This window comes from Piliocolobus tephrosceles, chromosome 2, assembly GCF_002776525.5.
Source record: "Piliocolobus tephrosceles isolate RC106 chromosome 2, ASM277652v3, whole genome shotgun sequence".
NCBI lineage: Eukaryota > Metazoa > Chordata > Mammalia > Primates > Cercopithecidae > Piliocolobus > Piliocolobus tephrosceles.
Window position 1 is genome coordinate 22,439,272 of NC_045435.1, and position 144,179 is coordinate 22,583,450.

The window sequence follows — 144,179 nt, forward strand, 5'->3', positions numbered from 1 at the left end:
TAAAATTTTAAGCATTATATTTTATAAATATTTAACTCGATGAAAAACACTCTTTCGTGAAGACATAAGACTACAGTGACTAAATTCTTCTTGAGGTCAATGGGAACATTCTGGTATATATAGCCCTTAAATTATTTATAAAGCCAATAAGAATTTATTTATAGCAGAGGTAATTGATTTTGTAGGGTGGCTTGTTAAAAATCAAGTGTTATCATTTGTAAACCTCAGGCAACATTTCACATTGGCAATGTACCATGCCCTTAGGCTAACAACATGGCCTTTAATAGCACATAATAATACAACCGAGGTTTATGTAGGGTACCTTTTGTCAGGAAAATAGATCCTCTAGATGAAGTCTTGATTATTAATTTTCATAATGTCACTTTTGTATACCCCAATTATAAATGACCTTTCATTTAGGAATTAATTATCTTGTGCTTTGGCATTTTTGTGTTTGTTTCTGTTTGCCTCTGCTACTAGTAAATGTTGATGACTGCCTCCTTTGGTTCAATATTCTTGTAAGAATGTGGTGAGAACAACCTAGAACAAAGCTAAATGACACATTAGTATCCCCATGAGAATAAACAGCACACTGGCTAAGGGCTGGGAAACAACATAATTCTTTGTGATTTTTGCCATTTAGAACATATGAATTATAGTGAAACAGGGACATCTGGTGTAAGAGAAAGATGCAAAACTTAAAGCAGAAACAAGACTAGGATGACTTAAAATTATACTTAGATTCATTTGTTTTTGCATACCACTGCATGTAAATTTTACCCCCCGCAAAATATGAAACTCAAAGTATGTATTTATAAATACTTGGGAATAAAGTACATAAATACATCAGAAACAAGATGATTGAAGAATGAATAGTCAAATATATCATGAAACAAATGTATCAAAATTAACATTTTTTTTGTAAGTGTTAAAGGTGGTAGTTACAGAGTATTACCATATTCACTGAGTGATTCTTTTACCTTTTCTCTATGTTTAGAAGTTTTCATAGTTAGATATTTGGGAGAAAATGAAATGTAAAAAATACACAGCACTGAAATTAACTGCAATTGGGAATACAAATACTTAATCAAGACTACTAATATTCAACATAACTCATATACATAAGAAATGCTTTAAAAAGTTGCTTTCTACTTTGCCTTTTTATTGTGAATATAACGTTTCTGTCTTTGCTATTGCTATATTGTCTGACATCACTTAGTAAACTAAATTCATGTTGTTAATTATGTAGCTTTCCACAATTAATATCCCTTGCGTTTTTCTTCATTAAGAGATGCATTAAACACAAAACACAGAGTAAAATGTTTGTACTTTCTTGTCTCTAAGTGAGAAATATACTTAAATTTGAGGATTTGGGGAATTTTTAAATTTGCAGTAATATCTTACATTACTGAAGTTGTTCTACATCCTGTCAAAGTAAGTTCCTGGAATTACAAACATCTGGAACTTCAAAGAATGTTTTAATAATAATTTTGTGGCAATATGCTAGATTTGAAATATCTTTACTTCAAAGCATATCTATACTGAAAAAAGCCCCGCACTTTATTAAAATTTTAATGAAATCCTTAACGCTATTATTTTGTCCCTTAAATTTTCATGCTTCAGGAAAGAGACAAGCAAAAGACTGGGCTTTAGACAGTTTTCTCGGAGCGATTAAGAAAGTAGACTTTGTGCTCAGCACATTTAAGATAATCATTAAAATTTTAGACCACATCGAGGGAATCCAATATTCAATTACAAAATTTAAGTGCTCGTTTTACTACCATAATCCTTTACAACCCTATGATCTTCGTGAAAGTAAGTGAAAATTAATAAAGTTTGCTAATAAGAGGTTCTAAATGTTCAACTGTTTTCTTTGTTAAGTGATATTCTGTTTATGATCATCCATATTTCTCCATATTGAAAATAACATCTTTAAGCCTGCTTTCCAACAGGAAAATGTGTATGTTAGTATAAGCAATAATTAAACATTGTACTTGGAAAATATATAAAAATTAATAAAATATTTGAGGACTTATGACCATCAGTGAGACCATTTCCTACAAGATATAATATGTAACAGAATGTAGAGTTTATCTATCTGGTAGCTGTTAGACAAATACGATATAAAGCCAGACAACTCTAAGTACCTGCTTCAGAACTTTATATGCATGTGCTCATGAAAATGAATTAAACTTCTGTAATTTTCAGATGCTTCGTTTAGATAATGAATTCAATGTTATTATCTACTGTGTCAAGTTATTCTCAAGATTAAATAATATGGGACTTATAAACAAAGACATGCTGCATAGTATTTAAGAATATTGTCACTGAGCCAGACTGCAGGGTTTAAATATTAGCTCTACCACTTTTAAGCAGTGGGGAATTCACTGCATCTATTTTCTCCACAGTTTCTATAAAATGAGGATTACAATAATAGCACCTACCTGATATAGTTATTTGACATCTTAAATTAATATTTGTGAATACACTTGGATCAGTGCCCGAGAAGTGAGCACTTCATAATTTTGTTTGCCATTATAGATAAACACACATATATTATACAGTTATACAAAATATATATAAACTATTGACTGAAATTTGATGTCACTCCCAAAATTCACACGTTGGAAACTAATACCCAATGGGGTACTATTAAAAAGTGGGGAATTTAGAGAAGTGATTAAATCATGAGGACACTGCCTTCAGGAACGGAAATAGTGCCCTTAAAAAACAAAAGTTGAAAAGTCCTGTTTGCCCATCCACCATGTGAGAGCACAGAAGGCACCGTCCATGAGTTACAGGCCCTGACCAGACACCAAACTGTTCTGCCTTGATCTTGGACTTCCCAACTTCCAGAAGAACAGTGAGCAATACATTTCTGATTACTTTTGTTTAGAAATTACCCAGTCTAAGACTTTTTTTTTTTTTTTTTTTTTTAGGAGTTTTGCTCTTGTCTTCTTACTCAGGCTGGAATGCAATGCTATGATTCATACTCACTGCAACCTCTACCTCCTGGGTTCAAGCAATTCTCCTGCCTCAGTCTCCTGAATAGCTAGGACTACAGGCATGTGCCACCACATCTGACTAATTTTGTATTTTTAGTAGAGATGGGGTTTCCCCATGTTGGTCAGGCTGGTCTCGAATTCTCGACCTCAGATGATCCACCTGCCTCGGCCTCCCAAGTCTAAGACATTTTTATAGGGATTGAATGGATTAAGATAATATATAAATTATAGTTCAATATCTGGCACATAGTAAGATTACATTTTACAAATTAGAATATCTACCTTTTCATAGCAATGATTTTCTTTTTAAAAGAGAGAATCTGGAGGTCTAAAAATATAAAAGTTAAATTAACTCCTGTAAATTTATTACACAACATTTCTACACTACTTTGTCAAGAATGCTGACCGGGCCAGGAGCGGTGGCTCATGCTTGAAATCCCAGCACTTTGGGAGTCCAAGGCGGGTGGATCACCTGAGCTCAGGAGTTCAAGACCAGCCTTGGCCAACACAGTGAAACCTCGTCTCTACTAAAAATACAAAAATTAACTGAGTGTGGTGGTGTGAGCCTGTAATCCCAGCTACTCAGCAGGTTGAGGCAAGAGAATTGCTTGAACCCAGGAGACAGAGTTTGCAGTGAGCTGAGATCACACTACTGTACTCCAGCCTGGTGACACAGCGAGACTCCGTTTAAAAAAAACAAATTAGCCATTTGTGATGGCATGCACCTGTGGTCCTAGCTACTTGGGAGGCTGAGGCAGGAGAATTGTTTGACCCCGTAGGCAGAGGTTGCAGTGAGCCAAGGTTGCACCACTGCTCTCCAGCCTGGACGACAGAGCAAGACTCCGTCTCAAAATAAATAAATAAATAAATAAATAAATAAACAGAATACTGACCCTTAGGGAACTAAGATGGCCTGACAGCAATATCTGAATCCCCATTTACAGTTATTGCCTATTTAAGCATCTCTTTAGCAGGATATGATTTTACTTTTTCTCTCCCTTTTCTCTTTCCAAATTAGCTTGCTTTTAAGAAATTCCCTTTCCTATTAGGGGGAGATTATTTCTCTGGCAGGAAAATATAATCAGCTCTGTCACTCTTTTTAAAACTTCCTATTTGGTACTAGAATCCAAGAAACTTAGGTACAGACTTCATAGTGAAGGTCTGAAAGTAGATTTAGTCAGTTCATGTAGCAATCCTCCCAAAATTTAAGTACATAAAACTCATCTTTATAGTCATACACATTTTTTAAAAGTTCTATAGAGCAAAGCAATTTGTTTTCCATTTTTAGCTTATTGAAAAATAGTTCACCCTGACTAATCCACAACATTATGCTAAGTTGGGTAAGAATACACTGGATGAGTTCCTAAGGGGAAAAAGAGACTGAAAATTAAAACGGAATATAGAAGTGATTCATCCTAAAAAATACAGTAGACATTTTAAATACATAAATTGTGCAAAGATCATTTGTTTTACCTCCATTGATAAGTGTTCTTATGCTCAAACATGAAGACTTTTTTTAGCTTGCTATAACACTATGTTCAACTGTACAAAAATATATCAGCTGGGCAGCTCTAAGAATCCTACAGACTAACTGTAAAATATTTAGTGAGTAAAGTAGCTTGAGATATAGATCTGATATTCACTAACTTATGTTCATAGGAATGGATAAGATCTTATAGGAACTAAGCGGGAAAAGACAACTACAGATCTGCAATCGATTTTCAAGGAAAAGTCCCCGTGAAGCTGTGAAAATACAAAGTTGATAGAAAGGGGTGGGGTGCAGGAATAAGGTCGTGTTGTGCTTTCTGGCTGATTCAAGGTTGGAGAAGCTGAAACAACAGAATTCAAGAAAGCTTGCATGGCCATGACAGCCAAGTGCTGATTAAATGACTGAAAGGTAAAAGCTGAGCAAAACAGTATGTATTTGGCCAAAATTTCAAGATTCTAGTGAAATGATATGGTTTAGTGCGGTGAACAAATGATGGGGAGGGGTTCTCCTTCTGGCTACAACAAAAATTACCCATGCTACCCTGACTGGGTCTCTTCTGCTCATGGGTCTCTGTTGCCTTATTCACAAAATGAGCGAAAATGTGCCAACTATCCACCATGTTTCCTTAAATTTTATAATAGAGAGAAGCTAGTGGTGTCATGGAGTATTAAATGAATGAAAGATGAAAGGCAAAGAAAGTAATAAAAATAGATGACTTATTAAACAAGTTTTGAGCAACATAAGAGAGAGACAAGCATATTTAGTTTTAGGTGAACGTTTTTTCCCATATATGTAAATAATAAAGCTATTACTCTGAGTTTAACCAGACTGTATTATGATAATCATTTCTAAATGTCACTAAAACTACTATAAGCATTTTTAATGAAAGTGATAAGTGCAAATTTAAGACTACTATACTAAATTGATATATATGTATTGGCTAGTCAGCTTGATAAAGAAAGCTATCCCTAAAAAATCAGGCTTAAATGAGAGCTTTATGAAGAGTAGAAATTCACTGTGTTTTTACTCAGTGTGCTGGGGGCTCTTCCTTTTGGAGAGAACATTTAAAGCTCATGTAAAGTCTTCTTTCTGCCTGGGGTAGGGAGTCTATAGGTACTTGGCTGGAATTTAAAAACTCCATTAAATATTATTCTTAGAAGACCTAAACATACTGGAAATTTCATTATGTTTGTATGGATACTAAACTGACATTGGATGGATACATATTTTCCCTCAATTTTTCTAAAACCCAAAGCAATTCCATTCCACAGAGAAGCAGGATTTTAAAGGGATTTTGGAAAAATGATTTTAATTTAGTGTGTTATAATAGAAGTTGATAAATTACTAAAGCTATTTTGTAAAAGATATTCCATACAGTGGGGGTGGAGGAAGGAAACCTGTTCTGCCAGATATTTAAGGAATATTGCAAAGGTATAGATATTAAACTGTGCAGTGTTGATGCAGGGACAGTGAGCCGACAGGAACACATGGCTGTGGAAAGCACTGCAAGCTCACATGACCCCTGGCATGAATATGTAATTCTATTACAGGTAGGAGTTATGGTTGAGGATTATAATCCAACATTTCACATTGATGGTATTTATACTCTACCATCCTCAAGCCAACATAAATTCACAGGGAAACATGTGTAGGATGGTCTGTCATAACATTGTGTCATCATTTGATTCTTCTCAAAGTCGATGACAAGGACCTACGTGAAGCTAACTTTTCTGGTAAGTGATCTAAAAAAATGTTGGAGAAAAGGAGTGAGAACAATGTGACAGACAAAAAGGAAAAATAGATGCATTTTATGGAGATGGTTATCCATGTGGACAACTAGAGCTGAATTATCTTATTGCTCATCTGAGAAAGCATGGAAATGGTACTCTTGAATTGTTCTCTCCAGGATGGACTTGGGTCATTTATTCAGTCCTACACTTAAGGGTAATTCTTAAGTGTTAATGTCCACATTTTTTGATTGAGCAAGCTTCTTCTGCATTTTGGGGGTCAGACAAGAAGAAAATTTTGATTTTTTTTCTAGAAATGGGATGCTCCTGTATGCATGGAAGCTTCGAATCAAAGATGGCCCTACAGAACAAAAAGCTTTGGCAACACATTTCATATGATAGTAATGTATAGAGTAGATATTAGTTTCCTATCCACAATAGAATATAAAAACAAAATATGTTATATAGATCCAATCAAATTTTCAGCAACTATAAAGAGAACAAACACTACATATAAAACTCTTGGATTAAAAATATTGAATTAAAAATGACAAAAGCCATCAACATGTTTGAAGTATTTATATAATTAACCTCCGATTAGTAGCATATATATTTATGCATACATATATATCATGTAGACATGTATATATACATCAATGAATCCACAAGAGTGAGTGTTAATGTCAGGAAGAGGAAGAAAATTTGAGCAATTTCTCCATTGGAGAATTTGGCCAAAAAAGGGGGGCTACAGGCCCCATGCGAGTCTGAATTTCAATAGGGCAATCATTAAACCTAAAGGTTCCAAAATGATCCAGGTCACACCGATGCAAGAGGTGGACTCCCATAGCCTTGGGTAGCTCTGCTCCTGTGGCTTTGCAGGGTAAACCGCCCCCCCCACCCCCACTCCCCTCCTGGCTGCTTTCATGGGCTGGTATTGAGTGCTGTGGCTTTTCCAGTTGCATGGTGCAAGCTGCCCATGGATTTACCATTCGGGAATCCGGGGGACAGAGGCCCTCTTCTCCCAGCTTCATTAGGCAGTGCCTCAGAAAAGAGAGTCTTAGTGTGGGGGCTCCAACCCCACATTTCCTCATCATACTGAACTCACAGAGGTTTTCCTTGAGGGTTCCGCTCCTCTAGCAGAATTCTGTCTGGACACCGAGGCATTTCCATATATGCTGTGGTATCTAGGTGGATGTTCTTATGCCTCAATTCTTGATTTCTATGCACCTACAGGCTTAGCACCACGTGGAAGCAAAAAAGTCTTGGGACTTGCACCCTCTTAAGTAATGGCCCAAGCTATACCTTGGCCCCTTTTAGCCATAGCTGGAGCTGAAGCAGCTGGGATTCAGGACACCATGTCCCAAGGTTGCACAGAGCAGGGGGCCCTGAACCCAGCCCACGAAATCATTTCTCCCTCCTAGACCTGTGGGTCTGTGATGCAAGGGGCTGCTGTGAAGGCATCTGACATTCCCTGGAGACATTTTGCCCAATGTCTTGGTGATTAACATTTAGCTCTTTGTTACTTATGCAAATTTCTGCAGCAGGTTTGAATTTCTCCCCAGAAAATAGGTTTTTCTTTTATATCACATTTCCAGGCTACAAACTTTCCAAATCTTTATGCTCTGCTTCCTCTTGAACGCTTTGGTGCTTAGAAATTTCTTCCACCAGATACCTTGAATCATCTCTCTCTAGTTCGACATTCCGCAGATCTCTAGGGCAAGGTCAAAATGCCACTCGATTCTTTGCTAGAGCATAGAAAGAGTCACCTTTATTCCGTTTTCCAAGAAGCTCCTCATCTCTGTCTGAGACCACCTCAGCCTGGACTTCGTTGTTAATATCACTATCAGCATTTTGCTCAGAGCCATTCAACAAGTCTCTAGGAAGTTCCAAACTTTCCCATATCTTCCTGTCTTCTTCTGAACCTTCCAAACTGTTCCAACCTCTGCCTGTTACCAGTTGCAATGTCCCTTCCACACTTTCAGGCATCTTTACAGCCATGCCCCAGTACCTTGGTACCAATTTACTGTATTAGTCCATTCTCATGCTGCTATGAGCAAATACCTGAGAATAGGTAATTCATAAAGGAAAGACGTTTAATTGACTCACAGTTCTGCATGGCTGGGGAGTCTCAGGAAACTTACCATCATGGTGGAAAGCACCTTTCACAGGATGACAGGAGAGAGAATGTGTGCCAGCAGGGGAAATGACAGATGCTTCTAAAGTCATCAGATCTCATGAGACTCACTCATTATCATGAGAACAGCATGGGGGAAACTGCCCTATGAATCAATTACCTCTACCTGGTGCTGCCTTTGACATTTGGGGATTGTTACGATTCAAGGTGAGATTTGGGTGGTGACATAAGGCCAAAGCATATCACCATGTTTCTGAGAATCAAAGAGAAATGAATAAAGTTATGATATATATGAAATAAATGTATAAGACATAAGGTTATTATCTTTATGCCTATAGAAAATGCTAAAAGTCTTTGAGCTAGAACTACTTTATAAAATAATCAAGGAGGCTCAAAAAGAAGTGAAAATATAAAATCCACTGAAATATTTTAGAATATATTTACTTATAAATATCTTAACAATTTTAATATTATCCAAAAAAACTGAGACTAAGAAATACATCATACAATTTATTTTTACTAAAGGGAACACTTAAAACCAGTATTTGGAAGAGAGAACATAATTATGAAAATCTGTATGCTATTAAATATGTTTCTTTTCCTTGACATGACAGAATATCCACTTTAAATATTTTAATACTTAAATACTAATACAAGCTATACCTTGTATATAAAATATTAAAATATATATTTTAAATATTTTAATATTGCTTGTATTTACATGAAATAACTCGCCAGGGATACACAAGAAAGTGGAAACTGTAGCTATCTCTAAAGAGGAAATCAGAGACGCATGTGGTGATGGAGGAAAAAAGACTTACATCTGTGCCTCTGCTTTTATTATTCAAAATATTCAGTGTTCGTTATCTATCCAAAAATCAATAATAGAATTTAGTCCAAAATATGAAACAAAGAAAACTTCTAAAATTTCATAACCAGTACAGAGAAAGCAATTATGTAAGCCTTCATGTTATTGATATACGATATTCTTTCTTGGTATGAAGGATATCTACTAACTTCTTAAGGAATATTCTTTTAAATTTTTGTGTTTAAATCTCTGAAACTGTCAGGACTAGGAGCATTAAAAACATGTCAGTTCAACTGAAATGCATTTTCTTACAACTTTATAATATTTTATTGTAAAAACATTACTGAATTTTTTAATGCAAAAGTAGCATATTACTCATGAATAAATACTGTATGTCCCTCTGAATCTGATCTTAAATGCACACTATGACGTGTTCCCCATTCAAAGTGAAATGCAATTTGCAGGGGCCAAGAGGCAAAATTCAATTTCTGCTATTTAATAAAGAGTTAAGATATTACATTGGTAACTCTTTGTACTGCTTTAGTATAGCAAGAGCATGAAGGAAGTTTTGTTTTGGTCTCTGTTTTTACTCTTCCTCAAGTCTTTTCAGTTGGATAATACAAAATGCATTACAAAATAAATACTTTCATATGACATTTATAATTTTCAATCCATTTAAAAAATGTTAAGACTACAAGTTTCCAATTCTAAGGGTTATAATTAATTAAAGGAGGCAGCACTAATGATAATAAAAAGTACTTAGTCGAATGTAACCATTTACTAATTTGGTGATCATGAATACATTACTCCATATCTCTGGGTCTCAGTTTTCACATACTACTTTTTTTTTTTTGAGACAAGTCTCGCTCTGTTGCCCAGGCTGGAGTGCAGTGGCCAGATCTCAGCTCACTGCAAGCTCCGCCTCCCGGGTTTACACCATTCTCCTGCCTCAGCCTCCCGAGTAGCTGGGACTACAGGTGCCCGCCACCTCGTCCGGCTAGGTTTTTGTATTTTTTAGTAGAGACTGGGTTTCACCGTGTTAGCCAGGATGGTCTTGATCTCCTGACCTCGTGATCCGCCTGTCTCGGCCTCCCAAAGTGCTGGGATTACAGGCTTGAGTCACGGCGCCTGGCCTTCACATCCTACTTTAACGCCTGGGAAGACTAAATCAGATATTATGTGTCACATGTTTAGAAGAATACCTGGTGTATATATGCCACCATGGAATACTATGCAGCCATAAAAAAGGATGAGTTCATGTCCTTTGTAGGAACATGGATGCAGCTGGAAACCATCATTCTCAGTAAACTATTGCAAGAACAGAAAACCAAACACTGCATGTTCTCACTCATAGATGGGAACTGAACAATGAGAACACTTAGACACAGGAAGAGGAACATCACACACTGGGGCCTGTTGTGGGGTGGGGGGAATGGGGGAGGGATAGCATTAGAAGATATACCTAATGTAAATGATGAGTTAATGGGTGCAGCACACCAACATGGCACATGTATACATATGTAACAAGCCTGCATGTTGTGCATATGTACCCTAGAACATAAAGTATAATAATAAAAAAAAAGAATACATGGGACATACTAAGCACCCCTTATGTGTTAGTTAATGTCACCATCATTACATTTTTTAAAAAAGAAAAGATAAAGCAAAAACAACTATCTAGGTGATTGGTAACACGTGAGAGGTTGTGTTTTTATCAGTGATTATTTGCCTTGATTATAGCTTCCTCGTAAGCCCAAGTAGAGTCTTTCAATAAGATTAGGATTCATGGCATATTTTTGGAGGGACAAAATTCAACCCATAACAACTTATGACTTGATTTGGGCAAAAAGAATCAGCAAATATGGTGTAAATAGGAGTCTGCATGAAGAAGCTAGGGCTGATCTCCTAGATGGTAAGAGTACACGTGGAGAGAGGCCCAGTAGAGAGAGTGCCTGGATAGCCCAGAACTGTAGTCATTTTAGCCAAGGGTCAGATGTGTGAGTGAGTTCACACTATTATTCAGACCCATTGAAGGCAGCTCTGTCCAGAAAAATTCACAGAACTGCACATAAATAATAAATTATTATCGTTTCAAACCCGTAAGTTTTGAGATGGTTTGTTATATAGAGGAATAGCCAATACAATAAACATATACAGTATTTAGCCTATAGTAGGCACTCTATAAAATTTAGTTACCCTTTCCTTACATTCATTCTATGTGTAAAGCTTTGCATGAAGTGTTTTTTTATACATGTAGAAGTAATACAGCTTTGCCCTTCAGGAACACACCTTTTGGTGGGAAAGTTGACAGCATGTAACTATAATACAAATCAAGCTGTGATAATTGTTTTAATGAGATATTTTTAAAAAGTAATATACTTCTAAAAAGCATTTAGTAGCTATATAGTATGTGGCAGATATTCATACAATTTTAAAAATAAATTATTAAATCAATTAATAATGTAATCAGGATAAATTGTTTGTTTAACCTTATAATGGAGTTACAGTTATTAACTTTTATTTCCAAATGGAATACTGGAAAATTTACCACATTATAGATGAGAATTATAAGACACAAAAAGTTATTTAAAATTTCAGTAACAAAGTTCTTAGAACTTCGATACTAAAGGAAGCCTTCATTTGTGAGTGGAACATATGGGTACACATTGACGCTTCTTGAGATTTTCATGGTGTTGAGGGTTCTCTTTCAGGTACAGTACATTGTAATATTTTTCTTGGTAATATCTGAACTCAAGGTTCTAGGAGACTTGGTGAAAGAAACATTCTGCTTATATTTTCTTCTTTTGAAGAATTTAAAGAATGAGAATCTTCATGTGTGTAACTTCAGGGCTAGCTCTTGAACTACTCCAGATCCAATTATGTTTTGTGCTATAAATATAGAAGCCCTATACTTCAGCATTTTATAGAATATGAGGTTATTCTGAATTTCAAAAGCAGTTCATTAAGAATAATATACTTTTCATTAAATCTAAACATACTTGTGTATTTATAACAGTCAGAATCAGAATTGACTTTAGAAATCCTCTGGTGAGTTTTATAACTCATCAATGAATATGAGTTTTTCTTTGTTCTTCAAAGATCCAGGAACTCAGAGATGCCCAATGGTACTATCTTTATCTGACATTTACTGCTGTTATTTCAGCTACTGACGTTCTCATACAGATTTTGACATATCCACAAATATTTAATTTCATTCTCTGGCAATATCATTTTGGTAGGCAATTGTATAATATTGAGTGCTTAATGATTTGATCTAATAATATATAAAAACTACATTTGAGGAAGAGTTATATAAGAGAGACTGTCATTGCCTTCACAAGAGTTCTATAGAAGCTGAACACACATGCTTTGAACTATATATTTCTTAGTGAATGTACAAACTCAAAATACATTTCACTCTCTGTGAATCCATTTTTTGGTTCCACATTTCAATTAGAATGTGAAGAGCAAAATGGGGTCAAAGGGAGAACAAGTTAACAGGTGAAATCTCTGGTAAGTTGAAGGCTGTAGAAGAAAAACTAAGGTGATTGAATAGTTCCCACTGTACCCAGCAGGCTGTCCTTCACAGCTCACCAATTTCGACCTCTTTCATCAAGACCTGCAATAAGTGTTTGTTCCTGAGAGGATTTTTGAGGAAAGGCTCAATTACCTATTTCATATCAATTATTTCATATTTGAGAATTATTGTTAATAAAGTAAAAGCACAGTTATTTTTCATCTACAGGTGAATTTAAATAAAGAAATAGCCTTATACTGGCATAAGAAATCTAGCTTAAAATCATATGGAATTGATATCTAAAAATTATTATTTTAATAGATTGAAGCATAGCGTCGTTTTAAATAATAGAAGGGAATGGATGTGATATCCACATAGGTGAAGTTCTCCCACCCCAAGTTAGAAATAAAACGATAGGAAAATGTACACTGGGAATTATATGAATGATTACTTTTAGGTAATAATGTAGATTAACATACAAATGAACTAGGCAGAGAGGAGCAGTGGTTCTCAAAGGTATGTTCATCAGACGACCGGTACTAGCAACACCAAGGAATTTGTTAGAAATGCTCATTACGGGTTCCATCTCCTAGTTACCATTATACATCTGAAACTCTGGGTCTGAGGCCGGTACTTTGCTTTTAACCATATGACTCTAATGCAACTAAAGTTTGAAAGCAATTGAAGTAGAGAGGAACAATGGGATCGAATTTTAACAAATAGGGTAGCTGTGTGAAAGTTCAAATATTCTTGGTAGAAAGCTAGATAGTATTTTGATGAATTTAGGTATCTATCTCCATTTACTTAATTAAGGCAAGCCTATGTGTTTCAGTACATTTAAGTGATGCTCTTTGGTTCCTGATTCCTCATATTTTAGAAAAGTGTAGCGAGAAATATAAACATTATTTTACCAACCCAATGATTCAAACCTTTCCTGTTTTCTTCAAATAATTATCAGACAGATTTGAGGTGTTATATTTACTCTAAATATCAAGTATATAAATATAAAATTATAATTCATTTTAACTCATCATACTTTTTTAATATTTATAATTTATGAGTTTAAAGCTTATTTTGGTAGTTTTGTGAAGGAAAATAATATCTTCAGATGAAATTACTGATACCATCTTTGCTCTACCAAAGGAAACATGTTTAAAGGGTTTAGAAATTTGTAAAATAATCCTTTATATACCATATATTTAAAAATATGAGGCATGACAAATGAAAACAGAACATTAGACTAGGATTGGAAGCCTTGAGATACAGTTTGAACTTTGCATTAATTATTTCGTGATATTAGGTAATTTATCTGACCTTGCATCATTTATAAAATGATGATGGACTTCTACATCCTTTCTGTAATTCAAATTGTAGAGAATTTGAATACAATACCTCTATTAATATACAGCTCAATATGGCATTCCTTAGAGATTATCTTAAGCTGATTTTACACTAAGGATTTCTGCCCCATTTTATACTTTTTTCTTTTATATTATCCTTGTATGATTCACCAACCCCATGTTCTGTACTAGGTAGCTCACATAGCTGTTGCTTGTCTCCTCATATAATACAGCTATTTTAATTCCCTCTTCTCAGACTTCACAAAAACTTCGTTCAAAGTGTCAATTTGAAGAAAATAAATCAAACATGTACATTTAATATTATTCTGAGAATAAATCCTAAGATTTCTGAGGATTTTTAAAATACAGCCTTTTATATAACAATTAAAATTACAAGCAAGTTTTATTGCTTACAAAAGCTTCATTTAATTTTTACAGCTATGTTTGGTTTCTGAATTAATTATGTGGATGGTATTAAATTTTAAACCCATTACATTTTTATATGTAAATTACAATTCTCAGCCTTATTTGGACATCTCTTTGCTTTTAACCATCCCATCATATGTGTACAACAATTTGAAATACTTTAAGAATGTCAGTGTTAACTGAGATATTCTTGGCAGCTCCACTTTCCTTCCACCTTAGCTACTGTCAATCTTCTATTTTGGCTAAGAATCTTTTCTAATATTGTGCCTCACTCAAATTAGCAGGATTTCTTCTTATCCAGTTTTTATTATGACATTATTAATTGTACCCAAAGTTATAGAGATATGTCTTAGACAATTTTTAAAACTCTCTATATTTATGCCACCATTAAATGAGTTTTAATGATGTTATGTATTTAATTTCATTAGCATGAAGAGGTTTCTCATGCTTTATAAAATGAAAGCTGACATGAAAAAATAGTCAAGGTAGCCTTATATTTGAATATACAATTCAGCTAACTACTGAATTATTGAATTAAGTCTTTGCCACCATCAGCAATTAGGTGTAGAATTTTTGACTACTTAAAACCTGTGTAGCTCAATATGCTCAGTTAAATGTATCATGCGTTGGAAGTAACGTCACACATGTAAAATGCCTTCGAAATTCAGAAGTCATACAATTGTAGAAGGAAAGAGTCCTCTGTAAGTCACCTCTCCACGTTCTTCTCTGTTCACAGGAGGACACTGTAGCCCTGAAGAGTTGCAGACTCAACCATGGCTATGCGTCTTGAAAGTGGCAAAACTAACAGAATCAAGATTTTCTGCTACTTATCTGGGAGTTTCTCCTAAGGACGTGATAATAGCTTCTGTGTTAAGTTGCCCTTACCCCGTAACACTGTTCTAATGTGACTTTTCTGTGCTTTTCCGGTTGAGTACGTATTTTGCATGTAAGGTTCTGTGCTAGATACTGAGGATATATGCCACTTAATGAAATAGTGAGCCTGTAATTTACAAGGTGGATTTAAGGGTAGTACCTATCGTTACAAATAGACACCAATTGTCATTTATGTGAAACATCTGGATTACTGCAAGAATGTGTTTTTAATCTCTTATGAAACAATTTTTAAAAGTTAAAACTTTATCTCCAAATTTTGTGAGAGCTCAGGGATTGATTTAAGTCACAATTAATAACTGGGATGAAAGTGAAAGTAATAACTAAATATAAAGGAAATCAGTATCAGACATCATATTGACTATGAGTCATGTCTGAAATATCAGTCTTAACAAATGCAAAAGTTTAGCTTGTGCTCAAGAACACAATTACAATGAATATCTCATTATTTTTTTCCTAACATTTGCTATTCCAACCTTTTATCATATATAGGAAGTTACTGAACTTGAGTCAGTAATACAGTCAATATATTATGTAAGTGAGAGAAGGCAAACTGGTATTTTAATTACAATGACATACACAATGAAAGGTAGATTTACAACATCTATACGGATTAGCCAAGGAACTTAAGTAGAATAGTTGTGTTTTTAATGAAATCTCCAGGTAGGACTTGAACCCATGGGAAGTCCATCCAAATTTAGGAGGTCTGATAATGCAAATGGGAGATTTGAAATAGTTGCAAGATTTGGGATATAAAATGAGTAAATTTACTCCAGAACAGTACTTAGCTGTCATTTTTTTTCTCTCAGTGTAGATAGCTTGGGATGAATTAATCATTGACAGAGTGCTTTATTAGTGAAGCTTATTTTTCCCAATTAACACTATAACTTAATAAAGGTGTTTAAACCATATTTAACCTGAATTAGTTATAAATACATACCAAGTAGGTATTTCTATAAAGAAACAAAAGACAAGCTCTTCGTCAATTATCTTTTAAATATTGAAGCATTATATATTTGATTAGTATATAAGAACACTGCAGAAAAAAATCAAATATAATCTACGTAGAATTAAGGACATTTGAAATTTCAGTTCTCTGAAATGAAATTATGCATCATTTAAGATAAAAGAATATGAAACGAGATTATATATTATTTAAGATAAAAGATAAAAGAGTGTAGATAATCAAAGACTTTCTGAATCTAAATAAGGTATGCAATATATGAATTGACAGTAAGGATTCATACTGTGCTCACAAGAGACCTAAAAATTTCAGAGGCAGTCTTAGTCATTTGAAGTATTTAAATGAGAAATCATCACTTTCAATGCAGAATACTGTGAAACAATGTCAAATATATTATTTAAGAAAATTATTTTTGACATGTAATAGGATTCTTGCCTTAAAGATTTAGAAACTGAACATATGGTAAAATTCACAGTATTTTGAAAAAAGTTTGTTCATGAGTTTAGTATGGAAAGAACATTAGAAAAGTATACAAAAATATAATAGATCTAGGGATTTCTAGTTTTTATTATTTAAAAGACTTTGATGTTACACTTTATAATTATAAAAATATTCCCTTTTTATAATTTAGAAAATTACATATAAATTTACAAAATAAATCTGAAACTGCTAACTTTTATATACTGCCAATTATACATTAGAACAGTAATATAAAAATCATCTTAAAATGATTTATCAATTATGCAAAATTTTAATGCCATGACTTCCATTTTCTATTCCTTAAATTAATTAAGGAAGAAAGCAAAAATGTGCAACTCAATTTTAACAAAAAACAATTTCTTTCAAAGGTTAGGTAACATGGAAATAAATTCTAAAGTGTTTTCAACATTCTATGTTGAAAGTTAAACATATTACCATAACAGTTTTATTATTTACCAGGGCATACTTATATTTCTCTTACCTTCCCCTCTGTCTTCCTACCTGTCTTCCTCACTTCTCTTGTAGTTCTTCCAGTGGACAGTGTAGTATTGATTGTATGGCCTGGCCTGTAGTGCAAATATCCATGTTAAGTAACTGAAACTTTGATAAACCTTAACTTCGACAACTTCATCTTCATTTATTTTTTCTACAAATAACAAACATACAATGACAAATTAATTCATTCTAGCTGAAGAAATATATGTGTATTATCTTCTTCTGGTGGCATTTACTAAACTAGATTGCACTGAAAAAAACCAAGTTAGAAATTACAAGTGTAGTTAAAGAGCTCCTTGGCCTCACAACCTCCAACCAACAAAGGTTTGGAATTAGTGAATTGTTTAGTTTTGTGCTGAATAAATAATTGGCTTTTCATACATAGGTTTGCTGCCCAAAATTTCATATAGACAACAAATTATATTATTGCAAGTTACTATTATAAAATAAATCAAAATCATTTCAAAATCTTGATGTATTTAAATGACTCCATTGTAAGATAGAAATGACATACATAAGGGTGTTAAATACAGCGATTCATTCGTTTATCTTTTATAGCTCTCAAATTTTTAACAGAATTAAGACTCACTTTATTTGATCTAATAGTGAGTTTGATCTAATCTTCATTTCTTCATTTCTCTATGTATAAGATCTTTCTGTGAGAAAAGTTATTTAAATTGTAATTATTGTATTTAAAATATGGCAGGTGTGACTAAAAGCCCAACAAGAACTTGAAATAAAAAAACAGATTTTTAAAAACAATTTATATACTTAATAAATCCTCAGTCAATATTTCTTAAAAATGTTACGAAATTAAATTCTACTCAGACAATACATTGTTCATGGCTTTTTTTTTGTAATTCACAATGCTGAACATTTTTCTGCAAAAGTGTCATCTATTTGACTACAGTAAATGGCAAAACACATTTACTGTACAAGTAATGTGCTTTCTGATGATTCCCTGCAAAAACTGATTATTAAGGCGTGAGTATGTTGCTGTACTTGGTGTAGAAACCAGCCTAAGTTATGTGTGTGTGTGTGTGTGTATGTGTGTGTATATATATGTATATATATAAAATATAGAAAATTACATGTAAATTTTTTTCCATTTCAGTCCATTATTTCACATTCTCATAAAAAAAGTAAAAATTACAATCAGATTTAAAAAATTAAAAACAACACATAATGAAAATTTGCCTTTATGCTGTTTTCTGTTCATTTCAGCACTTTTTTGACATTGTATTATCATCTGTATTTTATTACATTTTTTGTGTTTTGCCAGGCGGGACTGCAGTGGGCCATCTTAGCTCACTGCAAGCTCCGCCCCCGGGTTCCCGCCATTCTCCTGCCTCAGCCTCCCGAGTAGCTGGGACTACAGGTGCCGCCACCACGCTAGGCTAATTTTTTGTATTTTTAGTAGAGACGGGTTTCACCACGTTAGCCAGGATGGTCTCGATCTCCTGACTTCATGATCCACCCGTCTTGGCCTCCCAAAGTGCTGGAATTACAGGCGTGAGCCACCGTGCCCGGCCCACTTATATTCTTTGATCAAGCATTGTTTTCATAATTTTCTACACTTTAATGCTTAACAGAGTTGTTTTCATTGCTTTACATATATATCCTACATTTGATTAAAATCAGATCAGATCAGTATATGTGACTGGAACTGGAAGTTGACTGTTGTTACAAACAAGAAAGATGAAATTAAAATCTGTGTTAAGTTTGAGGACAACACTCATGCTAGATTAAAACTGACATATAGGCTTAGCAAATGTTTATATTTTATGTATAATTTGCATAATTATCTTTCTTTTTTCATAATTGGTGCCCACATTACTCAGATCTGATAAACTCAGATTCAAGCCCTGATTTGGACAATCTATCTGAGTATGCTGTTAAGATTGATAAATTTATTAATGCTCTCTTAGACTTTCATTGTCTTTTTTTTTTCTAGATTCTGTTTTATTTATTTATTTAGTTAGTTAGTTTTACTATACTTTAACTTCTGGGGTACATGTGCAGAACATGCAGTTTTGTTACATAGCTATACACATGCCATGGTGATTTGCTGCACCCATCAACCCGTCACCTATATTAGATATTTCTGCTAATGTTATCCCTCCCCTAGTTCCCCACCCCCTGACAGATGCCAGTGTGTGATATTCATCACCCTATGACCAGGTGTTCTCATTGTTCAACTCCCACTTATGAGTGAGAACATGTGGTGTTTGGTTTTCTGTTCTTGTTATAGTTTGCTGAGAATGATGGTTTCCAGCTTCATCCATGTCCCTACAAAGGACATGAACTCATCCTTTTTTATGGCTGCATAGTATTCCATGGTGTATATGTGCCACATTTTCTTTATCCAGTCTATTATTGATGGACATTTGGGTTGGTTCCAAGTCTTTGCTATTGTGAATAGTGCTGCAATAAACATGCATGTGCGTGTTTCTTTATAGCAGCATGATTTATAATCCTTTAGGTATATACCCAGTAATGGGATTGCTGGATCAAATGCTATTTCTAGTTCTAGATCCTTGAGGAATCGCCACACTGTCTTCCACAATGGTTGAACTAATTTACACTCCCACCAACAGTGTAAAAGCATTGCTGTTTCTGCACATCCTCTTCAGCTTCCATTTTCCAGACTTTTTAATTATTGCCATTCTAACTAGTGTGAGATAGTATCTCATTTTGGTTTTGATTTGCATTTCTCTAATGACCAGTGATGATGAGCACTTTTTCATGTCTGTTGGCTGCATAAATGTCTTCTTTTGGGAAGTGTCTGTTCATATCCTTTGCCCACTTTTTGATGCTTTTTTATTTTTCTTGAAATTTGTTTAAGTTCATTGTAGATTCTGGGTATTAGCTCTTTGTCAGATAGATAAATTGCAAAAATGTTCTCCTATTCTGTAGGTTGCCTGTTCACTCTGATTATAGTTTCTTTCACTGTCCAGAAGCTCTTTAGTTTAATTAGATCCCATTTGTCAATTTTGACTTTTGTTGCCATTGCTTTGGGTGTTTTAGATATGAAGTCTTTGCCCATGCCTATGATGTGAATGGTGTTGACCAGGTTGTTTTCCTCTAGGATTTTTATGGTCCTAGGTCTTACATTTAAGTCTTTGATCCATCTTGAGTTGATTTTACGTGTAAGGAAGGGATCCAGTTTCAGTTTTCTTCATATGGCTAGCCAGTCTTCCCAGCACCACTTATTAAATGGGGAATCTTTTCTCCATTGCTTGTTTTTGTCAGGTTTGTCAAAGATCAGATGGGTGTAGACATGTGGCATTATTTCTGAGGTCTCTGTTCTGTTCCACTGGTCTATATATCTGTTTTGGTAGTAGTACCATGCTGTTTTGGTTACTGTAGCCTTGTAGTATAGTTTGAAGTCAGGTAACATGATGCCTCCAGCTTTGTTCTTCTAACCTAGGATTGTCTTGGCTATGCGGTATGTTTTTAGGTTCCATATGAAGTTTAAGCTATTTTTTTTCCCAATTCTGTTAAAGCCAGTGGTAGCTTGATGGGGATAGCATTGAATCTATAAATTACTTTGGGCAATATGTTCATTTTCATGATATCAATTCTTCCTAACCATGAGCACAGAATGTTTTTCCATTTGTTTGTGTCCTCGCTTCCTTGAGTAGCGGTTTGTAGTTATGCTTGAAGAGGTCCTTCACATTCTTTGTAAGTTGTATTCCTAGGTATTTTATTCTCTTAGTAGCAATTGTGAATGGGAGTTCACTCATGATTTGACTCTCTTTTTACCTGTTATTGGTGTATAGGAATGCTTGTGATTTTTGCACATTGATTTTGTATCCTGAGACTTTGCTGAAGTTTCTTATCAGCTTAAGGAGATTTTGGGCTGAGATGATGGGGTTTTCTAAATATACAATCATGTCATCTGCTAACAGACAATTTGACTTCCTCTCTTCCTATCTGAATACCCTTTATTTCTTTCTCTTGCCTGATTTCCCTGGCCAGAATTTCCAATACTATGTGGAACAGGAGTGATGAGAGAGGGCATCCTTGTCTTGTGCTGGTTTTCAAAGGGATTGCTTCGTTTTCGCCTATTCAGTATGATATTGGCTGTGGGTTTGCCATAAATAGTGCTTATAATTTTGAGATACGTTCCACTGATGTCTAGTTTTTTGAGAGATTTTAGAATGAAGGGGTGTTTAATTTTTTCAAACACATTTTCTGTATCTATTAAGATAATCATGTGGTTTTTGTCATTGGTTCTGTTTATGTGATGGATTGCATTTATTGAATTGTGTATTTTGAACTAGCTTTGCATCCCAGGTATGAAGCTGACTTGATTGTGGTGGATAAACTTTTTGATGTGCTGCTGGATTGGGTTTGCCAGTATTTTATTGAGGATTTTTGCATCGATGTTCATCAGGGATATTGGCCTGAAATTTTCATCTTTTGTTGTGTCTCTGCCAGGTTTTGGTACCAGGATGATGCTGGCCTCATAAAATGAGTTAGGGAGGATTTTCTCTTTTTCTATTGTTTGGAATAGTTTCAGAAGGAATGGTACCAGCCCCTCTTTGTACTTCTGGAAGAATTCAGCTGTGAATCCATCTGGTCTTGTACTTTTTTTGGTTGGCAGGCTATTAATTACTACATCAACTTCAGAACTTGTTACTCCTTTATTTAGGGATTTGACTTCTTCGTGGTTTAGACTTGGGAGGGTGTATATGTCCAGGAATTTATCCATTTCTTCCAGATTTTCTAGTTATTTGTGTAGAGGTGTTTACAGTATTCTCTGATGGTAGTTTTTATTTCTGTGGGATCAGTGGTGATATCTGTATCATTTTTATGGCCTCTATAGAATTCTTCTCTCTTTTCTTCTTTTTCAGTCTGGCTAGCCGTCTGCCTATTTGGTTGATCTTTTCAAAAATCAGTTCCTCGATTCATTGATTTTTTTGAAGGGTTTTTCGTGCCTCTATCCCCTTCAATTCTGCTCTGATCTTAGTTATTTCTTGGTTTCTACTAGATTTTGAATTTGTTTGCCGTTAGTTCTCTACTTTTTTAAATTTTGATGTTAGGGTGTCAGTTTTAGATCTTTCCTGCTTTCTGTTGTGGGCATTTAGTGCTATAAATTTCCCTCTACACAATTCTTTAAATGTGTCCCAGAGATTCTGGTACATTCAGTCTTTGTCTCAATGGTTTCAATGAACATCTTTATGTCAGCCTTCACTTCATTATTTACACAGTGGTCATTCAGGAGCAGGTTGTTCAGTTTCCATGTAGTTGTACAGTTTTGAGTGAGTTTCTTAATCCTGAGTTCTATTTTGATTACACTATAGTCTGAGAGACTGTTATGATTTCCATTCTTTTGCATTTGCTGAAGAGGGTTTCAGTTCCAATTATGTGGTCAATTTTAGAATAAGTGTGACAAGGTGCTGAAAAGAATATATATTATGTTGATTTGGAGTGGAGAGTTCTGTAGATGTCTATTAGGTCTGCTTGGTCCAGAGGTGAGTTCCAGTCCTGAATATCCTTGTTTATTTTCCATCTCTTTGATCAGTTTAATATTGAAAGTGTGGTGTTAAAGTCTCTCACTATTATTTTGTGGGAGTCTACACCTTATGAATCTGGGTGTTCCTGTATTGGGCGTATATATATATTTAGAATAGTTAGCTCTTCTTGCTCTGTTGATCCCTTTACCATTATGTAATGTGCTTCTTTGTCTCTTTTGATCTTTGTTGATTTAACATCTGTTTTATCAGAGATTAGGATTGCATCTCTTGCTTTTCTTTTTGCTTTCTGTTAGCTTGGTAAATATTCCTCTATCTCTTTGTTTTGAGCCTATGTGTGTCTTTGCAAGTGAGATGGGTCTCCTGAATACAGCATACTGAAGGGTCTTGACTCTATCCAGTTTGCCAGTCTGTGTCTTTTAATTGGGGCTTTTAGCCCATTTATAGCCCATTTACATTTAAGGTTAATATTGTTATGTGTGAATTTGATCCTGTCATTGTGAGGCTAGTTGGTTGTTTTGCCCATTAGTTGATGCAGTTTCTTCATAGTGTTGATGTTCTTTACAAATAGGTATGTTTTTGCAGTAGCTGGTACCGGTTGTTCCATTGCACGTTTAGTGCTTCCTTCAGGAGCTCTTGTAAGGCAGGCCTGGTGGTGACAAAATGTCTCACCATTTGCTTGTCTGTAAAGGATTGTATTTCTCCTTCGCTTATGAAGCTTAGTTTGGCTGACATGAAATTCTGGGTTAAAAATTCTTTTCTTAAGGAATATTGAATATTGGTCCTCACTCTCTTCTGGCTTGTAGTGTTTCTGCAGAGATATCCACTGTTAGTCTGATGGGCTTCCCTTTGTTGGTAACCCAAGCTTTCTCTCTGGTTGCCCTTAACATTTTTTCCTTCATTTCAACCTTGGTGAGTCTGATGACTATGTGTCTTGGGGTTGCTCTTCTCAAGGAGTATCTTTGTGGTGTTCTCTGAATTTCCTGAATTTGAACGTTGGTCTGTCTTGCTAGGTTGGGGAAGTTCTTTTGGATAGTATCCTGAAGAGTATTTTCCAACTTGGTTCCATTCTCCTCGTCACTTTGATGTACACCAATCAAATGTAGATTTGGTCTTTACACATAGTCCCATATTTCTTGGAGGCTTTGTTCATTCCTTTTTATTTGTTTTTCTCTAATCTTGTGTTCTTTCTTTATTTCATTAAGTTTATTTTCAATCTTTGGTATCCTTTCTTCCTCTTTATTGATTTGGCTATTGAAACGTGTGTATGCTTCATGAAGTTCTTGTGCTATGTTTTTCAGCTCCATCAGGTCATTTATGTTCTTCTCTACACTGTTTATTCTAGTTAGCAATTCGTCTAACCTTTTCTCTAGGTTCTTAGCTTCTTTGTATTGAGATAGAACATGTTCCTTTAGCTCAGAGTAGTTTGTTATTACCCACCTTCTGAAGCCTACTTCTGTCAATTTGACAAACTCATTCTCCACCGAGTTTTGTTCTCTTGCTGGCGAGGACTTGTGATCCTTTGGAGGAGAAGATTCGTTCTTGGTTTTGGAATTTTCAGCATTTTTTGCTGGTTTCTCCCCATCTTTGTGGATCTATCTACCTTTGGTCTTTGATGTTGGTGACCTTCGGATGGGGTCTTTGAGTGGACATGCTATTCCTTTCTGTTTGTTAGTTTTCCTTCTGACAGTCAGGCCCCTCTTCTGCTGGTCTGCTGGAGTTTGCTGGAGGTCCACTCTCGACCCTGTTTGCCTGGGATGAAGCTTCCATAGGGACACCTGCCAGATGCCAGCCAGAACTCTCTTGTATGAGGTGTCTGTCGGCCCCTACTGGGAGTTGTCTCCCAGTCAGAATACACGGGGGTCAGGGTCCCACTTGAGGAGGTAGTCTGACCCTTAGAGCTTGAACGCTGTGGTGGGAGGTCTGCTGCTCTCTTCAGAGCCATCGGGCTGGGACGTTTAAGTCTGCTGAAGCTGCACCCACAATCACCCCTTTCCCCAGGTGCTCTGTCCCAGAGAGATGGGGGTTTTATCTATGAATCCCTGTCTGGGGCTGCTGCCTTGTTTCAGAGATGCCCTGCCCAGAGACGAGAAATCTGGCAGTCTGACCACAGCAGGCTTGCTGAGCTGCAGTGGGCTCCACCCAGTTCGAACTTCCCAGAGCTTTGTTTACACTGTGAGTGTAAAATCTCCTACTCAAGCCTCAGCAATGGTGGATGCCCCTTGCCCTGCCAACCTCAAGCATCCCAGGTTGATCTCAGACTGCTGCTATGCTGGCAGCGAGAATTTCAAGACAGTGGATCTTAGTTTGCTGGGCTCCGTGGGGGTAGGACCCGCCAAGCCAGACCACTTGACTCCCTGGCTTCAGCACTCCTTTCCAGGGGAGTGAACAGTTCTGTCTCACCGGCATTCAAGGTGCCACTGGGGTATGGAAAAAAAGAACTCCTGCAGCTAGTTTGGTGTCTGCCCAAATGGCCACCCAGTTTTGTGCTTGAAACCCAGGACTCTGGTGGGGTAGGAACCGGAGGGAATCTCCTGGTTTGTGCCTTGTGAACACCTTGGGACAAGCGCAGTATCTTTGCCTGAGTTTCTCAGGTTCAGTCCCTCATGACTTCCCTTGGGTAGGGGAGAAAATTCCCTGACCCCTTGAGCTTCCTGCGTGGGGCAATGTCCCACCCTGCTTCAGTTTGCCCTCCATGGGCTGCACCCACTGTCCAACCAGTCCCCGTGAGAAGAACCAGGTACCTCAGGTGAAAAATGTAGAAATCACCCTCCTTCTGTGTCAATCTTGCTGACAGCTGCAGATCGGAGCTGTTCCTGTTCAGCCATCTTGCCAGCCCAGATCTTGTTTTTTTTTTTAATATGTGAAATAAAGATAATAACACTTCCTACTATTTTAAGTGCTATTTTTCAGTCTGAATAAAGAAATGAAAATAAAGTGCTCATCACATGATTGACACAAATACTTAGCCATTATTAAATACTATTCTTTATTGTTTCTACTCACTCCACATTATGTCCCTCAAAGAGCTTATCCATGTCTGTGATGTCAATTAGAAACTGAATGGAAAAGAACAGAAACTGTGGGCTAATCAGATCAGGGTCCCGAATTCTCTGTCTTCAAATGATAGTATTATATTTTGCACAGCAAATCCATCCTGGGCACGCTTTTTGTCATATTTCAAATGATGTACAAGTGAAAAAATATTTCAGTTGCTCTCTAGTTTTAAATATCTAATCTGATTCTGAAATATGCATCTTCAGCTGTAACCATTTATCTTATTTCTCACCTGGAATTTCCTAATATTTGAATGCCCCCCAGTTTCCTCAATATTGCTGAAAGTTGAGTTCATCTGCCTTCAAGGCTCAAGGTGACTTTTATTCCCAAATTCATCATTTCTATCACTAACATGCATATTCTGCAGTCATGAGATTAAAAATATTTCTCATTTTTGCTCTTTTCCCTTTTCACAACCCATGTTTTCATAAAAATTATAGACTCATTATTTTTAAAAATTATTTGATTTGACCCTTTTTTTCACTTTTGACTTAAGACAAGTCTAGATTCTAGTCACTTTACGGTTGGATTATTGCAATTAATTATCACTAACTTTCCTGCTTCTAATTATATGCTACCTGGAGATTTGCCTGGCACAGTGCTTATTTTTCTTTTTTAGTCACATTGAGGTATAACTTACAGGAAAATCTACTGTTTCTAGGTTTTCTGTTCTATACGCTTGATAAGTATATATAATCATGTAAACACCATCACAATCAAAATGCAGACTATTTCCATCATCCGCAAAACTTTCTCTGAGCCCCTTTGAAGTCAATTCTTATCAAACCTTAGCTTCATCAGTAGTTGAGGCTGTGATTTTCAGCTTTACTGTTATATATATCCCTAATTCATTATTTTCAATACTGAATACTATTTCATTGCATGTATGTAACACGATGTACTTAACCACTCCTGACAGGATATACATGTGGGCTCTTTACAAATTTGGTATAAATATAGTCACAAGGTACATTTGAGCACAAGTTTTTATGCACAATTATGTTTTAATTTCTCTTAAGTAAACACCTAGGAGCAGGATTGCTGGGATACATAGTGAATTTATATCTAACTTCATGTAGCAGAGAAAGTGCCAGTTTTTATATGATGTGAGGTAAGAATTAATTTTCATCTTTTTGTACACGGGTGTTCAATTGTTTCAGCATCATTTCTTGAAAATCTTATTGCAGATAAAATTACCTAGGAAAAACTCTACCTTCATCGCCCCTTTTAGGCTCTCATCTGGGTTTGAGAATTAAATTGACTTGATATAGATTAATAGGAAAAAGCACAGTGCAAGTTTTACATAGCACAGGGACCCTCATAAAGAAAGGAAGACCTGAAGAATCAATTAGAGTCTGATACCTACATACAGAATTGAACAAAGAAGAGTTAGTTTTGAAGAAGCAACTAAATTATGTGGAAAGGCGTAAAAGACAATGGTTATTTTAGCAGAGTCTGCACAGAATTCTCTTGGTTTTGAATTCTCATCTTTTAGGAGAAGGTGTTGCCTTTTCTTCTAGTATAGGAAGAGCATCTTTCACATCGGAATTTCATCTTCTACTTTTAATAAACAGCACAAAGGTCAGAGTCATCTTTTTGCACCTGCTGTTTTTCAAGTGTCTTTAACTTAAATAGTCAATCCTAGGGTGGTATATTTTTAATTCTTTCATTATTAGTTCTCCACTGAACTAACTCAGGAGCTTGTCAAAAATCAATTGACACACATGTGAGTCTATTTCTGGGGTCCCTTCTGTTCTATTTTTCCATGTATCTACCTTTAGGCCAGTGTCATACTATCATGACTACTGTTACTTTATGTTTTAGAATCAGGTAGTGCATTTACCCCAATATTATTTCTTTCTTTTTAATGCTTTTTGCCTATTCTAAGTTTCTGGGTTTTCATATAAATTTGGATTTTAAAAATTTTTAGGATTTAAATATTTTTTAAATTTTTAATGAAATGTACATTTGTATTATATATACACATCTTACATATAAATAAATTTTGTATAATACATATATACACATTCTATTAATTTTTTATATAAAACATATGTATAGTTTATTAAAAATTTAAATAAAATTTGTAATAAAATTAGATTTTACTCATTTGTAGTCACTGCTGAATTTTGCTCTTTATTCTCCAGTATACTATATATAGACACACACATGCAAAAATATACACATACACACCTTTGTCTACCCATGACACCCAGTGCCAAAAGACTATTAGATACACACCTGAAGTCAAACCAGATTTGACTGCAGTCCCAAGAAGGGTGCAAAATTGACCTGCAGCCTCAAGAAGAATGGATACCTTAGGAAACTGACTTAGAGAAAAGGAGTCAATTTGGGCTATGTCTTAGGAAAGCATTTAAGAAGCATTAAGAAGTAAGGGTTTTTAAGCATTGAATGGTCTTCAGAAAGTGGGCAATTTGGGGATAGATATACAGGTATTCATTTTATATAAGACATGGGAGCATGACTCGAATTGTAATTGCTAAAGAAGCAATGCTTACTAATTTTAGACAGTACAAAAAGGAGTTTGTAGGGTATATTTTCTGTCTGCATAGTTTAATTTTGTTCATCTTGGGTTAAGATAGGATTACAAAGTATTCTTATATTTGCATAATTTCACCATGGACAGTAAGGCTCTTGTCTAATATTGTTGACATTCTACAGAACTATTCATGCTCAGTGGAATACTATATCCTGTGTCTATGCCAGCTTTCATGGCCATTTTAAAAATTTTTATCTTGTCTTTCTTACTTTCTATGAATGGAATATGTTATTAGTGTCACATGACCCAATTCTTCAAGAACTGAGATAAAATATAAATTGTATACTAGAATATTTTAAAGTAATTCAAATCTTTAACATAGGCTTCCTTAAAAATTTGTGATATTAAAGTTTGCAATTACATATGTTATAGCTTCTACTCCCCAAATTTCAGTCACATTAACTATTAAACATGTCTCTTTTTTCATCAATTTTTCCATGACAGTCTGTAACATTTTGTAAAGCTGAACGCTTTGCATATTAAGATTCTTGAAAAATAGTATTTAATTATTTAGATATGGAGAAAATAATAATTCTATTTGTTGCAGCTAAACTTTTGATTTATGCTATATTTTATATTTTAGTCAGGAATTTATATTTTAACTGAAACAAAAATTAAAATAAGCTTAATAAAAATAAAATTATTTCCGAGTTAGATATCTTGAAATGATACCAAGACAATTCAAACTATTGATTTTAGATGGCAGCAACAAGTTCTCAAAGGATTTCAAGAACTATCTCATTAACCCATGTCTTATTTATACCTTACTCTGCTTGTCTTCATTTTGTTGACAGGCTTCATCCAAATCATAAGGAAAATGGTCAACAGCCCATGATTCATATTCTTATGGCATAGAGAACTCAGAAAATAGATAGCCTACTTCCTCCAGTATCTAGGTATTAGTTTTAGGGAAAGAAACTAATTGTCCTTAATTGACAGATCATACGCTCTCCCAGCTAATTCCTCCAAAGTAAACACATCTTGTTATTGGCTAGACGTGTGTGAAATTCTTAACCGTGGGTGTGGAAAGTCAAGTGGGGTGACAATTGCACAAGATCAGTCACATAAATGGTAAAATAAAATGATATTTTTATCTTAGAAATAAATCATCGATAATGTAAAAGTAATTTACATTTCTCCTAGGAAGCCTCTTCTACAGTTACTCTTTTTAATTTTTTCAAAATAGTTTTGAATAATGTTAATTTTGATATTGGAATTATTCCATGGTGGTGAAGGAGAGTGAGTAGATAAATCAGAAAAATTATTTAATAATAAAACCTTTTTATTTTATAAAAATCTTAAATGTTTAATGTCTCTTACACGGCCTCTAACCTTTCACTCCTCTCTTCACATACTCATATAGACATAAACGTTATTTTTCAAACAACGTCGCAGACACTTGTGATGCTCCCATGGATCCCCTTGATTTCATAAGAACTGTGGTAAACAATTTCAACTATTTTCCCAGTACTCAGTACATACAGCTTCCAATAAAGACATTTCTCTGTTTTACATGTTAAAACTTTGCCAGAGATGAAAAAGCTCTTCAGTCTACCTACAAGCACAACCTCCAAGTATAGAAGTATTAATTTATCTGAGGAAACACTCAATAAATAGGGGATAAAGTCATTAGAAGAACCAGCCTCCCAGTCCTTTAGTATTACGATTGTTAATCACTTTCTTTCTTAACGAGTTTTAAGTAAGTTTGAATTACCGTTGCCCACAGCTGAAGCCAACTAATTAAAATTTCTCTTCTTTAGCCTTCCCCTGTGCAAAATTTCTCAAGGTCAGATATTTGAAAAAACTCAAATGATTCCACCAAGTATAGTCATGAATCTCTTTATTCAAAGGCAAATAATATATTGCCTAAAGAGAAAGAGTGCAGACAAGCATTGCGGATCTGAGACACATCCAGACACAGACACCTTTGGCACATGCCTGAGGTTTGCTTCCAGATTTAGCTAATATGATCTGTATGATAAATCTTGATTTCACAAGAGTGTAAGGTCCTAGTTCCTAGTGGAGTCTTTTTATGTCCCCTGGGTCTGTGCGTCAAGCCAGGTTGTCTAACCAGGCATGGCAGGTAAATACTGTTTGTAAACAAATCATCCCTGGGAGTCACCAGGATGCCATTATAAATCTTACTACCCTTACCATGGTAAGATAATAAAAACTATAGAAATTTAATCAAGTTGTAGCCTCAACAGTGGATGCTGTGATGGATATGGTACTTTAAGAAGAACTCATCAACATACTTTCTGCGCTGCTATTGATCCGGATCATATCTTCTTTTCCAAAAGAATATCATCCCACAGTGATTTTTATGTAGCCATTTTGTCACTATATAGACTTCAAAGTCTTGATTAACTTGACATTCCTCAGAACTTTATTTTGCACTATAATGTTGGCAGCATACTATTAGGCTCTATTATCAGGAAGTGGAAGAAACTCTGGAAGCACTAGAAGGAAAAATGTATGCTACAGATAGAAAAAAAAATCTCCACAGGGTATCAGTGTTTTACAATTACAGCAAAATTTTCATTTTTTCACTAATAATCTGGTGGCAGGGAATGGCATCTCATCTGATATTCAAAATAATTTATTGTACCCTGCATGATCGATTGCTAAGAAAGGGACCCAGTCATTATTGGGGCCTGTGTGTCAACATATATTTCCCCTCTGATTTCTCCTCTGATTAATGTATCTGGTGACTCAGAAGGCTCCCAGATATGGGTAGCTATCATAGCAAGAGACAGTTCCACATAATATTCAGAATATGGTGCAAAATTTCTGTCGTTTGGCTCATTTGGCTCATATGGTAGAGAAGATCCAGTAGTGTTAGAGGTGTTCATCTTAGATACGGCGGTAGAGTGGAGTCTATGGCAAGTCTCATTAAGAGATTTGCAGTGTACACACTTGGGTTTTGCAGTTCATTGTTCCTGTGGCTAGTGGAGCCTGAGCCCCTGACTGTGGGAAATGAAGTGACTTCAGTCAGAGCTGCACCTCGTGAGCTAGATATTATTGGGCTTATCCAAATCATTTTGGACAAATGCAGTTGCAGTCAGCAGAAACTTTTCCTGGAGAGATCCTGGGGGTCAACGTATGGGTTCCCAGATCTCCATGGAAACTATTGCAATTTTTATCTCAGCATACACATATGGATTAATGGTGGTTCCTACCATAATATAATGGAAGAAGAAAATTATTGGGTTGGTTCACAGATGGGTCAGCCTAATATGTGTATGCAAGTCCTACAGCTCCAGTCAGTAGTGGTTCTAAAAGGTAGTAGAGATCCTTTATCAGGCAGAACTGAGAGATCTGCTACATCGTCCATTAATACAGATGAATAAGTGACCTGATATCACTATATACACCCTACTGGGCAATGAGAATAGTTTTGTTAACTAGGAAGAGTCTGAGGAAGAGTTTAGAAATTCAGAAACAAAGCAGTCTAGAAAAGAGGCATATGAAGCAATTTATAGAGAATAGGTGCAAAATTGGTAGATATTTGTGTTTCATGCCAACGGCCACTAAATATCATCTACCACAGAGGAAGGACTGGTCAATTGGATGCATCAATGAAGTAGAATGGTTTGTCTTATAAGGATTATCCAGCCTGTGTTCTCCACCAGCCCAATGCTTGCACAGTGGGTATGAATATGGTAGCCAAATGGCAGAAATGGAGGCCATTGATGGTTTCAATAGCGAGGGATGCATCTGATTAAGACTGCTGGCAAGTGCCAATGCTAGGCATTCACCAGCAGCTGCTGAGAAGAAAGTAACATCTCAATATTGCACCATCTGTTGAGAAACCCTGCCAGTAACTTGATATCAAGTCAATCACATTGTTCCTTTCATTCTGAATGTGGCAGCAGTTTTTCTTATAATTGGCAATCAATTCAGATGTCTATCACCATATCATTTTGGGCTTCTCATGTTAGTGAATAAGTAGGCAAAAAAAAAAAAAAAAAAAAAGAATTGCTCTTTGATTACTTTGACAATGTAATCAATTCTGATTATCATTAGGATATAGTGTTGCTAAAATAAAATGAGATGAAGGTGGAGTAAATGTGGAAATTGAGCCACTCACTTGGACTTCTATTCTGGTAATAACTCTAAAGGAAGAATTATAAAAACATATGTAACAAACCTGCATGTTGTGCACATGTACCCTAGAACTTAAAGTATAATAAAATAAATAAATAAATAAATAAATAAATAAATAAATAAATAAATAAATAAAAACAGGTACTTCGACCTCCCAAACAAGAAAACCTGAATTATCTCAATAGTCAACCAATCTAAGCTAACTGAAGAGCTGGAAAAAGGGTGAGGGAACTCTGGGTTGGATGACAGAGAAGGAAGATGACACACACTATTTCACCTTGGGAGCAGGTACAGCAATGAGGTCTATAGTTTACTTAATGAACCTCCTTTAATCTATATATCCATCTACCATCTATCTTTCAATGAAGAACGACAAAGTTGAAGACTCCTTGACAGTGTAGATGAGATGTAAGGCACAAATTAATCCAAGGATACAATGAATGGACTAAAGCATACATCTCTCCATCAATATGACATTATGTCACATATCTGAATCCAGCACAGCTGTGGTGAGCATGTCTATGCTCCTTGTCAGCATCTCACATAAAGAATGTACCATGACAGCCCTCTATCTGTTGCTTTGAGGCTTTCATTGAAACCATATGTGTTAATTATTTATTGCTGTGTAATAAATTACCCCATAACTTAGTGACTTATAGCAACAAACATTTATTTTTCTCTCAGTTTCTATGAGTCAGGAACCTGAAACAGCTTAGCTGTGACTTCAGACTCAGAAGTCCCTCATAAGTCTACAGTTGAGGTACTCAGAGCTGTAGACATCTCAAGGCTTGATTGGGAAATGATCCACTTCCAGTCTGGCTGTGAGTGGGATTCAGTTGTGGAATGGTAGGCTTCAGTTTTTCACTGGCTGTTAGCCAGAGGACTCCCTCAGGCGTTTGTTTGTTTCGGTCACACTGGTCTCTCTATAAGGAAGCTCCCATCATGGTAGCTCACATTATTCCATCAGAGTGAGCAAATAAGAGATCAAGAGAAGTGAGTAAAATGGAAAGCAGAGTATATTTATAAGCTAATCTTGGAAGTAATATCTAGTCATATTTTTGGCATATACTATTCATCAAAAGTAAGTCACTAGGTTCCTCTCCTTGTATTGCCTATAAAATAACTATCAAATATTAATAATTTGAAAATACAATAGTAGGGTAGGGTTAAGATAGCATTTGGAAATCATATTATAGTACTCATGCACAAAGAAAAATCAGTACAAACTATACATATACATGTTTACATAGAAATGAATTATCAGTCTCCACATCTCCCCAAAATTGCTTGGAAAGCAAAGCTAGGTTATAATATGAATAAGGAAGATTCTTAAGCTTTTAATGATAGAATTAAATTTATCACTATTACATCTTAATTAACCTTCTTATGTTCTTAATATTATTCAGACTTAAGTTATTTTGCATAGTTGTTTTTAAACTATAACTTGATTATGTTATCAAACAGTAGTAATTCTAATAACTTAAGTATATTATTATTACCTTTTATTTTTAAATCAGTTTTCAATTTGAGTCTCTGTGTCTGCAATAAATGTTGTTATTGCTTATTTTCAACCTTGTCAAAAACCATTATAAATGTGACTTTTGAGGTTATATAGCCTGATAAATAAATGTTGTAACAACCTTAGTGAAAACAAAACATATTATAAGTTTTAATTGGTTTCCTACTTCAGCATGCGTGCAAAAGATACATGTAAAAATTTTATTATCTGAGCCAAAAATTGGGACATATAGTTCAATGTGTTGTCTCAAGAAAAGGAAAGAGAATATTGTAATCAGTTCTGGAAAATCTGACACATGTGCTTGCCCTATGCCTATATACAATTCTCTGAAAAATACTTTTTGAGCATTTTTCTTGAGTTATATTCTCATATTTACTGTGTCATTTTCTTCCCACTAAAATTGTGGTAAATTTTACTAAACTCAGTGCATTCCTAGGAATCAAAAAGACAAAGAATATAAATTTGAAAATCAATACCTATCGTGCTTCCAACTTATAACCATGCAGAACTTGTCCTGTTTGACAAGTGTTTGAATTTTAAACTGATGAATTGGGTTGCAAGAACACGAGCTCATAAAAATCATCCCTTTCCTGTTTCTATCTTGCACTACCATATAATCAACATTTCATCTTTCTTTTTTCTCTATTATTTCAGTGCTTTAGAGAAAAGAAGCAAGAGTGTTTGTGTTAATTTCCTTTTTCACTGTTCCAGCAGAGACACTCAGGACACGACTCATAGAGCCAACAGCTACAAAAAGAAAAAGAGAGAGAGAGAGAGAGACCGGCACAGATGAAAATTACATTTAGTTTTTGAGAAATACTGTAATTAGCAACATAGGGAGCATCTGGGGATACATTTTTTTTCCTACTGCCCTTGGTTGTTATCTCTCTGCTGCCATTTCCCTGCACTGGAGTCTCTCTGGTATTACTATTGTCTGAATTCTGTACATAATTTCTTTCACAAATAAAAGAAAGATAAATTCTTTCACAAATAAAAGAACAAATAAAATGTGTTCATACGACCACCATTTTATCTATCTATCTATCTATCTATCTATCTATCTATCTATCTATCTATTTATTTATTAAAGACACAGTTTCATTCTTGTTGCACAGGTTGGAATGCTGAGGTGCAATCTTGGCTCACTGCAACCTCTGCCTTCCAAGTTCAAGTGATTCTCCTGCTCAGTCTCCCGAGTAGCTGGGTTAACAGGCACCCACCAGCGTGCCTGGCTAATTTTTGTGTTTATAGTAGAGCCAGGTTTTCACCGTGTTGGCCAGGATGGTCTTGAACCCCTGACCTCAGGTGATCCATGCACCTTGGCCTCCCAGACCACCAATAATTTTGATGTTTCAAACACTAAGTGACTTTGCTTTGTATTTTTGAGAGACAGAATCCACTTGTGACCTTTCACTATTCATATTCTTAAACTTCTCATTTCCCTTCCTCCTGAATTTGTCTTTAACTAAGGATTGCCCCCCTTTCTCTGAGGTTTTGAAAAGACTCACAATTGATAAAATGGCCTGAAAAGCTTGAAAGCTAAGCATATTAATTGCCAAATGGTTGGGAGTTTGCTAAATTTTGAGATTGTGGAGTTGATCAAGAAAGAGACAGGACCGCATGAGACAATAACATACAGCAAGCTTTATTGGGTGGAGCTTGGACAGGGTTTGATGAAGTCCCTACCAGAAAGAGACATTTCAGAGACACCAGCAAAAGGCCACTGCCCAGAAGGGGAATGTGCAAAGGACCTGCTCGGTTAGGAGAGGAGAGGAGAGGAGAGGAGAGGAGAGGAGAGGAGAGGAGAGGAGAGGAGAGGAAATTAGAGGGGGTGTTGATGTGCCTAGGTGACATAGCTTAGCATCCAGGTAGGGAGTACCTGGGTCAGAGAGCCCCAAAGTGCAGCAGCAATTTGGGCTTTTTAAAAAGATATTTATAGCTATAGGGTTTGTCTAACCTATGGTTGGCAAATACTGGGTGCAGTTTTATGGAGTATGCAATGTTCGTAGGCTGTCAATGGCAAAAAAATATTGTCAGAGATTCTGACTATCTTTAAAGCAATTATATGGGTAAGAAATTGAGTTTGGTGCCGGGAGTCTTTGGGTTAATATAATCTAAGCTGCTGTGAAGAGACAAACAAGATGGGGCTCATTTTAGAGTAACACACAGGCATCATCTCTGGTCCATTTATGTAATGGGTATTCCCGTTAAAATGTTCACTACAGAGTTGTTTAGGGGTGGAAGATAAATATAGTATTTGACATATTTATTAATGCAATAAACAAAAGAGGAGATAGAGGGTAAAAATGAATTCTGGGTGCTATGATTATGCAATATGATTTTAGTAACCTTTATTTGAAGTGTTACGGACAATAGATGAGGTAATTGCAATGGAAGTAGCAAATCAGGAGAATATTGATTAATTCAGGTTACAAAGTCAAGTTTCTCATGATCTATCTCTCCCTTAAAAATATCCAGAAAGAGATACTATTTATGTAGCATATTATCTCACCTATCTACTCAGTTCCTAATCATATGTGATCTGTTTTTCATTATCTCAGGACTCATGGAACATCTATTGATCATCGATTACCATAACATTATAAAATTTTTTTAAAAACCCTAAACTTCAGCAAAAGTACAGCTGAAGAGTATCATTCATTCACTTGGGCTGGGGCTGGGCAAGACAAAGAATATATATTGTTATTGGCCACCAAATAGTAAGTCTTGAGAGGAAGATGGGAATTTATTGAGGGAGAATTGCCAGGGTGATAAGTTGACCTGTGCAATTCAGAATTAGTACATGTCCTAACAATTTCTTTTGTCATGAATAAGATTGCTGTGCAACTAAGAAACTTTCTTTACAGTGGAGGAAAAGCTGGAAATACATATTTATTGGCAGATGACACCAAATATGTCAATATAGAATGGTAAGATAGAAGTCTTTTTTCTAATTATATTGAATAAGATTTTATTAACATCGTACCAAGGACATCAATTTCTTAAGAATAATATTTTCTATATGTAAGCAGTTCATTGTGCTCTATGGTGCATTAGATCCACACAGGATAACAACAATTTGGACTATGAGAGGTTAAGAACAAAACCACATCTGTTTGGTAAATGATTATTCTAATTTTGAGATGGAAGCCCAGGCTTAGTATTGGGTTGTAGCAGAGACTGAATGCTTAAATATGTGGTACAAAATAGCCATAAACTTCAGCTGCTCTTTGTGAAATGGATGTTTTCTTACTCATGAAGCCATAGTGCATGCATGGCCAGTTACAAAATATATTCTGGCTAAAGCTGGTTGATAAATCACAAGTACGTTGCATCAGCAGGTGAATTCTTAGTGAATGTATTCTTGCTGCACTGGCAACTAAACCCTCATCTATGGACACATGGGAATTCATAATGTACAGGGAATGAACTAGAAAAAGGAATTCAAGACTAGTGTGCAGATTTTCAAAATAGTATATTGATGTGAGCTGAAACACCATCGCTTCATTGTGATCCTGATGGACAATGGGTGATATGGTTTGGCTGTGTCCCCACCCAAATCTCAACTTGAACTGTAGTTCCCATAATCCCCCTGTGTTGTGGGAAGGAACCAGTGTGAGGTGGCTGAATCATGGGGGTGGTTACCTTCATGCTGTTCTCTTGGTAATGAGGGAGTTCTCACGAGATCTGATGGTTTTCTAAGAGGTTTTTTCTTCACTTTGCTCTGCACTTCTCCTTGCTGCTGCCATGTGAAGAAGGACATGTTTGCTTCCCCTTCTGCCATGATTGTAAGTTTGCAGAGGCCTCCTCAGCACACAGAACTGTGAGTCAATTAAATCTCTTTTCTTTCCCAGTCTTGGATATGTCTTTATTAGTAGTGTGAGAACGGACTAATACAATGGGTAAGGAAAACTTTTCTGGAAAAAAAAAATTTTTTTTACATAGGATTCATTTTTCCTGGAAGAGGATAAGGACAGTAATAGGAATCTATATCAATTAACGAGCAGAAGTTAGCTGTTTGTCTGTATTAACAAGGAATAAAAGAAGAAGAAGATAGGAAGATAGATGATGAACTGATTAGGAAACAAGTAGATGGGCCTTTTGTAATAGACCCAGGTTTATAAGAATTTTGTATATCATGAGAATGCTCTCTCTGCATCACATTTCAATCAAGTGACAGGATGATCTGCCCTTTTTCCCAGGCACCTTAGTTTTGCTCCGTGAGCTTGTGAATCCACAGGCATAGCACTAGAAAAACTAGGTCTGGATGTGGTCCACCATATGGAATTCCCCTCATTGCTGCCACCACTGAAAGCCAATAAACCACCAGCAAAGATATATGTCAGGTTCCTGATATGGCAAACTTTCCATAATATACCAGAAACCTGTTAGCATTACAGTGGACATTGATTACAAAAGGGTTGACATTCCTCAGAGAGCAACACCACTGTAGATGACTGAATGCTGTAATCATTATCTTTGTGTTCAACATAACCTTGGCTCTGATAAAATAATTTATTTTTCAGCCAAAGGAAGTAAAGCAATGGTATGATACCTATATGTTTCATTGTTGTTTCCACGTGCCACATCATCAGAAGCAGCTGACATTACAGAATGATGGAATGGCCTGTTCTGTTATTATTCTATTACAGTGTAGTGGAAACAGTATCTCTGTTATGATACCATCTGAAAGGCAATGCCCTGCAAGATTGTGCGGTCTACCTATGGGATGCAGAACATGCTTTAAATTAGTGATGATGTACAGAATATTCTTTCTCCCACAGACAGAATACATAGGCTGGGAAATATTTCACCTGATGAGCCACTGACAAAATGTTTGCCTTCATCCCAGGACTATAAATGATCTGATGACTTGAGATCTATGTATCAAACAGAGACATGTTTCTACCAAAGAACACAGTAATGGTTTTATTGTACTAGAGACTGAGGTGAAGGCTTCTTGGACTCCACATATTACTGGATCAATAAGAAAGAAAGGGAGAATAATGTTAGTTCCAAGAGAAAATAAGAATGATGCCACAAATATGTACAAAGAAAAATACATCTTAGACCCTGAATCCTTTCTGTTACCTCCTACTGACCAGTCTGATTTATTATTAGAAGTAGTCAATTTCTAACTTATTATTAGAAATTAACAAAAATACCAGAGTGGTAAAAAATTTAATGGAAGACATCATTGTAATAATTGCTACAGATAAGACCTAGCAATGCATGCTAAAACTCAGTGAGTCAATGTTTTTAAAACATTAAGATATTTGCATACTTTTAAACGTTCTTCTTCTAAACATTGATTAGTTTCAAAAAGAAAATTGGTAAATTCACAGTAAAGAAACCTGGCAGACACCACCTCATCCATATGATCAAGGTTAGCGTCTCTTCTAATGAGACATCTCAATGGCATGTAACTTTCGATGTGGCCCACTAATAAGAGCAGATTACTTACGTGATATTTTTATGAAAATGATGAAAATGCAATCTCAATATAATCATGAGAAAATAGTAGGCAAGATAATATCAAGGAATAGTTGAAAATATCCATGATTTATATTATGCAGGGTTATGTCACTGTTATTTTCACTTTTATTTTTATTTATTTTTATGAGTATGTAGTAAGTGTATATTTTTATGAGGTACATGAGATATTTTGATACAGGTGTACAATACATAATCATCATGTCAGAATAAATGGGGTGTTATCACTTTTTAAGTGTAAATGTGAGAAGGAATGCACAATTCGAAATTGAGGAAGAAAAGATGTGTACTCTGATGGTTACTCTACTCAACACCAATTCTAGACACTTCTAATTTGCTTTCTTCTACTATTGAGACTTTTCACAAAAGCAAGCAATACGTTTATCAGATTATCCTGCAGCTTGGATGCAAAGGTACCCCTTTGATACTGATATCTGGATATAGAAGGGCACAACCAGAGATGACTGTTGGAAGTTCGAAACTTCTTGTAAGCACGATAATAGAAGAACCTATTCTTTCTGAGTTTCTCTGTGAATATCTACTTTCTAAAACCCCGGCTGTGAAATAGTGTATGGTGATACTACTGATGTTTTTCACTCTCACAAGCCTGTGGCTTTTTGGGCTACATTTTCTGACTGTCTTGCCCTGGGTTGCATAGCTCCTGCTTGTGTAAATGCTAAGAACAATTAAGATCACTTGATAATCCCATAGATTAATGCAAAAGTTTAAATGCAGAGGACAATAATGCTAAGATGGTATAGGGATCTAACTAAATCAGTATATAATGTTAAGAGCTTGTGTTCCTGTAGCTCAGAAAGAAAGTACTAAAAACATGAAGCTAAACAGCTGTTGTGCTGCTCTGAGTTTACCTAAACATTCTGCAATTAGTTACGTATGTGAATATTTTTGGACCATACTATCTGCTATGCAATAAATATGTAGTCTGTCCTAGTTACTGACTATATTAAACTAATAGGATGTATATACATATATCTATATATATTCTATTTTATATGAATATATAAAATTGGAGAAAGAAAGATATTTATTTATTTATCTATTTTTTGAGATGGAGTTTCACTCTTGTTGCCCAGGCTGAAGTGCAATGGCATGACCTTGGCTGACTGCAACCTCCACCTCCTGTGTTCAAGTGATTCTCCCGCCTCAGCCTCCCAGGTAGCTGGGATTACAGGTGGCTGCCACCACACCCAGCTATTTTTTTTTTTTTTTTTTGTACTTTTAGTAGACATGGGATTTCACCATGTTCACCAGGCTGGTCTCGAACTCCTGACCTCAGGTGATCCACTTGCCTTGGCCTCCCAAAGAGCTTGAATTACAGGCATGAGATTTATTTTAAGGAGTTAGCTCAGAGGATTGTTGGGGCTGGCAAGTCCTAAATCTTCAGGGCAAGCCGGCAGGCTGGAACTCAGATAACAGCTAAAGGTGAAGTCTTCAGTGGAAATTCTGCAGGGCAAGCCAGGAGGACTGGAATCTCATGGAGCATTTCTGTGTTGCAGTGTTGGTTCTGAATTTCTTTCTCCTGAGGAAACTGATGTCTTTGAGGCCCATTCACATTTTAGAAGGTAATCTGCTTTACTCCAAGTCTACTAATGTAAATGTTAATCACATTTGAAAAACACCTTCACAGCAACATCCAGACTAGCATTTGATGAAACAACAAGGTACCACAGCCTATCCAAGTTAGCACATAAAATTAAGCATCACAATTGTCCATTAGATGCTGAGTTCCACAGTAATGAGTACAGAATTTTGGACTAAATTATGTTGGGAATCTCACTCTTTTCATTCTAACTCATAGGCTAAAATTGTTTAGAGTAAACTAGAGATAACTTATATCTCCAACTAGAATGTGTTAGTTGATCCTTGTGTTGTTACCAGAGGCTGGGTAATTTATGAAGAATAGAAGTTTAATTAACTCTGTAGGCTGTACAGAAAATGTGGTGCCAGTATCCGCTTCTGGAGAAGGCCTCGGGGAGCTTACAATCACATGGAAGACATCACATGGCAGATATCATGTGGCACAAGGGAATAAGAGGGGTCATTCCACACTCTTTTAAACAATCAGATCTCGCATGAACCAATAGAAGGAGAATCCTCTCATTACAATAATGTTGGCTCCAAGACATTCATGAGGAATCTGCCCCCATGACCCAAACACCTTTGATATAGTTTGGATATTTATTTGTCTGTGCTGAAATACCGTGTTGAATTATAATTCCCAGTACTGCAGGCGGGGCCTCATGGGAGGTGTTTGGTCCCTGGGGCAGAACCCTCATGGCTTGATGCTATATTTATGATGATGAGTTCTCACAAGATCTGGTCATTTAAAAAAATGTGTGGCACCTCTCCCCAAGCCCCCACCACCGTCTGTCTCGCTCGCTCCTGTTTTTGCCATGTGATGTGCCTGACACCCCTTTGCCTTCTGCCGTGATTAGAAGCTTCCTGAGGCCTTCCCAGAAGCAAGCAGATGCCACTATGCTTTGTACAACCTGTAGAAGCATGAGCCAATTAAACCTCTTTTCTTATAAATTACCCAGTCTCAGGTATTACTTTTTTTTTTTTTTTTTAACAGAATCTCACTCTGCTGCCAGGCTGGAGTGCCGTGGTGCGATCTCTGCTCACTGCAACCTCTGCCTCCTGGATTCAAGTGATTCTTCTGCCTCAGCCTCCCTAGTAGCTGGGACTACAGGCACCCACCACCACTTCTGGCTAATTTTTGTATTTTTAGTAGAGATGGCCAGGATCATCTCTACCTCTTGACCTCAATATCCACCTGCTTCAGCCTCCCAAAGTGCTGGGATTACACATGTGAGCCACCATGCCCGGCCAGGTATTTCTTTAGAGCAGTGCAAGAACAACTAATCCAACCATGTTTCACCTTTAACACTGGGGAGCATGTATCAACATGAGATTTCGAGGGGGCATCCAAACCATATTATGAAGTCAGTATCCTACAATTTGACTAGACAAAATAGAACTTAGATTGCTGCGTGTCATCCACTGATGGAGATAATATGTGAGCCTGTTGGAATATAAAATACAAATACCAGCACTCCAAACTTATCAAGGAAAACAATCAAAATGAAAATGCTCTCAATTTTATGCTGGGCAAGTCTGACATTAGAGTTCACTGGCAAGCAGTCGTCTACTTCTGTACAGAAAATATTTTGGAATACTGTATTTTTTTTTCATGTGAGACCCTAGATGTTTCCTTCAGAAAAATAAACTTCCACTCTGGCAAACATTGGTGAAACCTGACCATTAATACTTGAGTAAATTCATTATAAGACTAAAATACTAAATGCCCAAATATGAAAAAAGAACAGGATTTTGTTTTATTTTTTGTTTCTTTAAAACTCTGGAGTGATTTGAGTTCAAGCAATCAAAACAAGTTATTTGTGTGATCATAAATCCTGGGGTCTCCAGCATTGTGCTTACATTCCACAGCACAAAAAGCCATGACAGGAATGCATACAATGCTTTCTGATGAGGAGGTAAAACTGTGGCAAGCAGGTGGCAAGAGGACAAAAGTCAGCGGAGCTGTGTTCTGCGGTGTGGTTAAAGCAGTCTTGAAATCTAGGCTAAAAATAGAATTAAATGAAAACAGGAGAGTGTTGAAAACATTGGAAGATACAGAATTTAGTGAGGTTGAAATAATTGCACAGAGGGAGGGTAGAAGCATGGGAGCAGTAATGTTAGGAGATTATACTCATAAAGTGGAAAATTGGGAGTGGAGCAAATTTAGCTGATGGTGGGATGTGGTCACAGAGGGAGTAGCAAAAATTGAATGCCTGAGCCCAAGAAAAAACACTTTTCCAGCAGACCTGAAGCTCACCTTTAGCAGTGAGGAGCCAAATGGAGCCAAACCTCGAGCTGGAAAAGGGACTATAGAACCAAGTGAAGCTTAGTCCAGCCCGCAATAGTAAGGCTTCACCTCCCCTGGAAATACAACAGGGGAGTTATAAATATTTATTACACAGAAATATGATGACAACAGCTAGGTGACAAAATAATAGCAAAGAGGGGTAATATACATGTGCAGTGGATTTGGGGCAGGGGAGGTAGGTGCAAGGAGATTCTACAATAGTGTGGGAATGGGTAGGAAAAACTAGAGGAGGCTGGGAAAATGATGACCAAATACTACATATGGTAAAATACTTGACAAATGGATGTCTGTGATAACATGGAAGACAAAAATTCAATATAATAAAATTGTGCCATTACAGTAAAAAATTCATGAGACAATATATTAAAAATTTGAACTGGTTGCTTTTAGATGCATATGATAAGAAACTATAAGAAAAATGAGCCCAGAAAATGTACTGGGACAGGGTGATAAACAAAATTTAGGGAAAATATAAAGATCTCAGATCTTGGGGTTTAGAAAGTAAATTTATATTTTTAAAATTACCAGTTAGATTAGTTTTCTAAGACTGTCATAACAACGTGACACTAACTAGGTTAACTTAAGACAATAGAAACTTATTATTTCACTTCTTTATTTTATTTTATTTTTGAGAGGGAGCCTCGCTCTGTCAGCCAGGCTGGGGTGCAGTGTGCGATCTTGGCTTACTGCAAACCCCTGTGTGCTCCATAACCATGAAATGTAGTCCTCTTTACAATAATATTTAGTACAAATAAAGCTAATCAGCAAGTAATAACTTCTACTTCCAAAAAAGAACAAGTGATGCCAATTAAATCTATCCATCTAAAGTTACTGCTAGATTTATATATAGTAAACATAGCATTATTTTAGTGATAACTATGATATTTTAATGATGAATCTCATAATTTTCTCTTATAAATGCAATCTTTCATCTTATAAGCTTTAATTTTTTAATATGTGAGGCTTTATTTTAAAAACATGGAAAATTGGCCGGGCACAGTGGCTCAAGCCTGTAATCCCAGAAATTTGAGAAGCCAAGATGGATGGATCACTTGAGGTCAGGAATTTGAGACCAACCTGGCCAATATGGTGAAACCCTGTCTCTACTAAAAATACAAAAATTAGTCAGGAGTGGTGACATGCACCTGTAATCCTAGCTGTTCAAGAGTCTGAGGCATGAGAATTGCTTGGACCTGGGAGACTGGGAGGCGGAGGTTGTGGTGAGCTGAGATCACACCACTGCACTCCAGCCCGGGCAACAGAGCAAGACTGCATCTCAGACAAAAAAAAGAAAAGAAAAATAAAACATCAATATAAAAATGCGTATTTTTTAAATAAAGAAATTTAGTCAATAAAGAGGTATATCTTGGGGAAGCCCTAAGTTGTTCATAAAATTATAAAACTTATGATCTCATTGTTATCTAGAGTAAACTGTTTTTGCATTTAATCCATACCTGACAAACTTGAATTGTCAGTATCTTTTTAAAATTGTATTACCATAAGCATTTAACTCTTTTGGATAAAAGCAATGTTAATTGAGGAGAAGGAGATTTATAGGTGAAATTTAAGGGTTGTTTTTTAGCAGAAAATTTAAAATTTCATCAAAGTAGCTTTTAAAAAATTAATTAATGAAGAGAATTATATACATATGTATGGTGTACAATGTGATGCCTTGATATATGTATACATTGCAGAATGGCTAAATCAACTACATAACATACAAACTACTTCACATATCATTTTTGTGGTGAGAACACTCAAGAGCTACTCTTATAGCAATTTTCAAGTATATGATATGTTGTTATTAACTATAGTCACCATGTTGACTATAGTCACAATAAATCTCTTGAACTTATTTCTCTTAACTGCAATTTGCACCCTTTCAGCGACATCTCCCCAGTCCAGGCCTGCACTCTCCAGCACTAGTGACCACCATTCTACTCTCTGCTTCTATGAGTTCTTGCCTTTTTGAGATTCCACATATAAGTGAGGTAAGTGTCTTTCTGTGACTAGTTTATTTCATTTAACGTTATATCTGTTTCTCAAAGTCTAGTCTTTCCTTATTGAAGGCGAATAATATGATGCCAAAAAGTGTGAGAATTTTGTGGAGTAAACAACTCTGGAAATTAAAAATTTTTTTTTAAATTACATCTAGTCCTTTTCATTTCAATGACATCCAAAGTATGAATTGTAGTGTTTTGTTGTTGAAATGTATTATTTATGAAAACATATATTAATGATGACTCTGATGACATCTGCTAATAACACATTACAAGTAGGTTGCAAAAAAACCCATCACATGTTGGTTGTAGAAAAACCTTAAGTCCCTTATTCTAGGAATGATTCTATTGTCTCACCAGATGAAATAACAGAAAATAACTCAGTTATATTTAAGTTTCTACAAAGTTGTTTTCTTAAAGGGACTGGGTTTGGTTCCCAGGAAATGATTTTTGCAATGAATAAAAGTAAAAAGAAATCAAAGAAGCATCATAATCAAATAAATATAATAAACTTAATGTTAAGATAGAATAAAGTTGGTCAGGTGTGTGGCTTATGCCTGAAATCCCATCGTTTTGGGAGGCCGAAGCAGACAGGTTGCTTTGAGCTCAGGAGTTCCAGACCAACCTGGGCAAAGTGGTGAAACCCCATCTCTATTAAAAATACAAAAATTAGCTGGGTGTGGTGGCACACACCTGTCATCCCAGCTACTGAGGAGGCTGAGGCTTGAACTTGGGAGGCAGAGTTTGCAGTAAGCCAAGATCACACACTGCACTCCAGCCTGGCTGACACAGCGACACTTCGTCTAAAAAAGGAAAGTAGATTTTTGGGAGTTAGAAGATCTGGTCTCTAATTTGTTCTGGATCTATCATTAACTGGCTTGGTAGCTTCACCTATTTTATAGGTATTCACCTATAAAATAAATGATTGAAAATATAATCCTTAGGTCCTTATCATTTCATAATTACATATATTTTTTATTGTTAATGTGAAGAAATCTAGATTCACAAAGGTAAATCTGAAAATGTGGATTTGCAAAAACTAACATACTATTGATAATATGAAATTAAACCTGAAAACCTAATTACAATTTATTAAAGGAATATTTCATAAAGGGCATCTTCATATATTCTTTTCTGATATCTGCTCTTTGTTATCTTTCAAACATGATGGTAATCTGAAGGAAAAATGTAGAAAGATTTTTTTTTCTCTTTCTTAGGTCTGCATTCAGGCAATATCAGAGACACTCACTTTTGTCTTCAGTGTCATGTTCAAACTGCATGAAGCAAAGCTCTCTAAAGCTACTTAATGTGATTTTTAAAAAACACAATAGGTTTAATATAATAGCTGTTCAATAGGACTGAGTAGTCAAGCGGGGATTCTTGATGTTCTTGATAGATGTGTTTTTATGTGCTTGTAAGCTCCTGGGCAGAGAAAGGAGACATCACAGGAGTAGGAGTTATGAACGATTAAAATTATAATAGTAATGAATAATACAATTGTTATGAAATAGATTCAGACGATAAAGGAATCTGTGGTCTACATCCACTTGCCTCCCCAAAGGGAATTTTGTTCTTATAAGATGACATGCACAGCACCACGTCCTGTTTTAAACAGATAAACATTTTGTACAGGTACACACAGACCATACCTGTACTTATACATAGTTTTACATTTATGAGATCGTTAAATACATGTTTGTAACACACGCTTTAAAACCTTTTTTTTTTGAAATTTTGTGTAACATTCTGCTTTGCTGTTTATAACAGTTCCATGCTATTCTATATCATGACTATCATGACATATTATTTGAAGTCTCTCCTATTGATTTATATTTATATTGTTTCTAAATGTTTATAGAAGCAATAAAAGAATTTTTTAAAAAAAATCTACATGTTTGTTTAACACGAAGGTACTTTTATAGGAAAGGTTTCTCAGTATTGTAATTACTATGCATGAATATTGTGAGTTTTAAGGTCAGCTGGTTAATGATTAATTTCCTTGTAGAAATGATTTAAATTTCCTGGTTCACCAGCATTTTATCAAATTCCTAGTTTCTCTGTATTTTAAAACTTTTGCAAAAGAGTGAGCAAGACAAAATTATTATTATTCATACTTGCTTTTTCAAATAACCTTGAATGTTATATAATGTTAATAAATATAACTACATATTAAAGATATTTGTTATTATACACATGTAATTTATAAATCCACATCTAATTTGCCTGTATATAATCACAGCCTTTTTTTCTTTTGGATTATGCATTCTGGATACCAGTCTTCCGTTGGTTAGGTGCAAAATTTTCTCCAAATCTTTCAGATATATTTCATTTTATTAATAGTATTCGTATTTATATAAAAATGTTCATATCTAATATGTTTTATTTGCATAAAGAATATACTAAATAGAAAATAATTAAATACTTAATACACCTGATATAGCTTCTTTAAAAACTTTTTTCTTAAAAAATATCCCTCTCATATATATCTTTATAATGCTTAAACTTTTATGTCTCGCCCACTGATAACCACCCATCAGTGATGTCTTAATGTTACATTCTCAAGATTTTACTATTTTCAATATGTTCTGGAATCATTATTGAGATTCCTGAGCTTTATCAGTTGATTCCAAAGGTGAAAAAAACCAAATTATATTTATTACTAAATCCACATAATATTTGTTTCTCTTGGGCCAAGTAGTTAAGCAAAGGTAATAGCATCAGGGTCAAAAGGTTTTCTTAATCCTTGCATCAAGCACTTAATGCCATGTTATATTTTAGTTTACTTTTAGTTTTAGTTCACTTTAATTTAAATCTCTAATAATTTTTAAAAAATATTTTCCTCAATTTTACTTTGTTCATCAGTCATCTGCCTTCTGTATTGAGAACTTCCATTCTCGATACCAGTCTGCATCCACAGAATCTTGGTATGCTTCAGAACTATCAAGCAGTGACTTCCCTCCCACTACCTCCTAGTTTTCTCCAAGAATTTCTTGCCGGTTTTTCATTTTTTTAAGTACATGATGTCATATCTTTCATAGAAATTATAAACAAAAAACCTTTCAGCTCTCCTTGTATGTTTGCAAATGTTTTCTTGTTTCCTGATACTCAGTCTGCAATTTGAATGAATACATTTCTGGAGTGAAAATGATTTTTTCTCATCCCTTTGAAGGCCTTTGTTGTTGTACTCAGTACTATTAAAAGGAAATCTGGTGAAAGTGCAACTACTGAAACTTTAAAATGAATTGATTTATTTTTGTTCCTCTTCCATAAAAATTTAGAATCCACTTGTCTTTGGAATGCTATATTTCCCAAGGATGAATACAATGTAGTTAATTTATTCTGCTTATTATTGGACAAGCAATTTACATTTGAAACTCTATGTATTACTCTAGCAAACATAATTTTTTTTCCTCAGAATTTCTCCAATAATTTTTTTTCCTCTTCTTTCTCACATATCTTGCTTTCTGGAACTAATTTTACATTCCAACTATAGCTGGGATTTCTCATAACTATTAGCATTTATTTTATAATTTTTATCTATTTCTACTTTTGTGCTAAATTTTGTGAGTATTCACAGACATTATCTCTATGGCACACAGAAAAAAAAAATCCCTCTTTTCATTTAGTCTATTGTGCTAACCAACCCATCAATGAAGGATTTTATTGTTGTAATTAAACTTTCTTCCACTAAATATACTAATTATGGTAATATACTGTTTATTGTAATGTAACTTGCTTGTTACTACAGTTAGTAATAAAAAGGTACCATACATTTATGATTTATCACAAAAAGTTGTGGTTTATCACAAAACAATTGTCCACTGAAGATCAGTTGAGAGTTCTGCACTTCAGAAAGACAGTAGCTTTTCCCATTACATAGTTCAGTCATTCTTTAGATCCTGGAGACTTTCAATGGGTCCTCTGCATGTGTAAGACAACGACAAAGAAATGGGAATATGGAGGCCCTCAAAATAGGTTGGAGTCACAGGAGCACGGGAGAAGAAATAAAGTTTCTGATTAGGAAAACTCTTTTTTTAAGATTTCTTTTAACTTTTATTCTAGATACAGGGGCACATGTACAGGCTTGTTATATAGGTAAACTCATGTCATGGGGTTTTGCTGTATAGATTATTTCATCACACAGGTACTTAGCATGGTACCAAACAGATACCATGGTGCTGATATTTTTCTGATCCTTGCCCTCCTCCAACTCTCCACCCTCTAGTAGGCCATATCTATTGTTCTGCTTTTTGTATTCACCTGACGTTATCATTTAGCTCCTACTTATAAGTAAGAATATGTGGTATTTGGTTTTCTGTTCCTGCATTAGTTTGCTAAGGATAATGACATCCAGGTCCATCCCTATTGCTAGAAAGGACATGATCTCACTATTTTAATGGCTGCATACTATTCCATGGTGTATATGTACCATATATTTTTTTTATCCAATCTACCATTGATGGGCATTTAGATTGGTTCCATATCTTGGCTATTGTGAAAAGTGCTGCATTGAACATACATGTGTGTGAATCTTTATGACAGAATGATTTATATTTCTTTGGGTGTGTACCCAATAATGGGACTGTTGGGTCAAATAGTAATTTTGTTTTTAGTTCTTTGAGGGATTGTGACACTGCTTTCCACAATGGCTGAACTAATTTATTAAATATATTCTCACCAACAGTCTATAAATTTTCCCTTTTCTCTGCCACCTCGCCAACCTGTTATTTTTTTTATTTTATTATAATAGCTGTTCTAGCTAGTGCCAGACAGTGTCTTATGGTGGTTTTGATTTGCATCATTTCTGACACTGAGGAATTTTTCATACGCTTCTTGGCCACGTGTATACCTTCTTCTGAAAAGTGTCTATTCATTTATTTTGTCCAGTTTTTAGTGGGGTTTTTTTTTTTTTTTTTGCTTGTAAATTTACTTAAGTTCCTGATAGATTTTGGATATTAGACCTTTGCTGAATGCACAGTTTGCAAATATTTTTCCCATTCTTTAGATTATCTGTTTACTCTGTTGGTAGTATCTTTTGCTGTGCAGAAGCTCTTTAGTTTAATTAGGCCTCACATGTCAATTTTTGCTATTGTTGCAATTGCTTTTGGTGTCTTCATCATGAAATCTTTGCCAATTTCTATGTCCAAAATGGTATTTCCTAGGTTATCTTCCAGGATTTAAATAGTTTTGGTTTCACATTTAAGTCTTTAACCCATATTGAGTTGATTTTGGATATAGTGTATGGAAGGAGTTCAGTCTCATTCTTCTGCATATGGCTAGTGAGTTATAACAGAACTGTTTATTGAATAGAGAGTCCATTCTCCATTGCTTATGTTGGTCAGTTTTGTTGAAGATCAGATGACTATAGATGTGCAGCATTATTACTGGGCTCTCTTTTCTGTTTCATTGGTCTGTGTATCTGGTGTATCTGTTTTTCTATTGGTATATGCTATTTCGGTTACTCTAGCCGTATAGTATAGTTTGAAGTCAGGTAATACAATATCTCCAGCTTTGTTCTTTTTGCTTGGTATTGCCTTGTCTATTTGGACCATTTTTAGTTTCATATGAATTTTAAAATAATTTTTTTCTAGTTCCTTGAAGAATTTTATTGGTAGTTTGATAGGAATAGCATTTAATCTATACATGGATTTGGGTAGTATTGTCACCGGATGCTTGGGCTGTTGCCCTTCCAGCCAGAAACCTCTGTGGTCTGTGGTGCCTTTGCCTGAGTTGTGCTCAGGCCTGCTGGACTCATTCTGCAAACATGGCCTGGAAGGTTGTGCTTGGCTTGAACTACTGAACTGGATTCCATGCCTGCTTGGGGTGAGCCAGGAGCAGAACAGTGAGGGGTGTGTGAGCAAGCAAGCATGGGGTCCAGTCCCTGTGCACAGCCTTGCATGCTGGCTGCAGTGGGGCAGGCAGCTCCAGGCACCAGCATGGGCACTGATGCCCTCTGAGGCTGTAGCTGAAACAGGTGCACTGCCAGCAGCTTCCACAGAGGGCACCAGGGAACGCGATGGAAGCCTGGAACACCTGGAAGCTTGGAGATGCCAGAAACTACAGAGCTCCAAAGAGGGTGTCACAGACGTGACTCCTAGATCTGGGCTACAGCTCTTCTCTCCTCTCTCCTTCTTCTCACTCACAATGTGGTGAGCAAGAGGTATTTCAGCTCTGGTTGTGTTACAGCTTGTTCAGTCGTGCCATTTGGCAGGTCCCAAGTTCTTGTCCTGTGCCCGGGAAGAATGAGGCATGTGGACAAGTAAAGGGTGAGCAAAGTGAAGAGGTGCTTTATTGAGTGACAGAACAGCTCAGAGGAGACCCACTCTGCAGGCACCTCATGTGAATGAGTGTGCAGGTCTCAGCAGAGAGGAGAGCCACAGTGGGTAGCTACTCTCCACAGGCAGGTCTTCCCATCATCTGCTCAGCTCTCAGCAGAAAGGAGACCCAGTGAGGGTAGCTCCTCTCTGTAGGGAGGTCCTCCTGTCATCTGTCTGAGTCTGGCTGAGTCCAGTGGCTTTTATGGGCTTCAAAGGGGAGGAAGTGCATGCTGATTGATCCATGGGCAGCCATGGGTGGGCCCAGAAAAAGCACCCTAAGTTCTCACTCACGTCTGCAGAACTGGCAGCCTGGACCCCAGGCCTCAAGCTGTCTCTGGCCTGACGGTGGGATTTCACTGGGGACCCACCACTTTCCACCAAGGAGCCTGTCTCTCCACCGCTGCCATTAATCTGCCATCAATTGTGCCCACAGTGCCGAGGCTGTTCATACCGAGCGGTGCCTGGAGGCCAGTGTGGAGCCACCATTAGCCCTCCTTCAGGCTCCCTCAGCCTGCTTACCCTGCTCATTAGTGCTCAAAATCTGGAGCGGCCCAAGGCAGCAAGGGGCTGATGTGTCAGCACTGCCTTGTGTGCAGGCACACCTGGCTGGGTTGTGACTGCACCCGTGCTTGGCCACAATTTTGCTCCAAAATCAGAGCAGGCGCTCGGAGCAGAGAGGGGCCAAGCAGCAGGAGCAGGCACTTCCAAGCCTGTGGGGCTAGGGGGGCTTCCCAGGTCCCCGAGAGTGCAGCAATGTCCGGGTTCACAGCAGCAGCTGGGCAGCTGCAGCTGTGCCCAGAGGGCAGGGCTCCCACCCCTCCCACTGGGAAGCGGGTTGGGCTTCCTCCTGTTTCTGGCTCCTGCAGACTCTGGAGCACACAGCCCCAGCTGCACCTCCCTCACTGCAGCCTGTGTCATGGCAGCAGCTACTGCAGACAGGCCACCATTGTCATCATTATGACTATTTTAACGATATCAATTCTTTCTATCTATGAGCATAGAAGGTTTTTCCATTGATTTGTGTCTTTTTTTTTTTTTTTTTTTTTTTTTTTGAGACAGAGTCTCACTCTGTTGCCCAGGCTGGAGTGCTGTGGCATGATCTCAGCTCACTGCAACCTCTGTCTCCCGAGTTCAAGCACTTCTTCTGCCTCTGCCTCCTGAGTAGCTGGGATTACAGGCACCTGCCACCATGCCAGGCTAACTTTTTCTATTGTTAGTAGAGACAGAGTTTCTCCACGTTGGCCAGTTGGCCAGGCTGGTCTCGAAATCCTGACCTCAGATGATCTCCCTGGCTTGGCCTCCCAAAGTGCTGGAATTACATGCATAAGCCATCATGCCCAGGTTTCATCACTGATTTATTTGAGCAGTGTTTTTAAATTCTCATTGTAGAGATCTTTCACCTCCCTGGTTAGCGGTATTTCTAGATATTTTATTCTTTTTTTGTAGCAATTGTAACTAGGATCGTGTTCCTAATTTGGCTCTCAGCTTGAATGTGGTGGTACCTATGAATGCTACTGATTTTTGTACATCAATTTTGTAACCCAAAACTTTGCTGAAGTTGTTTACCAGCTTAAGGAGTTTAGGGGAAGAAACTATGAGGTTTTCTAGATATAGAATAATGTTATCCACAAATAGGGATAGTTTGACTTCTTCTCTTCCTATTTGGATGTCTTTTATAAATAAATTCTCTCTCTTACCTGATTGCTCTGGGCAGGACTTGTAATCCTATGTTGAATAGGAGTTGTGAGAGAGGGCATCCTTATCTTACTCTGTTTCAAGGGGAACAAATAGTGTGTGCTGCTCTCAGGGAGAGAAGAAAAGGTGGTGAGTAAATAATACATCTTCTACTGGAACATTCAGGTGGGCAGAAGAGCCTTCCATGTCACATTAAAGAATTTGGCTTTTTCTTGGAGATAATGAGCCTCTGAAGCACGTTGAGATTTTTAGCCAGCACCATCAGTTGTGTAATTTAGAAACATTCCTCTGATCTGCTCTGTAAATTATAGATTTTACTTGAATAAAGAGAACTAAAGAGAATGTTGTCAACCAGGTGTTTGGGACCATAAGTATGAATATGGATAAGAAGAGATGAGAGAATATTGAAAAGATAATTTTAAGACAACAACAGAGTCTGGTGGTGATTGCAGGTTAGTATTGAGAGACGATGAAAAGCCAAATAATACAGACAAGTTTCTAATTTTCCCAATGGGCTGAATTGTGTCAGTATTGACTAAGTAAGGGACTTTGCAAGAGAAATACAGTAAGAGGAAGGATTTGCTTATTTTGGAGGATACAAGGAAATTCTCATAAGTGTTTTGGTTTGTGGTTTGGTAGCTCAAGAGGAACATAGGGCGGAAAAAGACACACTTAGAAGATATTACTTTATTGATTCTAATAATGATAAAGAATAAATGCAAGCCAAAGGGGGGCATCTATTTTCATTATATTCACAGCACCAAAATATTGTAGATATTAAGTATGTTTTAAAAAGTTATTTTTGAGATAATAGAAATAATGTTAACGTCAGAAATTTTGAATGTTTTGAAATACTGATGAAGAGATAATATGAAAAGAGGTTGTTATAAAAATAAACTAGTTGTTATTTGACAAGGTTAATTACTCAGTGTAAAGAGAGCAGACTGAACCCAATGTATGAATAAAGAAATTAATAATCTTTGGCAGTAAAAATGGAGGGTCTTCCATTGTAATGAGAGGAGAAGACATATTAGCATAAAGATTAATTCTGGTACTTAATACAGTTCCTATATCATGGATGACATTTTCTCTGTAAAGTTGAATGGGGAGTAGTAGAACAGGGTATTTGAAAAGCACGAGGTTTTAAAACAGCTACTATAGAGATGAAGAGAAGAACTAATCAGGGAAGATATGCACGAGATTCAATACTTATTTGTGAGTAGTGCAAAATAGTGTTTTGAGAATCAGAATGTGGCAGAAAGGGGAATAGATTCACTTAAGGAGAAAATACAGACAAAGCTTCTATGTATCATTTGTGAAGATACCTTAAGGACAAGAAGGGTTTCAACATGGAAAATGCAGGGAAAGGGTAGCATTAACAAAGACATGCAGAAGTGGATAAGGAGCCATGTTTCCTACATAACGGAAATCTCTGTGCTGCCAGTTTAGGGCTGGAAGAGGAAGGGAAGCTGGTGAGTTATTTGGGGGCTACACCATCTAAATATTTAATTTCCTGCTGAGGGACTTGGATTTTGTTCTCTCAATGTTGATGTTTCAAGAAACAAACAAACAAACAACAACAAAAAAATTTATTTTTTGGATTTGGGAGGAATAAGCAGGCACATACTTGAAAATGTATTAGAAGTGATTCTGATTATTTTTTTTATTATTATACTTTAAGTTCTAGGGTACGTGTGCACAACGTGCAGGTTTGTTACATATGTTTACATGTGCCAGGTTGGTGTGCTGCACCCATTAACTCGTCATTTACATTAGGTATATCTCCTAATGCTATCCCTCCCTCCACCCCCCTCCCAACAATAGGACTCAGTGTGTGATGTTCCCCTTCCTATGTCCAAGTGATCTCATTATTCAATTACCACCTATGAGTGAGAACATGCGATATTTGGTTTTCTGTTCTTGCGATAGTTTGCTGAGAATGATGGTTTGCAGCTGCATCCATGTCCCTACAAAGGACACGAACTCATCCTTTTTTATGGCTGCATAGTATTCCATGGTATGTGTGCCACATTTTCTTAATCCAGTCTGTCACTGATGGACATTTGGGTTGATTCCAAGTCTTTGCTATTGTGAATAGTGCTGCAATAAACATATCTGTGCATGTGTCTTTATGGCAACATGACTTATAATCCTTTGGGTATATCCCCAGTAATGGGATGGCTGGGTCAAATGGTATTTCTAGTTCTAGATCCTTGAGGAATCGCCACACTGTTTTCCACAATGGTTGAACTAGTTTACAGTCCCACCAACAGTGTAAAAGCGTTCATATTTCTCCACATCCTCTCCAGCACTTGTTATTTCCTGATTTTTTAATGATTGCCATTCTAACTGGTATAAGACAGTACCTCATTGTGGTTTTGATTTGCATTTCTCTGATGGTGAGTGATGATGAGCATTTTTCCATGTGTCTGTTGGCTGTATGAATGTCTTCTTTTGAGAAGTGTATGTTCATATCCTTTGCCCACTTTTTGATGGGGTTGTTTTTTTCTTGTAAATTTGTTTGAGTTTTTGTAGGTTCTGGATATTAACCCTTTGTCAGGTGAGTAGATTGCAAAAATTTTCTCCCATTCTGTAGGTTGCCTGTTCACTCTGATGGTGGTTTCTTTTGCTGTGCAGAAGCTCTTTAGTTTAATTCAATCCCGTTTGTCAATTTTGGCTTTTGTTGCCATTGCTTTTGTTGTTTTAGATATGAAGTCCTTGCCCATGCCTGTGTCCTGAATGGTATTACCTAGGTTTTCTTCTAGGGTTTTTATAGCTTTAGGTCTAACATTTAAGTCTCTAATCCATCTTGAATTAATTTTCATATAAGGAGTAAGGAAACGATCCAGTTTCAGCTTTCTACTTATGGCTAGCCAATTTTCCCAGCACCATTTATTAAATAGGGAGTCCTTTCCCCATTTCTTGTTTTTGTCAGGTTTATCAAAGATCAGATGGCTGTAGATGTGGTATTATTTCTGAGGGCTCTGTTCTGTTCCATTGGTCTATATCTCTGATTTGGTACCAGCACCACGCTGTTTTGGTTACTGTAGCCTTGTAGTATAGTTTGAAGTCAGGTAGCGTGATGCCTCCAGCTTTGTTGTTTTGACTTAGGATTGTCTTGGCAATATGAGGTCTTTTTTGGTTCCATATGAACTTTAAAGCAGTTTTTTTCCAATTCTGTGAAGAAAGTCATTGGTAGCTTAATGGGGATGGCATTGAATCTATAAATTACCTTGGGCAGTATGGCCACTTTCACAATATTGATTCTTCCTATCCATGAGCATGGTATGTTCTTCCATTTTTTTTGTGTCCTTCTTTATTTCACTGAGCTGTGGTTTGTAGTTCTCCTTGAAGAGGTCCTTTACATCCCTTGTAAGTTGGATTCCTAGGTATTTTATTCTCTTTGAAGCTATTGTGAATGGGAGTTCATTCATGATTTGGCTCTCTGTGTGTCTGTTACTGGTGTATAAGAATGCTTGTGATTTTTGCACATTGATTTTGTAACCTGAGACTTTGCTGAAGTTGCTTATCAGCTTAAGGAGATTTTGGGCTGAGACGATGGGGTTTTCTAAATATACAATCATGTCATCTGCAAACGGGAACAATTTGACTTCTTTTCCTAACTGAATACCCTTGATTTCTTTCTCTTGCCTGATTGCCCTAGCCAGAACTTCCAACAATATGTTGAATAGGAGTGGTGAGAGAGGGCATCCCTGTCTTGTGCCAGTTTTCAAAGGGAATACTTCCCGTTTTTGCCCATTCAGTATGATATTGGCTGTGGGTTTGTCATAAATAGCTCTTATTATTTTGAGATACGTTCCATCAATATCGAATTTATTGAGCATTTTTAGCATGAAGGGCTGTTGAATGTTGTCAAAGGCCTTTTCTGTATCTATTGACATAATCATATGGTTTTTGTCTTTGGTTCTGTTTATATGCTGGATTATGTTTATTGATTTGTATATGTTGAACCAGCCTTGCATCCCAGGGATGAAGCACACTTGACTATGGTGGATAAGCTTTTTGATGTGCTGCTGGATTCGGTTTGCCAGTATTTTATTGAGGATTTTTGCGTCGATGTTCATCAGGGATATTGGTCTAAAATTCTCTTTTTTTGTTGTATCTCCGCCAGGCTTTGGTATCAGGATGATGTTGGCCTCATAAAATGAATTAGGGAGGATTCCCTCTTTCTCTATTGATTGGAATAGTTTCAGAAGGAATGGTACCAGCTCCTCCTTGTACCTCTGGTAGAATTCAGCTGTGAATCCGTCTGGTCCTGTACTCTTTTTGGTTGGTAGGCTATTAATTATTGCCTCAATTTCAGAGCCTGCTATTGGTCTATTCAGGGATTCAACTTCTTCCTGGTTTAGTCTTGGGAGAGTGTAAGTGTCCAGGAAATTATCCATTTCTTCTAGGTTTTCTAGTTTATTTGCATAGAGGTGTTTATAGTATTCTCTGATGGCAGTTTGTATTTCTGTGGGGTTGGTGGTGATATCCCATTTATCATTTTTTATTGCGTCTATTTGATTCTTCTCTCTTTTCATCTTTATTAGTCTTGCTAGCAGTCTATCAATTTTGTTGATCTTTTCAAAAAACCAGTTCCTGGATTCATTGCTTTTTTGGAGGGTTTTTTGTGTCTCTATCTCCTTCAGTTCTGCTCTGATCTTAGTTATTTCTTGCCTTCTGCTAGCTTTTGAATGTGTTTGCTCTTGCTTCTCTAGTTCTTTTAATTGTGATGTTAGGGTGTCGATTTTAGATCTTTCCTGCTTTCTCTTGTGGGCATTTAGTGCTATAAATTTCCCTCTACACACTGCTTTAAATGCATCCCAGAGATTCTGGTATGTTGCATCTTTGTTCTCTTTACTTTTTTATTAAAAATGTGTTCTTGCTTGAATTTGCTAATGTGTCTTCAAAAAACTTCTTTCTAACATAACTATGACTGCCAGAAGAACAAAGAAGAATTGAAAAACCAAAATGCTATCAATATATTTTCTGAATTTTGGAAGAAATTCTCTTAATGACGGGGTAATTGTGCAGAGTTAAGTGAAGAAACACGATTGACAGTTCACACATTCATAGCTGTCCTGAGCAATGCAAATTTGTAGGGACTTTTTTTTCCCGTTGTCTATGGCTTAAAAATTATATCAGAAACTTCCAGATTTAATCATGACTTTTCTCTTTTACAGATGTGGCCTCATTGACACAATGGGATTTCTAGTACCCTATTTCTCTTTCTGTCAGTTTCCGCTCTCATCCATTGAGGATCAATAAATAATAGTAAATAATAAAACCAAAAGGAGGAGGATGCAAAGGTAGTTAAACATTCCATTTTAAAAGATATATAATATACAATTTTTAAATTATTATTTTTTATTTTCATGGGCACATAGTAAGTGTATATGTTTATGAGGTAAATGAGATATTTTGAAACAGGAATATAATGCATACTAATCATATCAGGGTAATGGGGAAATCCATCACCTTAAGCATTTATCCTTTCTTTGTGTTACAATCCCATTCTACAATTTTAATTATTTTAAAAATGTACAATAAATTATTGTTGACTAAAGTCACACTGTGGTGCTATCAAATACTGGATGTTATTCATTCTATCTAATTATATGTTTGTACCCAATAACCATTCCTACTTCCCCATAACCCCTGCACTCCCCTTCCCAGCCTCTAGTAACCGCCCTTCTACTCTCTGTCATCACAAGTTCCATTGCTTTAATTTTTAACTCCCACAGATAAGTGAGAACATGTGAAAATTGCTTTTCTCTCCCTGGCTTATTTCACTTAACATAATGACCTCTGGTTCCATTTATGTTGCAAATAACAGAATCTCATTCTTTTTATGGTTGAATAGCACTCTATTGTGTATATGTACCACATTTTCTTTATTCATTCATCTGTTGATAGACACGGATTGCTTCTAAATACTGGCTATTGTGAATAGAGCTATAATAAACATGAGATTGCAGATATCTATTTGATATGTTTGTTTCCTTTATTTTGAGCATACACTTAGCATGGGTTTTGCTGGATTATATGATGGTGCTATTTTTTAGCTTTCTGAGTAACCTCCAAACTGTTCTCTGTAGTGGCTCTACTAATTTACATTCCCAGCAACACTGCATGAAGATTTCTCTCTTTTTATTCTATATCCTCGCCAGCATTTGTTATTATCTGCCTTTTGGATAGCATTCATTTTAACCAGGATGAGATAATATCTCATTGTAGTTTGATTTGTATTTATTTAATGATCAGTGTTACTGAGCACCTTTTTATAGAACCGTTTATCATTTGTATATTTTCTTTTGAGAAATGTCTACTCAGAATTTTTGCCCATTTTAAAATCAGATTATAAATGTTTTCCTATTGAGTTTGAGCTCCTTATTTCAGGCTACTATTCCCTTGCCAGATGGATAGTATGAAAATATTTTCTCCCATTTTGTGTTTTGTCTTTTAACTTTTTTGATTGTTTTCTTTGTTGTGCAGAAGGTTTTTAACTTGTGATTCCGTTTGTCCATTTTTGCTTTGGTTTCCTCAGCTTGTGGGGTTTTACTCAAGAAATTTTTGCCCAGTCCAGTGTCTTGGATATTTTCCCCAATGTTTTCCTATAGTAGTTTCATAGTTAGAGGTCTCAGATTTAAGTCTTCAATTCATTTTGATTTGACTTGAGTATACGGCCAAAATAGGGGTCTAGTTCCATCTGTTTGCATATGAATATCTAGTTTTCTCAGCACCATTTATTGAGGAGGCTGTCTTTTCCCCAGTGTATGTTCTTGGCACCTGTATCAAAAATGAGTTCATTATAGGCTTTCTGGGTTCTCTATTCTGTTACATTGGTCTGTGTGTCTGTTTATGCCAGTACCACACCATTTTGGTTACTATAGTGCTGTAGTATAACTTGAAGTCAGTTAATGTGGTTCCTCCAGTTTTGTTATTTTTATCTCATTCTAACTTTGGCTACTCGGAGTCTTTTGTGAGTCCATGTAAATTTTAAGATAATTTGTCTATTTCTTTGAAGAATGTCTTTGGTATTTTGATAGGGATTGCGTTGAATTTGTAGATTGCTTTGGGTAGTATGAAAATTTTAACTATGTTAATTTTTCTAGTCCACGAACATGAAATATCCTTCCTGTTTTTGGTCCTCTTCAATGTCTTACATCAATATTTATGGCTTTCATCGTAGAGATCTTTCACTTCCTTGTTTAAGTTTATTCCTTGGCATTTTATTTCTTTTGTACCTATTATAAACAGGATGAGTTTCTTGATTTCTTCTTCAGATTGTTTAGTGTTGACATACGAAATGCTGCTAATTTTTGTGTGTTGACTTTGTATCTTGCAACTTACTAAATTTGATTATCAATTCTAAAACCTTTTTGGTGGAATCTTTAGGTTTTCCCAAATATAAGATTATGTCATCTGCAAACAAGGATAATTTGACATCTTCTTTTCCAATTGGATGCCCTTTATTTCTTTCTCTTCTCTGATTGCTTTAGCTAGGACTTACTTAACCATTGTTATGTGGAATAACAACGGTGAAAGTGGGCATCTTGCCTTTTCCCAGATTTTAGAGGAAAGGCTTTTAGTTTTTCCCCAGTCAGTATGATACTAGCCATGGGTCTGTCATATATGGCTTTTACTGTATTAAGGTATGTTCCTTCTATCCACAGTTTATCATAAAGGGATTTTGAATTTTATCAAGTGCTTTTTCAGTATCGATTGAAATAATCATACGTTTTTTCCTTTATTCTATAGATATGTGTATCATATTGATTGACTTGCATATGTTGAATGCTTTGCATATGTTGCATATCCTTCCATCCACGGGATAAATCCAACTTAGACATGATGAATGATCTCTTTAATGTGTTGCTGAATTTGATTTGTAAGTATTTTGTTGAGTATTTTTGCATCAATGTTCATCAGGGATATTAGCCTGTAGTTTAACTTTTCTGATGTGTCTTTGTCTGGCATTAGAGTAAAACTGGCCTCATAGAATGAGTTTGGAAGTATTCCCTCCTCCTCTATTTTTTGGAACACTTTGAGTAGGACTGGTATTAGTTCTTGTTTAAATGTTGGGTAGAAATAACCAGTGAAGCCATCAGGTCCTGGGCTTTTCTTTGCTGGGAGACTTTTTATTAGAACTTCAATTTCATTAATTAATATTGTTCTATTCTGATTTGGAATATCTTCATGTTTCAATTTAGTGCGTTTTATGTGTCTAGGAATGTATCCATTTCTTCCAGATTTTCCAGTTTATTGATATACAGTTGCTCATAGTAGTCACTAATGATGCTTTGGATTTCTATGCTATTGATTGTAATGTCTCCCTTTTCATTTCTGATTTTATATATTTGGGTCTTCTCTCTATATTAAAAAATATACATCTGGCTAAAAGTTTGTAGATTTTGTTTATCTTTTTTTAAAAAAAAATCTGTTCCTTTCATTGCTCTTTTTGTGTGTTTTCTTCATTTCAATTTTATCTATTTGTTGTCTGATTTCTATTATTTATTATCTTTGACTAATTGTGTGTTTGGTTTGCTCTTGCATTTTTAGTTCTTTAAGATTCATATTAGGTTGTTTATTTCAAATTTTTCTACTTTTTTCATGTAGGTGTTTATTGTTATAAGTTTTACTCTTTGTATTGCATTATCTATATCCCATAGGTTTTAATATCTTTTGTTTTCATTATCACGTGTCTCAAGAATATTTTAAATTATCTTGCTAATTTCTTCATTGACCCACTGGTCACTCAGGAGCATATGGTTTAATTTTATATGTTTGTATAATTTCCAAAATTCCTCTTATTAATTTCTAGTTTTATTCTATTGTGGTTAGAAAAAGATAATTGATATAATTTCATTGTTTTTGAATTTTTTAAGACTTGTTTTCTGGTTTACCATATGGTGTGTTTTTGAGAATGATTCGTGTGCTGAAAATGATTGTGCATTTTGCAGCCATTGGATGAAATGTCCTGTAAATATTTATTAGGTCCATTTAGTCTCTAGTGCAGATAAACTCAAGTTTCTTTGGTGATTTTCCATCTGGGAGAGCTGCCCAACGCTGAAGGTGTGATATTGAAGTCTCTATCTCCTACTGTATTGGGGTCTATCTCTCTCTTTAGTTCTAACAATATTTGCTTTATATATCCTGGAGCTCCAGTTTTGGGTGAACATATATTTAAAATTATTATATCATCTTGCTGAATTGACCCTTTTATCATTATTTAATAACATTTGTTTATTTTTATAGTTTTTGTCTTCAAATCTATTTTGTCTGATATATATGTATGGCTACTCTTGCTCTCTTTTCCTTTGCATTTGAATAGAATATCTTTTTCCTTCCCTTCATTTTCTGTTTATGTGTTTCTTTAGCAGTGAAGTATTCTACTTACAGGCAACAGATTGTTGGGGTTTTTAAAAAAATTCATTTAGCCACTCTATGCCTTTTGATTAGAAAATGTGATCAATTTACATCCAATATTATTATTGATAAGTATGGATTTACTCCTGCCATTTTGTTATCTGTTTTCTGGTTGTTTTGTCATCTGCTCTCTTTACTTTCTTTCCTTCTTGTTTTCCTTTTAGTCAAAGCAATTTTCATAGTGTTATGTTTTAATTTTCTGGGTATTTGTGATAGGATTTTTTGAGTTGAGTTTACCATGAGGCTTGCAAATGGTATAACTCATTATTTTAAATTGATGACAAGTTTACATTGTTTGCATATACCAACAAACAAACAAAGAGAAAACTAATAAAAACTCTACACTTTAACTACATGCCTCTCCTTTTTTACTTTTTGTTATTTCTATTTATATCTTACTGTATTGGCTATGTATTAAAAAGTTCTTATAGTTATTATTTTTGATAGGCTCATCTTTTAGTCTTTCTACTCATGTATTAGTACTTTACACACCACAATTACAGTGTTATAACATGTGTTTTTCTATGTGCCTACTATTACCAGTGTGTTTTGTTCTTTCAGAGGATTTTTTTGTTGCTCATTAATGTTCTTTTCTTTGAGATTGAAGAATTCCTACTGAGATCTTCTGTAGGAAAATTCTGGTATTGATGAAACCTCTCAGCTCTTGTTTGTCTGCTGGGTATGCTATTCTATGATACAAGTTGTTTTCTTCCTTCAATTCTTGAAATATGTCATGCCACTGTCTCCTTGCCTGTAAGGTTTCCACGGAAAAGTCTGCTACCAGACATAGTAGAACTCCTTTGTATCTTATTTGGCTCTTTTTTCTTGCTTCTTTTAGGATCTTTGCTTTATCCTTGACTTTTGGGAGTTTGATTATTAAATGTGTTTGAGGTAGGAGGAGTCTCTCTCTGTGCTTAGCTGGCTGAAGCTGAGGGAGGCGTGACACAAGCACTCCTGTGACCACCACTGCTGGTACTGTGCTGGGTCATACTTGAAGCCAGCACAGCACTGGATCTCACCCAAGACCCATGGGATCCACTACCTGACTACTTCTTATGTTCACTCAAGGCCCAAGGCTCTATAGTCAGTAGGTGGCAAATACAGCCATGCCTGTGTCATTCCCTCCAGTGTGAGTTCCCCCTAGCGCTGGGTGCATTCAGAGATGCTGTCTGGGAGCAGGGCCTTGAGTTATGAACCTTAGGTTTCTACCTGGTGCTCTATTCTACTGCGGCTATGCTGGAACCCAAGCCACAAGACAAAGTCCTTTGGCTCTAAGCCCAGTACAGCACCTGGACTTGCTTAGACATTGCAGTCCTGTAGCATAGATGGCCCTTTAAGTTTATTTAGAACCCCAAAGCATTTTTGTCTGTGGTGGCAGGGCTTACTGGAACTCAGGTTTTGACTGCTGGGATGGACAATTTCCATCTTGCCGGGGTGGTCAAAATGATCCCACCAAAATGAAGCCATGACTGAGTTCTGCCCTGTTTTGCTTCCCACCGTAACAGGGCAATACTAAGTTCCAATGCAAAGTCCCACAATCATTGTCCCACAATCATGGTCCCACAATCACTGTGCTCTCCCTCCATCAAGTGTACAGATTATGTCTCCATGCCACGTGGCCACAAACAGGGAATGGGAGAGCAGTGGTGTGGGCAACTCAAGACTATCTTTCCTACCACTTCAATGTCTCTTTCTTTAATATGATGTTAAAACCAGGTACTGTGATTGTTCACCTTATTTTTGGTTTTTATGAAGTGCATTTCGGCGTGGATAGTTGTTCAATTTGGTGCTACTCCCGTGGGTGACACTGGAGAGCTCTTTTCAGCCAGCTTGCTCCATCTCCTCCTGCCAAACTTAGAATATACCATTTTAAAGATGTAGATAAAATTAGAAGAAATAAGAGAAATTTAGCGATAACAATTATTAGGAATATGGGATTTTTATGTTCTTTGTTAATATAGTAGGTATAGGATGAGTTTCCACTAGGTCAGACCAGAATAGTGAATTGGATTAATTCCTATGGGAATCAGGGAATTCAGATGAGAGCTGACTGCGTCCAATTGTATGTAGTTGACTTCTGAATGAAACATTAACTGAAGTAAGCCCACTTCAATATGCCTAGTAGAAAATATTAGGCTCAGATACCTCTTCTTATTTGGTACTAAATAAAATGGGAGATGCATGGGTTCCCAGAAAAAGTATGTTGAAAGAATAAAATGAAATAAAATTTCATCATTCAGAAGTGAAACCTAACTGGAAATTATTGTGACAGAAATTCAAATGCAGTTTTAGAAAACACATTGACATCAATACAGTAAATTGCTTCTGTAAAATGTGAAAAGGGAAATCTGCAAGGCAGAAGCAAGATAACATGAACAAAGAAATAACTAAGCAAAACAGAAGAGGAAATAAATAAGAAACTGGATGATATTAGAATGGATATCAATGGGAAAAATTCTAATTTAAGAATTCTAATCTAAATTAAGTAGATAAAATTCTAGCACATTTAAATCTACTTTAGAGTATGAAAAAAAACTGTATTAAATGCAGAGGGAAATTTTTTTAAAAGAGGCAGAGAGGATTAGAGAGGAAATATCCTGGAGAACAAAAATCATCCCTAAAAATAGCTAATTTATGTAGGTAAATATGGGGGGGTCTATCTAATTATGTTTTACACATTATCAATTCCATTGCAATTTATTGTATTTATCATAATCTTTACCAAGAGTCCCAAATCTGGCAAAATGAAAATACTTTAGCTAAAAGTATGTTGCCATTTTTTCACTTATATTTCATTTACAAATTTAATAAAATTCCCATATTTATTAACTTCAATATTTTAAATAAAATTTAAAAATTGAGAAAAAAATAGCAAGCAAATAAATAAATAATGTATGGCCATAGTAACTGGAAGCAACTTAAAGCCTCTATGAAACTATTTTGCAATGCAAATCCTTAAGTACTTTTTTGAGATATTTACAAAACCATTCTTATTAAAACTTTTAAACACTCTGCACAAACATCTTGAGTAAAAATATCAGGTTGAGACCAGTGATTATTCACTACTTGGCACACTTGTGTGTAAAGGAAAAAATTATCAAAAACGTGTATTAAAAATATGAATTTCTTAGATCTCTGGGACACATAGAATTGGGAAATTCAATAGTATTGGCCTTGAAATATATGTATTTAACAATTTAGGTTATTCTTATTTAAGTAAATTACATTAAAAATGTTTGAATTTATCCTTAAAGAATGATAGATTAATAATATGAGGTATAACTCTTAGGGTTGCTGCAAATTTTAAATAAAATAAAAGATATTGTCAATAGATACAGATTAGAATTAAGAAAAAAGGTCACTTACAATTAGACAAATACAAATTTAAAACAAGAGGGTACCCTGTCTTATCTACTGGTTTGGCTACTTTTAAAAATAGTAATATTGAAAATATTATGTTCAAAGATTTTATTCTAAGAAGTTTTAAGAAAAAAAACCAGAAATCGTTCTAAATAGCTGTTGGAATTCAATACAAATAGTTACTTTGCAATACATGCAAAAATAGAATATCATGTAATATGTATACTTATTAATTGAAGTGGCAATACAAAATTAAAAACACATTGCCAAAGACTGTATATAATAGAATCTGATTTTTTATACAAACTCAATAGAGATGTTTTGTTGTGAAATTGTCTAGTAGAAAATAAACTGTAAGGTCAATGGTGGTTTTCTCTGACTAGTGGAATTTTATTTTTTTATCTTGCTTAATGACAAATAATTTCCCCATATCATGTGTACACACAGAGACACAGACACACACACACAGCGTAAATGAGACAAAAATATTGTTAACAACAAAAATAATTATAATTACTACTAGTACATTCTTGCAACTGTTCTAAGTGCTATGCATACATTCTTCAAGTAACTCTTTATCTTAATGCTATGCTATGTCTTTGTTAACCTTATTAATCAGGAATCCAGTCAGTTCAAGTGACTTGCCCAAATTTACGCAGTTGGTTAGTATGTTTTGTTTATTATAAAATAAATTTTCATAAGAAGATAAATAAATGAGAAAAAACGTGATATATATATGTGTGTGTGTATATATATGTATACACACACACACAATTGACTATTACTCCAACTTAAAAAAGGTGGAAATCATGGAATATGAAACAACATGGATGAATCTGGAGGAAATTATGCTAAATGAAATAAATTACTCACAGAAGAGCAAATACTGTATGATTCCATTTATATGAGGTATCTAAAACAGTTAAACTCAGTGAACCAAAAAGCAGAATGACAATGATTGCTGAGGCAAGGGGATTGGGAAATGAGGAGTTGCTTATCAGTGGGTATAAAGTTTCAGTAATGCAAGATGAACCCGTTCTAGATTTTCTATACAGTAGTGCGCCTGTGTAACCCTATTGCATTGTACAGTTATAAATCTGTTAAGAAGTTAGATCTCATGTTAAGTATTCTTACCAAAATATATTTTTAAAAAGTTATCAAGCTAGGTAAATGAGGAAGAACTTTAGATTTATGTTACTAACTAAAATGAAGGCAATCTGTAAAGACTACACGTCATATGATTCCAAATATATGACATTCTGGAAAATGCAAAGCCATAGAGATGGTAAACAGCCAGTGACTTCCATGGCTTCAGAGTGAAGGAAGGGGACTGGAGGCATGGATAGGTGGGAGCAGGGGACATTTAGGGCACTGGAACTATAGCATAAGAGTATGATGCAGTTAGAGTGGATACATGATATTATGCATTGGTCCAAACCTATGAAACTGAACAACGCAAATTGTGAACCCTAATATAAATTATAAACTGTATATAAACTATAGACTTTAGACAATAATAATATACCAATATTGGGTCATCATCCATAAGAAATATACCACATAAATGGAAAGTGTTAATAATAGGGGGAATTGTGTTTGGATGGTGGAGAGAAACGGTTGTTATTGGGGAGGGGAATATATGGGAACTCTTTGAACTTTCTCTTCAATTTTTTATAAAGCAAAAACTGCTCTAAAAATAAAGTATATTAATACAAAATAAAAGACCATTTGTAATATTTAAAAGTAGATAAGTATTTATTTTATTATTCACATTTGTTAAGAAACTTTCAAAAACTCTTATGCCTAGAAACAAGATTGCTCATAAGTTTCTTTCAGTTTTTCTCCTTTTGCATTAAGTGGAATTATTAAAATAGAGAGAAAACAGCATAGGCTAACCCATTCCTCATCTAAAGCTATTATCCTTTGTGCAGTTTGTTATCATAATGCCAAGAGAAAATAAATAACATTCAAAACATCATCAATAAGCAGCTCGAGCGAAAGAGGATTTTGTATATGAGATCTAAAATAAGTACCTTACATGCCTCGGTGACTCTGGTTTTTAATGCAAAACATATAATTATTCGGCATTCATGTAAAATTGAGCACAATTCTGCATTTGCTAAAACTAAAGAGTTCTCTTGCTGAAATAATTTTCATTTACTGGAATTTACTATCTTCATTTCTGTAAAGCGTAGATTGTATATTTCTGGTGTCCGCTTCACCTTTACATTCTATTGTTCTATGATCATACACTTTTACTTGTTAATGAGGAGCTGTGATTTTTGTGCAGAGACAATTCACGCAAATGAATTCTTAAGAATCAGAGGCCCTGTTTTCATGCAAATAAACCAAGTGATGAACAAGGAAGAAGAGAAATGAAGAAAATTATGAGCAATATTAATTTGTCATCTGTATAACACTTTCTCTGCACTCTTGAGTCTTTCTGTAAATATGAAAACAAAGTTTGAAGGAATGAGCAAAGTCATCAACTTAACAAGCTATTATCATTACCCAAATATGAATTTCAGTGTTTATATGTGTATTTTTGAAAAGACTGAGATGATATGGCAAACAGATAATTTCATCAGACCAAGTGTTCTTTATATGAAAGAAGACTTGAGGTATTTAATGTAGGAAATATTTATTCTGAAAACTCAACAATGAGCAACAGTTGAGTTTCTTTCTTTTTTAGAAGATCATTGGAGAAGTACAGACCTTGAGGGCATTCAACATTTTTTTACTTTTTTATTTCATAGAAGCAAGTTACAAATTACAAGGAATTAGTTTATTTTAAGAATAAATATACAAAAATCTAACTTTCAAAACTATTTTTATTTTAAACTCAGTTCGTCTTTAACACTGATACATGTAATCATATAACTTGTTATAGAGGACAAAGGCCAATATAGCATTATAACTAATATAAGAAATTTAAACGTCTAATATACTTTAAAATTTTTATCTACTGCATATTTCTTAATAATTTATTCAGGTTTAATTATCAAAAAGTTAATTCTAAACTCACTAATAATTGTCCTTTTAAATCAGATTTAAATTAATTCTAATTATTTATTGAATATACGTATGAATATTTTATCAAAAATATATTTATTGATATATTAGTTATGGATTACTTCAAACAGTTAATTTAAGATAAAACCTATCATAGTTAAAGTATTATTTTTGGAACACTATGAGGAAAGGTATAGTTTTTCTAGGTGTTTTATATTAAGATTTTTGTTTCATTAAGTTAAACGTATTGTCAAAATGAGGTACAAATCAAGTGAACCAATTTCACAGAATATTGATTAATTAAACACAATGCCTGCTTATTCACTTTAAGTGGGCAATTCTGCTCTGTTAACTGGAGTAGATCATAACAAACTATCCCAGTTTCTTGGATAGTGGGGCTATGTCTACTCAAAGAAAAAAAAAAAGGTAGATCTTGTTACCTGGAAAGCATTGAATTGGACCAAAGGGAGATTGATGTTCTTTAAGAAACATTTCTATCATGCTGTAGTAAGGAGACAAAATGCCCTCTTCCCCTCTAGAGAATCAGATAATTTCTTTTTTGAATGATGATAAGAAAACCTAGGCAAATTCTCACTATATAGCTCTGTTCATTTATTATGCATTAAATATTCATTTAAGGCAACAAAAGTTCTTACCATTAGAAAAAAAGTCTACCGTTGCAACTTAACAATGATTCAAATTATATCTAGTTTTATTTGGTTCATGAAATGGTATCTTTCTGAAGTTATTTTAGGCTAGAACTTAGGAAACATGGTGATTTGGGGTAAATATCTTAGTTTCACAAGTTATGTTTAGCATATTATGTTCTTATGTACATTTCCTAATAAATTTTCTAGAAATGAGTAATGGTAATTTTTTTCTCACTGTTATATTCATTTACAAAAGTATGACTTCCTGTTCTTATCCCTGAAGTGGACAGCAATTCTCTTTGTGGCCCTGTTGCCTTTTTCTTTTTTTTAAGTAAACACAGATATTACCCACTCCTGTTGATTTTCCTTGCCTCAGACATGCACTTCTGGTTTATATCACTCATTTGGCCCTAGTTCATATCATAAGTTATTTTTTGAAGTTTGTTTTCATTGAATCAACAAGGTATTTTAAACTATCTGATGTCAGGGCTCATGCTGACAATGAATTCAGGAAAGAGAGAATGTTGTGGATAAGAATACTAAAGAACAATTTAACAGATAAATCTGTATGAAATTGAATCTTGGGAGATTCATCTAGGTAGAGAGGAGGAAAGATGTTTACATGCATGTTGGAACTAATGCAATAAAGGCCCATAAATAGTGATAAGGTTCTAGGGATGTCACTGCTTTTTTAAACAGTGTATGAGCAGATGTAGGTTTAAACTAAAGTGATGTTATTGGCAATAAAACTAAAAATATTTAAAATTTAAGTTAAAGGCAGAATCTGTAAAAGAAACTCTTAAATGTAGAGAGATTTGAGCCAATCCACATCTATGTTATAGTTAAACTCAAAGAATCTATATTCCAGGATTTTGCCAACTCTTTGAATAGTGGAGGCATTGCAAAAATGAAGCACAGATTAAGTGAATCAAATTTAAAGGAGACTGATGAATAAAAATCTTTGCTTATTAATCTAATGATAAGTCATTATATCTAAGCAATATAGCCTTATTCTGGTGGATTTTGGAAAACAATGGATAGCTTTATATTAGTTTTAACAGTAATTGTGACTTATACCATGTACTTCTTCACTTTAAATTGAAAGATAGAAATTCTATTTTGGATTAGTTTTAATGACAAACATAATAGATCTTAGGATGTTTAAATACATTTAAAATATCTTGCACATGATACAGGGAGATTGGGAACATGAGAATCATAGTAGTTCTTGCCAAGGTATATTTCCCTAAGCAAAATTATCTAATTCCTGCCTTTTTAACTTTAAAATTGGCTGAGCATTAAATATTTTAAAAGTAAGGTTATTATTTTTTGAAAGATGACCTCATACTATGAAACAGAGTTTAGACCAAGAAATACCATAAGCCCTTTAATTTACGTGCTATTAAAGCACACACCTAGTAATGAGTGTGTCGTCATTGAAAGTCACCAGTGCTCAGAAATGGAAAATATGAAAATGCATTGCCGAGGATTTTACTGGCAAAGAAAGGCACTTAGGTAGCACGCACTTCAAAAGTGTTCTTACCCGTGTGTCATTTCTGGTTTAATTTTTAAATTTAAAGTTCAGAATTTTTCATATTTTTTTCAATCATATATTGAAATATTGAGCAATTTGTTTTAGAAGCTTGACTATATAAAGTTACTTGTGGAAAAACTTTTGGGCTACCCCTCTCTAGAAATAGGATGATACATGAGTACGTGCAGGTGCATGTGCATGTGCATGCACAAATGTGTGTGTACTTTCTGAATATTCTTAAGGTATGTTTATCATTCCAGTACATAGATTAGACTTTTTTTTTTCCTTTTTAGAGACCAAGTCTCTATTGCCCAGGCTGGAGTGCTGTGATGAGATCTCGGCTCACTGCAACCTCCGCCTCCCGGGTTCAAGCAATTCTCTGCCTCAGCCTCCCTAGTAGCTGGCATTACAGGTGCTCACCATCACACCTGGTTAATTTTTGTATTTTTAGTAGAGACAGGGTTTCTCCCCATTGGCCAGTTTGGTCTTGAACTCCTGACCTAGTGATCCACCCACCTCGGCCTACGGAAGCTTAAATTTTTAAAGCATATCACTCCAACAATATGCAGTGGCTGTATTCTAGGTATTAGCTAGGGCATATAATTTTGATCTTAAATTCCATTCAGTACCTACTACATTCAGCTAGAAAGGAAGAGTTTCTGGTGTTAATCATACCAGGACCCTGCTTCATGAGGATCTTGCAGAAATATCAGTTAAGAAAAAGACACTTTCCCAGTAGAGAATTAGGAGATTTTATCAACCATTGCTTTCCAAAAAGCATTTTACAAGACAAACACCAAGGTGCCTTAACTTTTCCTGAAAACACACAGTTTAATGAATACATATGGTGTGAAAGACACTACTCCCAGCACTACGCCAAAACATTGCTTAATCATCTTCATTTTAAATCTCTTTTGCAATATTACAGCTACCCAAATTGATATGATTAGATAGCATAATAGAAGTGATATGGGCAAGGAAGGGAAGAGTGTATGTGTATTAGTTTGTTTTCATACTGCTACGAATAACTGCTCAATGCTGGATAATTTACAAAGGAAGGAGGTTTAGTTGACTCAGTTCAGCAAGGCTGGGGAGGCCACAGAAACCTTACAATTATGGAAGAAGGGGAAGGAGAAGTGGAAGCAAGGCACCTTCTTCACAAGACAGCAGGAAGGAGAATGAATGTAAAAGGGACTACCATATATATAAAACCATCAGATCCTGTGAGAACTCACTCATTATCATAAGAACAGCATGAAAGAACCACATAAATGTTTCAATTACCTCCCCCTGGTCTCTTCCTTAACATGAGCAGATTATGGGGATTGCAATTCAAGATGAGATTTTAGGGAGAGGAACACAGCCAAATGATATCAGTATGCATTGCTAAAAATCATCTTCTTAGGAAAGAACATCACCACTGATTTTCAATTGTCTGCCGTTCTCTGTCATTTCACACAGACCTATCGACTTAGTGCTTTTGCAGACCTTATTTTATCTACCAAAAATTTTTTAAGATTAGGGCAAGAAAGATATAGGCAATTAGCACGGACACTTTATTTCATTAAATTGGAAGAAAACTGAATAGAAAACTATATGAAAATACCTAAGCAATCATACTTCTATTTTTTATTAAGGCAATTATCAGCTAAAGAAGAAAAGAGTTAAGTCTGCTTGATATTCTTATAATTAACATTAGGCCTTTAATGTTGTATGCAAATATTTAGGTTTTAAAAAGCCTACACATATACAAACTGAATTTACCAAAGTGTCTCTATTTGACATGCAAAAACAGATTTTTATTTATACTGATTATCTGAGCCATTTATACCTAGAATGGAATATTCTATATATCTATAACCATAAAACTGTTTTTACTTGGTTGTATTTTAAACTGTTGCCGATTCCTATTGCCTTATTGTACCATATTTTAAAATTTAGATGATATATTAATATACCATATAAATATTAATACATCAGTATGCATATATACAATGCTATCTATCTGTGCAACACATATACTGTATAGTACTGTAAAGCTTTCCATAATACAAAAATGTTTACATGTTGCATGTGTTTAAAATGTCTCCTAAATCTCTTTTAATATATAGGTGCCACAACCCTCTTTGATTTTTTTATAATTCATCTTTGAAAGAAATAGATTGCATATGCTCTAGAATAGGTTCATGTTTTGATTATTGCTTATTATATCCTTCTTGTGAAACATTATTTCCTAATGTATCTTTTGTAATCTGTTAGCTAGATCTAGAAGCTAAATCGTACAAAAGTTCCATGTTTTGACAAAATACCCTTCATTGATGCTATCATGTTTTTTCAACAAGAGATTATTAATATACAGTTCATTTTCTCTTAATAATGTTAGTTAATGTATTATGAAACATTAGAATTATTGCTAGACCCGCATTCTAGAGGTTTGTGAAAATGGTGATATGCTTTTTTATGTGTATATTTTGTTCTTAAAACTTTTCTAAGTGAAGAAGAATGTTTTGTTAATCTCAACCTCCTTATTAAGGTATGATTTACATTTAGTAAAGGTCAAGATGGAAGAATAGGACTTTTAGCACTCATTGCCCTGCAGAAACAACAACTTGAACAACTACTCATGCAGGAATGTATCTTCACAAAAGTTACAAAAATCAGGTGAGAGATTAAAGTACCTCAGAGTAAAACCAAAATAAGAAAAATAAAGAAAGTAGGAAGGCCAGTTTTACATTACCCAGTCACTCCTTCTGTAATCCCAGGCATCACAGTATGAAGAGAGATATCTTATTCTTTAAAAAAGGAGAGGGAAGTGAGCATGAGACTTTGCCTCAGATCTCAAAACCAGGCCTAATTCAGTAAAACCCTGGGAAGGCTTCCATGACCCCAGGTCCAGCCCAGTAATTGCAAACTGAGTCTGTTAGCTCAGAACACTCAAATATTGTAATGGTAGTGTGTAATTTATATACTTAGTATTAAGATTAAAAGACAAAACTGTTAAAATAATAATAGCTGCAATAATTTACTGAGGGGTACATAAATTGTTTATAGATGTGGGTAGAGTAAAAGTAGTTTTCTATGCAATCAAAATTAAGCTGTTATCATTTTAAAATAGCCTGTTATAACTATAAAATATTTTATGTAAGTCTCATGGCAACCATGAAACTAAAATATATTATAGCTACACAAAAGACAAAAAAGAGTTAATCAAAGTGTAACACTAGAAAAAATCACTCAATCACAAATGAAGACAGAAAGAGAGAAATAGAGAACCTAATAATCAAAACACAACTAAGAAAATGGCAGTAGTTAAGTCCTTACCTATCAATAATTACCTTGAATGCAAATAAATTAAGTTTCCAAAGAAGACCTAGTGAGGCTGAATAGTACAAAAAAAAAAAAAAAAAAAAGATCCAATGATAAGCTGACTACAAGAGTCTCACCTATAAGGACACACATATAGTCTGAAAGGTTCTCCCCACAAAAATGATAAATATGAGGCAGCACATACGTTAATTAGATGAAAATGAAGAGGTAGACAATGGTATTCTATGCATATGAAAAACAGAGAGCAGAGGTAGTTATATCAGATAAAATAGGTCTTAAGGCCAAAACTTTAGAAAGAGGCAAAGAAGGTCATTATATAATGTTAAAGGGGTCAATTCTACAAGAGAATATAATAGTTGTAAATATATATGAACCTAATATTGGAGGAACTAAATATATAGAACAAACTTTAATAGATCTGAAGGGAGAGATAGCCTGTAACACAATAATAATAGGAAACTTCAATACCACATCTTTGAAAATGAGTAAATAATTCATTTAGAAAATGAATAAACATTAGAATTAAACAACACTGCAATAAAACATATATTCATAAAAATATATGTATTCCATATGTTCCACATGTAAATAAATAGAATATGTATTCTGCTGTTAGAATCTCAAATATACTATCTTATATACATACATTTTATATAATATATAACAGTATATATTATTGATATATATTAACATATAGCATATATAATAATATATAACATAATATATAATATATAATAACATACATATAACATATAATAAATGTATATAATTTATTATATGTAATATATTATATATTTTATTTTATTATAAATATAATTTATATGTATATTATATAGATAGATGATCTCCTGTCTACTGTTGCAGGCAATCTCTTGCCTAATTATTCTGGCTAGGGCTTCCAGTACTATGTTGGCTGCATGAGGTTGCATGACAAGAGAAAAAAATAAAAGACATCCCAATAGGAAATAAATTAGTTCAAATATATTTTTTTTTGCAGATGACATAATATTATTACAAGATAACCTAATGACTCCATTTAAAAACTGTTAGAACTCATAAAAAGTTTGGCTAAATTTGCAGGTTACAAAATCAACATACAAATATTAGTGGCAGTCTACACACTAACAACAAATTAATAAAAATTGGTTTAAGAAATTGATTTAACTCCATGTATAATAGCTATAAAAATGTTAAACATTTAGGAATAAATTTAACCAAAGATGAGAAAAACCTTACACTGAAACTATAAAACTTTGATGAAAGAAATTGAGGAGCACATAAATATATGTCAATGTATTGGAAGGGAGTATAATATTCTTAGAACGTCCATGCTATGGAAAGCAATCTACATATTCAAGAAATTACTATCTCTAGCAATGGAATTTTCCACATAAATACAAAAAGCTATCCTGAAATTTATGTGGAATTACAAAATTTACGTGGAATAGCCAAACTAATATTGAGCCAAAAGAAAATGAAGCTAGAGGAATCACTCTACCTGACATTGTAGTATACTGCAAAGTTTTAGTAATAAAAATATCATAATAATGTTTTAAATAGAACCATAGAAAATGGAACAGAATTGAGAAGTCAGCAACAAATCCACATATCTACATGGAGTTGGTTTCTGACAAAATTGCCAAGACCACATAATGGGGAAATGAGTCTCCTCAATAAATGGTGGTATAAAAACTGAATAGCCACATAAAGCGAAATGAAGTTGTACTCTTATCTGACATAATTTTAAAAAGTCAACTCAAAATGGACTAAAGACTCAATAAGACATGAAATTCTAAAACTACTAGAAATAAACGGGCAAAGATCTATGATATTGGTCTGGGCAATGATTTTTTGGGGGGCATAACCCCAAAAGCATAGGCAATAAAATAAAAATTGACAACTGGGATTACATCAAACTAAAAACCTTCTGCCCAGCAAAAGAAACAATCAACGGAATAAAGAGACAATCAATGAAACGGGAAAAATATATGCAAACCATTCATCTAATAAGGGATCAATATGTAAAATATGTAAGGAACTCAAGCAACTTCATAGAAAGAAAACAAGGAAACAGTGAATAGAAATCGGCAAAGAATCTGAATAGGCATTTCTCAAAAGATGTACAAGTTGCCAACAAGTATATGAAAAAAATGCTCACAATTACTAACCATCTAAAACCATAATGAGTTATTTCACCACACCTGTTAAACTAGCTATTGTCCAAAAGACTACATACAGATAACAAGTGTTAAGAGAGAATATGGAGAAAAGGAAACCCTTGCATACTGTTGATAGAATGAAAATTAGTACAGACATGGAAAACTGTTTCAAGTTTCCTCAAAAAATTAAAATTAGAACTAACATATGATTCAGCAATTCCGCTACTGAGTTATATTCAAAGGAAATGAATTTAGCATGTTGAAAAGATATCTGCATTCTCATGCTCATTACATTATTCACAATAGCCAACAATACAAAAACAAACTAAGTGCTCATTAATGGATGAAGAAAATGTGTTATATTTATAAACAAAATACCATTTTGCATTTAAAAAGGGATTCTGTCATTTGTGACAACATGGATGAACTTGGAGACACTGGATTAAGTGATATAAGTCAGGTACAGAAAGACGAATACTGCATGATCTCACATATATGTGGAATCTAACAATGTTGAACTCGATAAAGCAGGAAGTAGAATGGTGGTTACCAGGAGCTGTGGGGCAGAGGATTGTGGAGATACTGATCAGAGGATTCAAAATTTCAGTAAGATAGGAGGAATAGGTTCAAGAGACCTGTTGTACAACATGATGACTGTAGATAATAAAAATGTTTCCTTGACAATAACTGAGCAGATTTTAAAGGTTCCCATCACAAAAATGATAAATATGTGAGGCAGTGGATACATTAATTAGCTCGATATAGCCATTTCACAATGTGTACATTACAGTCATGCAACATTTAACAACAGAAATACATTTGTAGAAAGGTCTCAGGCAATTTTGTTGTTGTGTGAGCACCATAGAGTACACTTACACAAACCTACATGACAGCCTACTACAGATGTGGGTTATATCGTATACTCTAGGCTATAAATCTGTACTGCATGTTACTTTACTGAATACTGTAGGTAATTGAAACACAATGGCAAGTATTTGTGTATCCAAACATAGCTAAAAATAGAAAATGTACCATAAAAATGTGGTATAAAAGGTAAACAAAATGTGTAGCTGGATAGGACACTTACCGTGAATGGAACTTGCAGGACTGAAAGTTGTTCCGAGTGAGTCAGTGAGTGAGTGGCAAGTGAACATGAGGGCCTAGGACATACTGTAGACTTACAAAGGCTATTCACTTAAGCTCCACTAAATTTATTTACAAAATGATTTCTTCACTAACAACCTTAGCTTACTGCAACGTTCTTACTTTATAAACTTTTCAAAACTTTTTGACTCTTTTGTAATAACATTTAACCTAAAACACAAACATACTGCACAATTGTATAAAAACATTTTCTTTCTTTGTATACTTATTCCATAAGGTTATTTTATATTTTTACAATTTTTATTTTATTTTTTACTTTTTAAACATTTTTGTTAAAACCTAAGACACAAACACACACATTAGCCTAGGCTCCCACAGCATCAGGATCAATATCACTGTCTTCCGCCTTCACATCTTAGCCTACTGAAAGTCTTCAAGGGCAGTAACACACATGGGTCTGTCGTGTCTTATGATAACAATGCCTTCTTCTGGAATACTTCCTGAAAAACCTATTGTATATGTCTCTGCTGTTGACAAAAAGATCATTATGGAGCTCATGACTGTATTTCAAACTATCATGATGTACACAATAAATACGTACAATTTGTTGTCCATTTAAATACAATTATTAATTTAGAAGAAGATTGACAACCTAACAATATTGAGTGTTCCAATTAATAAACACATTAAGTCTTCACTAGTCTTTCCAAGCAATGTGTCATAGTTCTTAGTAAAAACATCTTACGCCATTTTTTGTGGAATTTACTGTTTGGTATTGATTCCCTATTTAATAAATGGTGCTGGGAAAATTGGCTAGCCATAAGTAGAAAGCTGAAACTGGATCCTTTCCTTACTCCTTATACGAAGATTAATTCAAGATGGATTAGAGACTTAAATGTTAGACTGAAAACCATAAAAACCCTAGAAAAAAACCTAGGTAATACCATGCAGGACATAGGCATGGGCAAGGACTTCATATCTAAAACACCAAAAGCAATGGCAACAAAAGCTAAAATTGACAAATGGGATCTAATTAAAGAGCTTCTGCACAACAAAAGAAACTACCATCAGAGTGAACAGGTAACCTACAGAATGGGAGAAAATTTTCACAATCTAATCATCTGACAAAGGGCTAATATCCAGAACCTATAAAGAACTCAAACAAATTTACAAGAAAAAACAAACAACCCCATCAAAAAGTGGGCAAAGGATATTAACAGACACTTCTCAAAAGAAGACATTCATACAGCCAACAGACACATGGAAAAATGCTCATCATCACTTGCCATCAGAGAAATGCAAATCAAAACCACAATGAGATACCATCTCACACCAGTTAGAATGACAATCATTAAAAAGTCAGGAAACAAGAGGTGCTGGAGAGGATGTGGAGAAATAGGAACACTTTTACACTGTTGGTGGGACTGTAAACTAGTTCAACCATTGTGGAAAACAGTGTGGTGATTCCTCAAAGATCTAGAACTAGAAATACCATTTGACCCAGCCATCCCATTACTGGGGATATACCCAAAGGATTATAAGTCATGCTGCTATAAAGACACATTCACACGTATGTTTATTGTGGCACTATTCACAATAGCAAAGACTTGAAATCAACCCAAATGTCCATCAGTGACAAACTGGATTAAGAAAATACGGCACATATACACCATGGAATACTATGCAGCCATAAAAAAGGATGAGCTCATGTCCTTTGTAGGGACATGGATGCAGTTGGAGACCATCATTCTCAGCAAACTATCACAAGAACAGAAAACCAAACACCGCATGTTCTCACTCATAGGTGGGAATTGAACAATGAGAACACGTGGACACAGGAAGGGGAACATCACACACCGGGTCCTATTGTGGGGAGGGTGGGGAGAGGGATAGCATTAGGAGATATACCTAATGTAAATGACGAGTTAATGGGTGCAGCACACCAATATGGCACATGTATACATATGTAACAAACCTGCACGTTGTGCACATGTACCCTAGAACTTAAAGTATAATAAAAAAAGACAGAAAATCTAAGTATCAAAAAATAATCCCAGAAGTTAAGAACACTGTAATAGAAATGAAGAATATCTATGATGGGGTCATTAACAGAGTAAACATGGTCAAAGAAAGAATCAAGGACCTCGAACATCAGTCAGTAGAAGCTTCCTAAACTGAAAGGCAAGAGAAAGAAAAAGAATGACAAAAACAGAACAGAGAATCTGGGAATTGTGAGACAATATCAAAAAGTGTAGTATATGCATAACTGAAAGGCAGGACATGAAAGAGAAAATGGAGCACAAGTATTTGAGCTAATAATGGCTACTATTTTCCAAATTGCAGATCCAGGAAGCTTAGGAAACAACAAGCAGAATAAATACACTAACCAACAAACACAAAACAAAAAACACCTAGGTTCATCACATTTGAACTACAGAAAAAACTGAAAGTAGAACTACCATTTGATTCAGAAATCCCATTACTGGGTAGGATATACATCCCATATATTCCACAGGAGATACGTGTGTGTGTGTGATGGAATACTACTCAGCAATAAAAAGAACAAAATGATGGCATTCACAGTAACCTGGATGGAACTGGAGACCATTATTCTAAGTGAAGTAACTCAGGAATGGAAAACCAAACATCATATGTTCTCGCTTACAAGTTAAAACTAAGCTATGAAGATGCAAGGGCATAAGAATGATATAATGAACTTTGGGGACTCAGGGGGAAGGGTGGGGGGGGGTAAGGGACAAAAGACTACACTTTGGGTACAGTGTACACTGCTTGGGTGATGAGTACACCAAAATCTCAGAATGGAGATTTTGATTACTTGTCGTGTAACCAAAAACCACCTATTCCCCAAAAACTACTGAAATAAAATAAAGTTTTGTAAAAAAGTAAAAAAAAAAAAAAAAAAAAAAAAAAGTTTTTGATGCCACTATAAATGATTTTTTTTAATTTAATTTTTCAATGATTACTAACCTATCATTTTTTTTACATTGTATATTGACCTACAGAAAATAACATGTTCATCTTTTCCCAATATTTATGCCTTTTATTTACCCCGCTGAATTTGAGAAGTTTTAAATTTAAAACACTTTTTCTTGCTCCTGATTTTAGGGAGCAAGAATAGTTCATCAGTAAACATGTTAGCATTACATTTTAATTTTAAATCCATTATCGTAGGGCAGAGCAAGATGGTCGAATAGGAACAGCTCCAGTCTCCAACTCCTGGCGCGAGCGACACAGAAGATGGGTGATTTCTGCATTTTCAATGGAGGTACTGGGGTCATCTCACTGGGGAGTGCCGGACAATCAGTGCTGGTCAGCTGTTGCAGCCCAAGCAGCGAGAGCTGAAGCAGGGCGAGGCATTGCCTCACCTGGGAAGCACAAGGGGGAAGGGATTCCCTTTTCCTAGCCAGGTGAACTGAGACACACAACACCTGGAAAATCGGGTAATTCCCACCCCAATACTGCGCTTTAAGGAAACGGGCACACCAGGAGACTATACCCACACCTGGCCGGGAGGGTCCCACAGCCACGGAGCCTCCCTTATTGCTAACACAGCAGTCTGCGATCTAACTGCAAGGCAGCAGTGAGGCTGGGGGAGGGGCGCCCGCCATTGCTGAGGCTTAAGAAGGTAAACAAAGCCACTGGGAAGCTAGAACTGGGTGGAGCTCACAGCAGCTCAAGGAAACCTGCCTGTCTCTGAAGACTCCACCTCTGGGGAGAGGGCACAGCTAAAAAACAACAGGGGAAGCAGCAGAGGCCTGTGCAGACGTGAACGACTCTGTCTGACAGCTTTGAAGAGCGCAGTGGATCTCCCAACACGGAGGTTGAGATCTGAGAGCAGAAAGACTGCCTGCTCAAGTGGGTCCCTGACCCCTGAGTAGCCTAACTGGGAGACATCCCCCACTAGGGGCAGTCTGACACCCCACACCTCGCAGGGTGGAGTACACCCCTGAGAGGAAGCTTCCAAAGTAAAAATCAGACAGGTATTGTCTGATTCAATTCAGCAATATTGTATCTTCTGTAACCTCTGATGCTGATACCCAGGCAAACAGGGTCTGTAGTGGACCTCAAGCAATCTCTAACAGACCTACAGCTGAGAGTACTGACTATTAGAAGGAAAACTATCAAACAGGAAGAACACCTACACCAAAACCCCATCAGTACGTCACCATCATCAAAGACCAGAAGCAGATAAAACCACAAAGATGGGGAAGAAGCAGGGCAGAAAAGCTGGAAATTCAAAAAATAAGAGCGCATCGCCCCCTGCAAAGGAGCGCAGCTCACTGCCAGCAACGGATCAAAGCTGGTCAGAGAATGACTTTGACGAGATGAGAGAAGAAGGCTTCAGTCCATCAAACTTCTCAGAGCTAAAAGAGGAATTACGTACCCAGCGCAAAGAAACTAAAAATCTTGAAAAAAGAGTGGAAGAATTGATAGCTAGAATAATTAATGCAGAGAAGGTCATAAATGAAATGACAGAGATGAAAACCATGACACGAGAAATACATTACAAATCCACAAGCTTCAGTAACTGACTTGATCAACTGGAAGAAAGAGTATCAGCGATGGAGGATCAAATGAATGAAATGAAGCGAGAAGAGAAACCAAAAGAAAAAAGAAGAAAAAGAAATGAACAAAGCCTGCAAGAAGTATGGGATTATGTAAAAAGACCAAAACTACGTCTGATTGGGGTGCCTGAAAGTGAGGGGGAAAATGGAACCAAGTTGGAAAACACTCTTCAGGATATCAACCAGGAGAACTTCCCCAACCTAGCAGGGCAGGCCAACATTCAAATTCAGGAAATACAGAGAACACCACAAAGATACTCCTCGAGAAGAGCAACTCCAAGACACATAATTGCCAGATTCACCAAAGTTGAAATGAAGGAAAAAATCTTAAGGGCAGCCAGACAGAAAGGTCGGGTTACCAACAAAGGGAAGCCCATCAGACTAACAGCAGACCTCTCGGCAGAAACTCTACAAGCCAGAAGAGAGTGGGGGCCAATATTCAACATTCTTAAAGAAAAGAATTTTCAACCCAGAATTTCATATCCAGCCAAACTAAGTTTCATAAGTGAAGGAGAAATAAAATCCTTTACAGATAAGCAAATGCTTAGAGATTTTGTCACCACCAGGCCTGCCTTATAAGAGACCCTGAAGGAAGCCCTAAACATGGAAAGGAACAACTGGTACCAGCCGTTGCAAAAACATGCCAAAATGTAAAGACCATTGAGGCTAGGAAGAAACTGCATCAACTAACGAGCAAAATAACCAAATAATATCATAATGGCAGGATCAAGTCCACACATAACAATATTAACCTTAAATGTTAATGGACTAAATGCTCCAATTAAAAGACACAGACTGGCAAACTGGATAAAGAGTCAAGACCCATCAGTCTGCTGTATTCAGGAGACCCATCTCACATGGAGGGACATACATAGGCTCAAAATAAAGGGATGGAGGAAGATCTAACAAGCAAATGGAGAACAAAAAAAAGCAGGAGTTGCAATCCTAGTCTCTGATAAAATAGACTTGAAACCATCAAAGATCAAAAGAGACAAAGAAGGCCATTACATAATGGTAAAGGGATCAATTCAACAGGAAGAGCTAACTATCCTAAATATATATGCACCCAACACAGGAGCACCCAGATTCATAAAGCAAGTCCTTAGAGACTTACAAAGAGACTTAGACTCCCATACAATAATAACGGGAGACTTCAACACTCCACTGTCAACATTAGACAGATCAACAAGACAGAAAGTTAACAAGGATATCCAAGAATTGAACTCATCTCTGCACCAAGTGGACCTAATAGACATCTATAGAACTCTCCACCCCAAATCAACAGAATATACATTCTTCTCAGCACCACATCGCACTTATTCCAAAATTGACCACATAATTGGAAGTAAAGCACTCCTCAGCAAATGTAAAAGAACAGAAATTATAACAAACTGTCTCTCTGACCACAGTGCAATCAAACTAGAACTCAGGACTCAGAAATTCAATCAAAACCGCTCAACTACATGGAAACTGAACAACCTGCTCCTGAATGACTACTGGGTACATAACAAAATGAAGGCAGAAATAAAGATGTTCTTTGAAACCAATGAGAACAAAGATACAGCATACCAGAATCTCTGGGACACATTTAAAGCAGTGTGTAGAGGGAAATTTATAGCACTAAATGCCCACAAAAGAAAGCTGGAAAGATCGAAAATTAACACCCTAACATCACAATTAAAAGAACTGGAGAAGCAAGAGCAAACACATTCAAAAGCCTTCTTGCAGAAGGCAAGAAATAACTAAGATCAGAACAGAACTGAAGGAGATACAGACACAAAAAACCCTCCAAAAAATCAATGAATCCAGGAACTGGTTTTTTGAAGAGATCAACAAGATTGACAGACCACTAGCAAGACTAATAAAGAAGAAAAGAGAGAAGAATCAAATAGACGCAATTAAAAATGATAAAGGAGATATCACCACCGACCCCACAGAAATACAAACTACCATCAGAGAATACTATAAACACCTCTACGCAAATCAACTAGAGAATCTAGAAGAAATGGATAATTTCCTGGACACTTACACTCTTCCAAGACTAAACCAGGAAGAAGTTGAATCCCTGAATAGACCAATAGCAGCCTCTGAAATTGAGGCAATAATTAATAGCCTAACAACCAAAAAAAGTCCAGGACCAGATGGATTCACAGCTGAATTCTACAAGAGGTAAAAAGAGGAGCTGGTACCATTCCTTCTGAAACTATTCCAATCAATAGAAAAAGAGGGAATCCTCCCTAGCTCATTTTATGAGGCCAACATCATCCTGATACCAAAGCCTGGCAGAGACACAACAAAAAAAGAGAATTTTAGACCAATATCCTTGATGAACATCGATGCAAAAATCCTCAATAAAATACTGGCAAACCGGATTCAGCAGCACATCAAAAAGCTTATCCACCATGATCAAGTGGGCTTCATCCCTGGGATGCAAGGCTGGTTCAACATTCGCAAATCAATAAACGTAATCCAGCATATAAACAGAACCAAAGACAAGAACCACGTGATTATCTCAATAGATGCAGAAAAGGCTTTTGGCAAAATTCAACAGCCCTTCATGCTAAAAATGCTCAATAAATTCGGTATTGATGGAACGTACCTCAAAATAATAAGAGCTATTTAAGACAAACCCACAGCCAATATCATACTGAATGGGCAAAAACTGGAAAAATTCCCTTCGAAAACTGGCACAAGACAGGGATGCCATCTCTCACCACTCCTATTCAACATAGTGTTGGAAGTTCTGGCTAGGGCAATCAGGCAAGAGAAAGAAATAAAGGGTATCCAGTTAGGACAAGAAGAAGTCAAATTGTCCCTGTTTGCAGATGACATGATCGTATATTTTGAAAACCCCATTGTCTCAGCCCAAAATCTCCTTAAGCTGATAAGCAACTTCAGCAAAGTCTCAGGAAACAAAATTAATGTGCAAAAATCACAAGCATTCTTATACACCAGTAACAGACAAACAGAGAGCCAAATCATGAATGAACTTCCATTCACAATTGCTTCAGAGAGAATAAAATACCTAGGAATCCAACTTACAAGGGATGTAAAGGAACTCTTCAAGGAGAACTACAAACCACTGCTCAGTGAAATCAAAGAGGACACAAACAAATGGAAGAACATACCATGCTCATGGATAGGAAGAATCAATATCGTGAAAATGGCCATACTGCCCAAGGTTATTTATAGATTCAATGCCATCCCCATCAAGCTACCAATGAGTTTCTTCACAGAATTGGAAAAAACGGCTGTAAAGTTCATATGGAACCAAAAAAGAGCCCGCATTGCCAAGACAATCCTAAGTCAAAACAACAAAGCTGGAGGCATCACACTACCTGACTTCAAACTGTACTGCAAGTTACAGTAACCAAAACACCATGGTACTGGTACCAAAACAGAGATATAGACCAATGGAACAGAACAGAGTCCTCAGAAATAATACCACACATCTACAGCCATCTGATCTTTTACACACCTGAGAGAAACAAGAAATGGGGAAAGGACTCCCTATTTAATAAATGGTGCTGGGAAAATTGGCTAGCCATAAGTAGAAAGCTGAAACTGGATCCTTTCCTTACTCCTTATACGAAAATTAATTTAAGATGGATTAGAGACTTAAATGTTAGACCTAATACCATAAAAACCCTAGAAGAAAACCTAGGTGGTACCATTCAGGACATAGGCATGGGCAAGGACTTCATGTCTAAAACACCAAAAGCAATGGCACCAAAAGCCAAAATTGACAAATGGGATCTCATTAAACTAAAGAGCTTCTGCACAGCAAAAGAAACTACCATCAGAATGAATAGGCAACCTACAGAATGGGAGAAAATTTTTGCAATCTACTCATCTGACAAAGGGCTAATATCCAGAATCTACAAAGAACTCAAACAAATTTACAAGAAAAAAACAAACAACCCCATCAAAAAGTGGGCAAAGCATATGAACAGACATTTCTCAAAAGAAGACATTCATACAGCCAACAGACACATGAAAAAATGCTCATCATCACTGGCCATCAGAGAAATGCAAATCAAAACCACAATGAGATACCATCTCACACCAGTTAGAATGACAATCATTAAAAAGTCAGGAAACAACAGGTGTTGGAGAGGATGTGGAGAAATAGGAACACTTTTACACTGTTGGTGGGATTGTAAACTAGTTCAACCATTATGGAAAACAGTATGGCGATTCCTCAAGGATCTAGATCTAGATGTACCATATGACCCAGCCATCCCACTACTGGGTATATACCCAAAGGATTATAAATCATGCTGCTATAAAGACACATTCACACGTATGTTTATTGTGGCACTATTCACAATAGCAAAGTCTTCGAATCAACCCAAATGTCCATCTGTGACAGACTGGATTAAGAAAATGTGGCACATATACACCATGGAATATTATGCAGCCATAAAAAGGGATGAGTTTGCATCCTTTGTAGAGACATGGATGCAGCTGGAAACCATCATTCTTAGCATACTATCACAAGTATAGTATGCTATAGAAAACCAAACACCGCATGTTCTCACTCATAGGTGGGAACTGAAGAATTACATCACTTGGACTTGGGAAGGTGAACATCACACATCGGGGCCTATCATGGCAGGGGAGGGGGGAGGGATTGCATTGGGAGTTATACCTGATATAAATGACGAATTGATCGGTGCTGACGAGTTGACGGGTGCAGCACACCAACATGGCACAAGTATACATATGTAACAAACCTGCACGTTATGCACATGTACCCTAGAACTTAAAGTATAATAATAAAATAAATAAATAAATAAATAAATAAATAAATAAATAAATAAATAAATCCATTATCGTATTAAAGTTTTCTTCTGTTTCCAACTGGCTGAAAGTTAAACTGGCAATATTTTAGCTCTATCCTTTGGTCTGCATTTCTAAGTAGACTACTTTATGAAAGAAAAAATCTCCCTCATTAGTTATGTGGTTACCTTAAGAGAAATTTCATATAAAAATCAGAAAAAGTGCTTGATTATTTCTCTTTTTTTGTTCTAGCTAGAAAAGTTATATTTTAATTCCTTTCATCCTCTGAAGATTATCAAATAGTAATTCCTTTTTTAAATATATGTATGATCTTCTAGATTTTAATATATTTTATATGATTAACTCACAGTGGTTATTACTCATATAGATGCTTAGGAGTTTAAATCTTTGACAAGCAGGAAATCTTCTTGTTGACTCCTGAGTTCTCTGGAGAACAATCTTAGCATACACACACACACACACACACACAGACGTTTTTAAATAAATGTATACAAATATATACATATATGTATATATGTTTATATATATTATACACATGTACAAGAGACCTGTATACATGTACAGGATATCTATTGTACAATACGGTGACTATAGTTAATAAAAAGGTATCCTTGAAAATTACTGAGTAGATTCTAAACGTTCTCATCACAAAAATAAATCTGTGAGGCAGTACATACTTTATTTAATTAGCCTGATATAGCCATTTTGCAATGTGTGTGAAATCAATCAATCTGTCTATCTATCATCTATCTATCTATCTATCTATCTATCTAATCTATCTATCTATCATCTATCTATCTTTCACAGCTTTTTGTTAGGACAATGTGTTATAGGCTCTTCATACCCATTTCCTTTCTCATAAACAAAATCAGCTATTTCGCTGAGGAATCTTGGTTACTAAAAATGAGAAATTATATTTTTCAAAATTGGAATTTTTGTATTAATAATGTATTAGTGCTATTAATAATATATTGGGTGCTATTGCTATTGTGTTGTCCATTTTTTTCTAGGCTTCTACAGTGATGAAAAGTACTTGTTTTTTGTTACTATTAAGATTTCATTTATTTGAAACTCTTAATATTTTCTCCTCCTAAACAAATGCAAATTTATTCTCTTACAGTTCTGGGGTTCAGAAGTTCTAACACCAAGATATTGTCAGGGCTGCCTTCCTTCTGGTGGTGATAGGAAAGTATCTTTTTCTTTGACTTTTCTAATAATTCTAGAGTCTACCTGCATTTGTTGGCTTTTCTTCTCTTCTAAAGAAAGTCTTTTAACATTTCTTTCAAGGCAGGTCTACTGACAACAAATTCCCTTAATTTTCGATTGTCTGAGAAAATATTTCACCTTCATGTTTGAAGGATAATTTTGTAAAATACAACATTTTACATTGTTTTCTTCTCTTTCTCTAGGAACATTTTAGATGTTTCACTCCAGTATCTTTTTGCGTGCATGGTTTCTGAGGAGAAGCCAGATGTAATTCTTGTCTTTGCTCCTCTACAGGTAACGCGTTTTCCCTCTGTTGTTAAAAGGTTTATAATAAAATGTATTACTTATCATACACCTAAACCAAACTACATACAGTTTCTAGAGAGACCCTTTATTTTCAATGTTTTCTAAAGTTTTTGTGGAAGTTCCATTGAATGTTTCTACACACTAAAATATAAGCATTAAGAGTTAAAATGGGAGTTTTACTGCAGAAAAGGGGGACAATATTGCAAAAAAAAAATGTTCAAGAAAAAAGACTGATTTAGCAGTCAATAATAAAATACAACTAGGAAGATTAAAATAGAATCCTAAAAAAAAGAACAACAACAAAAAAATGTTGCTAAAATCCAGGGAGTTGTAGAGAAAGAATTGGAGGAAAATCTAGAAGTAGCAATGAGAAGGAAGAAACCTACAATACCCTAAAGCCTAGCATTACCAGAAGTCTGAGGACAAAGATCATCTACCACTTGAGAGGCCTATCAGGCACTGTCCTCAGGGAAAGTCAATTTTATCTTGGAGCAAAAAGGGAAAAGAACTAGCCAAGTTCTTAGGAAAGAAAGGATTTTTCCTACAACAGTCGTTGAGTCTTAGAGCCAAGTACAGGGCTTTGAAACTGAGAAAAGGGTGAGAGATCAAGTTAGACCGAGAAGTGCCCAGAACAGCATGGAGTTTAGAGTGTGGAAGATGAGGAGTGATCCCAGCCTGGACTTCTTGCTGTTAACAGCATACACAGGAGTTAGGAGGTTAGTCATATTAATCTCAAAATAGATGGTGATGGTAAAGAATCTGAGGGGGATGAAAAGTGTGCATACATTGATAGGAGCAATTCTAGGATGTTTTGAAAAGAGTAATCGAAAAGATATCTTGCAGAAAAGCTTGCCAGGGCCGTATAGCTAGTAAAGTGGGACAAAATGCTAGGTCTTCCTTCTTTGGATGTTATTTATAAGCCAACAAACTACATTTCAATTACTTGCAGGTTGAACCCATTCTCTTTCAATTAAATGAAAGAATAAACCGTTATAAAGCAATAATATATTACATACTCTTCATATGGCTGATTAGCTTAAAAGCATTTGCCCTACTTCCATGCTTTATAAACAGGTAACAGTTTATCATTGCACATTTAACATATAAATTATAATCTAATTATAAAATTAAATCTTATTTAAATTTGATTATTAAGCAAACTGGTTATCTCCTGAATGTTAATTAAATAAATGTAAGTACTCATTCAATGATAAATGAAATGCACATACAAATACCTTCAACTGCAAATTTTACTTATTTGAGAATATTTTACCAGTAGCTGAGAATGATGCAATTTATGATTAACTTGTCCTCTAAGACTTTAACAATCTATGTATAAGTCATACATCTGTAAAATTAGGATGCATTTACTGCTTTAATATTTTATTCCCTATTGTACAGCAATTGTATTATTTTTAGGTAAACAAAGCTACTTATATAAATCATTCTTATAAAATTTATATATTGATTAAATATCAAAGTTATATCTGTTTATGGTAGGTAAAATTCCAAATTGGTCACCAATATTTGTGCCTGCCAATTATAAACAGTATATAGTCTCCCCACCCCTTTGTGAGTGGGTCTACACTGTGGAAATAATGAATGACCACTCCTGGGATCTGATTACATTAGACAGCACAGTTGATTCTGACAGAAAGTGAGAGAGATTATCATTGGTGGTCATAGATAATTATATGAAACTTTAAAAGAGATTAGAAGTATGAGAAGAATTTGACATGAGGCCGAATCTCTGTTACTGACTTTGAAGATGAAGAGAGTGATGTGGGCATTAAAAGAGTCACATCTGCAGCCTTATATCTCTTAGCATGTAGCTGTCAAGGAAGCAAGAACCTCAGTCTTACAAGCACAGGGAAGTAAATTCTCGACAACCATATGATCTTGGCAAAGGATCTTGAACTTTAGATGAGAAAACTTCCTGGCCAACACATAGACTTTGACCTTATGAGGCTCTAAGGAAAGAATCTAGCCATTCCATGTCCGGATTTCTGTCCTTCAGAATTTTGGGCTAATAAATGGGTGTTGTTTAAGTTTCTAAGTGTGTGGTAATTTGTTATATAGCAATAAAAACAAATATCTTTTTTTAAAAAATAAAGATTAAACGTAAGTTATTTTTTGTTTCAAACTTTATTTTATGTTCAAGGGTGTACATGTGCAGGTTTATTACTGGGTAAACTGTGTGCTGTGGGGATTTGGGGTACAGATTATTTGGTCACACGAGTAATGAGCACAATACCCGATAGGTAGTTTTCCAATCCTCACCCTCCTCCCACCCTCTGCCATCAAGTAGGTCCCGGTGTATATTGTTCCCTTCTTTATGGAGTAAACATAAGATTTAATTTAAAAGGGAAACATTCCTTTGTGTCATTCAACACTGAGGGAGGTAATCAGTGTGAATGAAGAGCAAACCATGTTGCTTATTGTATCAACTCACACTAGTGTCACAAACCTTGATATGGATTTGTCATTCCAAGTGACAATTTTCATTAGCCATCATGCTCATAAGAATCATGTCATAAGGAAGTGGAGGAGTGGGTAAATGATCATAGAGTAAAATATAGTCTATTTCTAAAGAACTATTTTTCTTAATTTTACAAATATGTGTCAAGCATTTAGTCAGGTCAATGTTTATAATGCTATGGGTAGAGGAGTTAATATCATCTGCAACATCCTTACTCTCATAAAACTTACATTCTAGAAGTGAGAAAATAGCCAGTGAACACGGAAACAAACTGAAAGCTAAAACTTCAGAAAGCGACAAGTCAGTAAAGACAATAAGCAGTCATGTGATAGTGATGGACGGAGGTATTAAGATTGTGTGTACACAACAAGCCTTTCTAGGTAGTTGACATTTAATAGGAAGTCTGAAATGATACAAATACCATTCATGGAAAAAAATGTTTTCAGAAAATAATAGCATGGATGAGGACCCTAAGGTAGAAATAAGCTTAGTGTTTTCTTTACAAGAAAATAGGCCACTGGGACTACAGTGTAGATAATAATACAGAGAAGTAAGAGCTGAGTTCAGGAGAGATGTTAACCAGATCATACATGGCCTTGAATCCTAAAGCAAGAAACAAGAGTTTAAAGTGCAATAGTAAAAATGTAAGGGTTTAGGCAAGGAAGTGGCATATGACATGCCTTGAATAAATCACCTATCAGATTTCTCATAAATACAGGAGTTACTTCACCACATTTCAATGCATTGTTTCAAGTTTTGCTACAACATTTTAAAAGATTTTTATCTATTTTTTATGTTTTATTCTCTGTTTTTCTTTTTAGTCACACTCCTATTATACCTGTGTTGCTGTTTCTTTGCCTGAGATCCCTCAAATATAAGGCTTAAAAACATATATGAAAACATATAAATAGAAACTTAGGATCTATTTGTAAAGTTTTCAGAACATATACAATGTTATATATGTATTACTTTATTTTAAAATTTTATCAAATTATTTTGGCTTTTTTTTTTAGACAGGGTGTCATTCTGTGGCCCAGGCTGGAGTGCAGTGGTGCAATATCACAGCACAATGCAACCTCCACCTACTGGGTTCAAGTGATTCTCCTACCTAAGTCATCTGAGTAGCTGGAATCACAGGAACCCGCCACCACGCCGGCTAATTTTTGTATTTTTAGTATAGACAGGGTTTCTCCATGTTAGCCAGACTGGTCTCATACTCCCAACCTCAGGTGATGAGCCCACGTCAGCCTCCCAAAGTTCTGTGATTACAGTCATGAGCAACCACACACAGGCTAATTATTTTTTTTGATTAAAATTTAAATATGCATGTTATACTGGTTGTCAGAATATTGAAAGATAATTATATGACTATCTTTAATTTACAGTACTTAATAAAATACTGATATTGAACAAAACTTTTGTATAGTATAGGTAGTGTTTGGAATATTTTTGGTCCCATTAATGGAAATAATAAAGAAAGAAGAAATGTGTTCTCAAGAAAGTCAAAATATTGAATTTAATATATTTTTAAATTAAAAATAAGTTAGTGTATGTTATTTTTCTCAATGAGTTACTTATTTTACTTGCTAAAATTATACAATGTCAAATATGTTGCTTATAATGAGAACACACATTACCATGAACGTGCAAAAAAAAAAATACAAGTGTACTACTGTGTTGGGGGAGAAATTACTGGGTGAGAGAAGAGACAAAGTTGTATCCTTACATGAAGTTAAATCCTATATTGGCTCTCTAGTCAATCTCAAGCCATTGAAGTACCTGTTTTTTGGAACTATCCATTTGAATATATCACAATTATACATTGATTATTTTGGATTAAATAGCTTATTTATTGTGTCTTTTCTTATTTTTGAATGTTTTTAGTGGTATGCTAGTCTGATAAAGCTTCACCTAGATATCATTAATTTTAAAATTATACATACAACATTTAATAACCATTATAAACAGTTCTGTTGTTCCATTAAAAAGGAACTATATATTATTTAGTAGTGTAGTATTGACACCAAATAAGACTACCCGGATTCAGATTTTTACCTCAGCACATACTAGATCTGTTGAGTTGATCAAGTTACATGGCTTCATTATGATGGGTTTCAACTTTATGAAATAAGCATAATAGTAGTACTACTCCTGGAGTTGGAGGAAATAATTTTGGATGGATATATAAATGGATAGATACATAGAGAGACAGATAATGCTTAATGTGCACCTGTCAAAAGCTAAACATCTAATAAAAGCTTGTGATTATTAATACTATTGTTATTCTATGGTTTAATCTTCACTAATTGCTATTAAAGCAATCATTTTTATTAATAAATTACAGCTGCTGAAGTTAAAGTGCATAAAGAAAACAAAAGCAAATATTTTCTGTCAGTTCATTGATAAATTGAAATTTTATAAATATAACCCCTTTTCTAATCATTAATAAATATCAATTAAACTGACATCAAAAGAATTAAAAGTAAGACATTTCCAAGTAAACAGAAGCTTATACATTCTCTTTGGACTACATTTGGCTTTATCCCTTGAAACTTATAAGGATTCAGTTTTTTTAAAAATCGTGATTTATGCCTTAGAGAACAAAGTATAAGCCAAGGATAATTCATTGACCTGACAAAAACTACAGCAAAAAGAGAAAAAAGTCAATGGGATTTGGTGATCGTTTATCACTCATGGTGACTGGGTTTATCTCTGGGCAAAAATCGATAATGTTGAGAAAAAAAAAGCTTAGATGGAAGAATGCACTGAATGTCTACTAGTTAATATATCTATCTGCTTTTCTTTTACTTCTTTTTTTTAATCTAGTGTGTTATCCTTAATGAAGCCCTAATGTCTTTATATATGAATAATGCAGTTTATCTTTGAATAATGACAGAAATGAAATGAAAATCAATTTTCCATCAAGTGAATTTCCCACCAAGTCACCCATATATCTAGTCATATTTATATTAGTAAGTTAAATTTGACAAGATCTTTTATTATTTCAACTACTGTTTAATCTCAGAATTAGAATTCTATTCATAAAAGTATAGGTCAATTGGATCTTAATAACAATTTTCATTAATCTTTATTCTGATGATAATTATTCAAAATATAAAGAATATAAATTGTTACTTCACATTTAGTCATGGAGGTTTGACTAATATCATTCTGCTTTTACCCTATAAGATAAAATTCTCACATTCTCTTAAAAGTTTTTTAACATGTATATATACTATATAAAAAAGGGAGTGTCAAAAGTTATTGACCAACCTTAATGTGCTGGGTAATTTTTACAGGACGTAAAATATGTTTTTCTTTCAGTTACCTCACAGTTTTGGAGCTGGTCACACCTAGGATTGTGCCCGAAAGAATTTTCTTAAGTAACTTACTACTTTCAGTTTTTATATGGGTAAACAGGTATTGATGATTATAATATATTGATTCCTTCATAAATGCCACATACTGATATAAATTGTTTGAATAGAATACATTATTCAATGCATACAAACCATTATGAGCAAGATACTAACATATTCTCTAATTTGCAAGTGAAAAATTTGGTGGACCAGGTCCAAATTCTTATCTTACCTCCTATGTTCAAATCACTCCAGAGTGTACATACCAAGTGTTAGATAGGCAGCCAACAGAAGTGCTGCTTAACCTCTAAATTTATAAAGAAAAAATAAAAACGAAAAACCAAGAATAAAATAACAAGAGAATGTGAGTAGTTGTACCAATATTAAGGTTATAATCCTTGTTAGAAACTGTGAAGAGTGTGATATTTTACCCTACTTGAAAGATACCAAGTTATCTTGCCACTGTTATGTACAAACTAGTAGAATATATATGAGTTAAAGATGAGGGATAGTTTATCGGTCACAGTAATAGCAATAGTCAGAATATCAGCTTTTGTGGTCAGTTCCTCAAGTCCCAATTTGCATAGGGTGTCAGCAAATAGACTAAGTGATACCTGCACGCACAGTGCATTACAGGAGAGGAATCTGTGTTTAGGAAACTTACATTTTAAAATAACGGGTAATATACATATCTACCCTTTGATGTGACAGGATAAATGATTCCTATTTTTAAATACTGTTTGTTGTAGGAAAACCCGTTGAAAGACAGCTTAATACAAAGGATAGACAGTGCTTTTCTTCACAAAGTATATAAAAACATGAGAGACCTATAGGAAGTTGTTTCCCAACAATCCCTTTCTCAGTTCCCTAATATGAGTCAAATTTCAGATTTAGAACCCATTGCCTGAAGTGCTGGCCAAGTCCCCAAGAGAAAGTCCCCTTTTTTAACACATGTAATGTTACAAAACTATGGTAAGTTACACCAGGATGGTTCCCAGAGTCTTTCTCCTAAAGGACCTAAAACTATTTACTAAGATTACTGTCCACTGGGAGAAATATCGCAAATGCCTAACATTTCTAGAACTAATAAGCTTGATATACAAGAAATCTTAGCCCACTTGTTAAGATAGGGGCCTGCAGAGGCTGGATAATAAATGGAGTCTTTGCTAAAGTTTGACTCACAGTATGCTCACAGATTCTGTGGGTTATTCAGTGGTCATTTACCCTGTGAGTAAGTGCTTAATTTGAAGTAATGTACTTGGAATTAGGAGCAAGTTACACACTGATCTGTATTGGAAGAGTTATCATAGAGAAGAAGGACAAAAGGATACCTCTGAAAATATCATCCACCGCTGCCAGTCAATAAACCAAAAACAATATGGTATACCCACTGGGAATGTGGAAAGTTAGTGCTAACTACAGAAACCAGATGCCTTCTGGAGAATTATGGTAGTTTAATATTAACAACTAGTAGCTTTGATCACAACTGCTGTGCCAGATATAATATCTTTGCCACAGCAGATTAATAATGCCCATGGTTAGTCATTTGACATTGATTTAGAAAATGTATTATTTTCCACTCCATTAAAATAGAGGATCAAAAACAGTTTTTGTTAACCTAAAATGGATTCAATATTTATTTAAAGTTTTGCATTGGGGTTATATTAACTGCCCTATTCTGCATTATAATACACAGTAGAGATCTAGATCTCTGGATATCCCATAGAACATTGCACTGATTCATTATTTTAAACACGTTGTGAAGACTTTATGTTTGGTTTATACCCAAAGTATTTGAAACAGGTCTCAAGTAATTTAGAGATTTATTTTGCAAGGTTAAGGATCATGGCCCATGACACAACCTCAGGAGGTCCTGAGAATATGTGTCCAAGGTAGTTGAGTTACAGCTTGGTATTGCACATTTTAGGGAGACAGAAGTTACAGTCAAAGATATGCATCAATATGTGTAAAGTACACATTGGTTTTGCTCAGAAAGGTGGAGCATTTTGAATCAGGTGCTTCCAGGTCTTAGGTAAATTCAAAGATTTCCTGATTGGCAAATTGCTGAAAGATTTAAGCTCTTCCCAAGGAGTTTGTCAGCTTGAGTTAAAATAAGTGGGGGTTGTGGAAGCCAAGGTTCTTGTCATTTATATAAAGCCTCCAGGTAGCAGGCTTCAGAGAGATTAGATAGTGAATATCTCTTATCGACCTTAAAAGGTGTCAGACTCTCCAGAAAAGAACTAGTAAGGGAAGGAGATTCTCTACAGAATGAAAATTTACCTTCCTCCTCACAAAGAGACAACTTTGCAGAGTCATTTCAATATATGTTAAATAAATATATTTTGGAGTAAAATATTTTATTTTATTTTATTTTTATTTATTTATTTTTTTGAGACAGAGTCTTGCTCTGTGACCCAGGCTGGAGTGAGTGGCGCGATCTCGGCTCACTGCAAGCTCCGCCTCCCGGGTTCCCGCCATTCTCCTGCCGCAGCCTCCCGAGTAGCTGGGACTACAGGCGCAGCCACCTTGCCTGGCTAATTTTTTTGTAGTTTTAGTAGAGACGTGTTTTCACCGTGTCAGCCAGGATGGAACTTGGCATCTTATTGCTATAAAGAGTATGTTTTGTCAGTCTTAAGATCTCTGTTTTAATGTTAATGCTGGTCAGTTATGTCTAAACTACAAAGAGAGGAGGGTATAATGAGGCCATCCCTTCCCATTGTGGCCTGAACTGGTTTTTCAGGTTTTGAGGGGATCCCCTTGGCCAAGATGGTGTTCCATTTAGTCTGTTGAGGGACTCGTAATTTTATCTTTGGTTTGTATCTGCTACAATGAGCAAGAAGTGGTTAGTACACTGGGGGTGTTCTTAAAATATGTGTGTTCCCAAGGGTAGGAGATAAACCTTTTGTAGGTCAAGATGTAGCCAGTGGACTGATTTAGGTTCTTAACTTCATTGCACAAAAGAATTTGAGAGTGAGTCCAGTGTAAATGTAAGCAAGAGAGTTTACTGTAAACCAAAAATACACTCACGGCTGATCAGAGTAGGATGCTTAAAGATGAGGCAGCCCCATCTGATGCTGACGGATCTCCTTTTATGGGAGATTTATACGGTTATTCATAAAGAGGTAGAAAGGAGTGTTGCTATTAAGTATTTTATGGGTAATTTCTCAGGCCTGCATGTGCAGTGACTGACTGTGCATGCTAGTACATGCATCGCATGTCTCATTAATTTTAAATCTCCACACCGGGCTGTGTTTTTTACTATTATAACGAGCAGAGGTCAGCCCAAGGACACTAATCATGGGTTTCTGTGCTGGCGCAAATTTGGGGATTTCCCCTTTTGCTCCCCTACCTCCTTTCTTGCAGGATGTTCTAACCACAAGCCAGGATGCTGTCTGTGCACTGTCTGGTGGTTTGTTCTCTTCATTGATTGATAAGTTTCTTCTGTCTTATCAAGGAAATCTATGACCACTCTATCTAACCTACCTCAAAGAGACTGAACATTGTAATGAATTTTTGAGTTCCCAGTGGTTAGGGGTTGCTGGGACATCCTTCTCAAAGTTAAAATCAACTTGCTTCATCTTGCATCTACTAACAATCACCCAACCCCACCACCCCTAACCACACACCCAATATCTGACGGATAGGCCTTTTCAAGTTCTAGAAAGAACGTATTTCAAATCCCAAAAATAGCGCTTCAACCTATAGTGGGTGAAGTCCGCCTGCTTTGACTGGGATCCAGAGAAGAAAATGACACCACAGCAAGTCAAGGTTGTGCTACTGTTAGCCCTGCGACTTGAGCCATGCGATCTAGCAGACCCTGTGATGTTTGATGTGTCTGTGATGAGAAAAGACTCAGAATGGAGATTATGGCAAGTTTCAGTGGAAATATCACAGTGTCGATATTCTAGAACAAGTTTCTGCCATTCAGAGCAGAGACTTATACCGTGTAAGTGATGGTTTCTGTCTGGGCACGGTGGCTCATGCCTGTAATCCCTACAGGTTAGGCCAAGGTGAGTGGATCATTTGAGATTAGGAGTTTGAGACCAGCCTGACCAACATGATGAAACCCCACCCTTTACTAAAAATACAAAAAAATTTAGCTGGGTGCGGTGGCAGGTTCCTGTAATTCCAGCTACTCAGAGGCTGAGGCAGGAGAATCACTTGAACCGTGGAGGCGGAGGTTGCAGTGAGCCCAGACTGTGCCTCTGCACTCCAGCCTGGGTGACAAGAGCAAAACACCGCCTCAGGAAAAAAAAAAACGCCACTCAATGAACTAAAAGAAGTAGAAGAGAACTGCCTCCATATCATAAAGGCCTCTACAAATGACCTGCAACTAACATCATATTAAATGTTGAAAGAATAAATGCTTTCCCCCTCAAATGAGGACACCACTTCTATTCACCTTTACTGTATGTTCTAGCAGGAGAATTAGGTAAGAAAAATACATAAAAATCATCTACAATTGAAATGAATAATCATATTTCTATTAGCAGATGGCATAATCTTATATAGAGAAAATCATAATGAATCAACAAATAAATTATTAGATTATATAAATAATTTCAGCAAGGTCGCCTCATACAAGACCGATTATCAAAATGTTGATTGTATTCTTATGAATACCCGTATGATGAATGATCCAAAAGTCAAATTAAGAAAATGATTCCTTTTACATTAGTTTCAAAAATCATTAAATATTTAGAAAAAATTTAATAAAATGAATGAAATTCTTATACACTGAGTGCTACAAAACTTAATTCAAAGAAATTAACACATTGAAAAAGAACTGCATGCGTGGAAAGACATCCCATGTTTGCATAGCCTATGTTTGTTGACTTATTATTATTATGATAAGAATACTTTTTTTTTTTGAGACAGAGTTTTGCTCTTGTTGCCCAGACTGGAGTGCAATGGCACGATCTCAGCTCACCGCAACCTCCACCTCCTGGGTTCAAGTAATTCTCCTGCCTCAGCCCCTTGGGTAGCTGGGATTACAGGCATGTGCCAACACACCCGACTAATTTTGTATTTTTAGTAGAGACGGGGTTTCTCCATGTTGGTCAGACTGGTCGGGATCTCCCAATCTCAGGTGATCCACCCACCTTGGCCTCCCAAAGTGCTGGGATTACAGGCGTGAGTCACCACACTTGGCCCAAGAATACTTTTAAAATTGACCTACAGATTCACCACAATCCCTATAAAAATTCCAGCTGGATTTTCGCAGAAATTGACATATTGATCCTAAAATTAATATGAAATATTAAATTTAAGAGATTCAGAATTGCCAAAAATATTTTTAAAAAGGAATAAATTTGGAAACATCACATTTCTCAATTTCAAGGCTACAGTAACCAAGACAGTGTTATACTGTCATTAAGATAGACCTGTAGATGAATGGGATAGAATTTGGAATCCAGAAATAAAGACTATGGTTAACTGATATTCAGCAAACATTTCAGTGAAAAAGAAAAAGTTTTTCAACAGATACTGCTGGGACGACTCTATATCTACATGTAAAATAATGCAATTTAACCCCTACCTCCAACCATGTGCAAAAATTTACTAAAAATGGAACAAAAGCCAAAGCATAAGATACAAAACTATAAAAATACAAGACAAAAATCTAGGGGTGAATCTATATGACCTTATATTGGATAGCAGTTTTTAAGATGTGACATTAAATAGCATGTACAATAAAAGAAAAGGTAGGTAAGTTCGACTTAACCAAAATAAAAACCTGTGCTTCCAAAGGAAAAAAATAAAATAAAATGAAGAGACAATGCACATAATAGATGTTTGCCTATTATACATCTTAAGGAACTTGTATCTAGAAGCTATTAATAGTCTCTCAACTTAATAAGAAAAAGACAAAAACCCAATTTTAAAAATGGGCAAACAACCTGAATAGACATTTCTCCAAAGAAGATATACAATAGCTAATAACCACTTACAAGACTTTCAACATGCATGCTACAACATGGATGAACTTTGACAACGTTATGCTAAGTAAAAGAAAACAGTTATGAATGAGCACATATTATGTGATTCAATTCATATGAAATGTCTAGAACACGGAAATCTATGCAGACAATGATTGAATAGGTTTGTGGTATATGGGGGAGTGATGAGGAGTGACTGCCAAGCAGTTTGGGTTTCTTTTTGGAGGTGATGAAAATTGATTGATTGCGGTGATGGTCGCACAACTCAATGAATGCACTAAAAACCATTGAATTGCATTATTTAAATGGGTGAAATATGTATTATGCTACTTCTCAATAAAACCTTTACAAAAAAATGAAGAATGAAAGAAAGGAAAAAGAATAAGAAGCAGCTCGTAGTAAACCTTGTAGAGGCAGCACAGTTGAATATGGGGCACCAATTGTTGTGGATTGTATTGTTTCCACAAGAAGATATATTGAAGTCTAAACTCTGGTTCCTGTAAATGCAATCTTATTTGGAAATAGGATCTTGCAAAGGTACCTAAAGCAATAGGAGAAAATCCTCTAAAATGAGCTGAAACAGGCGGAGAAAGCCAAAACTTGTTTTATGAATGAATAAGCCCAAGAGATACATGCAAGCTTAAAATGGATGGCAATTAACATTACAGCCTCCTTCAGAGATGACTCTGAAAGTCAGTGGGAAACAAAAATCTTTCAAGTGGGTATAGCTGTGAGCAGTCTACCTCATCTTCCTCTTGGTTTAGAAGGATGTGTCCAAGTGTGAGAATACAGATAGGTTGCTTGGCAGTGACTAATGGCTAGAGCTTTACTCAGGAGTCTGGCAAGGAGGGATTGAAATATTGGAAAGAACGAGGTCTGTATTAGTCAGGGATCTCCAGAGGGGCATAACCAATAGGAGGGGTGTATGCATGTGTGTGTGTGTGTGTGTACATATATATATACACAATTACAAAAGTGAAGTCTCATGATAGGCTGTCTGCAAGATGGAGTATGAGAAAATTCAGTAGAGAGAAAGGAAACACAAAAACTGAATGGTTATCTTCTTCCACTTGCTTTGTTCTAGCTGTGAATGTTGACAGCTGATTGGATGGTGCCCACACTCACACTGAGAGTGGGTCCTCCTCTCCCAGTCCACTGACTCACACATATCAGTCTTCTCGGGAGACACACCCAGAAACAATAGTTCATCGGCCATCTTGGCATCCTTCAATTGAGTCAAGTTAACACCTAACATTAACCATCACAAGATCTGAAGCGGTCATGTCAATAGACATATGGAAGTGGAAAGAAAGTAAGATTTTTACATATTAGTGCCCAACAGAAAGCATTCATCACAGAAGAGGCAAGTACATAGGTAAATAGAAAAGATGATTGGGCGTGTGGAGGTTAATCAACCTTCATCATTGACTTCCTTAGAAGTGGCATGGTGAACACATGAATGTGATGACCATTGTGGCAGAGAACGATGCCCAACTAAATGGAATCCATTTACCAGACAGAAGCCTGGTTACCTCTTACTGTCCAACTCCTCATCAGTAGAGATTACCACTGAGGCACTGATCCAGTACTATTCCTCAAGAAGAATAAGCCATTTGTAAGAAATCTGATGAAACTGACTCCTTCCATTCCCCCAGGGTTTTATTTTTATGTCGATGTTTGTTTACCCTTTCTGCCTGAAGGCCCTCAATTATCATCACTCTCCAGGGGCTTACCGAATACCTGATCTCCAGGTATGGAATTCTACATTACAAAATACCTAACCAAGGAAACCACTTTACATCAAATAAAGTGGTAGTAAACCTATGGCCATAATATTTACTGGTCATATTACCATATATCATCTAGAGGCAAAGAATCTCATTGAAACTCTAACAGCCTTCTAAATGTGTAGAGGAAACACAACTCAGAAGAAATAGGATACAACAATGAGGTTACCTTTTAGGGTGTAGTGTATGTATTGAGTAAGGCAACTCTATATTGTGCTATGTCATAGCAAGATTATGAATCTGGGAACCAAAGGATTCAACAGGAATAGTTCCACTTGTCATGATTTCCACTGACCCAGTGAAGAATATTGTATTTCTTGTCCACAAAACTCTGGAATGCATGGAGTTTGGGAGTTCTGGTCTCCAAAAAGGATATACTTTTACTAGGAAAGAAAACTAAGGGTACCATGGAATACAAGATAGAGGTGCTTTCATAGTCTAACAGGATTTCTTATGCATACAAAGCCAAGAAGAATACTATATCAGTAGAGGTATTTGACCCTAATCAGCAGGAGGTAGGGAGAATGTACATGGAACTCAGGTGACTTATGTAGGCACCCACTAGTATTTATTCCACCAGTGTAATTGTAAGAAAAGGACAGGTAGCAACGTAAGATTAAGAAGGATATCATTATCAATGATTCAGATAATTCAGGAATAAAAGTAAAGATCACAAAACAGGCAAGCCACCAAGACTTCCCCCAAAATGTAAAATCAATAGGGATATTTAAAATAGAGAAAGAAGAGTATTGATTATGGTCTGATGATCAAGTGTAGCAACAGAATTTGAAGTTCATCCTACCAACTCCTCCTGAGTTTCACATTGGGAGGAAAGACTCACAGGAACTATGGATAATTTGCTCCCCAAATCTATAGTATTTATATTTGCACAGCACAAATGGTGAACTATGGTAGTTATAAGAATGTATGCTGTAGATTTCCAACTATAGGGAACATAATTTAACAAGCGCTTCTGTTTCTGTAGTCTGAAATCTATGTTCACTTTTTCACTGAGAAAGTATTTCCTCTTCAACTGCTTCTGGCAGATGGCTGGTTATAGCTTATAGCTTGTGTCCTAGGACAAGTCCATTCCTTGGAGGCACAGGTTTCATCTGCTGAGCAACCTCTGGTTGTGAAATCCCTGATGACCTCGTTAAAATTTCCATAGACAGTATGAATATTTAACTCTCTTCCACCCACCTATCTCCTTCTCTCTATTCTTTATTCAAGGTCAGACTTGCATGGAGAGATGCCTACTCTTCAAGCTCCTTCCTCCCCATTTCTTTCACATGTTCTCTCATAATACATAGACATGAATATTAATCAAGTCTTGGCATCAGCTAACCAGAGGACCTGGATTAAGACACTAATTATTATTACTAGTAGGTATTAAGTGGATGCTAGATTGCCTTTCTTTTTTTTAAAAAACACTGACTCAAGAACAAGAAATATGTAAGTCTGCAAATTTTACTTCGATGGTTTCTAAACTGTTTTCCATGTAATTACAAAATTATTGATCCCATTGTCAACTACAGATTTATGAAATTCTTATAATTTCTGACACAGCAGTTGACAGGGCTGCAATTTCTCTAACCATGCTTAGGTATCTCAATGAACATATCTTCCTCTAACCACCCACACATTCTTTATATTTATATCCACGTTCACATGAGATATTACTTTATAATATTAATTTCACATATACATATATGTCATTTATATTTCAGGGTGATGTTGGCCTCATATAACTCAACTTTATAGAAATCTCTGTTAAGTATTATTTCTTCTTTAAATCTTTGATAGAAATCATCAGTGAAGTCATCTGAGTCTTGACTTTTATTTGTGGAAATGTGTTTAACCTCAAATTTAAATTACTTAATAGGTATATGGATATTTGAGTAGTCTATTTCTTATCAAGTAAGTGTCGGAAGTTTATATCTTTCAAAAATGTGCATTTCTTTTAAAATCAAATGTATTAGCATAAAGTTGTTCATAATATTTTTTTCCTAATATCTGTAGGAGCAGTATTGATGTCCTCTTTTTCATTCTAGACATTGGTAATTTATACCTTCTGTAGCTTTTTTGCCTCATCATTGCCACTAGAATTTTATCAATTTCATTAACTTAATTTTAAAAAACAGCTTATGGTGTCATTGAATTTCTGTATTCTTTTTCTTCTTCTGCTTTTTTGTAACTTGCTCTTTTTTAAAAATGATTACAGTGGAAGATGGCATTGATTCAAGGTCTTCTTTCTTTTTCAATATAAACATTTAGTGCTATTAATTTTCTTTTAAGAACTGCCTTACATACCTTAAACCATAACGTTTGACATTCTGTATTTTTATTTTGTTAACTTCGAAATGTTCTCTAATTTTTTTCTTGATTTTTCCTTTGACCTATCAGTTATTGGAAAGTAAGCAGTTTAGTTTCAAGGGATTACAGCATTTCCAGATATCTTTTTTTTTTTTTTTATTTCCACCCACCTTGGCCTCCCAGAGTTCTGGGATTACAGGTATGAGCCAATGATCATTCACTGTATGTAATATTTATTTTGATTCAAGTTGTTCTTACATTTTTCTGGTTTCCATTCATTTTAAGCAGTTTGATTATTATAAGTATTATGTAGCTGTCTTCATATTTCTTATCATTGGGATTCCTTGGGCTTATTGGAGTTGTAGGTTATTAATTTTCATCAAATTTGAAACAATTTCAGATATTATTGTATGAATTTTTTCTGTCTTTTTCCCTTCATTCTGTCATCCAATTACCGTGTCTGTGGCATATTTATGTTGATTCAGAACTTATTGATGCTCTCTTATTGTATATTTTACAAAATCTTATTCAGGTATAACTATCATACCATACAAAGTGTATTTTTTATGTGTACAATTTAAAATTTTGGTGAAATTAGGAGTTATGAAACTGTTATCACAATCCAAATTTAGACCATTTCTTTCACATTCAAAAGACCCCTAATTCACATTTGTAGTCAATTCCCACGATCAACCCTCGCACCAAACAACAGTCTACTTTGTGTCTCCATAGGTTTTCCTTTTCTGGATAGTTTATATAAATGAAATTCTATAATATTTAAAAGGCCTGGCTTTTTCACTTAGCATAACATTTTTGAAGTATCTACATATTGTAGCATGTGCTAGTATTTTCTTCCAATTGTTGAGTAATATTCCATTGTATAAACATGCCAGGTTTTGCGTAGCCATTCATCAGTTTATGGACTTCTGGATTGTTTCCACTTTTTGTCTATTATAAATGGGTTGCTATAGGGTCAGGAACAGTGATTCACGCCTGTAATCCCAGCATTTCAGGAGGCCGAGGCAGGTATATCACTGGAGGCAAGAGTTTGAGACCAGCCTGGCCAACATGGTGAAACACCATCTCTACTAAAAATACAAATAATAATAATAATACTAAATTAGCCAGGCATGGTGGTGCCCACCTGTCCTTCCAGCTACTAGGGAGGTTGAGGCTGGAGAATTGCTTGAACCTGGGAGGTGGAGGTTGCCATGAGCTGAGATCACGCCACTGCACTCCAGCCTGGGTGACAGAGTGAGACCCTATCTCAAAAACATAAATAAAAATAAATAAATAGATTGCTATAGACATTTGTGCACAACTATACATGTGGATATTTGTTTTTCATTTAGATACTTAGGAGTGGACTTGCTCTGTCATATGACAAACATTTTTTAAACATCTTAAAACTGTCAAATCATTTTCTTAAGTGGCTACAGCATTTTATACTCCCAACAACAGAGTATGGGGCTCTAATTTGTCAAAATCTCATTGATACTTGTTATTGCCTTTCTTTTTTATTTTAGTGTCCTAGTGGGTGTGAGGTAGTATTTCCTGTAGTTTTGACTTGCATTTTCCTTAAGACTAATGTCATTGAACATCTTTGCATGTACTTGTAATATTATATACAGTCATCCCTCAGAATCCATGGCGGATTTGTGTCAGAACCCCCACAGATAACAAAATTTAAATATACTCAAGTCTCCAGTGTAAAATGGCATAGTATTCACATATAACCTATATACATCTTATATACTTAAATAATTTTTAGGTTACTCACGACACATAATATAATGTAAATATATGTAAATCTTTTTTACTGTATTATTTTTTACTTATATTAATTTTTATTTTAGGTTCAGAGGTATATGTATAGGCTTCTCATATAGGTAAATTTTGTGTCTCGGAACTGTGGTGTACAGATTATTTCATCAATCAGGTAATAAGCACAGTACCAATAGGTAGGTTTTTGATCCTCATTCTTCTTTCACACTCACCTTCAAGCAGGCCCTGGTGAATGTTATTTCCTCCTTTGTGTCCATACTTACTCAAGGATTAGCTCCATTTATAAGTGAGAATATGAAGTATTTGGTTTTCTGTTGCTGTGTTAGTTTGCTTAGGATAATGACTTCGAGCTCCATCCATGTTGCACGAAGGACATGATCTCATTCTTTTGACGGCTGCATAGTATTCCATGGTGTATATGTACCATATTTTCTTTATCCTGTCTACCATTGTGGGCATTTGGGTTGATTCCGTGTCTTTGCTATTGTGAATACAGCTGTGATGAACATACAAGTGTGTGTCTTTATGACAGAATGATTTATATTCTTTTGGGCGTATACCTAATAAAACGGAATTGCAGGGTCAGTCATTCTATTTTAAGTTCTTTGAGAAATCGCTAAACTGTTTTCCACAATAGCTAAACTAATTTACATTCCCACCACCAGTTTATAAGGATTCCCTCTTTCTCTGCAACCTCACAGGATCCGTTATTTTTAAATTTTTTACTAATAGTCAGTCTGACTGGAGTGAGAAACCTATCTCATCATGGTTTTGATATCGATTTCTCTTATGATTAGTGATGTTGAGCATGTTTTCACATGCTTGTTGGTCCTCTCTATGTTTTCTTTTGACAAGTGTCTGTTCATGTCCTTTGCCCACTCTTTAATGGGGTTGTTTGTTTTCTCTTTGTAAATTTATTTAAGTTCCTTATAGATTCTGAGTATTACACCATTATCTAATGCAAGTTTGCAAATATTTTCTCCTATTCTGTAGGTTGTTTCTTTATTCTGTTTCTAGTTCCTTTTACTATGCAGAAGCTCATTAGTTTAATTAGGCCACATATGTCAATTTTTGTTTTTGTTGCAATTGCCTTTGGTGCCTTTGTCATGAAATTTTTGGTCCTATGTCCAGAATGGTATTTCCTATATTATCTTCCAAGGTTTTCAGAATTTTAGGTTTTTCATTTAAGTCATTAATCCATCTTGGGTTGAATTTTGAGAAGCCACTCTGACTTTTTGAGTTGCCAGAGTTCTTGTGCTGTTCTTTCTCATCTTTATGGACTGATGTTCTTTCAATATTTGAATGTGCTGTCTTTTGAATTTTTTTTCTTTTATCTTGTTTGATGTCTTTGGGAGTTTGATTGTGGTATAAGATGAATTCAGTAGACTAGTTTCTTTCTTATAGATTATGGAAGGGCCAAGACTCAGCTCCACACTCCCGGGCTGTGGACTCTTAAGTTTTGGGGACTGGTAACAGGCCCCCAGTTTTGTTCTCTGGCCCTCGAATTTGGGAACCTACTGTGCCTGCTGTGTTGGAGGGGTTTAGGTATTCCTGGATTGCTGACTGCAGCACTCCAAAGTGGGCTACCAGCAAAAGTGCATCATTGGGTGGTGGCAGCAGGACTTATGTTCATTTGCTTGTGCTCTTTCACTCATGTCAGCAGCAGCACTAGCATGGCAAGTGCACAGGACCTTGGGAGAGGCCAGCATACAGTGGGGCCCTCAGGTCAGACTTGCCCTGTCTCACAGGAAAAATTGCCCTATTAAGGTCTGAAAGTTCCCTTAAGGCTAGAGTCTCATAGAGGGGAGAAAAGCAAGCCTTCGGGGATGGGCATCCCTGTCCATGCTCCCCTGCACATGGCTTTTCCCCAAATCCTCTGGGCTTCACATGGGTTGGAGTCCTGCTCCTACCAACTCTCTAAGCAGTCCTCCCTCCCAGCTCAAGTGTTAGGTTTCATGGGGTCTCTGGGTACCAGGATTCCAGAGGTCAAGGGAGAGAGCAGGTTACTTCTCAGCTGCTCAATTCACCTTTTTCCCAGGAGTCCCTGGGGGCCAGGAATGAGTCCTACTGTGTGGTAGACTCATACAGGGTTCCCAGCTTCCTCCCTGTTCAGTCCAGCATCTGCACCCTTTCTCTGTCAACCCTCAATGCTTTCTTTCTGAACATATGCTAGGAGCATACTAGTCTTCCCAATGTCCCAGTACTGTGGTGGCACATGTCTGACTAACTGCCACTAGTTGGACACCTTGTCTCAAATTTCATTGTATTACTATTATTACTATTCTTAATATTTTGATCCATGGTTGGTTGAATACATGGGTGTGGAACCCATGGCCCAGCTGTATGTTCTTTGAGGAAATGCCTATTTACATCTTTTATTTACTTGCCTTCATATTTTTACGGTAGAGGTTTTTTATAAAAATATATATAAGCCGAATGACATTTCTCATGTGATATATTTCCAAATACATTCTCCTATTCCTTGGTTTGCCTTTTGACTTTCTCAGTGCTATGTTTTGAAGTGCAAAAGTTTTACATTTGATGAAGTCTTATTTATTAATATTGAAATCACTTATGCTTTTGTTATTTCTAAACAAAAAATTATAACAACCCAAGATCATAGCAATATTTTCCTTGTTTTGTTCTAAGAGTTTTAAAACTTAAATCTTATATTTTTGTCTATGATTCATTTATAGTTAAATTCTATGTATGGTGTAAGGTAAAAGTGCAGGTTTACTTTTTAATCTGTGAATATGCAATTGTCCCAGCACCTATTTTAAAATATTTTATTTCCCCTATTAAATATCTTAGCCCTTTTTTCAGAAATCAATTTATAATAAATGTAAGGGTTTACCACTTTACTTCAATTTCATCAGATTGTAATTTCCAGAATTTATTTCAATTTCTGGACTGCCATATTAATATGTATATACATATATATATATATTTGTTGTGTTATGATATAAGTTTTGAAATCAGGAAGTATAAGACCTAAAACTTTGTTCTTCTCATTTGTCTAGTTTTGGTTCCCTTTTTTTTTCTTTAAAAATCTTAAGATTTGCCAGGTGCGGTGGCTCAAGCCTGTAATCCCAGCACTTTGGGAGGGTGAGGCAGACAGATCACTTGAGGTCAGGAGTTTTACACCAGCCTGACTAACATGGCAAAACCCCATCTATACTAAAAATACAAAAATCAGCTGAGTGTGGTGTGATCCCAGGTACTTGGGAGTCTGTGGCATGAAAATCGCTTGAACCCAAGAGGTGGAGGTTGCAGTGAGCCAAGGTTGCTCCACTGCACTCCAGCCTGGGTGACAGAGTGACACTCTGTCTCAAAAATGAAAATTAAAATTAAACAAATCAATCTTAAGATCATCTTTTCTATCGGGGGAACCCGCCCCCAATAGTTAACATGGATTCTTTTCTATTTCCCTAATCATCCTGGTTGGTTTGAGAAATAAAGGGAAAGAGAACAAAAGAGAGAAATTTTAAAGCTGGGTGTCCGGGGTAAACATCACATGTCGGCAGGTTCTGTGATGCTCCCTGAGCCGTAAAAACAGCAAGTTTTTATTAGCTATTTTCAAAATGGGGGGGGGGGGGGGCACAAATCGGGGTTGGGTAACAGAGATCACATGCTTCACAAGGTAATAAAATATCACAAAGCAAATGGAGGCAGGGTGAGATCACAGGACCACAGGATGGGGCAAAATTAAAATTGCTAATGAAGTTTCGGGCACACATTGTCATTAATAACATCTTAACAGGAGACAGGGTTTGAGAGCAGACAATCTGTCTGACCAAAATTTATTAGGCAGGAATTTCCTCATCCTAATAAGCCTGGGAGCACTGCAGGAGACAGGGACTTATTTCATCCCTTCAGCTTGGACCATAAAAGATGGCCGCCTCCCAGGGGGCCTTTTATAGACCTACCCTCAGAGCGCATTCTCTTTCTCAGGGATGCTTCTTGCTGAGAAAGAGAATGCAGCGATATTTCTCCTATTTGCCTTTGAAAGAAGAGAAATATGGCTCTGTTCCATCCGGCTCACTGGCAGTCAGAGTCCAAAGTCTTATCTCCCTTGTTCCACGAACATTGCTGTTATCCTGTTCGTTTTTCAAGGTGCCTAGCTTTCATATTGTTCAAACACACATGCTCTACAAACAGTTTGTGCAGGTAACACAATCATCACAGGGTCCTGAGGCAACATACATCCTCCTCAGTTTACGAAGATGATGGGATTAAGAGATTAAAGACAGGCATAGGAAATCATAAGGGTATTCATTGGGAAAGTGATAAGTGTCCATGAAATCTTCAAAATTTATGTTCAGAGATTGCAGTAAAGACAGGCGTAAGAAATTATAAAAGTATTAATTTAGGGAACTAATAAACGTCCATGAAATCTTTATAATTTATGTTCTTCTGCCGTGGCTTCAGCCGGTCCCTCCGTTCAGGATCCCTGGCTTCCCGAAACACTTTTCTCTTTCTAATGGTGCACTGGATTAACTTGGGGAGAATTTCCATTACAATAATAATGGGTCTTCCACCATGACAATCTAATGTGACTTCACAGTAGGTTTTTTTTTAAGCATTTTAGTAATATTTTGTAGTTTCTAGCATACATAATTTCACTTATTTTGTTAAGTTTATTCCTCATTATTTTATTCTTTCTGATGTTCTATTGTTAATATAATTATTTCCTTAATTATATTTACATATATTTATCATTGTTATATAAATATATAATATATATGTTGACATTGTATTTTCTGACCTTGGTTAACTTCTTTGTTCTAGTAAATTCATCATTATGTGTAATACCACTTACACATTGCTGAATTTGGTTTGAGGACACTTTGTTGATGATTTTTGCATCTACATTCATGAGACATATGGATGTATATTTAAATATTCTTGAGATTTCTTTTTTCTGGCTTTGGTGTCAGAGTAATACTCTCCTCAGAAAATGAGTATTTGTTCATTTCTTATAGATGTTTTTTAATGCATATTTTCTTTTGGTAGTTTGGTATGTCTTGAAATTTATTAATATTTTCTTTGACTGTCTCTAATCTGTTTTAAATCTCACCTGGTAGATTTTTTAAATCTCAGACATTGTAATTTGCATCACTAGAAGTTTGATTTCAGTCATTTTTACATCTTCTGTGTTTCTACTTAACATGCTCATGTTCCTATACCTTCTTGAATATATGGTAAATAATAATTTTGACATTCTTGCCTACTAATTCCATCATCTAATTCTTTTCTGTGTCTGCTTTTATTTACTATTTTTTCTATCATTTATGGGTCATATTTTCTTTTCTTTTTTTGCATGTCTAGTAATTTCTTTACTGGATGGCAGATACTATGAGTTCTATTTTGTTGGGTGCTGAATAGTTTTGTATAATTATAAATGTATTCTGGCATTACTTGGACATAGTAAGTTACTTGGAAATAGGTTAATCCTTTGAAACTTGCATATTAATTTTGTTAGGCAAGATAAAGGCAGGCTTTCATCAGAAGCTAATTTTCCTCAAATACCACAGCAATAACTTTCTGAATACTTACTTTCCTGATGTCTTGTAAATTATGAGGATTTGTTTCCCCAATTACTGGTAAAATTACAAATCATTTCAAGTCTTTGCAAAAGTTGGGGATTGTACCAGCTTCTTTCATATTGTTCTTTCCCACAAATGTATATAATTTTGTCATAAACATATCTAAATGAACATTTAACTGAGGACTGGATGAGAAGCTGTGCAGATATCTCTGCATCTCTCTCCTTTCGTTATTGTCTCCTGCAAACTATAGCCATCTGGGACTGCCAATACTTTCTCCCCATCTCCTTAAGTCAAGGATATTGCCAGACTCCTTCAGATTCCCCCATTGCACTGTGCCAACTGGAGACTCGCACCAGACAGTAAACAGGGATACAAAGAGGGCTTGCTCCCTTTGATCTCTTCTCCTCCGTCAGGTCACTTTGTATACTGATGAACATCCAAAGTCTGTGAAATGGTGCTTCTATTTTCTTTAGTTTTTAATTAGTTCAGGGGGCTAGTCAAATCTGTTCTCTTCCACATGTTTTAAAATTTAGCAAACTCTTTCATTTATTTATTTTTTTTTTTAGACTGAGTTTCACTGTCACCCAGGTTGGAGTGCAGTGGTACAATCTTGGCTCACTGCAGCCTCCGCCTCCCAGGTTCAAACAAGTCTCACATCTCAACCTCCCAAGCACTTGGTATTACACGTGTGTGCCACCATGCCTGGCTATATTTTGTATTTTTAGTAGAGATGGAGTTTCACCATGTAGACCAGGTTCGTCTTGAACTCCTGACCTCAAGTTATCTACCTTTCTTGGCCTCCCAAAGTGCTAGGATTACGGGCGTGAGCCACTGCAGTCAGCATTTAGCAAACTCTTATATTCATCTTGTTCCTGACAATGTATAGAAAAACACTGAAGAATAAAAAATATATTTTCTTTTACAAATTTAAGGCACTCATGTTGATTCCAGTTTATCTATAAATAGAAATGCGTAAGCGATTATAGGCGACTTGCTCAAGTCTCCCAGTGTCTTTAGTGACAGAGACAAGATATTAATTCAGGACTCCTTCTATTAACCCACCATTCTTTGAACTATTAATGAAATGTCCAAGAATCAAATGAGTTTCAACTAACAAGACTTTCTGACAATATAATTTTAAATGTAAGTTGGTCTAAATTAAGTGCATTTATGGATGAAATTCTTGTAGGCTTTTATATTATAATTTTCAAAATAAACTTTACCAACTCTCATGATGTTAAGAAATTGAAAAATGACACTAAAATTGTTAACATAAGAAGCAATATATTTTGGGGAAAAATTAGAAAATTTTATTATTTCTGAATTGCTAATATTAACTATCAAAAAGTGAGAGGAGGAGTGAAGAAAAGAAGTAAGATAAATGAAGGATTTGCTTTACAATGTAGCAAATCAATACTCTGAAGTATTCAAATGCAAAAGAACATCAGAAATAACCATCATAAACATTGCTTTTAATTAGCAATGGGTATGTAAATTGTGATGATTTATTACATTTGTTTCCCAACCAAATATGTTATTATAAATCTCATTCATCTTACTTATAATAATGACTTAGCTTTGGGGGCATCAAAGACTTTACCTTATAATTATTTGTTTTTATAATAATTAGCTATTAGCTTATAGTAAAGAAAGTTCTAAGGATTAACAGATATATTGTTTGCAGCTGTTCTGAGCCCCAAATTTATTATAATCAATGTCAAAAGACCAAAACATGGAGATGAATAATCTGAGAGAAGAAGGTGGCTTACATAAGGCCTAGAAGTCATGATAGTATAACCATTTTTACAACTAAGAAATAAAGCCCCATATGCCTGGAATTAAAACGAGCTCTAAGGGTAAATCAAGCCTAACTCAGTACCTAAGTTTGCAAATACACAGGATAACTTGTTTTAGCAGACCTGGTTACTGTGTTATCCTCAGGTTCATCTAGATTAAGACAAGATGTTCAGGAGGTTCTCAGTCACATTAGGGAAAAAAAAAAAAAAAATAATAATGTCCTAGTAGGTGCATAAGAAACCTTGGTTAAAAGAATAATTTTATAATAAGAAATTTCCCAATCCTTAATCAATAAATCATGATCATATAAGGATTAAACCATGGTAGAATCCCCTCAAACAACGAACTTATTTGAGAACTTTGAAAAGTATTAAATTTAAAAGTATCAGGATCCGTTTTTTATTCAAATAATGTACTTTTGCAAGAACAATGACTACAGGGCTATCATATTATAATACGAAGAGACACTTCATCATCTGTAAATGACTAAGAAACTAAGGGACTTCTTGTCTAGAGATGAGAAAAGATTTACTTCATGACAAGCCCTAAATGAATTACTTTTTAAAGCAGTCACATATTTAGCACAGTAACGGCCAACTGCAGTTATAGTCATTTTTCAACAAAGTCAATTAATTTTCCACTGAAAAATGTATTAATTTATATTGTAAGTTTATTAGTAGAAGGGAGATTTATTCGACATTTTCAAAACTCTGAATAAGGAACCCTCTCCTTCTGTCTTAGGAAGGACAAACCGTGTGAAGTCTATTAAAAAACTTCATGTACAATAGCAGTCCCCAAACTTTTTGGCACCAGGGACTGGTTTCACGGAAGGCAGTTTTTGGGATGAAACTGTTCCTTCCACCTCAGATCATCAGGTATTAGTTAGATTCTTATAAGGAGCATCCAGCCTAGATCCTTCACTTGTGCTGTTCACAAGAGGTTTCACACTCCTATGAAAATCTAATGCTGCCACTGATCTGACAGGAGGGAGAGCCCAGCTCCTTATGTTTGCTCCCCTCCTGCTGTGCTGCCCAGTTCCTAATAGGCCAAGGATCAGAACCAGCGGATGGGGACCCCTGAGAAGATACAGTCACTGTTTTCCTAAGAGTGAGTTGACTTATAGTCTTTTTTATACCCAAAGTGATTGACAGTCATGACATGCAATTATATATGTTCCTTTCTCATTTCGATTTCTGGGGTTGTTGGTAGACAAAAACAGCTCCTTCAACGTCCAGTAAAATTATTACAAACCACCAAGCATGCACGATCTCTCATGACGTAAAACAGAGTGTAAACACTTTACAGATATGTTACGCTTTCTAATATGACATATTAACTAACTCTTGGGGATGGACAAACCAAGCTTTGTGGTACTATATCCTTTAAGTTGCAGTTTATGTTTTATTCTTAGCTGAACTTATGTAAGATCATCTCATAGAAAACAGCCAAGAGCCTCGTACATCTGAGATATCAATGTCCTAGTTTCTCAGGCAAAGAAAAATTAGTATGTCTCAGTAAATATTTTACTATTTAAAGTATACACAATAATTTATCGTTGTCTTCTTAATAATTAAAATTGTTCTGGTAGAATATATTTGTAATGTCCCTATTCTACAGATGAGTAAACCTCTGAGTCTTAAATGAATTTCCCAAGATCATGCAACCAATAGGAAAATGATTTTAGTTTTTAATTTTATTTGTATATGTTTACAGGGTCCAATTGTAATGTGGTTACATTGATACATTGTGTAGTGGTGAAGTCAGGTCTTTTAATGTATCCATCAATAGAATAACATACATTATACCCATTAAATAATGTCTCATCTTAAGGTTTTATGCCCCATATCCAATTCACAAAAAACTAATAGTTGTACACTATTTTGGTACAACTTAATGTTGTGTGAAGACGGATTGTGAACTAACAGTCATCTTTTATTTTTTAACAACATGGAGTATCATATACATCCACTACCCATGAAAGTATCGACTGTTTATTACACAGCATACATCATGTTAATTTCTTCCTTTTTTTTTTTTGATACAGAGTCTGGCTCTGTGGCCCAGGCTGGAGTGAGCGGGGCCATCTTGGCTCACTGCAAGCTCCGCCCCCCGGGTTCCCGCCATTCTCCTGCCTCAGCCTCCCGAGGAGCTGGGACCACAGGCGCCGCCACCATGCCCGGCTCATTTTTGTATTTTTGGTAGAGACGGGGTTTCACCATGTTAGCCAAAATGGTCTCCATCTCCTGACCTTGTGATCTGCCCACCTCGACCTCCCAAAGTGCTGGGGTTACAGGCCTGAGCCACCGCACCTGGACTTTTTTTTTTTTTTTTTCTTTTCATGGAGTCTTGCTTTGTCGCCCAGGCTGGAGTGCAATGGCATCATCTCAGCTCACTGCTACAACCTCCGCCCCGGGTTCAAGTGATTCTCCTGCCTCAGCCTCCTGAGTAGCTGTGATTGCAGGCACCCGCCCCCACACGGAGCTAATTTTTGTGTTTTTAGTAGAGATAGGGTTTCACCAGGTTGGCCAGACTGGTCTCAAACTCCTGACCTCAGGTGATCCACCCACGTCAGCTGGGATTATAGGCGTGAGCCACTGCTCCTGACCCATCATGCTAATTTCTATGACATTACAAACAAAACTTTTAAACTAGGACATTTGAGATTATTGTCATAGTTTTATATTGTTTCCAAAAAGAAACTGAGATATAATATTCACAGCGAATTTATTACCTTTCTTTTTTCTTTTTTTCTACAAAGATCAAACCTGGGACTAATTATGCTCAGTTAGAATTACTTTTTGGTCATGTAGCTTTTTAAAAAATGAAACATAACAATTTACTTCCAATTACTAATTTTTCTTAGAATTATGAGCTAAATTTCCTTTAACGTATAAAACATTTTTAAAGCTGGTCTTGGTATTTTCCCTTTTTCAACAGTTACTTGAAAAGAGTGTGGAGATAGAAAAAATACCATACAAATGGAGAGAAGACGGCAGAGGATGAAATGAAACTATAGAAATGGAGAAATGTCAGGTTGCAATAATTTAATGAAGGGCTTGAAATAAGTAGAACACTGCTCTTTTTTAAAAAAGTAGCTTAAATGATAGAAAACGTTTTATTCATTTACTCATTCATTCATTTGAAGTCTATTTATTATATCTTCTTTAGACAGCTGACTGTGCTGTGGATATGGAGGAGTGGATGGAAAAGATGAAATTTTTAGTTGAGTTTTTCATGCTACATTTATTTTATTTATTTTTATTTTATTTTAATTTTGAGACAGAGTCTCGCTCTGTCACCCTGGCTAGAGTGCAGTGGCGTGATCTCGGCTCACTGCAAACTCTACCTCCCAGGTTCAGAGGATTATCTTGCCTCAGCCTCTCCAGTAGCTGGGATTACAGGCCTGCGCCATCATACCCAGCAACTTTTTGTATTTTTCGTGCAGACAGGGTTTCACCATGTGGGCCAGGATGGAGTCAAACTACTGGGCTCAAGCGATCCGCCTACCTTGCCCTCTCAAAGTACTGGGATTGCAGGCGTGAGCCACCGCGCCAGGCCTTATGCTACATTTAGAATGTCTTGTGAATACTTACGATGTGTGCAAAAGCTTATTTGTATATACACCTCTTTGTTCTAAAGCAAGTCTGAAAATAGTTGCATCGAGGTAGGGGAAGGGTGGCGGGATAGCATTAGGAGATATACCTAAAGTAAATGACGAGTTAATGGGTGCAGCACCCCAACATGGCACATGTGTACATATGTAACAAACCTGCATGTTGTGCACATGTACCCTAGAACATAAAGTATAATAAAAAGAAAGACAAAAAAAATTTTTTTAAGCCATTATTGAATAGTAGAAAATAATGAATTGTTCAACCCCAAAATGGACTCTTGCTTTGATTTTGTAACTTATTGGCTATTATTAAAATTAACATTATAAGAACAGAGATTTCTTCCTCAAGTATTGTATTAGTTTAGAAAATATTACTATTGCTCCAGAGTAGCATCATTTAAATGTTAAGCAATGGACACACTCTAGAATTACTGTCACAGATGGCATCAAAGCATTTAGACCTAATAAGGTTGTGGCCATATATCCTTTAGAGGATATGACTATGTCACTACAAATCAGACACTTGGACCTTACAAGTGCCATCATCTAACTTCCTGATTATTTAATTATTGAAATAATGCTAACAACTTATTCTCCTTTCATTATACTCTAGGGCCTTTTCAAGTATGCAGAAAGTGTTTCAGAGATGCATATGCATCAGTTTTGTGTCAGTCCATGATGAGCTACCTGTTTTGTTAGATAGTTGATGGAAGATATTTTCAGAAAAATATCCTGGCATATGGTATAACTACTGAATCCATCATAATACCACTTTTCATATTGTTTTATGGGCAGTGAAATGAGGCACATTATGACTACAGGGAGCAATAATTCACTGAAGGTTCTGTTTTTAACTTCAGCTACACACTAAATTATGAAGGCAGATTGTTTCTTGGTGTATGCTGAAATTTATGGCATGAACGTATTTTTCTGTAAATGTCCTTTCAACTGAAAGATGTTATATAAAACTCAGAGGGGTTCTTGTCAAGGTGTGGGTGGGGGAAGGGTGATAAAGCATTTATACAGAATTCTGACTGATGTTGTTTTAAACAGTTATAGAAAACATTTTAACCTAGATTCAATAAATGTGCCAATGAAAATAAATACAATTCGCACAGGTAGAGCACAGACAGCTTACATGCCATAAATTTAGAGTCTCTAAGATGTTCTTTTATCTGCCTTCATCCTTCCCACCCTGTGCATTCATGTCCAACATTTTTAAATGAGCACCAATTTATTTTACTTCTCAAAAAGTTAAAAGACATGAAATGTAAACACTCTAAGCAAAGGCAAATTTGCACTTAATTTCACACTACTCGGTAAACGTATGATAGCATATCATATCCTAACGGATTGCTGGTGAGGCTTTACCTGTAAAATCTAAACACCGATAAGTCTATACCAAGAAGTGGCCAATGTTACTAAAAGGTTCACTGATCATTCCACTTTGCATTTAGACTATCAGAAGAAGTGAATAAAGTATCACTTTTTTTTTTTTTTTTTTTTTTTTTTTGATGAAGGCAGGCAGAAAGAAAAGGGTAGTTTAGAGCTTCCATTTTATTCCTTGATGATTTTTCCAATGCCTTCTTCAAACAAGTTTCCGTTTTATTGTTAAATTAAAAAAAAGTTTCAATTATATTCTTAAATAACCAGTTTAATTGACATCTATAATGGAATAAGAGTTTATAATATGGAATCACTTTGGAAAAATTTCTGGTTTCCCCACTTTTAATCAAGCAAATACAATAATCTGATCCTTACCAAGTCATAATTCCTTGATTTATTGCCTCAAATTGAAACAACTTAAGCTGTTTAAAAATATTCTTCATTGGTCAGAAAGTCACATACCACACATTCTCACTTATAAGTGTGAGTTAAACAATGCGTACTCATGGACATAAAGATGGCAACAATAGATACGGGAACTACTGGAGAGAAGGAGGGAAGGAGCAGGGAAAAAGTTAAAAAACTAACTATTGGGTAGTACCTGGGTGATGGAATCAATACTACTCCAAACCTCAGGAGCATCAGGAATTATACGTAGGTAGCAAGCCTGCCCATGTATTACCTGTGCATGTAGCAGCTTTTAGTTTCAAAACAAAGTATGAAATTAAAAAAAAAAAAAACCTCATATAAACATCTTTTGAAAATAGTTAAGTGAATATATTAAAATCTTGAAAATCATGTTTGTGTACTTAAAATCAGTGCATGAAACAAAACAAAAAATATATATTCTGCATCAATAAAATATAAAGTATATATCTTGAACTTCAGAGGAAAACCTTCACAGCAGTAAAGAAAAAAGCAAACCCTAAAACCTAATACTTTTCAAATCAATAATCAAAACCTAAACTTACACTAAAACATCTGCACTGGAAAACCTCAATATATACCTCAGCCCGTGTTGTTAATCTTGGACCAATAGTTAGAGACTCTTGAAGGGAAACAACCTAACCACAATCATTTGTTTGAAGGAAAATACATTATAGAAGAACCACACATATATTGGTCATCCTAACAGGTGTAGTGGAATTTCATTGTGGTTTCAATTTCTATTTTACTAATGACCAATTATGTATGGCATTTTTGCCAATGTCTTATTTGCCATCATATCATTGGTAAAGTATCTTGAAATAATTTTCCCATTTTAATTGGTTTATTTGCTTATTAAATGTTACAGCTTTTCACATATGTTGGATACAAGTCCTTCAGCAAATACGTGTTTGCAAATGTTTTCTCCCCATTTGTGGCTTGTCTTTTTATTTTTTAATGTGGGTCTTTCAAAGATCAGAAGTGTGTTTGTTTATTAGTTTTTTTAACATGTAGATATCTAATGGTTCTACCTCCATTTATTGAACAGACTGCCTTTTATCTATCAATATTTCTTTTTGGCTTGATAAAAATCAGTTATGTTTCGGGTGGGATTTTGCTTGTCAAATGGTCTTTCTCAATGCTCCTCTTTGTCCTTCAACTTTCCACCCTCCCTGTGTGCCTATGATTCACATGTGATCTCTGTCCACAGTCTTGCCCCTCCTTCAGTAGTTGACTGCTGCTCTTGTTCATTAGTGCTGGTGTGTGTGTACATAACCATGCATGGCAGGGAGTAGGGTAGGCTGTTCTCTCTGTCCCTGGTCCAACATCAGTCTCAGACTGTCTCTGCCTCTGCATCTTGAGATCACGTTCTCTGTGATGTTTCTCATGGTCAAACTGCATAGTTTCTTTGGTGGATCTTTTTGGGAAGTGTTTTTGTTCCTACTCACCAGTAGGACCTTTTCATGGTCTAAGCCCTTGGTAGTTTCAATGTTTATTCCTAATCCCCGGTGCACCCCTATCTGTGTCCCTCAGGAGATAGGGTATGCTGCCCTTTCTTCACCTGTTTAAGAGGGACTTTGCTGAGGGGGGCATTTTGACTTTCCCAAAGGGACACTACTCACCTTCCCTAGAACTTTTCTACCAAGAGAAGCTTTCTCTCATACCCCACCCTGTGTACAAGCTTCCTCATGAACATCCAGTGAATGAACTTCATAGAGAAGGTAAGAATCATACCAACTTCCCATTTGTCTGTGGTTCCTATGGTGTTTCATAATCTCAAGGTTGACTACATATAGCTTTTAGTAATTTGTTACAATTTAGCTGAATTCTCTTACCTGCTGTTACATCACCTAGAATCTCTATCTCCCATTTTTCTACCACATGTGAGCCAATTCTGGTATCCTATCTCTCCTCACGAGTGTGTGTCTTTCCTTAGATTCCAAACAACTCTTTTTGTTGTTGTTGTTTGGATGAGATCAAGGCACTTTCCAACTTTCTGTGTCCTAGAAAAAAAGTAGATCTTCTCCTAGACAGAAGCATATATCCTAACCCTTTAAGATTGACATTAGTCCTAGATTTCTTCCCAGAGATATGGCTATCTGTGTGAGTCTGGTTCTTGAACCAATTTACAATAAAAAAGAATAGAAGAGGAACTACCAACTACCAATACTTCTTTCCAATATGTATTATTCTACCAGTTCAGAGGGCAAAAGAATATGCATGAAATGTCTTCTAGAAATGAAATATCTTCTAGAGATGTAAGTCAATGATTTAGAATTAATGAAGTGGTTATGCGAATTTTTGACCAATCTAAATTATTTTTATCCTTTTTGATCTGGACATGGTAAGTGTATTATATTACTCACAGTGCTCAATAAACAACATCTCAGACTCTTTTAAAAGTTTAACCATAAAAAGGCAAATTTAAAGTACCACATAAAAAAGTAATTAGTGAAATATTACCAGCTTTATGAAAACACTTTGAAAGGAAGAGTCAACCTTAAATAAGAACCACCTCCTTTTGTACATATTCATACTAATCTCTCCTTTATGATAGAATAATATTTAAGATTATATTATATATATGAACCTAGAACTGACAAGTAATAATATTCTATCAGGAAAATGTAATAAAATAAAAAAATTTCTGAAATAAAAATACATCAGTGGTCTTTGTCTTACATGGGACATTATAGAAACAAGATTTGAATAAAAAATCTAATGAGACATTCCGTAACAACTAAGAAAATGAGCAAATAAATAAAATAACAGGAGTGTTCAGAGATGGAAAGATGTAAATTCTATACAGTTTCTAGAAAAAAGAGGAAAATTCAATGGACAAAGCAATGCGTAGGATCAAAATATAATATAAATTAACAAACTTTTTTAAGCTAAAAGAAGATGTGATTCTGAAAATCCAAAAGACAAGCCAGGCACTGAATAACATGAATATTCTGATGAATTTATTTATTTTTAATGTTAAAAAAATCTGTAAATATCTTAGTCAGAAAAGGGTTTGGAATGGAATGGAACTAGCATATAATGCTTCTAAAGGACAAAATCATACTGAATCCAGTATTTTACTATTTAAAAGATGTAAACATAATCATATTACATTTATCTTATGTATCACTTTTATTTGGCTGCATGAAAACTCAAGGCTAAATTTGTGACAAATCGTTAATAAGTATGTAGGACTTAATGAAATGTGCACTCACTTATTTTCTGATCATTTTGTAGTACTGTCCCACTTTCTCCTGCCTTGGTGCTTTTTGCATTATTTTTCTAATATTATATTATTAGCGAAATCTCCATTTGTTTTTAATCATACAACATTTAAAATATAGTAATAATTTTAAAATGGCCATTCATATCATAACAATAAATACCAGGCAATAATAGAGGAGAATCTATATTTTAAAGATAAGATTTGAGAACTCTGACAGCAAAAAAGGTTTATGTATATATGTTTATGTGTGCATATAGAGATGCAAATCAAAGACATGTATTAAGTTTTTCAAGAGTTTTTAAAATAACTAACCAATGTTCTCAGTTTGAAAAATTATTCATTAATGAACTCTAGTCACTGGGGAATGATACACTAGGGAAACATTTATAAGTGGGACACTGTAGAAATAATATAATAATAAGAAATCATTTAAAAACCTTATTGGCTATCTATAACTTCATAAAATTATCCCAAAACTTAGTGACTTAAAAAGACATACATTTATTATCTCACACTTCCTGTGAGTTAAGAATCTGGACATGCTTTAGATGGATACTGGAAGACCTTTTACAGGCTACATTCAGGGTATCAGCTGGATTGTACTTCTGAACGGCTCACATGAGCGAATTTTTGTTTCTAAGCTCACGTCATTGTTGACAAAATTCAATTCCTTATGAGTTATTAGAGCGAGGGCTTCATTTCCTTGTTGACTTTTGCAAAGAGTTTACCCTCAGTTTCTTGCTATATGGTTTCTCCAATATGGAAGCTTGCTTCATCAAAGTAGGAAAGCCAAAATGGCAATAGGGAAGGTCTGCTAACTTGATGGAGGTCAAAGTTTTTATATCCTAACCAACAAAAAGAATGGCATAAATGTGTCTGTATTTGGTTAGTCAGAAGCAAATCATTAAGTCTAGCCCTCATGCAAGGAGGGACATGAGGATATGAACATGAGGAGGTGGAGATCAATGGGAACACCTTAGAACCAACCAGAAAATCCGATGCTAAGCCAGAGTTTCATGAAAATATGAAGTCTCCATAATATTACTAATATTATAATAAACAATAGGTAAATCATAATCGTTATTAAATATGAAAGTGTATTTTATAAGATAAGTCATTAGCAATAGGCATGATATAAATTTCATAATTATTTCTGTGGGGACTTGAGATAATGGGTTCTAAATGCATGTGACATGTTTCATTTTCTGTAGAGGAATGAGAACAAATGGGTAGATAAATAATTTTATTAATTTCACTTTCAAAATTAGGTTACACATTTTTACTTTATATTTTACCATATTTTCTAAAGTATTTTATTTACAATCAGAAATAATTTATGTGTAGTATAAAATACATAACAGTAGTGCATTTAACAATTAATTTATATAAATATTTGTGCATATTTATAGGGTCTAAGTGATATTGCATGCATAGACTGTAATGATCAAACCAGGGTATGTAGGGTATCCATCACCTCGAGTATTTATCATTTCTATATGTTGGTGATATTTCAAGTCCTTTCTTCTAGCTATCTTTAAATATACAATACATGAGAGTTAACTATAGTCATCGTACTCTGCTATCAAACATTAGAACTTATTTCTTCTCTCTAACTTCATGTTTGTACTCATTAACCAGCCTCTCTTTACATCCCGTTCCCCACACACCTTGCATAGTCTCTGGTGTATATCATTCCATTCTCTATTTCCATGAGATCAAATTTTTCAGCACCCACATTCAAGTGAGAACGCATTTCTTATTAACTTAAAATAATGACCTGTAGTTCTATCTATGTTGCTGCTGATGGGATAATCTTATTCTGTTTTATGACCAAGCAGTATTCCATTGTGTAAATATACCATAAATGCTTTGTCCTTTTGTTCATTGATAGATACTTATATTGATTTCGTATCTTTGCTGTTGTGAATGGTGCTGTCATAAACATGACAGTGCAGATTATTTTATATACTCATTGATTTTACTTTAGATAAATAGTATTAGAATTGCAGGATAGTATAGTCATTCTATTTTTAGTTCTTTTGAGAAATCTTCATACTGCTTTTCATAATGGGTGTAATAATTTATATTTCTACGAACAGTGCAGAAAACTTCCTTTTTCTCTGCATCCTCATTAGCATCTATTATTTTTTGTCTTTTTCATAATAGTCATTCTAACTGGGATCAAATGATATCTCATTATGGTTTTGATTTGCGTTTCTCTTATGGTTAGTGATAATGAGCACTTTTTCATATATCTGTTGGCCATTTGTATGTCTTCTTTTAAGAAATGGCTATTCATGTCTTTTACCCATTTTGAATGGAATTATTTTTGTTTTTGTTTTCATTTTACTATTCAGTTGTTTGAGTACTTTGTCTATCTATTCTCAATATTAGTTTCTTGTCAGATGAATAGTTTAGAAATATTTATCTTCAATTCAACAGGTTTTTTCCATAAAATCTTTGCCCAGACAGATTCTGAAGTGTTTCCCATAAGTTTTCTTCTAGTTGTTTTACAGTTTCATGTTTTACATCTTGAGTTGATTTTCGTATATGGTTTTATTTTTCCACACATAGATATCCATTTTTAACGAGAGTGTTGTTTTCCTGATGCTTGTTCTTGGTGCCTTTGTTATAAATCAGTTGGCTGCAAACATGTGTATTTATTACTGGGTTTTCTATTCCATTCCACTGGTCTACATATCTGTATTTACAACAGTACCTTGCTCTTTTGTTTACTATAGCCTTGTAATATATTCTGAAGTCAGGTAGTCTGATGTGTGCAAATTTGTTCTTAATGTCCAGGATTGCTTTGATTATTTGGGCTCTTTTCTTATTCTACTTGAATTTTAGAATTTAAAAAAAAATATATATATATGTGTAAAATAACATTGCTACTTCAATAAGGGTTGCATTGAATCTGTAGATTGTCTTAGTCAATATAGTCATTTTAACAAGTTAATCCTTCCTATATATGAGCATGGTATGCTTTTCTATTTGTTTGCATCCTATTTATTATCAGTTTTGCAGATTTCCTTGAAGACCTCTTTCATCTCTTCGGTTAAATTTATTGCCAGGTATTGTAAATGAGATTATCTTCTTGATTTTATTTTCAGCTAGTTTATTAATGATGTATGGAAATGCTACCAGTTTTTGTACATTGATTTTAAATCCTGAAGTTTATTAAATTTATTTATCAAATCTAAAAGATTTTTGGTGGAGCAATTGAGATTTTCTAAATGTAAGATTATATCATCTGCAAAGAGAAGTAGAAGCTATCATCTGCAAAGATGATATATTTTGCCTGATTGCTCTGGCTAGGACTTCCAGTACTCCATTAAATAGAAATAGTGAAAGTGGGCATCTTTGTCTACTTCTAGTTCTTAGAGGAAAGGCTTATAGCCTTTCAGCATTCATTATGGTGTTAGCTGTGGGTTTGTCATTTACGGCTTTTATTATGCTCAGGTATGTTCTTTCAATGCCTAGTTTTTCCATTTTTATCATAAAGGGATGTTGAATTTTATCAACACATCTTTGCATCTATTGAGATGAGTATATAACTTTTGTCTTTAATTCTGCTGATCTTATGTATCACATTTATTGATTTATGCATGTTGAATCATCCTTAACATCTTAAGGATAAATTCCACTTGATCATGGTGCATTGCCTTTTTTATGTTCTATTGAATTTCGTTTACGAATATTTTGTTAAGCTTTTTTGCATCTACGTTCATCAGTAGCTTGCTGTGTAGTTTTCTATTTTTGTTACTTATTTGTCTGGTTTTTGTATCCGTAATGCTGACCTCACAGAATAAGTTAAAAAGAATTCCCTCCTCTTCAATTTTGTAGAAATAATTTGAGAAGAGATGATGTTAGTTATTTGAATACTGGATAGAATATAGCAGTAAAGCCATATGGTCCTACATTCTTTTTTGTTTTGTTTTAATAACTAAGTCTCAGTATTTGATATTCATTAGTTTAGGTTTGCTATTTCTTTCTGATTCAATCTTAATAATTTGTGTGTGTGTCCAGAAATTTCACTATGTTCTCTAGATTTACTGGTTTGTTAGTTTATAGTCGTTCACAACTGTCTTCAGTTATCTTTTGTATTTTTGTGGTATCACTTGCAATGTCTTTTTTATTTATAATTTTGTTTATTTAGGTCTTTCATCTTTTTATCTTACTCTAGCTAATGGTTTATCAATTTTGTTTATATTTTCAAGAAACCAGCATTTTACGTGTTTGTATTTTTTTGTCTCTATTATTTATTTCAGGTCTGATTTTTATTTTTTTTTCCTAATAATTTGGGGTTTAGCTTCTTGGTCTTCTTCTTTTAGGTTCACTGTTAGACTTTTAATTTGGAATCTTTCTACTTTTTGATTCGGGGGTTCATTATTCTGTACTTTTCTGTTAGCACTGCTTCTACTCTAGTAGAAGGTTTCGTTATTTTGTGTTTTAATTTATTTTGGGGGGAAGAATTTTTATTTTCTCTTTAATTTCTTCTTTGATCAATGGTTATTCAGGTTTTCCAGGTTTGTATTTGTACAGTTTTCCAGGTTCCTCTTGTTATTGATTTCTAGTTTTATTCTTTTATGGTCTGAGAAGGTATCTGATATGATTTCAATTTTTAAAAAATTTGTTGAGACTAGTTATTTTTTGTCCTAACATACGATTTATTATAGAGAATGTTCCATGTGGCTGATGGGAAGAATGTATACTGTGTAGCTATTGGGTGAAATGTTATCTTAATATCTGTTAGGTCATTTAGTGTAATACACAGTTTGAATTCAATGTTTCTTTGTTAATTTTCCATCTAGACAATCTGTTTAATGCCGAGAGTGGGTATTGAAATTTCCAACTATTTTGTATTAGAGTCTATCTCTCCCTTTAGATCTAGTAGTTTTTGACATGTATCTGAATGTTCCAATATTAGGTACACATATGTTCAGAAGTAGTATAAACTCTTGCTGAAATGGTTTCTTTATTATGGTGACTTTGTCTCTTTTTACTGTTTTAGACTTGAAAAAATTTTTTTCTGATATACATACAACTGCTGCTACTAACATTGCATTTCCGTTTTCATGGAATGTCTTTTTTCCCCCATTTACTTTCAGTCTCTATGTTTCTTTACAATTGAGATGAGTCTCATGTAGGTAGCATACAGTTGGGTTATTTTTAAAATTCATTTAGTCAGTCTATATCTGAAGTGGAAAGTTTAATCTGTTTACATTTAAAGTCATTATTGTTATGTGATGGCATATGTCTGTCATTTCACTAATTAACTTCTGATTGTTTTATATATCTTTTATTCCTTTTTTCCTTATTGTTTATCTTTGTGGTTTGATGATTTTCTGTGGTGGTAACATTTACGTCTTTTATTTTACTTATTTATGTGTTTGCTTTATCAGTGGTTTCATACTTCTGTGCATTTTCATGAATTTGGATATCATTTTCCCTTCGCTTGTAGCTGTAGTCAGACTCCTTTAAGCCTTTCATGTAGGTTCAATCTAGTGATGATAAAGTCCCTCAGTTATTGCTTGTCTATAAAAGACTTTATTTTTGCTTTATTTATAATGGATAATTTAGCTGGGCACAGTATCTCTTGCAAGCTCTTTTTGTTTTGTTTTATCTCAACGCTTTGAATATATCATTCCATTTTCTTTTAGCCTGTAAGGTTTCTGCTGAGAAATCTGCTGTAGTCTGATGAGTGCACTATTATAAGTGACTAGACACTTTGATCTTGCTGTTTTTAGAATTCTCTGCCTTTGACTTTTGATTGTTTGACTATAAAATGTTATGGTGAAAACTTTTTATTTGCATTGTATCTGCATTATTGACACATAGATAAAGGAAAACAAGGCTTCCTTTATCTTCTTGGCCCCTAGAAACTATGCTTGGGCACTGCAGGAGGAAAGAAGCAGAGATGGCAGCCCTGTCCTTAGGCTCCTCAGGGATACTTGTAAGCTCTGGTTGTGGTACACAAGGGCAGACTGATCCCAGCCCCACGTGACATAACATTTTATAGTTAACATTGACTTCGTGGATATTATCTCAAATCAGAGTAAGTCTACAATGTTACGATAAGTAATATAAGGCTTTTAGAATGTTACATTAAAGCCCTTACATTTTCCATTTATCCATACTAAACATTATGTCAAAAGGGTTAACAGGGATTAAAAACTGTTGAAGTAAGTAGAGTTAGTATTAGCATGTTTTTATGGAAACTTAGCAATCAGGTTTACAAAGATAAACATATGTTCAACAGTTCAGTATATGTTATTTGTTCTCATAATTCTTTTCTTTGTGATTAAAGTTTACCAATCTAAAATAAACTTAAAGCAGTGTTCTGATAGAGTTTTCCTATGGCAGTTTTCATTACAAGTTTATATTTTATTATTTTCATTTGTATTTTTCACACTATTTAATGAGAGGCTTTACAAGCTGAAATAGCTTGTACTTCTGTAATATAATAAAATATAATAAAAATATTTATTTAGTTACTTTTGTAATATAATAAAAGCTTAGGTTATGCTCATTCTACGTTCCTATGATAGAGAAACATTACTATTTGATGATGATGCATTTCATTTGATGGTGATTGATTAACAAATGCACAGATTATGTAATTTTAATCCTTCAGAGCAAAATCTCAATTACTTGTTAAAATAATAACTTTAATTTTAAAATACCAAAATAATTTTCTTATTATAACCTTCATCACATGAAATAAAATTACATTCAAAATTTCAATTTAAAATAGATGATAAATTTTAAAAAATATTATTAAGGTTTATTTAAACTTCTTGCATATCATTATACTTTCTCTTATGCTATTGGAGAGTAGGCTCTAAACATTTATAACTTTAGCACCGTGTTTTACTGTGGACACATGAACACTAAAGGAAATGTTGTTTTTCTAATGATAAAGCTATGAATAATATAACTACCATTTTCTCTAAGATTAGTGTGATGAATTTAAAAGAAAACATGTGATTTTCCAGAATATTTCTGTGTTTCTAATTTCAAGGAGATGACTGATATTATGTGCCAGTTATAAACAGTTCTCTTCAGATCCAAATCAACTTCAGAAAAATAAGTCTTTTTTTCCCAGACACATAAAAATATGCCATTTAAAAGGATCAATTAAATGCATATTTTAATTTAATTATAGTCTTAAGAATTTCCCAGTTTCTCTTTCAAATGATGTAAAAATCTTCCAGACACCAACTTCGTTTTTAAGTTATAGGGGACTTTGCATTTCTAATCTTCGTAGTTCTCATCAACTAGCATTTTTATGGTTCTGTGAATGTACCTAGGGCCTATTTAACATATGTATCCCCAATTTTTCCAGGAATTCTTGAAGAGTATCTCTGTTACATGTGTTGATGGATTGCCTTATGAAAATCAGTATCAGTTAGTCTCTGAGATAATCAGTATTATCTCAGCACTGCATCTTTTAGAATAGATTTAAAGCAAAGCCAGTGTTGATTTTCTACATTTTAGTCATATTCTCTGTTTCGAACCTCTGACATTGTATATGCAACCCATGTCAGACTTGTTTTAACAAGCTACATTTTCTTACCTTAAAGTCATTATTCTAACAAAATTCTCATTGTAAGAATATACTCTGGTATTTTTCCACTAACAGAAACATTACCCATATTCAATATTTTCTCCATTAGAAACCTCACTCATATTCAATGTCATTTCCTCCATTAATCTTTTCCTTATGCTCACGTAAAATTATCCTGTTTTTATTTTTGTTTTTAGTGCTTGTATTATACTTTGCATGGCTAATAAGCATTTAACATATTTTTATGCTATTGTAACATACTATGCATGTCAGATTCTCGCATTTGACTATTAGCTTTTTGGGGTTATAAACCATTTTTTTATTGTAATTCACAGCAATATACACTGTGCTTTTTATATAGTGGGATGTTATATAAATAGTTGTTAAAATAACATATTTCCCAAATCACTAGTTAAGTTACTTCAAGAGAGGCATTGCACGTTATTCTTATTCAACAGAAAGTGAATAAATATTAAATAAATTTTTCTAGAAAATGTCAAGATATCTAGTCAACATTTAGTAGTGAATGTTACTGTAAACAAAAATTGAAAATTAATTTTTCTAACCAAGAAAAACATCTATGGAAACATGCAGAACAAGGAAAAGTACACTTTTCTAAAATGGCAGGCCAAGACAGAGAAAAGCCCTGAAACCTTGAAGAAGGATGGTCCTGAAAGTCCAATGTCAATAAAAGGCTTTAAGGTACAAATGACAGTTGAGATAATAGAAAGATTTGGGCACAATTCCCTGGATTATGTTTTTGTCATGTAGATGGAGACTGGCCTGAGAGGCACACACCAAATGTCCTTATAGACTACCCTTCTCCCATCTGCTAGTTGAGCTAGTTTACACCTGCTGCTGTGTCATTAAAAGCAAGATGTAAGCGTCTACCATGAATCATAGCAAGTTGCGGTATCCCTAAAAGCCTCAAAACTTCTAGTAGACTGCATTAAGAGATGACTAATAAGTATTTATTGGATAGTGAATACAACCAGTGGAAAGACCTAGTAAGAAATGTGAAAAATAATGCTATCATATCTATGATAAAAGATCTCTATTCAAGTTAGGGTGTGGGAAAAAATGATGTTATTTCAAGACAGGAAAGATAAAAAATATTGATGAACAGTTTTAAATTAACATTTACATTAACAATAAAAAGACACGGAGCCAAATAATCAGTAAAATAAACCTTTTTCTTATCATTGAAAGAAAGATATTTTACCAATAGGTCGATTTGCTTTTTAAACTAGTAGATAAAGCTAGTTTCTTTATTTTTGACATATCAAGTTGTTGATGAATGACGATTTTATTTCCCTTTTTCTATTCAAAGCAAAAAGATTCATTTATAATTTATACAGTTATGCTCATGTGAATGTGAGATAGAGCTATAGCTGCTTTCATTAAATAATAATGCTTCAAATTGCTTCATATTTTTTCTTCCAAAAAGTTCAACCTGTTTGACAATTACTATATCATTATCCTTTTCCAGATGACTCTTTCTTTTTTTCTTTAACATTACTTTACCTTGGAAATATGGTAAGGCACAAAAATCCTTCATAGAATATAAACTAATAGATAGAGACAAAAGAAGAGAGAGGTTAAATTATTTGTTCTGAATTACATATATAATTAAAGCTTGATAAATGCTGTATTTGCTTGTGTTTAGGAACATTATTCTCAATGCACACAGTTAATGCTGAAGTTATACTTTGTCGATTGTTACTGTGCTGCAAAGCGTTTGTCTTTCTTTTGAACTCTGATCAATGGAATTAAAAGATTTTGTGACAACTTGTCCCACTGAAAGCAAAAGTTTTTACAGTGGTAAGATACGAAATGGCATAGATTCTATCAGCATCTCTAAAATTTAGCTTGCAATAGTGTAAATGATGACCCAGATATAAATACTGAGAAATTAAAGATGATACAAGAAGAAATATGCTATTCAAGTACTTTATTGATCACCTAATTATACTTTTAAAGCTATTTCCTTTATTCTTGTTGCAAGGTCAACATGGAGACAGCTCTTAGATCTAGATTTTTTTTTTATTTCTCAAAGAAAAACCAAAGATAATTTAAAATATGGGGCCCAGAATCATTGGAATTACTTCAAATTGTTGTAAAAACCAAAATTTTCAAGTAACTATTGAATTTTCATGAATATCTAATTAAACTAATTATTAAAACTCACCTTGACTCATTTTGACTACTACACTTATTACTTTAAGAACCACTCAAATGAGAAGGACAGTGTACAATATTGTGTTACTCAGGTCTGACAATATATTTTTATTTGTATAAATTTATGGAGTACAAGTACAATTTTGTTACATGCATATATTACATAGAGATGAAGTCAGGGCTTTTAGGGTTTCCATTACCTCAATAATAGACATTGTACCCATTAAGTAATTTCTCATCATCTACTCCCCTTCCAGGCCCTCACCTTTCCAAGTCTCCACTGTCTATCACTTCGCATTCTACATCTATGTATACACATAATTTAGCTCCCACTTATGAGTGAGAGCATGTCTTTCTGTGTCTGACTGGTTTCATTTAAGATAATGGCACCAGTTTCATCGATGTTGCTGCAAAAATATGATTTCATTCTTTTTCATGACTGAATAGTATTCCATTATATATATATTTATTACATTGCATATATATTTATATATTGCATATATAGGCAGAAAGAATAAATATTCTACATATTATATATATATGCAATGGAATACTATTCAGTCATGAAAAAGAATAAAATTATATATATACATAAAATATATATATATATAATATTTAATATTACATTTTAAAATCCAGTCATCTGTTGATGGACACTTAGATTGAGTCTGTATCTTAACCATTGTGAATAGTGCTGCAATAAGCATACAAGTGCAGGTATCTGTTTGATATAATGATTTCTTTTCCTTTTAGTGGATACACAGTATTGACAGAGTAAAATTTCTAAATTGAATGTTAATTCTACTGTTAGTTCTCTGAGAAATTTCCATACTGTTTCCCATAGAGGTTGTACGAATTTGCATTCGCATCCACAGGAGCAGAAGTGTTCTATTTTCTTTTGTTGTTGTTTTGTTGTTGTTGCTAAGACAGAGTCTCACTCTGTTGACTAGGTGCAATCTCAGCTCACTGCAACCTCCGCCTTCCAGGTTCAAGCAATTCTCCTGCCTCAGCCTCCTGACTACCTGGGATTACAGGTGCACACCACCACACCCGGCTACTTTTTCTATTTTTAGTACGGACAGGATTTCACCATGTTGGTCAGGCTGGTATTGAACTCCTGACCTCGTGATCTGCCCACCTTGGCCTCCCAAAGTGTTGGGATTACAGGTATGAGCCACTGCTCCTGGGCAAGTGTTCTATTTTCTTTGCATCCTTGCCAACAGCTTTTTTTCTTTTTTTTGTCTTTTTATATTGGCCATTCTGACAGGTGTCAGATGGTATTTCATAGTGGTTTTAATTTGCATTTCTCTGATGATTAGTAATGCTGAGAATTTATTCATATGCCTTTTGGCCATTTCTACATTTTATTTTGAAAAATGTCTGTCTCAGGTACTCAGGAGGCTGAGGCAAGAGGATCAATTGAGCCCAAGAGTTCTTGGTTATTTTGTGCTAAGCCTGCTGGTGTTTGCACTAAGTTCAGAATCCATATGGTGAATTCCTGGGAGTGAACACCACCTGCTTGCCTAAGGAGGGCTGAACCAGTCCAGGCTGGAAACAACAATTTTGTGTGTGTGATCCCTGTCTCATTTCCTTTAAATGTTTAAAAGTACAGAAGTTGTAGTGTATGTTATAGTGCAATAACATGAAAATGGTAGCATGATGTGCTGAAAAAGCAAACACAGACATCTAAAGTTAAGTCATGTTGCTAAGAGTCATTAACCATATGCTTCTTTGCAAGTTACTTAACTTCCCTGAATCACCCTTATTCCATTGATAATGTGGGAATAACAATTACTACTCTATTTATCACACTGTGTGTATGTGAAGATTAAATAATATATCAGATATGAAAACATTTTTAAATTATAAATTCACATTAGAATGTTACCTATTATAAAAATAGTTCACTCAGGCTTACCTGGTTTATGGATCAAAACTGAAAAAAAAAGACTGGCATTTATTATAAATGTACCAATGAAGCTAATGCAGATATTAGTTCTTAGTCATAAAGTAGAGAATTAATATCTGAGTTTTCAACCTTTGTTGTTGTTAAGTGTGAAGAATCCCACAATAATTTTGAGATTTTTCACAAGTTCACAGAGGAAATTATTTGGGGAATTATCTTTAGATTCTGGATGTCGTGATTTGTAATTTCTCTATTTTTCAACCATGTTTGTCACTACTTATGTCATATTTTCTTTTTTATTATTGTTATATTTTTATTTTTTAATTAGTAATTTCAAAATGAAAGATTTCATAAGGCATTCCTCACCAGTCAGATAACTAATAAATGTTCAATATAAATTGTAAATCAATTTGATTGTCCTGTAAAGCTTATTTTTGTGCCCCTTTTCCCATTGATGGGGCCAGATAATGTTTTCATGAAATAGTATATATAAAATTATTTTAAGCAACCATAGTCTACTAAAGGTAATCATTTATCATTATAATTTTCTTGTGAATAATAAAATTCAAAGAAATATCATGAGTATGTAAATAAAATTTACTTCAAAATACTGCACAGACCAATTATTAGGTGTTGTATTCATGCATGAGAAATGTATTCTTTTAAGTCATTGCTGCTTTGCTGGTGTTTAAATGTCACCTCCCACCCCAGTACAATGTGAATAAGTCTTGACGTAAGTTGAGAAACAGTTACTTGACTAGCACAAGTTAGAAAATATTAATTGGCAATTAGGTAAGGCAGTCAGAAGACTGGAGAAGAAATGGATAAATAGGGACTTATGGAAGAGCTCTGAGACCAAGAGCAGGGCAGGAAAGCTTAATAAAATAAAATTTATCACTTGCCACAGCATATTTCTATTCTGACTAATAATAAAATAGCCAAAATATATATAGTGCTATGTGCTACACGTTGCTGTAAGCTCTCTTCTCTTTCTCTCTCTCTCTCTCTATATATAGACACATATGTGGAAGGTATATATATATATTATATATGGTGTATATATTATATATAATATATGTTACAGTGCAAATAACATGAAAATGATAGCATGATGTGCTGAAAAAGCAAACACCGACGTCTAAAGTTAAGTCATGTTGCTAAGACTCATTAACTATTTGCTTCTTTGCCAATTACTTAACTTCCCTGAATCACCCTTATCCCATTTTTAAAATTATATATATATACACATAACGTGTGTGTATACACACACACACACACACACACACACACACCTTCCATATTGCAGTAGGGGTTTATATATATAATATGTTAATTGTATAATACTATTATAATGTGTACTATTATACTATTACAATGTGTATGCTACTGATAAGGAAACAGAAGTACATTAAATTTAAATAGTTTGGTCGAGATTGCATGATTATTATATAGCACAATCAGATTTTGAACTCAGGAAGTATAGCTCTAAAAATGTGCTATCAACAAATGGAATACAGTTTCTCTGCATTATATATAATATGTGGTAGCAAGCGGTGACAGTGAGTTGGCAGCCCTCGCAGCAGTCACTCGCTCTCAGTGCCTCCTTGGCCTTGGTGACCACTCTGGCCATGCGGGAGCCCCTCTCTGGGCTGCGGAGGCCGGAGCTGGCTCCCTCTGCTCGCCAGGAGATGTGGAGGGAGAGACAGGGCGGGAGCCAGGGCTTCATGCGGCCCTGACAGGCCAGCGCGAGTCCAGGTGGGCATGCGCTCCACAGGCCCTGCACTCAGTGGCTAGACTGCGCCACTGGCTCCCGGCAGTGAAGGGTTTAGCATCTGGGGCAGCAACTGCAGAGGGTACACTGGGTCCCCCAGCAATGCTGGCCCACCTGCAGTGCGCTGGAATTCTCATCCCCCCTGGCCCTCAGCTGCCTCCCTGTGGGGCAGGGCTCAGGACCTGCAGCCTGCCCTGCTTGAGCCTCTCCACCGCCATGGGCTCCTGCGCAGCCCAAGCCTCCCCAATGAGTGCCGCTCCCTGCTCTGCTGCTCAGTGGCACCCAGTCCCATCAACCACCCAAGGGCTGAGGAGTGTGGGTGCACGGCATGGGACTAGCAGGCAGCTCCACCTGCTACCTGGTGCGGGATCCACTAGGTGAAGCCAGCTGGCTCTTGAGTCTAGTGGGGACTTGGAGAACCTTTATGTCTAGCTAAGGGTTTGTAAATACACCAATCAGCACTCTGTGTCTAGCTAAAGGTTTGTAAATGCACCAATCAGTGCTCTGTATCTATCTAGTGGGGACTTGGAGAACTTTTCTATCTAGCACTCTGTGTCTAGCCAAAGGATTGTAAATGCACCAATCAGCACTCTGTGTCTAGCTCAGGGATTGTAAATGCACCAATCAGCACTCTGTAAAATGGACCAAACAGAAGGATATGGGTGGGGTCAGATAAGGGAATAAAAGTAGGCTGCCCGAGTCAGCAGCGGCAACCCGCTGGGGTCCCCTTCCACACTGTGGAAGCTTTGTTCTTTTGCTCTTTACAATAAAACTTTCTGCTGCTCACTCTTTGGGTTCACATTGCCTTTTTGAGCTGTAACACTCACCACGAAGGTCTGCAGCTTCACTCCTGAAGCCAGCAAGACCACAAACCCACCAGGAAGAATGAACAACTCCAGACATGCTGCCTTTAAGAGCTGTAACACTCACCACGAAGGTCTGCAGCTTCACTCCTGAAGTCAGCGAGACCCAGAACCCACCAGAAGGAGGAAACTGTGGACACAACTGAACATCTGAAGGAACAAACTCTGGACTATCATCTTTGAGAACTGTAACACTCACCGCGAGGCTTCGCAGCTTCATTCTTGACGTAAGTGAGATCAATAACCCACCAATTCTGGACACAGTAGGCAGAATTAGTCAGAATTCTAAGATGGCCCTAGATATTCCTTCCCTTTCTTATACATGCCTTGGAAAATTCTGTCTCCTGGTGAATATGGTGGAATATCACTCCCATGATTAGACTATTAATAAGTTGACTTTGAGTCAATCAAAATAGAATTTATATGGGTGTCACTAACCTAATCAGGTGAGTCCTTAAATGGGACTGAGCCCTTACTGAAACCAGGCAGATTCCACAGCAGGAACATTCTCTATTGCTGGCTTTGAAGATGAGGAGTCCATGTGTTAAAGACTAGAAGGCAGTCTCTAGGGTCTGAGAGCAAACTTTTGTCATCAGCCAGTATAAAAAACAAAAACAAACAAACAAAAAACAAGACCTCTACCCTACAACTTCAAAGAACTGAATTCTTTCAATAATCAGTGCTTTTGGAAGAAGACCTCAAGCTCCAGATGAAAATGCAGCCCAGAAGGCATCCTTTTTCAAAGTTGGTAGACACTTAGCTAAAGACACTGTTAACCAGTGCCAGGGTTTATTTTATTTATTTATTTATTTACTTATTTTTTGAGACAGTCTTGCTCTATCGCTCAGCCTGGAGGGCAGAGGTGCGATCTCAGCTCACTGCAACTTCTACCTCCTGGGTTCGAGGGATTCTCCTGCCTCAGCCTCCTAAGTAGCTGGAATTAAAGGCACGCACCCACATGCTGAGCTAATTTTTGTATTTTTAGTAGAGACGGGGTTTCACCATGTTGATCAGGCTGGTCTCGATCCTCCTGACCTCATGAGCCACCCTCCTTGGCCTCCCAAAGTGCTGAGATCACAGGTATAAGCCACCGCACCCGGCCCAGTGCCAGGGTTTCTGACCTACAGAAACTTTGATATCATAAATAAATATTACCTTAGTCCATACAGTTTTAGCTAATTGGTTAGCAATAGAAATCAACACAGTATGGGCGATGTGTGGAACAGATAGGAGTAGCCTTGTTTCTATTTTCTCTTCATTGAGGTTTGCTGCCCATATATTCAGTCTTTGGGGGGAATACAGTCTCAAGAATGAATGTCTGCTGGGTCTACTTATTCATGTAGCTCTCTATGCCTGAAAAGCTCATTATATGAGGGAAAGAGAAGAAGGGCCCTACCAGGGCCTGGGAAAGTCACTTACTACTCACTCCACATTCTTTCAAGTAGTTTGTGTGCTACCCAGGTCTGGCTCCTTTGTTTATTCCTATGGTTATGAACCATAGTTTATGGCTTATTAGTTTACTAGGGCTGCCATAACATAACACCGGAGACTAGCCTACTTAATAATTTATTTAAGACATTTATTTTTTCACAATTCAGAAGGCAAGAAGTCAAAATCAAGAGTTTGGAAGATGTGCTGCTTTTCTGAGGTTTTTTGGCTTGCTTCCTTTGTCCTCAAAGAAGTGTCAGTAATAGCATTCCCCAGAAAAAGAGAACCAACAAGAAACATATATAATATATATTAATATTAATATATATCATTATAATTATTGATACACTTAATCATTAATAGATAATATTAATTATATTAATTGGCATATATATCAATTGACTCACATAAAGGTGGAGGCTAAGGAAATTTATGATCTGCCACCTGCAACTTGGAGACTAAGGAGAGCCAGTGGTATAGTGCCAAAGTCCAAAACCATGAGAACCAGAAGAATAGATGGTGTGAACAGATGGTGTACATATCAGCCTCAGTACGGGATAAGACCAACGACTCAGCTCAAAAATGCAGGAAGAAAATCTGAGTTCTCCCTTATCCCACCTTTGGTTCTATTTAGACCTCCAATGGATTGCATGATATCCACTTACATCCGGGAGGACAATATGTTTTACTCAGTCCACTGATATAAGTGCTAATGTCATCCAGAAATACTGTCACAGACAAACCGAGAAATAATGTGTAACTCTATATATGAGTATTCAGTATCCCAATAAAGTTGACACATCAAATTAAGCATCACAAGTTCAGAATTTGTCACCTTGGCACTCATACATACTCCTTAAGCCTTACTTAATCTACAAATAAAGACAATAGCAAGGTCATAATTCTGTCTAACATGATAAAACTATCCTGTGTACAACTTAAAATGCACTAACTCCTTTCCCAGAAGAGAAGATACAGCCTTTGAGTAATGTTTACTGTTCTTCTTCTCCTTTACATTCCTTAAGTGCTCTGATGTAAAATTAGCATCATTTACATATTATAATAAGCCAATACATTTTATGTTACATGATAAGGGAATAAGGGAGGAAGGAAATCAAAGATATTTCTCTCTATATGTGTGTCTGTGTGTGTGTGTGTGTGTGTGTGTGTGTGTGTGTGTGTATGCAAAAGAAAAAGGAACACACATAACTACTATAATCCTTTCTTCTATAACTGGTCACATTGTTATAGCTGGTATTTGCAACTACCTTCTTCCACTACCCATTCCACATTCCCTTACCTGTATCAAGTACCTCAACTGATTGTGGTTTTGCACCTGGTGAGAAGACCCAAATTTTTATTTCTAAAACGTCTCAGCCATTAGCAGACCTACCTGAATTGAGTTGTTGAAATTTGCCATTGACCTTAATCAGTGGGAATGGTAATACAAAGACATGCCCTAAAAAATATCTTATATCCAAGACCTACTCTTCTTTACCTACACTATGGAATAGCACAGTTCTCCAAAAGAACCATGAAATCAAAACCAGCCATCTTAGCCAGCACCATAACGCCCTTCTTTTACTGTTGATTCAGAAGCATGCAGAGTAGAAAATTGCCAGGCAAGAGTCTGAATCTCCAGTTCGGTGGTATGCTTCCCAGTGGAAGAACACATGCAGACTGGCCAAAAGAAGGCAGTGTAGCAGAAGTGGGGATCACAATCATTTGGGCCATTTTTTAATGTAACTTACTCCTGCCTTCAGGAATTACATATATACTACTTCCCTTTAATGATGGAGTGTTGCTATACACAACTAAATTTATGGCTTGATGGGTCAGAGCACACACTTCATGATGGGCATCTCGGGCTGCATGGTGACTTGGTGACAAGAAAATATGGGGAAGATATAAATGAATAGGCCTCTCTGAACACGACTCCTCTAAAAACTGGGACGCAATATGAAGGATGGAATGTAAAACCAGTATTCACATAGAGAATATTTAATTCATTGAAATTTATGTGAAAGGTATTACTATGACTTATTTACATGTATGTGATATTTGACACTGCCTAATTAACATGGAAATATTAAGCACAAAGTTAAGGTTCTGTTGGCTATGTCACGGCTTGGCAACTAACAGTTCCATGGATTGTGTCTCATTTTATTGGGAATGGGCAATTGGAAGCTGTGCAAGACAACAGACAAAGGTCTTGAGTTTTTAGGATTCAAGTCTTAACATTCTACAAAAATCTAACTATACACACCTTTCAGCAAAACTCATGCTTTAGATATTGTGTAGAGCACATTAATTATATGCTTTTTAAGAAAATCCTTGTTTAAAAATTCTGATCTGCTACTAATCACCTAAATGATTAATTATATGCTTTTTAAAAAGCACATTAATTATAAGCTTTTTAAAAAAATCCTTGTTTAAAAATTCTGATCTGCTACTAATCACCTAAATGATTTTAGGCAAGTGACTTTTCTGAGTTTCCATTTCATTGCATATAAGATAGGAAATAACAGTACTTATCTCTAACAGATATGAAAATGAGATAAGGGAAAGATATATAATATGATGCCTGTACATTGTATGTGCTCAAATTATTTAATCCCTATATAATCCTAAATATTTTTGTGGTTTTGCATATTTTCACATAATTATTGATAATTTTCTTTTAGCTTTTAATGGTTGGCATAATAATGAAAACATTGTCACAATAGGTAAGCAATGACATTGGCATTTGTCTTTTTGCCTCATAAAATAAATGACATGGCTATTGAAAGAAAAACAGCAGAATAAAAAACTAGGAAAGACTGTAAAACTCTCAGATTAGAGGGGCCTAAGGAGAAAAAAACAGAAATAATACAATATGGAATTATACATTGAATTCTTGAACAGAAACAAAATACAATGTGGGATCTTTGTTTCCTTAAAAGAATGCTAAGGAGAAAATGAAACAAAATAAAATAACCTCTGTAGCTTAGTTAGTAGATTTGACTCATATTAATTTCCTGGTTTTGATAAATGTACTATGATTATATAAGGTGTTAAGATTAATGGAAGGGGGTGAACATATAGGACAATATTCTATACTTTCAAAACCTTTTATCTGAGACTAAAACTAGTTTAAAATAAAGTATTTTAAGATGTATTAGCAAAAAAAAAAAAAAAAAAAAAAAACTAAAAAATCCATAGCTTTAAAGGAAAGTTATTTTAGAATGTAAACTATGTTTGTTAAAAGAACATGGCTCAGGATATTTCTAAAAGTTGACCTCACTTTAAGATCTGTTTACTGTATCAATATTGTGCAGACATTTTATAATGTATTTCTAAAATGTCTTGAAAAAGTAACTGCTGTGCTCCTCTCAATACATAACTACTTTGACTTATATAGTACATACGCAGGTACACATGCATTTTATGGGCAGTTCCATGGCTACTATGAATTATTATGGTTATAATTTGAGCCAAAGTCCAAAATAAACAATCTGGAGTCTTATAAGATCTGTGAACTCTGAGAATTATTTCACCCTACAAAATGATTTGTAGGGTGACAAGCCAGAACTTTTTTTAAAAAAAATTGAAGACTGTAATTTCTGTGTACCTAAATATAATTTTAAGCTTTACTAAATGTACAGACATCTAAGTAAGTGAGATATGTTAGATTTCTTCCTAAGTAGAAACGTTGAACAATTGTAAGATCTTAGTATCTTTCTTTACTTCACCTTTGTGTTTGCATTTGTGTTTACTTTTGTGTGTGTGCGTGTCTGTGTCTATGTGTAGTTATGCTGTAAATCAGCATGAGAAAATGCTGCAACCACTTTTTGGGCTGTGTCTCCCCCAAGAGGCCCACAGAGAGGAATTTGTGTGAACATTTTTTCTGGTAATTTTTTGTCAGAATGATGAGTACAGATAGACATAGTGTTTATAGGTTTTTAGAGGTTAATAATATCATTAGTTTGGTGATAGAGATGCATCCAAATTACTTGGATTTTCTTGAAGAAAAATAATTAAATAAATGAACAAAAATTACTAGGGCTTTGTATATAACCTGTGATTTTGAGGATGATTGAAGTTTAATCTTAATTAATTTCAGAGTATATTCTTCCATGATTCCTGATTTTGCATTTTTGACAGCTTTTCTATTAACCTTAAGGTAAAGCTATCCTAAAATCTAAGACAAGATACATGGAACTTGCTCACTTAACAGTTTTTGGGGTAAATTGTTTTGGAAACAAACATTTCTAGAGTCATAGTATGCTAATATCAAATGTTGTTTTAAGTTGATTACTTTTCATACAATTTCAATTTCCTTATGATGTAGCCAGAAAAGTATTTTCAACAAATCCATCTCTCTAATCACTACTGTCATTTAATGGTTTCTTTGTGAAAGAAAATCTTTCCTTAAAAACACTGTGATGTATGAAGTTTGGGTTATAATACATTCTGCATTTAGCAACAATTGTATGAGTGTTTTAGTCCAAGAGTCTTTGCCATGTATTGAATCTTGATTCATTTCATGACATAACTTGACTTTACTTTTTATCAGTTCTCTTATCACTGCTTCCTCAAACCTCCTGAATACTGAGCAAAGAAGCCAGCCCATCATATCTGCCACTTTAGAACTTAGGCATTTCAAAAGCAGCACTGAAAAAATAGCAAATCAGGTAGTACTTTCAATTTTGCACTGAGCAAATTACTTTTTAGAGGGGGACCAGATAGCTCCTAGGATAGGTAATTGGATGCAGAACCTCTAACCTCCAGGTCAGCCTTTGCACCTAGCCTGGGTTAGTGGTGACAGAAAGCCATTAGCCTCTGATTGCTGTTTGCTGACCTGTGTGAAATGAGTTGATAGCTCCCATTCAGTTTCTAGTGGACAAGTGCATGGATCACATTTGGCATCCTTGTTGGTAGTTCCAGAAAAATAGAGATGGATTGAGTAGGCTTTCAGGTTAAACTACTGACCCACCAGATTAGGACTTACTTTCTTTGGAGGGGAATTTTGCTCTTTCCTGGCCCACACTTTGTGCTTACTTGTTAGGTACTAATGAAGCATTTAACGTGCTAAGGAGTAGAATCCACTACTTTCAATACACTCAAATTTTTCCTAAGACTGTGAATTGAACACTTGATATTATTGTCAAGAGTTGGTTTCTTATTGCTGGATGAATGCTTTGGAATGAACAAAATTTTGTAACTGTTAATAAAATATTTAATAATCAACAAATATATAATAAAATGAGAAAAATTGTTTTATTTTAAAAATTACTATTAAGTATACAATTATTTATTTTCACCAGCCACTACACTTTGAACAGTATCTTTCCTTCAGAGGGAGGATTTACAAGTCAATTTATTACCTTGATTCATGTTTTGGCCTCAGCTGGAATAATTTCTCCTTTCTCTGGCTTCAGGCTCCATACTCTTACACCAGTCCCTAATTAAAGTTCAATGTTCATAATAAACCCATCCAAGAATACTCCAATCATTCAAATTTAATCCGTTTGCTGTCTAAATCACACAATTGAGCAATTCATCATAGTTTCTCTAATCTTGTTTTCTTATGCACTATATTCTATATTATTTCTATCTTCCCTAATAGACTATAAACATGTTGAAAGCAGGAATACTTTGCTTTATTTATTTGGTATTTCCGAGATTATCTGTCTGAGTAGAACTCCCATAATGTAGGCACTAGCCTTGTCGGATAAAATGTTACGCCATTTTCCTAGAGCATTTGTTTCTCACATAATCATAGAAGCCCATAAGCATTGTGACTTTTATTGATGTCACTTTTCCTTTAAATAGATAGATATAAGCATTACCCTAAGGGATATAAAAAGTCAGAGAGACAACATACACCAGAAGATCATACTTCTGTATTTTTATTCACAGAAAATAAACT